The sequence below is a fragment of the Amphiura filiformis genome, chromosome 2 (assembly GCF_039555335.1).
Source record: "Amphiura filiformis chromosome 2, Afil_fr2py, whole genome shotgun sequence".
Taxonomy (NCBI): domain Eukaryota; kingdom Metazoa; phylum Echinodermata; class Ophiuroidea; order Amphilepidida; family Amphiuridae; genus Amphiura; species Amphiura filiformis.
In genome coordinates, this window is record NC_092629.1 from 40,745,499 (window position 1) to 40,889,677 (window position 144,179).

At 37.0% G+C, this 144,179-nt stretch overlaps 3 protein-coding genes and 1 long non-coding RNA gene across 4 annotated transcripts in view; 3 read left to right on the plus strand and 1 right to left on the minus strand.

The window, feature by feature from the left end:
* The first annotated feature begins 26,892 nt into the window (after nt 1-26,892).
* LOC140136020 (uncharacterized) lies at nt 26,893-31,330 on the plus strand. Its single transcript, XR_011856597.1, has 5 exons — nt 26,893-26,938; nt 29,464-29,561; nt 29,882-30,068; nt 30,429-30,505; nt 31,159-31,330. It is a non-coding gene; the product is annotated as an uncharacterized lncRNA (long non-coding RNA).
* An 11,261-nt stretch (nt 31,331-42,591) lies between these two features.
* Nucleotides 42,592-73,501, plus strand: LOC140140736 (uncharacterized). Its single transcript, XM_072162486.1, has 17 exons — nt 42,592-42,834; nt 43,396-43,466; nt 43,964-44,083; nt 46,226-46,345; nt 46,803-46,834; nt 47,663-47,781; nt 48,820-48,917; nt 50,828-50,831; nt 51,761-51,884; nt 56,407-56,705; nt 57,524-57,661; nt 60,675-60,791; nt 61,903-61,984; nt 63,080-63,207; nt 65,835-65,996; nt 67,427-67,552; nt 73,232-73,501. The coding sequence occupies exons 1-17, from the start codon at nt 42,592-42,594 to the stop codon at nt 73,499-73,501; spliced, it is 2,253 nt and encodes a 750-aa protein (XP_072018587.1).
* A 44,959-nt stretch (nt 73,502-118,460) lies between these two features.
* LOC140140749 (uncharacterized) lies at nt 118,461-118,901 on the minus strand. The gene has a single exon (XM_072162494.1). The coding sequence runs from the start codon at nt 118,899-118,901 to the stop codon at nt 118,461-118,463; it is 441 nt and encodes a 146-aa protein (XP_072018595.1).
* Nucleotides 118,902-123,951: 5,050 nt separating this feature from the next.
* The window catches only part of LOC140140760 (lysosomal proton-coupled steroid conjugate and bile acid symporter SLC46A3-like), a 32,049-nt gene continuing 11,821 nt past the window's right edge, over nt 123,952-144,179 (plus strand). Inside the window, exons 1-4 of the mRNA XM_072162505.1 lie at nt 123,952-124,048; nt 135,557-136,095; nt 136,687-137,208; nt 138,180-138,311. Of these exons, the coding sequence (XP_072018606.1) occupies nt 135,564-136,095; nt 136,687-137,208; nt 138,180-138,311 (1,186 nt within the window). The 5' untranslated portion in view covers nt 123,952-124,048; nt 135,557-135,563. The remainder of the gene's footprint in view (nt 124,049-135,556; nt 136,096-136,686; nt 137,209-138,179; nt 138,312-144,179) is intronic.

The following is a 144,179-nucleotide window of genomic DNA, read 5'->3' on the forward strand; positions in this document are numbered from 1 at the left end:
CGACTTGTAGATGTCACGTGCGCATTTATATATGCGCATTTATATATACAACCGAAGTCCACTGGTATTTGGGAGCTGACGGTGCATTGGTAAATAGGGGCTATTGGCAGTTGCGAACGGTCAAAATCAAGGGTCGTTTTTGCCTCTCTGGTTGAAAATCGTGTGACAAAAAATAACAGAAATGAGAGGAATGAACAATTTAGGGTCTTTGACTTAAGAGCTCATGAGCTGAAGTATTAATGCTCTGCGTGTTAGCCATGCGCTTCAACAGAAAAAGTTGAAGTTTTGAAATATTTTCTCAAAATATCAAGAGCTATCTTAAGAATCACTGAACCAATACTAGGCTTGTTTGTACTCATTTTAATATATTTTTCATGCTGATTCTAAATATGGTCATGAAGATTTACAATTCTGAAATTTTTGAATTAAAAAAAAAAGAAACATGTCGTCTGCAGTCGACATCCGCGTGAAGAGAGGTAAAAATCAAGGTCTTTCAGCACTCTGTTTTGGTAAATATTAGGGGTCTTTTGGAGCAGCGCAATCCAAAAACATGGTTCTTTTCCGTATGGTCATTTGTGGTAGGTGACACACGGGCCGGGGTACAGCTACAATACTACGTAACTCCAACATACACTTAAAATGGATTATCACGTTAAAACCAACATAAATTATACTTTATTACTCCACTGTCAAATTAAATAGAAGAGTACGATGATACTGTTGTTCTCTTTTTTCTTATCAATGTCATTAATGCTTACCACTCATCGTGTCCATTGTGAAAGTACTTGGCAACCCAATCCAGGTAGGGTTTCATATTTTACTTGAAATTGTAGAGTTGTCATTGTAATGTTCGATTGTCGGTATTAAAAGTAGTGTAAAAACAGGTCTTTTAAAAGATGTTGAATCCTGACATTTGCAATTGTTTTAAAACATCTAGAACTCAAACGTCGACACCACTGAATTTTTGACGAAATTGGATGACTTGGAGTTAACGATGAACGATATTAACATCAGCAACTCGTTTATACAATATGGGGATTTTGGTAAGGATTAAACAAGTGTTTAAATAGTAAATTACTATGAACACGTGCAGATCGCAACTTAAGCTCAACATTCTTTAGCATTAGTCAACATAAAGAACATCGGATTCTTGCATGGTCTGATTTAGAAAAATAGTTTAGGTCTGCTATATATTTGGGAGAAAGAACCACTTATCGCGCACCAGAACATTTTAAACATCAAATTACAGTTATATTCTTTCTATGTTGATCATGTTGATATGGTAGGAATTGTAGTTTGGTTGAGCATCATTAACCTCTTTACTAAAATGTGATAATGTGAGCTAGTGTGTACCGTTTCTATGTTTTATATTCCTATACAATATGCGTAAGCGTTTTAGTCACTTTAAAAAGTATTTATGAATATTTTCAATTATCAAGGTAGATAAATATAGTTGGACTAAATTATAATTATATTCAATTGGACTTACTGTTTTAGATGGCTACGGTATCAAGTCCTAGCATGACGCATCATTAGGCCTACTGATCTTGAATTGGATTCGCGGAAGGATCCATCACCATCTACACAAGCTTCCGCCACCTCAACGAGCACTCGCAAGTTCAGCATCACTATCCCTTATATCTCAGATGTTTCTGAGAAGAGAATTTTTGGACAACACCAGTTTTCAGTCTGATTAAAACCTTGTAACACTTTGAGACACATCTCGAGATCTGGGGTTTGTTGGCAAGCACATAGACCTGAAAGTAGCTTCTATTGGACAAGCTATAATACAAGCAGTACGACCAGGGTCATGATAGTGCATATTCAACTAGGTCTGGAATCCGGCTTCACCGTCACGGTTTTTGATTGATAGTCTTCATGCACATGGAGCTACTGCTGCTCAGGCGAAGAAATATGAGAGGATTGCAGCTGTGTCACAGGGGACCGATATATTAGATTTCAAATCTGGACAGATGATGGATCGGGCACCTTTCATGGCACGAGTATAATAGCTGCAAAACTCACAGGTTACAGGATTTATAGGGCAGTGCCAAGGACAACAGTAACTTCTGATGATATTGCAAATGCTGGAAGTATTGGAAAGCATCTCTTCCATTTAAGTCACTTACCTATCAGCCTATTCAGAATCTGGGGATATTGGACCCAACACCTAATCTTGATGTGCTTTGGAAGGCGTCATTACTCCTTCAATCCCCACATCCTTCCTGGTCTGGAATGATGCAGATGGTAAATAAAAAAAACACCCTGGAGAATATTATGTGATGTTCTTACCAATGATTGACTTAAATCCTAGTGACCCATCATGAGTTTGTGTGTGCACATGCCAAACGTTATAATGTCACTCCCGTCGTAACCTTTGATCAGCCATTATGGTGGAAAGCTCTTTCAATCATTAGAAGAGAGCCATATGACAGCGGTTTGCACAAACTAGTTCTCACACTTGGTGGCTTTCACACAGAGATGAGCTATTTGGGATCTATTGGACATATAATGAATAGTTCAGGTCTTCGTGAGCTTCTGGAACTGGTGTATGCCGCTAATGCTGTGGGCCACATGTAACGAGGCAATATCACGTGCTATGAGGGGACATTTGCTTGTTGGTGCTGCTTTGAACACAATGCTTATTGAAAATATGTATGATGTCCAGGTGATGACAAATTTGAATGAAGTTAAATCAACATCCATCAGAACTAGATCCAACACATTTGTCAAGTGAAGAGCACCAATCTTCAACTGTCCCAGAGCTACAAGTTCCACATTTTACTAATGAACATAGTCAGTTGTCAGCTGAAGCCGAAGCCCGAAGTATGACTAATGAAAAAAGCCACCCCTAAGCTGAAGTAGCTGCAGACATGACGAATCAGTCAGACACTATCAGGGAAAATGGATCTTCCTGATGCAAAAATACTGTATGATAAACTGATGGCAGGAACAGTTCAGTAGACAGCGTTTGCTCATCAGATGTTATCAGGGCCAAGAAAGAAAGAAATCGAGAACAGCACTGCTATGGATATATCGTAAAATCTCGTCTACAAGCATATAGAGTGCTTTTAATGAAAGCTAAATTAATCCAAACGCCATCCATTAACAAAATTATAATATTATGGAGTTTGAGCAAATTAATTACCGATACAAACCAATACAAACAAGTACTATTGTAAGACCAATCTATTATACTGGCATATTTACGGCTGTCTCGTTTTAATTTAGCTTTCATCAAAATCACACTATATGCTTGTAGACGGGGTTTTACGGTAGTATATGTATGTATGTATGTATGAAACCAGAGAGAACCGGCAACTGGAAACTGCATCTTTAAGCTACTTATGACATGCTGCCATATTTTGCGGCATCTGGATATAATTTGTATGCCAAGAGTGCCAACATTTACCTTTAGATGATGAGAGACTTGCACAAGACCCATCCAGAAGTTCACGCAATGTTCATGAAAGGTTACCATGTAGTTAGGAGGAGTCAGTGCTTTTGGGCAGGATTGTCTACTGACTTGATAGTAGAACAGGTTCTGTTGTGGGGTGTGAAGACCAGCGGAGGTTTGACAAGGGGGACTGGTATGTCCAAAATGCAACGCAATGTTTGGTTGATGTCAATGCCAACTCGTGCTGAAGTTACTGATGCAATGCAGTCATTTACTGGCATCAAATTTGAGACTAGTGAGCAACACAAAGACAGCAGCAATGCAAGACAGGCCAAAGATGCAAGTGATACACTGGAATTACTTACTCAGGAATCATAGTCCATTCAGTCAAGAACCTTTTCTTCGGAGAATCGCAAGTGGTCTTACAGCAGACTCAAATGTTAATGTAGAGCGGTCAAGAGTCATCGGTCAAAAGATACTAGACTATATGGTTGGCAAAGATGTAGAAGACTTCACTTTCAATAAATGTAACCAGTCTGTCACCCTGGGTATGAAAACACAAGGTACATGATGATTTATTCCAAGTTGACCCACATTTGATGTTTCAGAGACTGGTAGCTATTGACAGGGGACGCTCAGATGATGAACAACATAAAATCTTCAAATATGAGCTATGTAGTTTCCCTCCGTCCTGTTTGAGTCTTCAGGCCTACCACTAGAAGCCAAAAAAGCAGACTTAACAGATACGCTTTGGAAAGACAAACAAGAAGAGCCTCTTTCTAGGAGTAACAATGTGCACTATGTGGGGCACTTACGCACCGGCCACGTGGAATTACTTCAGAATGTCAGATGTATGTCGATGTATGTATGTCTCAAAGAGATATGCTAGTTCAACAATTGTTTTTGATGGATACTCTGACCAACCTACCAACGGTACGGAGGCGCTCTAGGAATGACAGTACAGTTTAATGAAGACATTATGTTGAAGTCTCGGAAAGAAGAGTTTCTTTCAAATGCAATTAACAAGCAACGATTTATAAACCATATAATAACCCATGCAAGAGGGGATGCTGATCTTCTGATAGATCTTCTGGATGAACTTAGATACAGACAATTTTGTGGTCAGGTTGCATCCAGGCCCATCCCAGTAGGGGCTAAATCATTGCCACCAACATCTTCAGCAGCAAAATACCACTGTCTTCGTGTGCACTACCAGCTTCTTGAGTGGAAGGAACAGTCAACAGGTTTTTCGCCAGAAGACTGGGGTTGCAATGTACAGAATGGGAAATATGTCCCAAAACTAACTAAACAAAAACCTGCACCACAAGAACTGTTCAACACGTCAATGCAGCTTCAAGAACTCTAGCTGGCACTAAGTGCACTAGAGCATATACTTTAAGCCACGGTATATCATGTGACAATTCCACACGGCCGGCAGTTGAACTTGAAGCAGAAGACGATTCCAATTCTTAGGACTGGTACGGGATGTTTTTGCATAAAGTCAATCCATTCGCTGTGAGGATCAAATTACACGCCCTTCAATGAGGAAAATTATTAGGAATTCCATTTTTCCATGTGGCGGCCATTTTGGCTTTTGTCAGTAAGACCTTATCCTAATGTCCCAAATGATTAATATTGTCATACTTGCATTGACAGCCCTAACACACATTGATACTAGACAGATATTTTTTCTGTAACGAGCTCCAGATCATAAGATGTAGCAAAAATCCCTCAAAATGGCGGCCATTTTGAATTTATGCAAATTAAGGTCTAAACCATACACCCCTTGTTACTCAAACTGTCATATTTGGACTTGTAGCCCTTGAAAACATGGGTGTCGACACCACAATTTTTGTTCTACGAGCCTTAGATCTCGAGATATGGTCAAAATCAATCACAATGGCGGCCATATTGAGTTTATATAAATGAGTATGTCATTTTGGGCACATTAACAAAATGCATTGTGCTAAAAAACCTTTGGTTGCAATTAATTCTAGGTTAAACGTCAATTGTCTTAGACTATTTAACGATTCCTCGGTATACACTCACCTTAAGGGAGGTGTAATGAGCGAACCGTGGTTTGGATTCCAGAGGGAGGGTGTCTGTAAGAGGCACAGCCATCAGAAAATGAATAACTGAGATCGCACGCCAAATAAATTACTGCAGTAATTTTCCAAGTCTTTAAAAAATAGGCGTAGGTGGAATCGATCCCGGCACCTTCCGGTTCTGAATCAACGGATAGTATCACTAAGCCAACTTCCTATCTGCACTAAAACCTGTGATATTAATTCTTGATAATGCTTAACGGAAAAAATCAATACTAATGTACGATGTCATTCAAAATCAAATAGAAGCCCCACAACTAAAGTAGCAATCCATAAATCTGCTCACTCAATCATCAAATAATCAATCGAAAAATAAGTAAATAAATAAATATATAAATAAATAAATATATAAATAAATAAATAAATAAATAAATAAATAAATAAATGTGTCCGTTCTCTCGAGCCCCAAAACGTCATTGAATAAATAAATAAATAAATAAATAAATAAAACAAATAAAACAAATACATAAATAAATAATTAAATAAATAAATAAATAAATAAATAAATAAATACCGTAAATAAATAAATAAATAATACAAAAAGAAATTATAAATTAGTTTTTCTTGGCCCTACGCTGGAAAAATAAAGCAGCATAAGAAAAATAACAGACGCACGGTTTCGAACAAGCGACGCTCAGAACAGCAACTAAGAAACCACAACGCCTTAGACCACTCGGCCATAGAAGCACACAGTCTACTCGATGTCAAAGAAATATATTAACCTTTAACGTTACGCAATATTGGCACATGACACGGGCACATGTAAAGATACTGCATGATAGAAAGGCGCACAAAGGATCTATCCCTGAATTTAATGGTCATTGACATGTAACCAATTCTTTGTATACCAGCTACAGTCAATCTATACAAAGAAGTATATTATTAGGCGTTGACGCAATCATCAATGCGGGAAGTATAAAACCATAGTCGCCACTCGTGCACTTGTTTGAGTCAACGGGTATTCCAAAAACAGCCTTCAACCCTGAATTCAGAGGTCGATTTTGGGTTGTTACATGCAAATACAAACTAATTATATCATGAAAAAATCCACCAAGAGGACTACGATACTTATTCGGAGCCAATCTACATTCTGTTATTTACAAAAAGCCGACGATCAAAGTAAAATTATAAAAGGAGCAAGACCAGATATCAACGTTAAATCACGGTAAGCCTACAATCGCATTGAAAACGCCAAAATGCAGTCACAAAATTTATAATATTACTAAATTACCACAACGAATTGTAACGTAGGTATGCAGAAAGTAGAAATAGCAGAAATAACAAATTATGTGCAAAAAGATTTGTCTTTGGCATGTCGCTTTTTTGAAATATCACCAAAAATATGAAATTTTGGGAAAAACGCCCCAAAATTTAAAAGAAACACGAACCTTCCAAAATAAATATATATTAGCACTCGGCGGCCCAGTCACTACCTGTCGCTGTGATTTGGGGTAACTCGTTGCTTCCCTTCTCCAGATACCTGTACTTCAAGGTCGCTCATACCCCATGCCTTAAAGACTGGCCAATCACAACTTAGGTGGTATGAAAGAGGGGTGAAAGAAGCAATTTATTTATGTCCGTATGGAGAATCCAACTTTGAATCGCGGAGGGGATTTCGCCAAAACTGGTCAAAAAGTTACGAACCAACCATCAGGAAAATTCCTTGACAACTCCAGTGTGATGTCACTACTATAAGTGCTACACCAGCACTTACTTTTTCAGCGTGTGGGCAAAGAGGGGGTCAGCCAACTGTTAAGGGGGAAAACTTTGACGAAAATGGTCAAGCAGTCAAGTTAGCTCAATCGATAAGGCGTTCGACTATGGTGCGAGAAGTTGCGGGTTCGAACCTCGGCGGTAGTTGATACGCTCTCGTGTAAAAATTGAGTTAGCTTGAAATTCCCCTGGACAAGGAACTTACTGCTAATTGTGTCGTTGTAACCCGTGCGAGATTTGGGTAGCTGATGGTAGCTGCGATGGTTAATGGTGGAATGTCTAGGGTGTGCTTTTCTTAGCAGCAAGTCCATGTGTTGTTGTTTAATGGTTCATGGAAAGATGTGGGCCGTAGTGGTCAGCGATAACCTGTAAAGTGTGCTGAGGCTTGGGATCAACGTCTAGATCAACGTATAAATCACTGCGCTTTTTTAAGGTACAAAAAGGCTAAAAATCTTACATATCTGGGCGGCCAGCGTCCCACAGGGGGGAGACTTCTCCCAGGGGGTGGGGGTAGCTACCCCTTTGCTCCCTGGCTACGCAACTGCTGCTACCACCGTGATTTGACAGGTCAATAGCACAGATCCAGATGTAAGATCAGTAGGCCTGATGATGCGTCATGGATATGGCATGATTATATGGCAGAATTATAATTTAGTCCAACTTTACTTTAAAAAGATCAGTCGGGATAGTGGGTTTCCATGTTGATGTTATATTGTTATAGTGCACATAGTTAAATGCAATGTTAGGCCGACTAATGCGTCCAATGCCAGAGAAATCCGTGATATAATTAGATCAAAATCTCTGTCTTGAAATTGACCACAGTTAATAAATATTTACCCTGCATATGTTGGATTTTAACAGTTTGAAAGTCATCGCTAACTTCTTCATGTCATATATTTACTTAATTTTTATTATCCTTTTTTATTCTCGCTATTTACGAAATAGGCAGTTATTTATCAAAACTGGGATCTGGTACAGAAAACAATGATGCTGATACAGTTCTGATTGCTATAGAGAACTATACACTGGAAATCAAATTTCCGTTGGAAGTATTAGAACTCATAGAAGGTACGTACTATCGCGTATACATAAACCGGAATGCGGGTGAAACGACTAAAAAGCATAAATGTGACGTGTCATGTCAAAGCAGACACTTTTGGGCAGGATCGTAAATAGAGAAATAGCCAAAAATCTGCCCGGGGTGATTTTTTCACAATTTGGGTTTGTTGCGAATTTGTGATGTTATTAATGTTAAAAATATTGTCGGATAGTTTCAGACCGGAATATAACTGGCATCTTGTATTTTTGGAGACATTTTTCAAGGTAATTCCTATTCTGAACATTGTCAACAAAATTTTTATAGGCCGATATCTCAATTTCCAATTTTAACTCAATATCTTCGCTAATGTCCGGTTTCCTTGGAGAAAACGGCGTTGTGGAGCAAAACATCTCTATATTTAAGATTATGTAAAAACCTCAAAATTGATAACCTGCCCAAAAGTGTCTGCTCTTGACATGACACGTCACAAATAGACTAGATCTACGCTGCCGCCTATTATAGGTGTTAACAACATAGAGGTATTCGCTTACTGCTGCAGATAGACATAGGATTGAGTTGAAAGGCAAGGCAAAATGGCAATGGAAACTATGATCTTGAAAGTGAAGATTTGTGGGGTTCCAGGGCCACCAAACAAAGCGCTAGAATGCTTGTTCCAAAGCCTGTATTGACACGTTAAAAAATAAATAAAAATAATAAAATAAAAACCACATTCCGCATCGGGTTATTTATATTTCTTACAAGCTTTGAGACCACGTGTTTTACCCAAAAATAATGACTAGCACTCGTGTTTAATTAAAGTAATTTTGATGACTTTTTTTAGCCACAGACATAAAGTAGTTATAAGCAATCATCAACCCACAAAGTGTTCATTCATTACAAACTTGACTTTTGACGTAATTAGACTTACCTTTATTTATCTTAAGAAGTAATTGTTTATTTATCACAAACAACAAAGTTGTTCTAACTTGCTTGGTAGTAAAATGTGTACGTAATGAGGGTTTCCTTCATTTCTCTTAACAAGGATTTGTTCGCGTTGTCATCATTGATCCGGCAGTACTGTCTAAAGACGGACAGTTCAATGTTTCTGTTACGCTTGATAATCAAAATGGACGCAGCGCCAAGTATGAAATTGGAAGCAGATTAGTCGACATTTCCCTGTTTGATTTATCACGTGATAGAATCACGTATAGCGGTGATGAGGCATTCTATATCACACACCAGCTATTATCAACGGTAAGATAGAAGACTGTATATATCCTCTGGCTTGTAAGACACAGTGTGTTGTCCTGATATTTTACTGTATTGCCCATGGCAACTTACGCTATATAAAGTCTGCACAAAAAGAAACTCAGCTGTTATAAACACGACTATAGCTTCAGAACTAATAATTGTTTTCACTATATGTTAACATAGAGGGAAGGATGAATTATTTACACGCATTTTGATACCACATTTGTCAAATGTTGTTCAATATTAACAACACAGTAGTGTTTTTAAAGAAAATACCCGATTTTAAAAGTTGCAGTTTACAGCGATCAATGGTTATTATGCCAGCACGGTAGCACGTAAAGCCCGCCATTATCTTCACGCTCACTTCAAAATCAATACGAATAGCTGCAACTTTTATATTCGGCTATTTTTCTTCCAAAACACTGCTGCATTGTTAATATTGAACAAAATTGGACAAATTAGGTATCACAGTGCGCGTAAATAAACCATGCTTTTCTTTTTATGTTTAAATAATGTGAAAACAATTATTAGTTCCGAAGGTATAGGCGTGTTTATAACAGCTGAGTTTCTTTTTGTGCAGACTTTATATACTTAGATTAGATACCGTGTGCCTAAAATTAAACAAACCTTTCATAGCGAATTTTGCATCCCATTTTTTGAATCATATGTCACCTAAGAACATACCCTCTTTTGAAGAACTTTCCCCCTATTGACCCTTGTATGCCAATATTTACCCCCTATGACCGCTGGTTTTAAGACAAGTTTGTCCTCTTCACGCCTAAAGCCCACAACAAATTTAGTTAAATTAGTTAATATTACGCAATTTGAAATGTTTAAACTAAGCCACTGTTTGCCTCCAAGGATTTTCAATGACTGGAAAAAGTTTACGTTTGAACAACCCAGGCAATATAAAAAGAGCACGATTACGTTAAATGAAATTAATCGAAAATATTATTTGTACTTATATACATAAATTACAGGCACAGGGGATGATAAAAAGCGAGCCAAAACGACCTGAATGTCATTTCTTTTCAACTGCCAAAGAAAGGTAGAAATATTGATTTTGAGATATAGCCAAATAAAGGAAATATTTCCTTTTGTTTCTTCTTGTTTTGGAAACTCTTTAATTGCTCATATCTTTGGAACTGGTTGTTCAATTTCAATGGGGTTTTCTGCAAAATCCAGCTTTGTAAATGTGTTTTTACTATCCTGTAAGAAACTGAGAATATATTATTGCCGAGTTCTGACTGATTTTGCTTGATCGCATCACATTTGTCCTTAGATCCTTTCAGGTGGGCGTATAATCTTGATGCGTTTGTTGATGTTTTTATGTTCCGCTGTCTGTAGGTGTTTATTGGTAGAGATGCGTGAATAGCGGTTGTGGTGGTTGTGGTGGTGTGGTGTTGCATGCATGCGTGCATTAAAGCGGACTTGCTACAGCTTCCGTCAGAGCGCCATGTGTTTACACTTCTAGTTCTAAGTGAGGTTCTGAAGCTACAGCTCCTCTTGGAGGAGGCATATTAGACGTTATCATCTGCAGTATTGAACGGGACTGTAGAAATTTAGGTCATCTGGTGTACAGTTTATATTTAGTCTCTAGGTTATCCTCCTCGGTTCAGGGAATCAAACTAGCACCACGGGCCAGTGTCGAAATGTGTATCCCATGTACCGTATATCCCATGGATGGATTATGGGTTAGGGTTAAGGCCCGGTTAAGGGTTAAGGTTAGCATTAGAGTTACACTATACAACAAGCAATACCTTCTAGTCATTCTTGTTTTTATATAACTTCCTCCATGTGTGGCGTGGCATAGTCTGTAAGCTTCTAGATTGCTCTTGCAGCATGGATGATGTCATTGATAATTAAATAAATACTAATCTATTAAGCGCTTTAGGAAGTATCATATTATTTGACCACTAACGATAACGGCGCCAGATATACCCATAACCACCTCCAACAAATCTAAACCATCCACATCAAATCTGTTGTACCACTAACAGTGTAGCTCCTCGTTTCACACCTGCTTGTGGCAAGCAAGATAAAATGTCTTGCCCAAGAACGCAAAACGTTAGCTTTAACGGGATTCGAACCCACAGGTTTTTTGATCATGAGGCGAACGCCCTGACCGTTAGGCCACCGTTCTATCAATGCTAAGATTGCTAAGTGAAGGGGCAACAGTTCGGGTTTTCTCAATCCAGGGCCGGATTTACCATAGGGCCAGATGGGCCCGGGCCCAGGGCCCCAAAATTGCTCTGTGCAGTGTGCATCTTCCATTTTAGCCAAAAAAAACATGTTTTGGGCCAACAATTGCGCGCGAAGCGCGCACTGGCCTGTTATATGTCAAAATTCAGCTTCAATTTTGGGCTAAAATTGTCTAAAATTGATTTTTTTTGCTCGCTTCGCGCGCAAATGTCCTAGTGAAATCTAAAAACTTGATCACTTGAGTGCACATGCCTTCCTCACGGTGCGTTTGGGGCCTCCAAATTTTGGCCTAGCCCAGGGCCCCAAAAAGGTAAATCCGGCCCTGTCTCAATCGAGTACTGCATTTGTTTGATGGTGTGTCAAGTAGTATGGCGGAATCCCACTTGATGCACACACGTTACACATAATTGAAATAAGAGACCGACTGACACTCTCTGTGACTATAAGATCAAAGGTCATTTTTAATTGCAATTTAAAATAGATTCTTAAATTTCCTGACGGATTAGGATAGTTTATGGACAATTTTAATAAAGCTTCCTAATTTTTTATAGTTATAATTTCTGACCCTCTATAGAATCGACGCGTCGGGCGTCTGATAGGGCTCAATTATAATCAAAATTAATCAGTTTATATGAACAAGGTGATTATGTGAATTTTTATGTTTTCGTAACAGTTGGGATGTACAGGGTTGCAAGATTGCTGATAATAATGATACTCATGTAACCTGCAAATGTGGACATCTGACGACCTTTAGTGTATTAATGAGATTCGAGGTAAGCTTACTGCACAAGATATACAGGGTATCTCAATAAAAAACGGCCGCAAAATCAAAACTTTTTTAAATATTTAAAAACCATGACGTTTCTTCTTTAAAATGGTGCACAAAACATCAAAATCCGTTCACGTGTGACTGATATAATTGGGATTTTAGAAATAGACCCATATTTGGATCGTTCCAATCACTAGGAGACACAAATCCGTGATCGGTTAAAAAATCCGCGAAAAATCTGTACACAGTTTTTCAACCAGTCACAGATTTTTCACGGAAAAGTGAATGGGCAAATACACATTAAACATGAATGTGCTGCATTGTATTTTATAAAAAAAAGACCCTTTTTCCTGGTCAGTGGTCAAGCATGGGTACATTATGAAACTTAACTGACCTTATGAGTCATGACCCTGTTGTTGTACGAGAAATGTATGAACTATATTTTTAGAAGGTACATATTTGTAATCCGAAGAGAAAGGTGTGAAAAACATTCTTTGAGAAATTGATTGATTGGTTGGTTGCTGTTTTAAACTCGTACCAACAAGACTTTATTTCATATTTACTATATTGCCCCATTGGAACAGTCCAAAAATGGGTCTATTTGTACATCCCAATTATCTCAGACGAAACGTCATAGTTCTTGAATCTACAAAAAAGTTTTGATTTTACTGTCGACATTGTAAGTTACGTCCCCTAATCCAAATGGCCTATTTTTTTTATTGAGACACCCTGTAATCCAATTTTGTTAAAGTCAAACATTTACAAACATGCGATTTCACTCGATTTGCGGCTAAATATGAAAGTAGATTACCATATTCTAATGTAAATAACAACTTTGAACTGTATTAATAACATTGAATTTGTGTCGATTTTATATATATTTTCTTTTAGGATCCATCGCCTGTTCCCTACCCAAAGGTGGTGTCAATTTTAAACTACTTATGCTATGCTATGTCGATGCTAGCCTTGAGTTTTGCTCTCTTTACAATGTTTGTGTTTAGGTAAATGTGAGAATATTATCAATCTATATTAAACCAATCAAATCTGCACCAAACTATACAACGAGTGCAGTCTTAAATAATTTAGGTATAAACTTAAAACCGATTCAATCTTTTTATCATATGCTATATAAATATTGATTAAAGTCTTACTTATTTTGTTTCATATTCTTTATTTATTTACAACGTACATTTTAATTTCTTTTTAATCAAAAGAAGCAACTCTGTCCTCCGATCAGAACGACTGGTAATTCACCGTAATCTTATGATAGCTATGTTGGTAGCTATGTTTATGCTGACCATCAGTGATGCAGCTAAACATAATGAAGTAAGTTAATAAAATTATATTATTATTATGTATTATATTATATTTAAAGCCTTTAAAAAAGATGTATAATATGTATAGTAAAAAATGAATTTTTATTCGCTCTCCTTTTTGGGATTGAGCACTTTGCTCAAAAGATAAGATGCATGTAGGGGCGTGTTTTGTGGGTGTGAGGCGTTTGTAAATACCTCCAAACGAGGACCTACATATGGATACACTCATGACAAACGAGGACACCCCTTTGGCTGTGGACGTATATCTGCTGGATATATCCAGGACATCGCAAATAACGTAAAATGCATTTGGGGGTATAGGACGGGCCATGGTTGGATAGTAAATGGTATGGTGTGTGTGGGGGTGTGTGTGTGAGGTACCCAGTGTGTCGATTAAGAAAGGTATGTGAGTCCTCGTATGGAGGTATTTGCAAGTAAGTGTGTGTTGATGGGGGAGGGAGTTACGCCGTGTTAACATTATCAGCTACTTATAAATGAATTTCAATTTTTCAATATCAATTGCAGGGTCTCTGCAAAACCGTGGCTGTTTTCCTTCAGTGTTCCTTCTTGGCCGTATTCTCGTGGATGTTAGTTGAGGGCGTTCATTTATTTCGAATGATTGCTTTAGTGTTTGGAATGGAGCGAAATTTGAAGATTGCTTATTTCGTCGTCGGATGGGGTAAGATGTAAACATCGATACAAGTTTTAGTTACATACTCGTACTTTGGTTACTGTTATATGCGCAGATGCCGATCAATTTTACATAGCGGCTGTGACGTGGTCATGCTCCGCAATGCACCTCTGTACAGCTCTGCTTATTTGCAACTTTCTCAAACGCACCAAGTTTCATAATACTGGTATTGATCTTTGTCAATTTAGAGCTTTTGGTAGCAAATGTGGTATCATATTAGTCGCTTGTCTCAGCACAGACATATAATTGACTCAGGTTGTTGGCGTAATAATTGAGGAGAGGGTGGCTGGGCTATTTACGCAAGAACAGTCGTCGGTGAAATCGTTTTGTTAGTGTCTTTTTTTTGTCGGTACATCCGGATTCCATCTTTAAGGCAGTAGTCACAGCTTAGACATTGACGTTGTCATTTTCAACCATGAACCCCGTTGGTTGAACGGATGAGGACAACGAAGTTGTGTGGGTAAGAACAGAACAACCATCCCTAGAGCAGGGGATTAAGAGTTAAACTGTCACATGTTTCTGGTCATCAAGCAACTTCCTCGCCGGCTGATATAGGACGACCCTGTAGATAGGGAGACACCGGAAGACCCCGGGTCTTCCACCCAGTTGAGCATATAAATGTTTACTCGGAACGTCGATGTATAGAGGCAAGATGTCGAGGATTCCATTTAATGAAAATTGGACAAATTAGACTCGTGGTTTTGGTAATGGTTTATTTGTTGAGTATCTCCCCGGCCTATGATTAACCTGATGATGGTGATTTAGGCTTCAAATACTTAACAAAGAAGATTTTGGGCTACTGAGTTAAGACTCCCACACCCCACATCCAGCCAACCACACACCTGTTATGAAATACTCGCCAACTGATGAGTTTACGAAGGGGGCTACATTTCTGATGATGCCCACCTAATCGGGAATATTTTTAGGTTTACGCATCGTTTTTTTGAAAATTTGCTATTTGAAAATATTTGAAATTGCCATTTACCATTTACCCTACCGTGCCGTATTGGGAGGACCATGGCCCCATTTTCTATATTTCATCAGTTTTTATGTTAAATTTCATTTGTGTGTCGATTTGTCTCAATGTTGTTACAGGCATTCCCATCCTTATTACGATCATCTCTGTTGCTGCTGGACACAATTATTATGGAAACACTGAACAGTAAGTAATTTCTATCAATTTCGTCGTCAATTAGCTCATTAACATCACGGCTATAATATCATCATCATCGTATCATATGGTTTCCATAAAAATATTGGCAAAAGTATGCCTTTTCCATAATAATGTTGCTTTTTTCACATTTTAATGATACGGAAACTGTACATGAATCCGTAAACACAAAAACATAGGATGAAAATAGCGCAATGAAACAATCAAAAGTAAACTGTTATTTCTCATTCTTTTCAATCTTAGATGCTGGTTGTCGAAGGAGCGAGGCTTTCTGTGGGCATTTCTTGGTCCCGTCTTGTTCATTGTAACGGTAATTCAACAACGTTAATGTTAATTAAGGACAAGAAGAATTTAGAAAAAATAACGTCAGTATATTTACACATTTTTAACAGCACCTAAAAACTTCCACATTTAAGACAAAAATCATCTCTTGACATACCCATCTTGAAGACAATTTTCTTTTGAATGTCACAAGACAGACCTTTGTAATCAAACTGCTTTAATTATTTTGTATTATCCATTATTTTAGGCTAACGCAATGGTTCTTGTCATTGTCATCGTCAAGACAGTTAAGGCTGCCACTTCAACCCGAGAACATGAAAATCTTGGTCTGGTTAAGTAAGTGTAATTTAAAGCGTTAACTCTGTTTTAGGGTGGAGGTGATACATGTGTTGCCAGCACCTCTAGTGCTTCAGTCAAAATGAGATACGCTGGTGTTCCCTCGCAAAAGCCAATTCTTCAATCTTTTGAATTATCATCTAGCATGGAACATCAACCTGATTTTTGTTAACCGTCGACATTTTTTTCAGAGTTGGTTTGCGGGGTGTCTTTCTGTTGCTTCCAATGCTTGGAGTTGGTTGGCTTGTCGGTTTAGCTGGGAATTATAGCGTATATGTGGCGTATATGTTTGACATTCTGAGCAGTCTGCAGGTATGAGACAATCAAAATAATTACACTAATAGCTTTGCAGCATAATGTTAAGGGCTGGGGTATGAACGTTTGGACAGTATTTATTGTGGGACATTAGAGCACATCAGGCATATCGAATTGCATTCTGAATACGAAGAATGTCATTCTGATATCAAATAATTTTGGTTTTTTGAAATTCGCAATTTAATACACATTTTATGGCAAATCATTAAAAATTGATATTTTTGATATTTAACAGTACTCGAAGTAAACTTTATAAATCTGATGATTTATACTTAACGTGTATGTAGGTGGATGAAATGCCGACGATCAATTGAAAATTTTGACCTTTCGTATTGAAGATATGGATTTTTTTCCCAAAACACCAAAAAAAAAAAAAAAAGGTCTTTTTGGGAAAAAAATCTATATCTTCAATATGAAAGGTCAAAATTTTCAATTGACCGTCGGCTTTTCCTCCCTGCTACATAAGCTCGTAGGTATAGAAATATTCAGGCTTTTTAAATAGTTGATTTGGACTAACCAACTTGATGAATTATAATGCTCGGATACTCCCACCGATACATCAAAACAACGTTTTGACTGGGTATTTAGGTAAGAGAGGTGGAGTGGATACACTGTGCGGGTGACGTCACAAAGCATGATCTGTTATCCAATGAGTTGACTTGTATTTTGGCGCTAAATAACAATACACCGGGATACCTTATTCACACAAAATTGACCAGTGAATTGGTTACTTATGTTTTATTTATTTTGATATGAATTGACTCGACAAGGGCGGAGACAGTGACGTGTCCATGGAAGGGGGTGGTCAGGAGACTACGGCGTCCACAGTCATCATGATGCTTTGGTACAGCACAGGTCACCATCATCATTGAAGCATTGATATTTCAAATTTGCATTTGTTCCAGTATGGTAATTCAGACATTTCAGAAATTTACACTGGTATGTCACTGACACCTACTAAGGGATGGGGGATAGACACGCCAACTTCACACAAGGTTCTGGTGACGTCATGGGGCTTCACTCCGATTATAAATCGAGAACGTTACCCCATTGAACCGTGTTCATAAGGGTACTAATCCGCATCATTTTTCTTACAGGGTGTCTATCTTGTAGTGGTAATCTGTTTGGTGAATTCTGAGGTAATTATATAATTTTGGTCATTTTTGTTAGGCCTATACACTGATAGTCGCACAAGCACACGTCACGTTTTGAGATGTTTTACTCTAATATTTATCTTTATGGACAACACCAAAACAATCCACCGGTGGCCCTTGCATAACCAGCAGTTTAAATGCATTCAAAATTCAAACGATATAAACTAGGCCCTATCGTCGGTTCTTCTCGGCCACTGCCGTTTGGCCGGCGGCCGTGTTTCGAAGCCACCCCTTGTGGTAAATATATCATTGATTTGCAGCGTTTGTAATATTTCAGAGTATTCAGTTTGTTTGTTTGTTTATTTAAACGGTTGCTCCGTGTGAAGACACTTTATTTGAGCCTCATGGGACCAGGCTCAAATAAAATGCTCAAGCCTGGCTAAAAAGCCTATATAAGCATGTTGGCCTGTATGGAAAGAGAAGTGAGAAACAGATTTGAAGACAAAGAACAAGGAAAAGAAGACCACTCCCAACAAGTTAAGAATTTTACTGTCAGCATTTAGGTCAAGAGAAAGTAAGTGCTTAATCCAATCTCAACTGCCACTGAGGCTAAGTATATTAATTATTTTCCCCGATTAGGTACGCAAAAGTTTTCAACACGAATGGAAGCGTCTACTGATGAACAAAATATCAGATGAGCCTCGGGTAAGTACTTTACTAAAATCGGTCTAAAATTAATAATGAAAAAGGCTTGATGTTATTAGTTAAACCCAGTTTGTTCTTATGTAATACGAAATAACATTCTAGGTCGGAGATCGGCTGACATTTTTTTTCTGTTTTGACCATTAATAGTGTTAATGTCCGGGGGTCATAGAATTGGACGTATGAAAAGTAATCGAAGAAAATATTACATATTAAATGTCAAGTCTGTAGTAACTAATTTGACATAACACTTTATCCATAAATTTCCTGATGAGATTTTAAATATATTTTACATTATACGGACGGGAGTATACAACATAAAATTGTAATTGGATGATTGCGAGCTCAAGCCCCGGCGGTGCCATCATGTTGTGCTCTTGGGCAAGGCGCTTTACCTTATTGCCTCTCTCTACCCCGGGGTGAAATGGGGAGCTATTATGAATATTGTTCATTGAGCGCCGCCCAAAGGTATGAGCATGCATTGGGATTGTATGGCAGCTGACATATTCCAACGACAGCGGAATAAATGTAAAGCGCTTTGGTACATGTACACATGTGAAAGGTGCTGTATAAATACTAACATTTATTATTTATCTATTTATTTATTTATTTATTTATTTATTTATTTATTTATTATATTTTTATTCATTTATATTTATTTATTTATTTATTTATTTATGTATTTATTTATTTAATATATATTTGTTTATTAATATTTATTGATTATTTTTATTCATTTATTTATTTATTTATTTATTTATTTATTTATTTATTTATTTATTTATCTATTTAATTAATTAATTAATTAATTAAATAACTACTTAATGAATGAATGAATGAATGAATGAATGAATTAATTAATGAATGAATTAATTCATTTATTTACTTATTTACTTATTTTATTCAGTTATTATTAATTTTATTATGTTATTAATATTATTAGACAATGGACACTGAGATGTCACAACTAAACACCAACGAAAGGTCCAGAAACTTTATTAAAGGATTAACAAATTCTGGTGAAGATCACGATGATGAAGTCAGAGACAAAACAGATGACACAAATAGCGTTGTGAATGACAACAAAAAGGTCACCATGGTCACAATCCACGACGTCGGTGATGAAACTAATAACGATGCTGACAACATTGACACGGCTGGTGGCGCCAGTAAAATTTTGAATGACAATATCGCTGAGGGTAATATTGCAGCTGAAAAAGTCACAATGGTCACTATCCACAACGTTGATGATGACACTCTCGATGTCGACGATAACACTCTTGATGGCGCCAATAGCGAGACTGATGGCGCCAGTAAAATTTCGAATGACAATATCGCGGCTGATAACATTGCTACTGACAACGCCTGTGACAGTGTTGCCGATAACCAAGGTAGCACTCTTCATGTCGACGATAACACTCTTGATGACGCCAATAGCAAGGCTGGTGGCGCCAGTAAATTTTCGAATGACAATATCGCGGCTGATAACATTGCAACTGATAACGTCTGTGAGGGTGTCGCCGATAACCATGATAACGCTCTTGATGCCGACGATGACACTCTTGATATCGCTAAATAGCGCGGCTTGTGGCGCCAATCATGGTATTGGGGCCAAGCGAGTTGTTACACGGTGTACGGAATGTGCTGGTATATGATGCACAGAAAACCCACACATGCGCAGCTCAATATTCGTAACGCATAATATAAAGCTGTCTATTTGGATGGTAGGGTAATTAAACACTTCATTTATCCGAATTTAAAAATACTATGGGGTGTTGGTGGTCTAATCTCTGGTCACGATTTAGTTCTGGTGATGTTTAAATTTGAAGAGGGATACTCTCTATCATCCTTATGCAAAACCCACCACAATTAAAACTTAGTTTAATTTTAAATTTCTGTGCTGAAAGTAAGCTTAAACTCCTTTGCCTTTTTTGTCACCAGCACATTATGATCTGATTTTCGAATAACGATACTGGTTTTATGACGACTTTTACGTTACTGAATGAGTGCCTCTGTTAATTTATGTCTGATTACTGAGCTGTGGCAAACTGTGATATTTTAACGGAGTTAATTGTAATTATGTACATGATGTAAAAAAGTAGCAAGTTTGAGCTGAAACAATGAACAAAATGATTTAAAAAGTTCAGCAGCAATACTGTATAGTCTTTACTGTAAATTTCCCTGCACAATTTAATGATCTGTGGCAAACTGTGATATTTTAACGGAGTTATTGATAATTATGTAAAAAACAAACTAGCGAGTTTGAGTTGAAAAAATGAACAAATTGATTTAAAAAGTACAGCAGTAATGTTGTATATTTGTCACTGTAAATTTCCCTGCACAAAATGATGTTTAAAATAGAGTATTGTATACATTTCTTTCACTGACTATTGTATACATATGTATCTTCGGGATGGACACTGTAATATTGTATACAACACGTGACTGAGGAATGGGCGTTGTAATGTTTTATAAATATGTGATTTAGGGATGGACACTGCAATGTTATATAAAAGATGGCTTAGGAATAGGTACTGTTTTATCATAACATATGACTTAGGGATGGACACTGTAATATTGTATACAACATATGACTGAGCGATGGGCACTGAAATGTTTTATAAAACATATGAATTAGGGATGGGCACAGTCATGCTGAATAAATCATGACTTTTGCACTGTAATATTGTATACAACATATGACTTAGGGACGGCTTTAAAACCTATCGACAGTTTCTATTGTTTGGAAAAATGTGGTTCAACTGATAGATCTGTAAAGGCAGCAGCGGTCTACAAGTGATTTTGAAACCACAACTTAACTTATTGTCCTCCTCATATCTTCTTCGCCGTCTTCTTTTTCTTGTTTTATTTTTTTCTTCTTTGTGTTTTATTTTCTTCTTCCTTCTTATATTTCTCTTTTTAGGCCAGTCAAATATATAATCACCTACCACTAACTGCAACAGAATTCATTTCACATGCGTCCATCCACAGATCCTGTGGTCCATTTCTCACAAGCTCACACAAAAACATATCAAAAGTCCCCGAAAAATCAAAGCAGTGGAAAATTGCCTAATTTGCATAAATCCAAAAAGGGGTTGAAATTTTAGAGTTTGTCAAGTCTTGTTAAAAACCATAAAAATCAAGAAATGTATCCGATGTACAGTTCTTGAATTATAGGGGAAAAGTTACTGTCATACCACAGGAGACAAAAATGAAACATTCTCTGATTTTAATAAAAATGGTCTCATATTGCACCGCTTGCAAAAACATTTAAAAAAGAATAGTTTGCCATATCTCAGGTGGTTTATTACCTTGGTGAAATGGGCAAAATTCATTTTTGCCTCAGGAACAATTTGAGACTGATTTGATAAAAATGACAGCATTTTCAATTGTGGACACATTTGGAGTGTGGACCCCAAAATTAGACCATTGACCTTTTTGCTTGTACCTCAAGAACTGTATGTCGATGTCGGAGACAGGTCAAACTATACTTGATCTGAATCCTTTTGATGAGAGCAATACATTGATATGGTTTTTAATGCGCCCTCCTTTCCGAAATATCATGATCTGAGTTTTATTGATGATAACCTTCATTTCCCAGTTCAAACAAAATTCATGGAGAGAGGCTATGTGTTTCTTGAGTCCACCGACTGTATCAGCCCTAATAACAATGCCATCGGCATACTAAAGTGAGTTGATGTCTGTGATATCAGGGTACAATTGAAATCCATGAGCACCGTTATTATCAAGAAAGTTTGACAATTCTGAAATAAAAAGAGCAACTTGTAATAAGCTAAGTAGACAGCCTTGCTTGAGTCCAGTAGTACATGTTAAAAATTCAGAAATAATATTTCCTTCGCGAATACAGGCTTTGACGGTTTTGTTTAAGCCTGTCAAAATGTTCTTCATTTTACCTCTGATTCCAACAGAGATTAAGGTCAATGGTGGTGTTTCAATATTGGGCCGCTGTATTTTATTCTGTATGTATATAAATGCAGTGAGCAGATTTTTAGATAACTACCCAGTTACTACCATTCTGAATAAAGCCATTCTATGGTGGTAACTTGGTAGTAACTGGATAGTTGTCTGAGAATCTGCGGGGCTTTCTGCTAAGTAATATTAGCGTCCATCTCTCATTAAAGTTGGAAACTTGGAGGAAGTTATGAATGAAAAGCTTGGTCATGGAGTAGAATGGTTTAAAGTTAACACACTCTAGAAATTCTAGTTGTGAAAGTTGTGAGACTGGCGGAAGGCGGTTCTAGACCACGTGGTCGTGGGGCCTCAAGGATATAGTGAACTTGGGGAAATCACAATGAATATTTCCTTGAGAAACAGCGCAATGATATTTGTAGACCGCAGTTTTGATCAAAGATTTTATAAAAACAATACTGGCCGGTTATTGTTTGAAGAACACACTTGTCGCAAAAGTTCATTGCCCAATGCAAAATGTGTACCATTTTTAAAAATTAGTTAATTACTTTTTATGCCTCTGACATGATAATAGCCATAGATAACATTGACAAGAAGGGAAGTCCTTCATTATAGCGATTCTGTTCAATCTTTATTGCACCGTGTCACCCTCCTTGACACAAAAAAGGTATTGTTTCTGGCAACACTTTATGTCTGTATTTAGACCTAAATTTCCCCTTCAGTTTGCGCATGGTTAACGTTTTACTTCCTTGTATGCATTTGAAACAAAATCATGGCAATGAGCAGACGTAATGGTTTCCATCGGGAGACGTTGGTCCTTCTATATTGCACCATTTTTATAGGAACAACCGGTAAGTAAATCACGAGGTGGTACAGGGTGTGTCAAAATGATTTATACGCATTAGTTCGATTATAAAAGGAAACTTTATACGTAGCTTGAACATTTAAGCTGGTTCGTGACTGCGGTGTTCCAGGCAGGGCTTAAGGTGGTACCACACCCTCTGATACTACACTGGAATTTTAGTGACTCAAGAAAAGCGATACGTTATTTATGATAAGAAAAGAGGTACCGCTAGGATGTATCTCATTTCTTAACATATATAATGAAATTTCAGTGAAGTAATTAGATTCCTTGCCCATATACTATATACATAAATTTTGTAACCAGTTTAGTTATTTTTTGAGAAAAATGCATAATTAGTCACAAAATTTATTAAGGGTGTAGTATCACCTTTACCCACTTCTTATTTAATACGCTTTTTTTTATCTGTTCTCCTTCCAATACTGCCCAGTCGTTATTGGTGTTGTTATATTGTTGTTGTTTTTTTACTAAGATATTCCTTGATAATTGACGCATTTTCACACCGTTCTCTTTTTCCATTTTTATAGTGTATTCTCAAGATTGGAAAGAATACACAACCGACGTCGATACACCGACTCCCATCGGTAACTTAAAATTTGCTAAATAAAACAGTGTTAAACTATTAAAACAATTTTAACTGACTAAGAATGAGAATAAACGATAGGATGTCTTGTTTATACTAACCTGTACAGTGTGATAGACGACAAAGGCCCAATATTTTATCGTAGTGGATGCCGGCGCAGCCGGCATTCACTATTCAAAATATTGGACCTACCTGTCGCCTATGGCAAGTATATTGCAGAATAGAACAGAAAAACCTGGTTTTTCGATCTAGGTTTATTGGCCGAGATACCTGGTTTTTCGCCGATAAACTTGGTTTTTCAATCGACAAACCAGGTTTTTCGATTGTCATAGTTTTTTGAAAAAAAAACCCAAGAAAAAAACAACCAACAAACAAAAAACAAACAGCTTTCTCGGTCGAAAACCAGGCTTATCAAAATGACAATCGAATTCGAAAATCCTTGTTTTTCGATTGAAAAACCAGGTTGATCAAAAATACTATGACAATCGATTATTGAAAAAACAAGTTAGTATCGGCAAAAAACTAGGTTTCTCGATCAATAAACTAAGTATATCACGGCAAAACATGGTGTTATGTTGATGAAAAAATGTATTTCCTACCACAAATAGTATTTTAGTAATAGAATTTATGCATGAGTGATATAAAACAATTATTAACTGTCTTAAATTCGTGTAATGGTCGTAATATAATCACTCGGTGAAAGATGTATTGATCCATTCCACTCGCCGTTCCGGCTCGTGGAATGGAACAATCCATCTTTCACCTCGTGATTATATTTCGACCATCACATTCATAGACAGTTAATATTTGTATACTATCACACGGTAGATGATAGTAAAAATGAAAATTTCTATCGTTTATTTTTTAAATCGCCATAAACAATTTTATTATCCGGAGTAAATTTTTAGTTTTCTGTTCCTTGTTCATGTTAGTGTATTAGGTCAAATAATTAGGAAAAGGCAGGCGATTTTTAAAATTCTTTTTACTTCCTTCACTATTTCACTCTATTTCATAGGTGGCATCAGATCCAAGTCGGCAATTTCGAGAATTGAGTTTTTACCATTATTATCTTGCTTAGTGCGTAAGCCTACTGGCCGGGTTTACTGGTGTTGAAATCCAGAAGTCACTGGTATATTTGAACACAGAACTTTTAATATGTCCATTTGCTTATGTTTTTATTGTTGTCGCTACTTGCATTTGCTTATAATTTTAATGTCATTATTGCCGAGTTTGGGCTAATAGGAACAAATTATAAACATCTTTAAGGTATATATACTAGTATATACGGTGGGAACAGCTAACTAAAAACAGTGCGGAACTTGTTGTTTACTCTAGACCGCAGGAGTTCTTTTTACGTAAATGAGCTCAAGTAAAGCTTTGTTCTTTTCAAATTTAATATTATGAGATGTTTGCTCAATTTTTATTGCACTTTTCTTTGTCAATTGAACAACGGTACAACTTGCATGCATTGGGCTATCCCTGTTGAAATGCATACACCCCCTATGGATGACATGACTTTAATCTTACACACAGGGTGTGTAGATTTTAAACGGAGTACCCATTCAGGAAACCTCATTTGAAATTCACACTCCCTTTGTTGAAGATTAAGGTAATGTTTTCCATAGGTGGGTGTATGGATTTCAACTGGAATAGCCCTTGTGCAATGAGAAATGGTAAGGTAAACGTGACTGGTATTGACTCGTGATCGAGTTAATATTAGTCACAAACAAAACGGTTATGTGTAAGACAAGTTGCCAGAAACGTTAAATGTCGAGTTACATAAAGGGTATATTATTAAAGGGTTCAAAACGTTTAAATGACATTCAATAATATGTTTGAAAACATTGTAACATAGTGTTATTTAGGTCTAATGTTGACAAGCTATTTTACAAAACATAAATATTTTAGGGTAACATTTTGACAACATTTTCAAATTAGTGTTATTGTTATTTTTTTTAAACATTTGTATGATATATATATAACACTAAATATTGAAAAAGTTTATGACAAAATGTTTACTTATGTGAACTTTCGGACTTGCAAACGCTAAGCCCTTTTTTAAAAGCTAATCTGATTGATCTGGATGAGTGTCACAGGACGAGTTGTTGTCTACAAAGTCTTGTGACCAGATGTTACGGTAGAATAGTGTCAGGTCGTGTCGTCCTTTGTCCTTGTTTAAGTTGTTGGGGGTACCATGGATATTGATAGCCTCCCTGACTCCTCTTCCACCAGTTGAAGTCCTGATCTAGTACCTCACCTTGTTGCAGTCCATATTCAAGTCCACTTGACGTTTAATATAATAACATGTTCACAAAAATCAAAACTAAAACTAAAAACATTGCAACCACTTGGAAGAATATGATGATTTCTATTAATAGAATACTACATCAATGCTCCCCGGTAGAAGTCATTTGGATGATTCAGCAGTGGCGAAAGTTTCAAAATGGTCCTTGATAGTGATTTCAAGACAAGTCAAAGTTCAAGTGGCGTCAGTATTTGCAAATGCCCAAATTTCTTGCCTTTACCATCATGCAAACCTGATTGTAAAATTACTGTTACATACCTTATACTCTTTTTGAGTTGTGGTCTGTTCTTTCAATCTTAGTGTAAAACTATTTGAAAATCAATAACTTTATCGATAAATGGGATCAGCTAATCACGAGCCAAAGTTGTCCATGTAAAATCAATTCTAGAAATACAAATTATAATCCTACCAAGTTTCATCAAATATAAAAAATTAGACACGCGCATGCTCAAGAATATGCCAAGGCTTGCCAAGAACATGTCACGAACATGTCCTGTTTTCGCTAACAACGGGCATGAATTTTCGTGAATTTAGGAATGTTTAATTTGCCGTTCATTCTCACACATGACCATTCATGCCTATGCGTTTGCATGTTTTTTTGTGTCATGCGTTTGGTCAGAGCCTTGACATGTTCAGGGGCATGAACTCATGGACTTCTATGCGCATGAATTTAGTTATTCACGGGCAAATCAGGGCATGGATCTTGGTCAATGTCAAATTATCTCTACTTCCATTACTCCAGTAAAAATACGACTTTACCCAAAACATGCCTTCCTATGTACGCCTCAAATGATTGAATGTACCACTAATCCCGACGATTTACATTTCAGATTATAGCTATGCTGTGACGTCACCAAGCCCTGATTGTTCTTTTGGTAAGTTATAAACATCTTCCAAAACAAAATTACCCCCCTTAAATAATGGCCATTTTTCTTAAACCGTTGACTGTATGCCAAATTTGGAATATGCAGTTGAAGCAGAATTTACTTCTGCGCATTATCGTCAGCCGTTTCACATACTGACGTATTTGCAAAATACGCATATTGAGAAAATTGAATTTGAAAATTTAGCGATTTTCATTTGGTGCATAATCTTGATTGAAAGATTATTGACAATTAAAACTTTGGTAAAAGTAATGCAAATATACCATATGTTCAATGTAATTCACTTATCAATGTCAGAGCATAACTTATTCTGCAAAATATCAATATTAAATAAAATACGTCGTGCAAATACGTCAATATGTGAAATAGTTGCACAATTACGTCACTATGTGAAAAGTACAAAACAGCAATTTGTCCGTACAACGGCAAAGTCGCGCAAATAAATCGCGCAAATATATCACTGTGTGAAACGGCAAATTCTTCAAATTGCAGATACGACAAACTGGGCTTGCGTAGTATAGGTTATCGGCAAACACGTCGTGATACAGACAGGGTTTGCAAATACAACACAATTCTATCAATTAATATCTTACTAATTAAGCCACTTTGAGGAATGGTTTTTTTGTAAATATATAGAGTAGAACATAACAAACTAATATACCAATTTTCTCAAAAATGTCGTACGTCCGTATGTGATACGGCCGACGTTTTGACAAACCATTTGTTCCAATATCCTACTATTGATGTCGCAGCGTACATTTAAATGAAAGTAACTCAAGATATGACAGATACAGCAAAATCCTTTTGCCTTGTATTCAGTACACTGATTGGGAGGAGTTCACAATTAACAGATGTAAGCCTTCTTGGTCCACTTCTTGTGACCTTCTTGGTCACAGAAGACATTGAACTTGTATTGTTTTAATATAGGGTTAATATGTTTGTAGAAAATCGGAGCCAGGATGCAAAAGTTACTAAAAGTTAAAGTCGTCAGTTGCGACACTTTTTAAAAAGCGCTGCTTGAAAAACAATAAAATACATAAGAAATATATTTCTTTTGTATATTATTGTTTTCAAGTGGTGATATTTAATAATTTATCATTAAAAAATCGTATCATCACAACTAATGTCATTTTTTAGTCGAGTTTTTGGCAATTAATTAATTAATTAATTAATTAATATACTTAATTTGCATAAAACAATTAAAATAGTGTTTCTAGATTTAAATGTGCTTTTCTCTGTTATGAATGTTGGACCGCATGTGCAACTGGGGACAGTTCTAAAATTAATTAGGAATGGACTTAACTGGTCTTGCACACTTATTAACTCTGAGGGAGTGCAACAAACCTAAAACATTGTGTTATTAATATAGGTAACCATGTTAATTAGGCTTATGAATATTAATTAGCTTCGTCCGAGATTTGAATATTTTTAATTTTTCAACAATACTGTCCCTACTATGGTCATATTGTGATATTTTAGGTTTATTGTACAGATCTCATCAAGAGCTTTAATTTGAGCCCACAACCAGCTCCATGGGTCGGTCGTTCCTAGTTGAAGTTATGACTGTCCCCGTTTGAAATGTAATCCGCCACCTAAAATCAGTTACCATGGCAACCTTACTCATTTTTTTTTCAAAATGTGCATTTTCCCATGCCAGCTTTCTCATAATCAAGTTTCAACTGTTTTGGACAAGTAGAAAGTGTAAAAACCAGAATTACCTAACTACCTCCTTAAAAGGGCATTTCGTGATCCACAGCCTCATCCCCCACTTTTCTCAAAAAAGTTGAGATTTTATATCACTGGAAACCTCTGGCTACATAATGTTTATGTACAAAATATTTCTTGCAGATTAATTCGTTTAGCAAAGATATCGTGAATTTGAATTTCGTTCTGGTGCACCAGAACGAAATTACAACGTATTGTCTATGGAACAGTGTAATACACATAATCATGCATAACTCGCAGACGCAATATCGGAATCAACTGAAATTTTGGGAATATGCTTTTTTCGTGGATATGTACTGAAAAATGTCATAAAAAGAGGATGCTAGGATCACGAAATACTCCTTTAAGTAAATAATGACAACTGATGCTAATAATGATTTTTTTTTATTGATTATTGCATGTTTTGACGGGGTTTTGACATCCTTCAAATTTAAGAAACAAGAAGATTAATCCAATGAGCGCAGAAACATTTTCTTCCATGGACACTGAATACAAGGCAATGGAACTTTGCTACAACTTTCAAATCTTGAGAGTTATTTGCAACATTAATATTGGGACCATTGCAACACATGCGGTGTCATAATTATAATGCCCAGAAATAAATTTTGCTTCGACTGCATATTCCAATTTTGGCATACAATCAACCACATTTGGTTGATGTTTACTACGTTACAACGATTCATTTTTTATAAATGCCACATAACCTGACTCAAGGCCAAAAGTAACAATTTTAAACTGAATATACGGAGCTTGTTTTATCTCAGAAGTACACTAATTCTTCTCGAATCCAGATGGTACGTCGTCAGTTACACTTGTTGATGTTACCAGTACCAATGCCACAATTACATGGAGTCATCCAAATAGTGTCAACAATGTTAACAACTATCAGGTATTCTTTGATCGTATAAAGAGTTGTTCCGTAAAGTAATCATGATAACGCATTAATAAACATCCCAACACTAACCCTAACTAGCCTTTCTGAAAGGCACGTTGGTTATTTTCCCACATAAATATTGTATCATTAAAAATACCCAGTGGTAACTGCTTGGTCCAATCTCTTAAAACACATAGTGCGCAGACTTATGTTGTCCCTCATATGAAAGGATTGCATGTTCGTGTCCTGTAGTTAATACGTTGTGTCATGTATTTGAATTTACTTCAGGAAACTTGAAACTAACACAAACTATGTATCATAATTATTTAAAACAGATTTCGTACTACAAAAGAGAAAGCCAAACTGAGGAGATTAAAACAAGAAGGATAAACTCTGATACAACATCTTACCAACTAGACGGTTTGCAACCTGTGTCCGAGTACGTAATCGAGGTTTATTATGCCGTTTTGTCATCCAATGATATTCTCCAACTTGGTGTGATTTGCATTACTACCTTAAATGGTAAGATACTCTCATACTAACCTTCTTACTATTTCTATCGTTGAGTCGACAGTGCTTAAAGTAACATCATTACATCAACATTTGGTGTTGCATCAAGGCTGCTGGGAGATAAGTCGTTGGTAGCTCCGGGGATAGCGGGATACTCAAATTTGGTATGGATAGGAAGGTGCTTAGAAGAATAACTTGGTTAATCGCTAGAGCAGTTTCTTGAGAACTTTAGATCCATCCTAAAGCCGAAATATTTTGTCAAGTTTAAAGCAAGTTTACACAGCTTGTTCTTGTTCTTTAATCTTATTGATGCGATATCGGTGTATTACAAAGACGGTTTTACAGATTCTTATTTTCTTTTGTTTGATTTAGATGTGTACGTTGCCGATGTGAATGAGCGAAGCATTGAGATTGGATGGTATGAGAATGGAAACTACGGACAATATTTGGTAAGACCTTTGGTTGTTTTTAGGTAGGGCGTGACCTCATTGTTAGAATATTCTGATACATAAGGACCGGTTCAATTACCGACCCGGGACCGGTGACAACTGGTGGACCATTCGCTTGAATAAATAAGAAATGAGTCTGAGTTTATTACAATACCTGTTCAGGGTTTATTTATAAATGGGTAACATAACAATGAGATGGGAGAAGGGCGTTATGCCCTCGGTTCCGTGTATAAAGAATCAAACCTATCCAAGTATTATCGCAGTCAGTTTGGAATAAAGTAGGCTGAAAATCCATGACTGTCCTAATCCGACCCAGTTACATGCAAATATGTGTCATTTGAATTATTTGACACTGATTAATGCCTATCATCAATCATGATGTCATAAAATTACATCCCCATAGAAATAATGTGGCGAAGAATATGTCGCGGATCAATCCCTGGTGAAGCGACTTTGTTGAAAATCAACTTGGACGTTTTTACAAGTACGAAATACTCCGTCCTAAGTTGGGGGGGGGGGGTAATGTTACACCTGTCCATCAGTCTGTGTATGTATATCCCACCAGTTTCGAACATGGTATAGAGTATGTCATGCCTTCCTGCGTAGCCATGTGTCAAATAACTTCACAAAGACATTTTATCGGGTTTTCATAGGTGTTTTACTACCCAGATGGTTATCCAGATCAAGAAAAGGTTGTCCTTGTACACAGCCCAAGCACCGGAGTTACTCTTGAGGGGCTCGAACCCGGCACAGATTATGTGATTGAAGTAAGAGGTCAAACTGGACAGCTGATTGAACATTTAGGTGCTACCGTTGCCATAACCAAAAAAGGTATGATCGGATAATTATGTCGAGGTACATAGTGTCCATTTATATTGTGATGTGCCCTGAGTAATTTAATTTGATGATTTATCTTTGTTTACAAAGTTACATGAGTGATGACATTTTGGGAATTCCCTCTCAAATTGAGCAAAACAAGCTGAATGATATCTAATTTGGAATATTTGGAAACCCCCTGAAAATTGTAAAGTGATTTCCCCTCAGGATGATGTAATGGGATTCCCCCTCAGGAAATGATGTCATGTGAAAGGTTAATGTTATAATTAAGACTTTGGAATTCCCAGATTGAGCATAATGTGAAGGCAGTAAATGGCCCAGAATAGAATGGGGTTTTTCCCAAGCTTGGTATATAATAAGAAAATGTAAACAATGATTCACAGTTGATAGTGTTGATCTGGGCTATGCTTACAGTCCAATTCCTTGAAAGAAAGGAAATTACAAACCAGAAATATTTTATGTAGTCAAAATACTACTATTTACCAGTGTTGTCGGAGAAGATCTAGAATACGTCAAAGAACGTTATTCTTCCAAGAAAGGAAATATATTCTTCTGTCGACTTGCTGAAGTCTGGTATTTTGATTCAACGCAACTGTCAAAATAAGTGGGGACAACTGCATCGCAGTCCTGCTTCCTGAAGATATTGTGTGAAAGGTGGAAATAGCACCAAATTTGGAGAAAGCAGCGCAAGGAGTTAAATTTGGAGAACTGCGCAAGGAGTTTAGCATAGGAGAACTGCACAAGGAGTTTAGCATAGGAGAACGGCGCAAGGAGTTTTGCATAGGAGGACGGCGCAAGGAGTTTAGTATAGGATAATTGTGCAAGGAGTTGTAAACGTGTTTGGAGAACACCAATTTCGTGTAAGGATTTTATACGCAAGGAGTTATCAATGCAAGTGTACAAAGGACTTCGCTGATTGTCGCAGGACAAGTGAATAGGGATATATTACATCAGTCGTCCAGAACATTACAAGAACTTTATGATCACCAAGAAGAAGAATGCTGGCTAAGTACAAAATAGATAAAGAGTGATTATATTTGATTAATGTATATGTGCATTTGTAGTCATTATATTGTACCAAACGAAACTTGCTTTCAATTAAAGCCTTAGATTTTGTTAGCTTAAACGAACAGTGTATTTGTGTTGTGCATTCGTGTGAGTTCGGGTAAAAGGTGATTTTGGCCTTGAGTCAAGTACGACTCGTAACAATATGCCCTTTATATTCCACAACATGGGAAGAGGAAACAGGGACGGCCGCGCACACTGTACTAAACAGTATATCCAGCACCTCCTTGGAGATAATGAAGGGGATGCTGCAGCCAAACAAAATTGTTTCGCTTGTCCAATATCGCAATAGTTGGAGAAAGCTTGTAGTCGCCTGCTCCGCAGCCGACTGATGATGATGTCCCAATTAAAAATTCCTGAAAATTTAACTAAAATCACACAATTTATAGGGAACATGTGGCGTAATCTGTTGCCTATATATCAGTACAAATTATGTTCCATTCGGTCCAGTGGTTACGAAGAAACAGATGCTTATACAACGTATGTCACAATGAAGTTCATTCCAAGTTTGGCCATGAAGTCCTTTGCGTATTTTTACCGGGACTTAACTATATAATAAGGCGTATAGATTGTTTATGTTTGTTTATCGGCGCTCTTATGTTCTCATGACAACCACTACTCATGGCCTACATGTGAAATTTTTTTATAATATTTGTAAGCAAATTTCCATGGATGTTCCTATGACGATTGTCTTGTTAATTTTTTTCAGAATCATCGAGTCCCATTGGAGTTAGTGTAGGTGTCGTTGTTGGTCTCATCTCCATTATCGCCACGATTGTTTTCTTTTTGTGGTGAGTTAAAACACACCGGCAGTTAAAGCCATAATGTGTGATTTGCTCCGCATCGACATCAATTTATCTTGAATTTCTACATTTTGCATGATTGTAATGCAAAATGGTGTACTAAGACACAACGTGAAAGACTAAGCCTAAGTGATTGAATTACAGCAGAATTTTTTCTTTTATATTAAAACCGGTTTTATTCGCCAATTTCCACATAAAGCCCCAAACGTTTAGTGACTAAGTAGTGTTCTTTCATTTTAACGCATTAGGCCCAGTACCTCCTTGATAGTTGTTACTTGGAATCATTGTATAATCATTTTGTCAAGGAATAACAAAATTTGACCGAAATTGTACATTATACTATGGGCGAATCTGAACTTTTTTTACAAAACTGATTTAAAACGAGTTGTTTCTATGGCCAAATTTAGCGTAGAACACAAATCCGTCAAAATGTTTGACCTCCGATGACGTTTGACCCCCCTACTATTCAAACATTCAAAATGGCTGCCAAAATAACATATTTTTGCTTGTTTGTGGCATTTTTTAGTAGATACATAGCTTCAACGTGTCTTTTATATGTTTTGGGGGTTGAGGAACACAAATTTGACACGTTTGAGATGATTATCTGTACCTTGTACAAGTTCAGTCGCCAAAAATTCGAAATGGCCGCCAAATTGACGTCATTTTGCTTGTAATAGTATATTTTAGTAGGTACATGACTTCAAATAAGTCTTTTTCATATGTTTTTGGATTTGGGAGCACAACTTTGACACTTATAAGAAGAATTGGAGTGCCCTGTACGAGTTATCAGTTGCCAGAAATTCAAAATGGCTGCCAAAATGACGTCATTTTGCTCATTTTGCACATTTTGACAGATACATGGCTACAAATATGTATTTATCAGATGTTTTGATGTTGGGGGAACATAAATTAGACACTTTTAACATAATTAGCAGTACCATACACGAATTATGAGTTGCCAGCATTAAAATATCATCCAATTTTGTTGAAGAAAACTGCTAAATCTACTTCTCTAAGGAGTAGAAAATAAACAGGATTAGTTCACGTGTGCTTATATGGCATGTCATTGCATTTGTAATTTTTACTGTGAGCAACCTGCATTTTGTATTTTACACTAGGATATTTTTCAACAAAGTATCAACATCTGCTGACATGTTTGATTCTGGATACACCGCATTTTGAATGGATTGTCTCAGTTCTTCGCACGAAATTTTCACCACTTTCTACAATACAAACGTCAAATTTAGCAAATTCTGCTTCATATTCTAGATTTTTCACTTTTGTCGACATGGCTGTCTCTGTCATCTATTCCCAGGAGATCCATCAATGGGAAAATGAAAGCACCAATTAGCTGAGAATAGTTTTCAATGCATGAACCGATCGTTCTGTATGTATATACGTGGACACCGTCTGCCAAAACTAACTTATTTGAGTTGATATCAACGACAACATCAAAAAGTCTATGATGGACACTGTCGACGACACATGGGTTCCTTCGCAATCTCAGCAATCCTAGCAAATCTATTTGATATGAACCATTTGAAGCCAGTATGGTCGATACCTTATGTCTCCAATCTCCATCCATGAAGTTTATTCATTGTAGAGGGATATGGAGTGAGCTGCATGACTTGGAGATAGTAGCTTTGAAATCGCAATAAGGGCCCATGTATGGACACTATAGATCCAGGTGAGGTAAACACTTTCTCTACGGCAGTTATGTTTAGCAGCTTCTGAACTCCAATTTTCTGTTCAATCTGCGCATTGTAGCAAGTGGTGGGTCCACGTCGATCAGTTCAAACCCGTCAGACATTCACAACACTTATTAGCAATATTGATCAACGCAATGCTGATAAAAATGGAAATGGGCAAGAAGTTCTGATACTGTTTCAGATGCTAAGGAGATATATAGTCCAATTACCCGCAGACGCTTAAAATATCAAAGCGACTAACCCTCGTGAAGAAAACAGAACTGAAAATAAAGAAACTTCTAGATGCATGTACTGTGACACATGATTCTATCTCTAGGGTTACAGTAGCCCAAGATATGTATCAATTGTGACCAGTGAAAGTCGACAGTAGATTCAAATTTTGTGTGAAGAACTGTGACAATCCATGCAAAATGCAAAGAAACCAGAATCAAACTTGTCAGCAGATATTTATGCTTTAGGAAAAATATCCTAGTGTAAAATACAAAATGTAGGTTGCTCTCAGTTACAATTACAATGCAATGACATGCCATGTAAACACATGTAAACTAACCTTGCTTATATTTCTACTGCTTAAGAAGTAGATTTCAGCCGTTTTCTTCAACAAAATTGGATGATATTCAGTGCTGGCAACTCATTATTCGTATACAATACTGCTAATTATGTTTTAAGTGTCTAATTTGTGTTCCCTTACATCCAAACATAGATAAAGACATATTTGTAGCCCTGTATCTTTCAATATATGCTATTACAAGCAAAATAACGTCATTTTGGCGGCCATTTTGAATTTCTGGCAATTGATAACTCGTATATGGTACTCAAAATCTTCTTATAAGTGTTAAAGTTGTGCTCCCAAATCCAAAAACATAAAAAAGACTTATTTGAAGCCATGTATCTATTAAAATATGCTATTACAAGCAAAATGACGACACTTTGGGGGCCATTTTGAATTTTTGGCGACTGAACTTGTACAGGGTACAGATAATTATCTCAAAAGTGTCAAACTTGTGTTCCTCAACCGCAATAATATAAAACAAGACACATTGAAGCTATGTATCTATTAAAATATGCCATAAACAAGCAAAAAGATGTCATTTGGGCAGCCATTTTGAATTTTTGAATAGTAGGGGGGTCAAACGTCATCGGAGGTCAAAATTTTTGGCGGATTTGTGTTCTACGGCAAATTTGGCCATAGAAACAACTCGTTTCAAAACAATTATGGTGATTCGCCCAATCCTATAAGCTTTAAGCTTGGTCAATTTTAATGCACTCTACGCCGTGAATCGATTCTAAATATTATTTTATAACGGTTTTCAATAGCGAAACTGTTAAAGAAAATGATCCAAGGGACATATTTTGGTCCCCCGGAACATTTCATGGAGTAGCTTTTGCTAAACGATATGCCATTACACTAGTATTTAATTGGTATCTGAAAATATTCTTTCAACTGTATGCATAGAAACATTATGTTATACTTTGATCAGCTCGTAATCGGCGGGCCTTATAACATCGCGGATTAATAACAAAATATTTTATTTTGAAAATTGTCTTGTGACATCTCGCCAGAAGCATCACAAATTAATCCAAGCCTTATACCTTGTCTCCTTTCTTTACACACAAAATACAGACCAGACTGGTCAACTAATAGCACTCTTAACGTGGGTCAACTTTTCGGCGTAGTGGTAAAAGCTTAACATTTCCCGCCTATTATGATTTAATCAAAGTATAATATTTATTTATACAAATAGGTATTGGTGTCGTAACTGTAGAACGACAGACGTTACCAGTAGCAACGAGGTGTACGAAATACCAACTATCGAGACAGTCAACAAGGAAACTCGACCATTGCCAAATCCCACTGAAAAGTCCCCAACAGGTGCAGCCAACTTTGGGTACTCCGCAAAGGATGCGGCGAAGCCATATCAAGAATTGATTGCTGATTCTAAAGGCACAGGCCAAAGCTATCGAGGACTTTTAGTTCCTTCACTTGACGCCAGACCAGACAGCGAAACTTATGAAGACATTCCTAGGGCTACTACTGATGATGATAAAAAGTGCGAGAAAATCCAATTGTCTGACCCCAGTAGTGATAAAAGCACTCAAGAAGCATACGAAAATGTGAAAGTTTGAACGAAACATTTACAAAAATTCATGTGCTTTTTCATGCTAAAAAGTATTTCATTAATTGTTTAGCCCCAGGATTCAGCAGCGTTTCAAACCATGTAGAATTCACCATCCCCCCTCCACAGTGTCAACTCACTGGGGGTGGGGGGTGGGTAGGATGGGGGCAACCTTAATTAAGAAAACCCGTTAATCAATATAGTCTGCTGAGTAATTCGAAAATAGTTGTTAATAATTGTAAATAATGCACATCTCACATAAGCCAACCAACACAAAAACCTTTCTAGTTTTCTTCGTACCGTTTTAAGGTCTCACAAAGGTTCACGGCTGTTTTATGTATATAGAATTGGCTTCATTATTAACTAAAATTAAGCAAACTATAGATGGCGCTATTTATCCTAAATCGTATTTCTTCATTTGCAAGGGTTGGGTGATTAATACTGCCATTAAAACAGCTTGGATGGGTGAAACAAGCAACAAGGACATTTTATAAACATATTTCATCAAACAATAAAAGGAATTATTTGTATTAAAAGCTTGAAAGAATAATTTCCAGTAACTAAATAGCGCCACCAATTTTGTCATTAATAGATACATTTTATATCCGAAAAATACTATTAAAGTGAATAATGTTGTTAAAGATGGGAAATTAAAGTTGAGAATGACTCAAAAGCATCTGTATACATTAGCATGATATCACTTTTAGCTGTTTAAGCCTAAAATGTGGTTGTACGCGATGTTTTGTTTGAAAAACTAATAAATGATCCCATCAAACATCCGTGGGTTTCCTGCACACGTTTAAATGTCGACTCTACAAAACAACTTCAGGTTATAAAACGTGTACATACAATGTTTACAATATTTTAAAGGAGAAAAAAAAAACGTTGTTCATCATGTTATTTAAAACTATTAACGTTCGACAGAAAACGTTTTTCAATAAAATATATAACCTATAGCATACTATTCAAATGGAGTCACTCATTTATAACCTCATTTGAAATTCACACTCAATTTCAAGTGGAATAACCCGAGTAATCTACATTCACGTTTTAAATGTCAGAGTTGGTCTTCATATTTTTTGTAATATTTAATGCAAGTAAAAACTCGAATCCCCATGCCGCCAAGAGCCATTACGGGCCCGGGGGTAAAATGAACGCACAGACCCCTTTAAAATTCCTGAACACATGTTGAAGCGGAACATTTTGCTCACAGATAAAGTTTCTCTGAACAACTTCCGCACAAAGTGCAGAAAATTTGCTAATTTCAATGCTAATTTAGCTAAAATAGCTAAAATAATTAAGTATGAACTGAATCGGACAAATGCGCAATTCGAAAGTAGCGACTTAATTGGGACTTATTGGAACAATTTCCACGCGAAGTGCAGAAAGATTGCCAATTTTTAAGCTACATTATCAAATAATGAACGTTTTAGGGCTCTATGCGCGCGAAAATTTGCTGCACTCCCCTTATGTTTTCTAATTGTGGCAAAAGCAGACATAATTCAAGTGAAATATTTATTAGAAAGTGAGAGTCAAAGACTAGCTTGTATTGTTAATGCACGACTCTTATCTTTCTTTTTACGGGCCCGCTACTTTTGTTTGCTTTTTATAGGCCACGCAAAAGACCGAAGAAAATAGACCTTATAATGGACACGTACATATAGAGACCGTAGTGGGCCAGTAAAAAGCAAAGAAAAATACCTTAGACCCGTAAAAAGACCTCGGAGTGCCCATAAAAAGCAAAGAAGAGATCGTCGTCGTGGTCCGATAGGTCATGACTTCTGTCTTGAGCCAGACGGTGGGCTGCGACTAGAAAAAGGCCTGTTAATTGTTTAATTCCATCAGTCCATCTAAGCTTCTGTCTACTTCTTCTACGAATGCCTTCTACGCGACCTTGCATAATTATCTTCTCAATGTTGTCACCATCTCTTCTAGAAATGTGACTTAAATACGCTAGTTTAAAACGATCTATTTTTTGGCACATGGAAGCATGCTCTCCAATTTGGCTTCTTACAAATTCATTGGTCTTATGTTCTTTCCACGATATACTCAGCATCTTCCGCCAGCGCCACATTTCAAAAGCCAAGATCTTTTCCTTATCTGTCATTCCCACCGCCCACGTTTCACAACCACTCAAGGTAATCGGAAAACCAGAGTATCCATAATATGAATCTTGGTAACTTTAGAAATACCTCTGTCTTTCCATATATCTGTCAAAGCAATTGCGGATGATCTTGCCATGGCTAGGCGTCTTCTGATTTCCTGTGAACTGTCCCCTGCATTGTCTATAAGTGGTCCCAGAAAGTTGAAGGTGTCAACTTGTTCCACAACTTCTCCATTCACCTTCACTTGCTGATTTGCATCTCCTCCATAGATCATTGTCTTTGTTTTCTTGACATTGAGATGCAGCCCAAATTCCTCACTGCTTGCTTTTACTCTGTCTATGAGGTCCTGAAGCTCATCTGATGACTTTGCAATAAGGGTGATGTCGTCAGCGTATCTGAAATTGTCTGTCTTTCGTCCTCCGACTGACACCTGACCTGTAACACCAACAAATGCTCTCCTCATGATGTACTCTGCATATATGTTGAAAAGGTACGGTGACAGAATGCATCCTTGAGGAACGCCTTGGCCAATAGTGAACCACTCACTGTCTCCACTCTGTTCTAACAGTGGCTTCTTAGTTGAGATATAATGAGCGAATCAGATCAGTCACATACTCGGAAAACCCAATTTCTTGCATTATTCTCCATAGCTGCCTATGCCGCACACAATCAAATGCATTTGAGTAGTCAATGAAGGAAAGGTATAATGGTTGCTGAACCCTTTCCAGGGCTCATAATTATTGCACAGCCAAGTGTCACCAGCATATGCAGTGTGCTGCCCTCATTGTAATTCTAATTCTGATTATTGAGGCATATGATACAGCTAGGTAAGTGGTCCAGTAGCTTCATTCGTTTTATACGATTTGAAGGCATGTTCTACCAGTTGTGGCCATAACTTTGAAATGGCAGAAGAATCACGGGGAGACGTGGATTGTCTTACTCGATGCAGTAATGTTATTGTGAACTTGATGGAAAGTGGCTATTACAAGTAAGAAATTGTATATTATAATGACCACGTGTATCACAATGCTGATGAGTGTAACAAATGTTTGTACAATATACTATTTTAAATACAATTCAACTACTGTCCAATTAACGTAGAGACCCGGTTTTTAGAATTTACCCCGACAGTCTCTAGTTCAAAGCATTTATCAGTAGCCTTCAAGGTCAAGGAATCGATTTCATTTTCCACTGCGTGACCTCAATTTATTGTCAAAATAAAGTCAGAATTAGATAATAAAAGTCAACATGAAGAAAAACATGTTCAAAATGTTTCCAAAAAAGTCCAATAGAACATTTTCTTTAATGACTTTTTTTCTAACCCATATATTATTTTTTGAAAACAAATAATAACAGTCTCTAAGTTAAATTGAACAGACAGTAGTCCTACTATAGCTTTGGGCTTCGGTGTGCCAGTATTCTCGGTCATTCCCGGTGCTGCCATACACCGTGACCGTGGTCATAGTGGTGATAAGTTCTATTCTATCAGCAGGCTATAGTCATTGTAAATAACAATATTCATATTGGATTTGCTTTAGTGGTTTAGAATTGACCTTATATTATTATTCTTGTTGTGGTTGAAAAGTAATGGATTTCACTGGCTACCTCTAGTACTAGAGCACTAGTACTATAATTAGAGAATAATACAACAGTCTGATTTACTTTTTTAAAAACTGAAAAAATATTCATCTGTTGACTTGCTGGTTTTAATGATTTATTGTTTTTTTCATGATGAAATTATAATGTTTTTTTCAAGGGTGATATGTATTGCGAGGGGACTAGTCATGCTCGCGTGCAAAAAAAAAAACCCAAAAACTGAAAAAAAACCCACACACAAATAAAACGTACACAAAAACGCCCCACACAAACACGACACACACAAAGCGCGCAAATGGGTACTTTTACGGGCAAGCAAGCGATGTAGAGTTGTATATCAGATATGTATGCATATTTTCACGCAAAGGTACATTAATACTAGTCAAATTATATTATGTGTTTTTGTATCTTCAATATCATTATAGTTACAATGTCATATTGTATGATTTAGTTATATTATAATAACAATTATTATTTTTATGATGATTATAATTATCATAATAATTATTATTAGTAATAGTACTTACGAAACAGTACTGTTAGACAACATGTAGCCCCAGCAAGCACAAAACGTGTCACATAAAACGTTTTATTGTCGGGTTATACATGACTTGTATAAATGTTTTACATGTAATAACATTCAAACAACATATTTAAACACATGATGCAAAACATCCTTATAATAATGTTATGTAAGAATTGACAAAATATTTATTCGCAAATGTTTGCCTCACAAAATTGTACAATATTTTGACAACATTTTCAAAATGTGTTTGTATTGGATTTTTTTTCATATCTAAGGTTTAAAAAAATTATGACATTTACATAACCCGTCATTTAATTTAAATATATTAAAACGCTTTGAATAAAACCAAAACATGTTTATAACACGTAATAATGTTTCAAGAACATTTTTGTTATATCTCGTCAAGCTCCTCTATGATTGAGCACTAACAGTACCACTTACTTGGTTATCATTGTTATTATTATTATTATTAGTGTTATTATTATTATTATTATTATTATTATTATTATTATTATTATTATTATTATTATTATTATTATTATTATTACGTCCTTTAAAAGTATGTGAGTGAAATAAGTTAATCTGATACGTAACATAGATAACATACCTAGGTGTTTGTTTGGTTGTTTGTTTTCTTGACAGATTTGGTAGATTAGGTCGTGTTCACACTATGCCTGTTTTGCCCTGGGTCCCGGGTACAACCCGGGTTAGACCCGGGTTGGTTATAAGTGTGAACAGGAAAAAACCTCAAAAAAATCGACCCGGGTCAATTTTTTTCAACCTAGGAAAGAGTAGGTTAAAACCCGGGTCAAAGCCGGGTATGACAATTGTAGTGTGAACAGAAATTCACTGTTTGACCCGCATACTAGAAGTAAACGCAACCATTATCACCCCATTTCTATTGTGTCTGTCTGCACTGGGAAAAGAATGATTCAGTTCTTTGGCAATAAAATCAATAAACATCTATTCCTGAGATAAGAAAGTTATTTTCATGCAAACAAATTACTAGCATTATCGAATCAAGAAGTAACAATTATTTTGTGAGTTTTAACCCAAAACAGAAGCATAAATTACATAAGGTGGAATTAAAAAATAAAAAATTAGCATAGTTAGGCCGGGAGCCTGTTATATATACCGGTAATAGTCAATGACAGAATATGTAGGCCTATACTATACGCCTGCATCATCAGTAGGCTTAGGTAAAATAATCAACCCGGGTCAATTTTCTTTATGAGAGTGGCTATAGTGTGAACAGAGATTTTTTGAACCCGGGACCCGGGTACAACCCGGATTAACTCGGGTCCCGGGTAAATAATTCATATGTGAACATGCCCTTAGTTGGAGGCTACCCACGGGTAATTATCTTAATTGTATTATCCATCGCATTATGTTGTGCAACTGGGATGTTTAAATTCCAACAAGAAAGTCGTACAGAAAAATTATGGACACCAGTTGGATCACCTGCTTTAAAACATCAAGAATTTGTCGAAGAAAAATTCCCGTCCGAAATTAGATTTGCTATATACACTGTGGAAGCTGATAATGTGTTGACAACAGAAGTGTTACAAAAGGTAATAACCAGGAGGCAATGTCCGGTTTTTAATGAAATCCCGCCATGCTCCGTAACATTTGGTTTTCTCAACTAAATTTGAAAGGGCACTTAAACAGTAAAGTGACATGTATGTGCGGTATACTTTAACATGTTTTTTTTTTGGGGGGGGGGGTGGGGGCGTGTGAAAAACAGGGGTCTTTTGTGGGAAAATGCTTAAAAATATGGAATTCTTATGCGGGCGATGCTCAATAACTAAGGTCTTAAAATCATCAAAAATGGGGTGGGGGGGCAGATGCTAACAATTTGGTCTTTGCGGGTAGATATTAGAACAGTAGGACTTTTCAATATAAAAGGTATTGTAAGCACAAATTAACCGGGTTAACCGGGGTGGGATCTTCGGGATGTCGATACCTCGGACATTTTTTTTATTCGCAAGCCACCGAAATTCGTCATAAGTTTGTGTTGTTAAAAGAACAACCGCAAATTGAGTTCCCTCTTAAGACATAATGCTCTATGTGTAACGTGGTCATTTTAAGCCATTCATATTTTTAAAAAAAAGTTGTATCTTTTGTAATTTCAGATGCTGGCACTTCATGAAGGCGTTGTAAACATCACTGTGGATGAGAATGACTGGAATTCAGTTTGTTACCGGTAAGAAAACATCCCGGAGGGGAGGGGGGGGGACTTGATCCAAAATTTAGTACATTTATGTTTGTCTCACGCACATTGGGACAAAAAAACAAACAAACAAACAAACAAAAAATAAACAACAGCAACAACAACTACAAAACCGATCCAGATTTGTGGAGTATTTTTTAAAAACATTTTAGCTGTATGAAACTAAAAACATTTGTTTTTTGGAAGAAGTTATTTGTTTCTGACTGTTTTTAAAGGTCAGTTAGCCTCTTCCTGAAAAAAAAAAAAATTAAAAATAAAAAACCAAACGAACAACAACAAACAAATACTTCAAACAACAATAAAAAAAAAAAGACAAAACAAAACAAATTAAAACCAATAACAACAACAACATTGGACAGACCGACCTATTGGGCATGGGTATTGGAAACAAAATGTACATTATTCGAAATGATTATGATTTTGTGGTTGTTTATTTTCGTTTCATATTGTTTTTCCTTTCACCTATTCAGACTTGGCCCTAACTGTTTATCATCTAGCATCCTTGAGTTGTGGTCGTTCAACAGTACTATTATTAGTAATTTAACTGCAGAGGATATATTGGACAAAGTCAATGAAGCCAACTTAATCAGGTAAAACTGTGTATAATACTTGATGTACCGGGAAAAATTTCGCTAATATCCAAGTATCCATCAAGTTGTACCAAAGGTGTACAAACATTTTACTCCAACCTATTGTCAGTGTTGTCAAATCAAAGGAACATGCTTTAACCCGTCGTACTACTATATACTACGTAACCACACATATCTATGCCGGTGAACAAAGTGCTTTCTATTTTTACTGTCGAAATTTGAAAGCTGGTCTGCGGTCCATGTGGTAATAAAAACTCATTGATGTTGTCTTCGCTGTATGAAGTTTGTCTACAATGGCACATATTACCAGCAAACCCATGGAGCGGCTACGGGCTCGCCGGTTCGCCGGTTGCAAATAGTGTTTGTTTGTTTTGTTACATTCGCATACAAAACTCAAGGAGAGGAGATCACTAGCTTTTCTGGATACATGATCCAAGCTGACCATGCTGACAGTGGATTAGAAATCAAAATGTACCACAAGCCAACGTACACGGGCCAACATATCTGATTTTTTCAACCACTCATTGAAAACATAAATTTCGTACTACTATATACTACGTAACCACACATATCTATGCCGGTGAACAAAGTGCTTTCTATTTTTACTGTCGAAATTTGAAAGCTGGTATGCGGTCCATGTGGTAATAAAAACTCATTGATGTTGTCTTCGCTGTATGAAGTTTGTCTACAATGGCACATATTACCAGCAAACCCATGGAGCGGCTACGGGCTCGCCGGTTCGCCGGTTGCAAATAGTGTTTGTTTGTTTTGTTACATTCGCATACAAAACTCAAGGAGAGGAGATCACTAGCTTTTCTGGATACATGATCCAAGCTGACCATGCTGACAGTGGATTAGAAATCAAAATGTACCACAAGCCAACGTACACGGGCCAACATATCTGATTTTTTCAACCACTCATTGAAACATAAATTTGATGTAATACAAGTTTGTTGTCATAAGTTTGAAGTAATCTGTAAGTAGGGCTACCCTTAAGGTGGTACTACACCCTGTGGTAAATTTTTGACTATTTTTGCATTTTTCTCAAAAAATAATAACACACTTGTAATAAAAGGTATGTATATTATTGGGGCAAGGAATCCAATTACTACACTGAAATTTCAGTGACTCAAGACAATCGGTTCAGTATATATATATGATAGGAAACGAGGTACATCCTAGCGGTACCTTATTTTTTTATCATAAATAACAAACCGCTTATTTTGGGTCACTGAAATTCTAGTGCAGAAATTGGATTCCTTGCCCTATAATATACATAACTTTTGTTACCACTGTGTTATTAGTTTTTGAGAAAAATGCAAAAATAGACACAAATTTATCGAGGGGTGTAGTACCCCTTAAATGGGCATTCAAAAAATTAACAGAGTGGTAAATCAAACTCTAAGAGGAACTGTTGCATCCAAAGGATAGATAAACTTACCACCATAGCAAAGGAATTTCGGAAACGCTTTACGGTTACTTTCATATAATGTACTCGGAAATTGCGCCAGTCTGTCGTGGTACAAAAGGACAATACTGAGGGAAACGTCACTTGTTCGGTGTATATGATTCCATGCCAGGGAACCTGCATGTCTAGAATTATACATAGGAGAAACTGAACGTTCTCTCAAAACCTGATTTCTTGAAAGTAGACCTCCAAGCACTACTTTGTTCATGGTCTCCCAACACATCCACATTGTGTTGTCGAGTCATCGCGTTGACCTGGAAAAAGACCAGAAAGGTCTGTCCAGGGACAGAAGCCCGATGATTCACGAGAGGAGTTAATGAAGCATCCACATCAAGGCCAACCAACCATCTTTGAAAATGGACTGTGGGCGTTACAAGTTACTGAAAGTATATGACACGATCATTACGTACCAGTTCAAAAAAGTGGATGATCGGGTCCGCTCGATGAAAGCTGTAGTAGCAACAACTGAAAATTATAAGTAAATGTGTTTTTTCGTTAAAAAAAACAACTAAAAAACCAGTTGTACGGACAGACAGACCCAGAGCCTGCGTTTTGGAGAATTTGGTAAAAACATTTTGCTGTATGAAATTAATAACAATTCAGTTGTTTTTGGACGGGCGGACATGATTTTTTTCGCATTGTTGTAAGTTGATTTTTTTGTTTCACCTTTACAGGCCTGATCTTGACTGTTTAGTATCCAACCTCCTTGAGTTGTGGTCATTCAACAGTGCTATTATTGATAACTTGATTACAGATGATATATTGGAAAAAGTGAATGAAACCGACTTAATCAGGTAAATCCGTCTTTAACTCTTGGTGTACCGGGTAAAAGTCCCAAGGGTGGCAAACTTGCAAAATCAAGCCGCTAATAACTGAATCTTCACCAAGTTTTACCAAAGGAACCTTTTGACCGACTACTAGAGGAACCTGTTTGTCAAGAATTTCACAGAGGAACAACTGGACGATCTCTCAAGATTTTGGATAGGGAGCTCGATAGTTTCAGAGATAAGTTAAGGAATCATCCACATCAAGGCCAACCGATCGTCTCTGAATATGGACTGGGATATTACAAGTTACTAAACGTATTACGTCACACTTCAAAAGTGAATGATCGTGTCATTCCTTTGATGAAGGCATATAATATCTTTATGCATGATTGTGTGACATTAAAATTAGGTTTGTCTCATATTTATAATTTTGTTTAGTAGTTTCAAATGTTTTTGTTTATTTATCTTCCTTTCGCCTTTTCAGAATTGGTTCTGACTGTTTAGGGTCCTATGTCCGTGAGTTGGTGTCATTCAACAGTGCTATTGATACCTTGACTACAAACGATATATTGGACAGAGTCAATAAAGCCAACCTAATCAGGTAAAACCGTTTAAAACCATTTGGTGTAGGAGTTTAAAAGGGTGCAAACCTGATTTTAACTGGACAAAAATTGGTCAAAATTAGTGTGCAGCCTAAAAACGGAACAATAGGTCGGTGTCTGGGTTCAAGTAAATCGTCACGATTCATTTATGCTTGATTGATTATGTAAATGTTTTCTTGAATTTCTTGTAAGGCGCTCTGTGCTTTGTAGAAAACAGTTGAGAATTGGTTTCTAGAGATGGCTGGTGGTCCCAGGAGCAAACTGCAATCTTAAATAACTGGTGGACATATGGTTAGCTCGCAGAGGGCTTGGGCACCCCGGCGGTTGGTACGCCACTGCTTTATTCAGTGTTAAAGATTTCAGCAACAATGGCGACGAAAAAAGACCCTGTTTTCCGGCGGGTGGAACTTTTAAGTAGGGAATTTCACCAAAACTGACATATATGAAAAAAAAATCTGACTGTTTCTTGCAACATATTTTTCTAAACACTTTTAGCCAAAACGGCTGATTTTACATGACTTTAGTAAAACTAGACAAATAAAAAAAAATTAAAAAAAAATTCCAAAACGCAAATTCTGGGGCGGATGGCCCGTAGAATATAGTGTTTGTTTCTTTTTTGGTCGCTAAATGCAACAAATTTATGGTTTTAATGACTGGCTGATGGATAACCTTTACTGTTATATTTTCTGTGTGTTTGATTTGTTTGTTTGACGCCCTGTATTCTTTTCTCCAATAAACCTAGAATCAAGATTAGGAGAAATAAGAAAGGACGGTTCTAATCGGATTACGGGAGCTAAAGCAACACAAATGATATTTATTATCCAGGACCAGAAAGTATTTGATACAGCATCAGGAAAATATGTAAGTTGATTTGTTTGATAGTGGTACGACTTAAAGGCCCATTCAGTGATTGGCTGATCCGGACGATCGTGAAAATTATCCAAATTTTGATTTTGGTACCTTTGTTATTGTCATAGGTGTGTTAACATAGCCTGCTAGTGCATGGTTCAACCGAAAGCCGTGTATTTAAGACAAAATGAGGCATTAACATGAATCTGTAATTTACATACTGACAGCATATAAATAGGCTGCATGTACATGTATTTAATTGGGTCTTCAACTTCATCAATATATGCAACATTGTTCTGGTATATGTCCTAATTGGCATTCGTCAGAGCTGAAATGCACTTGCAATGTATCAATTATTTGAACATTGGAGGAGCTTAAAATATGACTCTTACGAGTGGTAATTATTCCCGAAAGTTTGAATGTCCCCCACTGGGGTCAATTGTTATAAACTTATGGTACCAAAACCACTGCGCGGATTCCTGGTTATCCAACCAGGGCCCATTCAAAGTATGTTCCACTTTTAACGGGTTTTTTCAAAAGCTCCTCCCACATTAAAAACTGGCACATTACAAGTACATTTTAGCTCTGATCAACACTTATTGGTATTTAGATTCAGTACATATCATCTCAAACGTCAATAACTTTGATAATATCAGAACAATGCTCAGAAATTCAGAAATTTTACCATCACAAAGCTCCAAATCAGTCGCCTTAAATCCGCCAGTTTTGGCTAATTCACTACATTATGACCACCATAATGTAAACTCATGGAAGGCACATTTTCTATGAAAACTTATCTGACACCATCTCCCGACACACCCCAATAAATATTTGACTATTTCTGCTATTTTGAGCGGTCAGCTGCAAAAGGACTATTGCAATCCGTGTGAATGCAATAGTCATTTTTCCATTGAACTGACGACTAATATTGCACTGACTAACTAACGATCAGGAAAACTTGCTCCAGATTAAAATTGAGTTTAGCTTTTGATTATGGGAATATACTAATGGTTCAGAAATACTATGTGCTTTGATGGTTTCATTTTTCAGGTTGACGAGATAAGTAAATCATGGGAGAAGAAGTTTATTGATGTACCAGATGCACACAATACTACTGGATTTACTCTCTATAAATTTACTAAAACGAGGTAAGTGCTAAAATGGATCCCTCAATATTTTGTTATACCCTAATTACTGCTTTGACTACAGGGTGTCCCTGAAAGAAACGTATCGTCGGAAACTTAATTGTTTGGGTATTTTAACGCCACAACTAAAAATAACCAAATACTTGGTGTGGTTAAGGAATTTTACATGTAATATTACATTTGCATTGTTTACATTAACACATAAAAAAAATATACATAAAATCACCATCAAAATTACTCAAAGGAATGAATTGCACTTGTTGAGGCAAAATCTCACACTCACCTACATCTCCTCACACATCTTCCATACACCCACACCCGAACTATCAGCCGTCCACATACACACACCCACCCCTACACCCCCCACACCCCCACACACCACAGGTGCACTAAAGAATTTAATTTAATAAAAGAGTAATTAGTACATAACATAATAAAATATTGCACATAAATTGAAAGTTTTGTAAGTTTTTGCAAAATCTCTATTATTACAGCACAGCGTAACGTACAGGGCAATACATTAAAAAAAGTGTAAACGAAATGCTATGATATTTAATCCTGTTACGTCACTGCTTCTAGGGATGATTCCACTAAACTAATGTATCCTGCTCTGTGATTTATAGTACCGTATTTCCGACTCTATGACTATAATATAAACTCATGGAAAGCAACATTTATATCAAGCAATAACCATCTCATTATGCAGTCATGTCTAAAGCAGAATTCACCACGACCTTTGCAGGACTTTTAACTCCATTAAACCAAGATAAACCTCATTGAAAACGGCCCAACTATGTTAAATATGTGATGTGTCTCATATCCATGGTTAAATCCACAAACACATGTTTCTGATTTACCTGTGTTATATTGCAATGGGTTGTGGTGAAATAGGTATCATGATTTCAGTTGGATGCACCATTACAAAGCAAACGCACAGTAACAATACTGTGCGTGGCCTTTGTTTCCTAAATGAGAACAATAGTCTGCATATTGTTAACCATGCTTGTTGATGGTACAACTCATGTCAAACTTGTCAGAGTAATTGTGATTGTATCACGCAAGTAAATGAGCAAACATGTGGTTTTAGACTTAACACGGTTTGGAAATAAGTTTTTCATTTTTAGCTCCCTATCGGGCAGTCAGAACTCCATATTTGGGAGGGCTCGACAACAATCTTCCCAAAATCGCATTTTAATAATATTTAGATGACCATAGAGGGAAAGAACTGAAGTTTATTTACAGCTTCTATGGCGAAAATTGATCAAACCGATCACCCGACGGTGGCCCTTCGAAGTTGGAGCTATCACAAGTCCGCTGTTGAGCACAATTTGCCATTGAAATTACACGTCTGACTGCCATGAAAGTTTGAAATTCTCTCTTCGGAAAAATAGCTTTCCCGTGACATTTTTTACTTCAAATTCAGAGGATGATTTAAGGAAGCCCCATCATGCACTGTAAAAGTGTTATCACTAGAGTTTCAACTGCCACTTTACTTTTTAAATCCCATTGAATTCTGTGCAAAAGATGTTGTTTTAGAATTGTGTGTGTGTCATTATTACTTGGTCGATTTCAGATCTAAAGTGATGTATGCATAAAGGATAATTCACACCTTCTGTAGATAACATAAAATGTGAAATCGACCAGCTTTTTGAAGGTGTTTTTATTGTAAATATATCTGTCCAAATTCAAATTTAACCATGCACGTGTATGCAGTGGGCGGGCAGTGGTGTCATGTTCACTCACACAGCTATGCTAACCGCAAGACTTGCTGGGTAGTGCTTAAATCATCCTCTGCTTCAAATTGTAGTATGTTAAGAATGAATATTATAATTCACATGTGAGCCTCTATGGCTAATATTTGGTGAAGGGTTTTTCCACCAGCTCACTAACTAGTTTATTGCCTATACCTACAGTACAGTGAGTGAGCTAGAGGTCAATCATCAATTGGAGCGCTGTGTGTGCACTGAATAGGAAAAACGGACAGTAACTGCATAATGTCCAGACACCTCCCAGTCAGATCAGTCGTGGAATTTTGCGAAAAATATTCCTTACTTAATATTAAGTCTGTACATTATTTTGAATGTTTATGAGTTCAATGGTAAGAATATTCTTATGAGGTGAAATATGGAATGTTCCATTCCACGAGGCTTTGCCGAGTTTAATGGAACAGTTCATATTTCAGCGAATGGAAATCTTCTTTACATTAAACGAATTCAATATTTGTTCTATATAACTCATATATAAGTTTTCTTTCGTCCAATTAATTTTATAAATCACCACAAAAACAAAATAAATCAAATACATCTAAATGTATATTTATTTTAGAAGCAACATCCGCACCTATATTGGCGAGACGAGGTGAAAACCTCGGGCTATACGCTCGCGCGTCTGTCAGCGTTGCTATGAAAAAATGAATATTGCACGGGCAGAAATAATCAATAGTAATTGGCCAATCAAATGACAAGAAACTGTGTATGAGTTATATAATATTCATTGTTTCGTATGAGCACTCATTTTGGGGGTATATAGGCCTATATTATATTTAAAAATAGCACGCATATAACCTAATTGTATCCACAATTTTCTATTGAAACTGCTGGCTGCTGGGTATTGCCTTCTTATCGTCTATATTACTATTTCTATGAGCAAGTTTACTTTGATTGAACACAAGGTAAGAGTAGGACACATCCTCATTATACACTTCCTCTACCCCTTACAAATACACCCCACACAACCACCCCCATCACACACACACACACCCCACCCCCACACATCACACACCCATTTCTTTTAATTTTTGAAAACAAAATTGAAAACTTTGCCCTTGATTCTTTTTTCTAATCTAGGTATATTTGTCTTTGGCTGGCATCCTAGCTGTGGGTCTATCCATCCTATCAGCTATGGGATTAGCATCTGCATTTGGTCTGGTCTATGGCCCTGTTCATTCAATTCTGCCATTCTTGCTTTTGGGTAAGTTCCTGGTCTCTGGTATAACAATAGCTCTATTTTTATAGGTCAATTTTGGTATGAAAGTATGTATTTTTTTCTAATTAAAATATACCGTAAAAACTCGATAGTTAGCATATATGCTTACTGTCGAGCGCTTTTAAAACATGCAAAAATGAAGAGCCCCATCCACAAAAGTGTAAAGGGTTTAAGCAAATTATCGATACACATAGTTAAATACAAACAAGTAAATCTGCAAATGTGTGTCTCATCCCCATCAGCTCAGTTGGTAAAGAGCCAGACTTTGGTTCAATTGCATGTTTTCAAAAGCGCTCGATAGCATATGGAAAGGTTTCTATACAAAAACGATTCTCTTATAACCCATCTACGCACAGTTTCCACCTCGATACACCTGAGCACACATTTTTGTCAAAGAGCTCTTTAAGTAAGCAGTGAATTGTCTTCATAAAGTATTTGATTACACTACACGGTTGAGTGTATAGCATCGTAAGAGCCCTGGAGCTTCTAGCGGGACATTGGTCCTCTGTGATTGGTTTTTGTCGAAACCTTAAGTGTTCTCTTCATCCAATCAGATTTTTTTTTTATCAAACGAAAGCTAACACTTCCCCGAAGACACTTTTCATCATTAGGTCAACAGATAAACGCACAATGTTATAGCAAGGCGAATGTGGTAAATCTGTTGAAAACTACCTATCCAAGCACATTTTTTGACCAAAATGTAGGTTTTAAAAGTCAAAACCTCAAGTGTTCCTTACAATATTGTTTTTCTAATTTTATGTCATTAAATGAAAAAGCACACTTATATTTATATTGTTCATATACTAGTGTCATTAGAATGAGTAATGGCCAATTCTCTTTGAATTGCAAATATTGTGCAAAAAGTTACTATTTTCGCCTCTTTTGTCATAAAGTAGCTGGTAAATTCAATGAACTATGACTTTGCTAAAGAGCGCTTACAAATTGATATGTAAGCACATAACTATCGATTATTTTACGGCATGACATCACAAAAATAAGGATATTTGGGATGTCATCAACATCAGATTCCAAAACCAGAATAGAATTAAATGAAATCAAATACTTTTGAGTGAGTACCCCTTTTCTTTATCTGCATAACTCTGCTGACATTACACAGATGCATCAGCAGGATTGCAGACCATAAGATTGTTTCTTTTTGTTTGACAAATCAATTTTGTTTTTACTCACGACTTGAGGTTTCGCCGTCCATAATGATGGCTTCATTGCGAGTGATCTGGTCCCCACTAATTTTCAATAATAAACATCATATACCATTATATTTGGTACCAACGTATAGCTATGGGTCTCCTCTGTCCATAATATGTACAAACATTCCCCACATAATGTCACTATGACGTCATAATGTGAGGGCGCCTATGCAAATTTTGGAAATTCTGACTATGTACAAAAGTATAGGAAAGAATCGATTTCCGGCTAAAAATTCTACAAAAATGCAATTTTCGCCCAATTGTCTCCTAAATATAAAAAGAAATGACTATTTCATCCTAACCAATCAGTAAAAAAGTCAGTAGCTTTTGGGAATATTTTCAAAAGAGCGAAATTAAAATTTTACTCTAGAAACCAATTTTGGGCCTCACCAATCCTACTCTATGGTAATCTTTGATAGCCGGTCCTACCCCCGGGTAAGGTGCTGGGGTTAAAATTGTATCACTAAAATGAGCGCAAATAATGGATCTACGATTAGCTTAGGTCGTTTGGGTGCAAATGCGCGTGTTATTTTGACGGAAAATATCTTCGGGTTAAACAATACTTACATGGACTACATGCCCACATAGTGACCATTGAATTAAAACCTATGTGATGTACTTTAAGTATATTAAAGACGGCGAGGGTTCATACGAGTAATGCCGATGGAGAAGAATACTAGCTGTTCAGACGGTATAATTCTATCAAGCTTATAATACAACGGGCGGTCAATAAGTTCGTAGAACAAGGTACTTAAAATTCTTTCTATCTCAATGTTAAACATGGTCTCTGCATAGCTTAATACACCCGTCGCAAATTTTCATGAAACCTTTTATATCAACAAATGAGCCACTGTTCAGTGAAGACTCATCAGCATTGATCACCAGCAAACCTGATATTATGAAGTTAGGGCTTAAAAAATTAAAATAGGTTTCACTAACTGGAGGTCATATGCCTGGACCACAATTTGGTTGCTTCAGTTAACTGACCCCTCTGTCGCGAATGGCAGCTTGACAAACTGAGAATAGGTTTAGGACACAATCCCAGAACAGTCTCATTCCTGTCACCAACCTGATGGTTTGCCTCAATTTTGCTCTCAAAATTGTATTATATATGCCTATGATTGTACTTTCATTTGGCAAATGAACTCTAACTAAATTTCAGAAAACGGCGATGAAGACCTTCCACTATGGTGACAGAGTGATGATCTTCTTAGGGGTGGGAAATACAGGTGCGTCCACTGAATGGACTCATAATTCCAGTGATTAATGCATGTTTTATCACCTTTAACCTAATATAGCTGCAATTTGTCTCGGTCCTCATTCTAAATCTATAGAAGACGTGGACCTGATTATGTCAAATTGTATTAATTTTTTGCATAAAGATTATGGGACCTCACTTAAAAGGTACCCTGGAATACCCTAATGTTAACGAATTAATGTTGTAAACGCTTTCATCAGAGATGCCATAATTCGTTCTTGTTTAGTTCTTTATTCATTATCAATGACACTGTACCAGCACATACATCATTATTGGTGACGTCGACAAGTCTTTTGGACCTTGGATGATCTCCAAGGACGCTCATTCCATCCTTGAACTCCAAGGACCATTTCGCTAATATTGAATATCAAGGACTTCATCACCATTTTGAAGAACTGTACATTGTTAAATTTCATTTGAGTTTTCACCACCGGTTGGGGAAATTTCCATGATGACCCTGTGTTCACTTCTGGTAGTACCTGTGAATTCATGGAGGTAGGCTTCCTCTGCAGAGTGTCCTGCCCATATAATGTGATGCAAAAACTTAATATTTCTGCAGTAATGTTTTGAAGGAACAAGCTTTAAAATGAGGCCAAATTCACTACCGTAAGAAACATACCTTGTTCTACGAACTTTTTGACCGCCCCTCGTATTTCAACAATCACCGATTTACTACAGAAAATATTGTATGTTCAACATATAATTTAAAATTCTAAACCTGTTAACTTACATATTTTTATGTAAGTATTACGACAACTGAACAACATCATGTATGAAGCAAAATGGCCGCTAATTATGCTAATGGCCGCCTATTGTCTAGACCTAGGACATATCATTCCGAATTGTCACGTGATTTCAGTCGCTTATCCCACATTTAGAATCCCTGGTCTACTTGTATAACAAGAAAAGGAATATATACATTGATGTTATCTTTCAAGGTATTGGTGTGGATGACATGTTTGTATTGGTAACTGCTTGGTATAATTTATCAGAAGATGAAAACAATTGGATGTTAGGGAACAAGTGGCCCGGTCTCTCAAGCATTCAGTAAGTAACAAAACTAGGAAATGCAATGCAAATTATGTCTATACAAGTCCAGAAAGATGACCGTGTCTGGCCAATATTCAAATGCTCGCTATTATGTTAATGAATATAAAAGAAATGATGTATTTGTTTATTATATTCCTAATTAAAATATTCTTGTTCATTAGATTAGTTAAAAGTGGATTATATTTCCAACAATTCACCGTAGAGGAATTGATGTTACAGGGCTAATTACCATAGCGACATGTAAACATTGTAGTGACATCGAACACGTCAAAACCACCTGTGTCGATTCAGATTCAGAATAACGCTACTGGTCGCCACCATAAACAGCCGAGATAACGGATAAGTGACATTCCAGCCTAATCCCATATATAAGGGTATAAGGATATCGTATAAATACCGTACACCATTAAATGATTACACACATACACATACACCCCAGTTGACGAGGGTAGCCTACTTATATTTGAGGGAAAAACATTTAAAAACTTTTACACCTGCGAAGGTAATCATGGTAATTATTAAGCCTTACTACTTCTACGGTGAATAGATTTACCATCAGTACCTATCTGCAAATAGTCCCTCTATGTGCTCGTAACTTTTTAGCACACGATTACTCGCTGCTGTTAGTCCGATTTAGCATGTTTTTGATTTATCTGAAGTGTAAAATTAGGCTGTACAAAATATAGTTTGTGATGTTTCCTCAGGATAGAAAATAAAGAGTACATGTGCTTAGTAATTTTGTTTTGAATTATATAAAACAAATATGTACTGTCTTTATTCGCGGTTCTGAAATTATGTTCCCTCGGTTAGACCGACAGTACTATTGAAACTATTACCTTGCTATCTAGACTAACAGTACTACTGGAACTATTACCTTACTATCTACTGAAGATATATAGCAACCTCGTGAATCATTGGTGCAAGTATTATTTTTGTAGCCATTTACGTTTTTAAATTGGTTACTTTCCTCAATAGGGTGTTTCAATCACAGTAACATCAGTGACAGATTTCTGCGCATTTCTGATCGGCTCCACCACCGTTCTCCCAGCTCTACGTTCGTTCTGTATATACTGCGGAATTGGTATCATGTTCCTATTCTTCTACGGTATAACATTTTTCCTGGCGTGGCTAGTCATCGACCGTAAGCGATATGAGAGACGGTACGATGCGTGCTGCTGTTGCTTTCGACACATCGAGGAGTACGAGCCTTCTAAATGTGGACAGAGGGCGCTCTTGCAAGAATTTTTCTACACTTATTATTCACAGGCATTATTGAATATTCATGTCAAGGTAAATACAGTGCTTCTGATATAATCATCTGAGCTCCCAATAAAGATATCGTAACAATGTTGAGTAGGAGCCATGTCTTGAGCCATGTCAGCAAAAATCATGACCATTCTTGAAGCTTGTTATCATATCTGTTATTGGCTCAATACCTGATTTAGCCCTCTTTGTAACCAATCAAAATAGACCAATAATTCGGTTGGTAGTGACCATGGGCTAAGGGAAGGTGTAATGATGTGTATATACCCTGCAATAGTTGACCTTCCTTATGTTAGCAGACACAGGAAAAAGTGTTCGAAAGGTTCAAAATTACTTATGCAAAACGCCTTGTTCTAACATATTTAGTTCAATTTTTTTGAAAAGAAAATAACACACAATTCTATAACCCAGTATATTTGACTTATTTAAACCACAATGGATTAAATTGTTCAAACTATTACGGAATAAGTAGTGTTTTAACAATAAATGTATAAGCTGTTAACCCATACTGTTGTTAAACTAGTTGCGGTTTAAAGTTTATAATGCGTTTCTGAGCTAAAGGTGTAAACAACTATGCTTACATCCAATACAAAGTTCAAAACAATTGTTTAAAAGTTGCGCGGGTAACTCGCAAAATTTAGATTTTAATGCAATCTGGGTCAACTTGCTAATTTAATCATATTTAGGCACAAACCTTTTGATAACCCATATTGTTTGTGAAATAAAATCATGACCACCTACGTGTTGTTTGTTTAATCATCATGACAAAGTAGTGATAAATAACATTTTTGATCAACAATTTGATAGTTATGAACTTGCCTCTATTTCATTTAATTTTCCTACAGGTCATTGTGCTGGTGATCACATTTTGTTTATTTGGTGTATGCCTTTGGGGGACCGTCACATGGGAGCAGAATTTTGATTTGAAGTGGTTCCTACCCGCTGATGGCGATACTAGAGCTTACTTCACAGCAACTGAGAAGGTAAACTATAATGCTGTATACGTCCTCGCTCTTGTCAGTCAGTCGAAAGAAATGGACCCAGTCAAGGGAAATGTACCCAGTCGGGGAATATTTACAATGCTCACAATTTTGTCAGTCAGTCGCGGCAAAAATACCTCTTGTATGTGGAAATGCGCCCAGTCGGGCGTAATGTATCCTCTCTGAAGAAATGAACCCAGTCGGAAGAAATTGAGTTCAATCGATATCGGCGTTCGACTATGGTGCGAAAAGTTGTGCGTTCGAACCTTGACGGTGGAAGAAGCGGGAACTGATCCTGGTTGCGAAGGTCATTTGTGGAATGTCTATGGTGTTCGCTATTGAAGCTGCATAGTCCCTGAGTTGTTGTTAAATGTTTGGTTGATAAAGGTTCGTTTTCAGATCCAATTAAAAAGATACTACTCACTCAAAAATATTTCAATTCCTATCAGGAATCTTGTTCACTCTGGCACTGGTGTTTCTAGATGTATTTAGCACCGGCAACACTTCTGTCTGGTTTTGATGACATCACCAAACTTTCTTGTTGCCGAGTATTTATGACCTGGTCATAAAATAATTTTGTCCAGTCGGTAGGCCCCTCGTCTTTATTCATAGTGTCTTTTCCCTACTCCTGATCCAGATTGCTTCCTTTAGCCAGCGTGTAGTTTTGTCGGATTCTTGATCAATAACCTGAGCCTCCTCCCACCCAATTACGTGGTTTTGGTTTGCAGCATGTTCGGCAATGGCAGATTTGTGAATTTGAAGCGGATGCTTTTCTTTGTGACCAGGTAAAGCTCTTGGCGCTTACTTTTTTGCTTTCTGACTTGTGTTCTTTCAGTCTAGTCTCAAACAAGCGACCTGTTTCCCCGATATAAAATTTTGGGGCAATTCTGACAAGGTATCTCGTAGATCACTTCTGCTGATTGTAATGCCGGGTCGGCGGGTCGCGCATGTTTTTCGGGTGAACTAACATGTTGCGTATCGTGCAGTGGTGTTTCATACTGGTGGAAAAGCCATGTTTTTTAAAAACCTCTAGAAACCCTCTCGGAGAGTCCCTCCACGTATGGGACGACCACACGACCTTTGCTTCTCTCCTTGCTGTCTTTAGGGGCTTTTTCTTGGGTTTCGGATGCTCTTTGTCAGCTTTTACTTTATAAATGGACCACTCAGGGTAAGCGCATCTAGCGAGGGCTTGTTTTATGTGCGACTCCTCATTTTCTGGTCCTCCGTCTTAGTTACAATAGTGTCCTTTCTATCAAGCAAAGTTCTTACGACGCCTAGCTTCTGATGTAGTGGGTGGTGTGAATTGAATTGTAAGTATTGATCTGTATTATGAGTTGGTTTGCGATAAATACAAAGTTTCGTGGTACCGTCAGGCCTCGTGATGATTAGCGTGTCTAAGAAAGGCAGATTTCTATTGGACTCTTCCTCATGTAAACGTGATGCTGCCCGCCGGCTCAACTTGGTTGAGATGTTGCCTCAAGTTCTCTGCCTCGCCACGTTTGATGGCCTCTAGCATATTGTCGACGTATATCTTCCAAAGAGACGGTTTGCAGTTGAACGGGGCTGTTGTAATCGCTTTTTCCTCGGGCCACTCCATGAAAAGGTCAACTGCTATCGGTTTGAGTGGACTACGTGAGGTCATTAACATTAAGCAGTGTCCTTTGGCCGAGGTTTTGGGTCTTGTTGTATTAATATCCAATTCTGAGTGAGTATAGTATCATTTTAAGGGATCTAAAATGAGCGTTTATTGCGTTTCGACAGTATTTTTTGTGGGACATGAGAGCACCTCAGACCTATCAAATTGCATTCTGAATACGAAGCATGTCTTTCTGATATCAAATAATTTACATTTTTTGAAAATCACAATATAATACAAATTTTATGACAAATTATAAAATTTGATATTTTTCAAATTTTGATATATAACAGTCCTCGAAGTAAATTATATAAATCTAATGATATATTCTTAAAGTATATGTAGCAGGGAGGAAAAGCAAACAGTAAATTGAAAATGTTAAACATTCATATTAAAAATAAAGATTTTTTCCCCAAAAGACCTAATTTTTTTTGGTGTTTTGGGGAAAAAAATCCATATCTTCAATACGAAAGGTCAAAATTTTCAATTGATCGTCGGCTTTTCATCCCACCTACATACACTTTAAGTATAAATCATCAGATTTATAAAGTTTACTTCAAGTACTGTTAAATATCAAAAATATCAATTTTAATGATTTGCCATAAAATGTGTATTAAATTGCGAATTTCAAAAATCAAAATTATTTGATATCAGAATGACATTCTTCGTATTCAGAATGCAATTCGATATGTCTGATGTGCTCTAATGTCCCAAAATAAATACTGTCCAAGCGTTCATACCCCAGCCCTTAATTGGATCTGAAAAAGAACCTTTATCAATCAAATGAACTATGAACGATCCTGATGAATTTGTTTCATTGTTGTTAAATGGTTTATTGTGTGATTGCGGGGCCTTAGTCGTCAGTGACAATATGTAAATTGTGCTGAGGCTTGTGGATCACCGTCTATGCGTTGTGTCAGTGCGTAGCGCACTATAAATCCCGGCTTCTTTCATAATATATGAACTTGATACAGTTGCTTTGTTCATCTTGTTAAAATATAATAAACGTAATTATTCAGAAATACAATCCATGATTAATTTTGTTATTTAGTAGCCCGAATTGGTTTCTTTCATTCATTCCATGCACTCTTTTGATACCGGCATGTTTTCAATTCTGAGTCATGTACCTAAGTTAATTAAGTTATGTCACTACTTATGTGCTAGCTGATTAGTTATACAATATCCATTCAATGCTTGTGACAATATTGTTGTGTGTTAGTTTGTTTTGTGCGTGGAGTATGTAGGGGTGGGGGTGGGGGTGTGGGTGTTTCTTTTGGCCATTGTCAAGGAGCTTGTATTTTATATGCAATTATTCATATACTCTTTCATTTTTAATGGGTATTTATTTCCATCTTTCACTGTCATATTGTTCTTTTGCAGTATTTCCCCACTAATGGTGTTGGAACAGCAATTTACTTAGATGAAGTAGACTATTACAATGAAAGAGATAAAATGGATGCCTTATACCAGAATTTCATGAATAGTGTATGGATACAGGTAAATAAGATAAATAAACATCTCAAAAAAAGTAACCAACCCCCCATAAATAATGACCATTATTAAAAAACGGGTGATTGTATTACAAATCTTTAAAATACGTTGGATGCAGAATTTATTTCTGCACATTTTGACACCTCATTCGCAGCAATTGAATAAATATTGACGTCATCGCGTACATTTAAATCAATGTAACCCAAGATTTGAAAGTTGCAGTAAATTGTATTGATTTTGTATTCAGTGTACTGGGAGGAAATCTGTGTAATGATATCTGGGTGTTTTTGTATTGTAAAAATTGGTATGTAAGTGCAACTTTCAAATATGGACCTCACTACATTAAATAGATCGGTGTTTTATTGTTTTCTGGGCTATCGCATCATATGAGGTGTCAAAATGCACAGAAATAAATTCTGCTTCCAACGCATTTTACAGATTTGTAATACAATAGCCCCTTTTTGAATAATGGCCATTATTTAAAGGGGGTTAGTTACTTTTTTTGAGATGTTTAAGATAACTCTATTGACTATAACAAGAATGGGTTATTAAGCATGGTGAATGCATTCAGTGGAACACACAATAATACATTATATACTGTAAAGCATTCGATTTAATCGGAAGGCCCTTTAGTACGAAGGGTCATAAGTTCGAGAAGTGTTTTTAAAAAAGGTTAGAAATTAGGGCATTTATGTTAGGGTGGGGTTAGGGATAAGGTCGGGGTAGGGGTTAGCATTAGGCTGTAGGGTTAAGCCCAGGGTTTTGATTATAGGGTCGGATATAGGTTTATGGTTAGGATTTGGGCTTAAGTTACACATCTTATTGTCTTACATACATAGGCTGCTGCGAGATGAATAAAAGGAATGTCAAAACATGTAAATTGTCTATATTTTGACCAACTAACAGACCTATCAAAACTGTGAATCTAATTTTTTAAATTCTGAAGTTAAATTTTTATGACAAACTAGTCAAAAAGAAGAAAGATTGATACACTAAAATTGCAAAAATTCTGCAACAAACGTAAGAAAAAGATATGTATGCCATGTTCGAACGTTTTATTAACTTTGGTTTAATGTCCTAACTAATGTTGTATTATATATTTTTGTTCTTGTTGTAGTCTTCTTCAGTGTCCAGTTGGTATGAATCCTATGAATCCTGGCTTAGTATTGCTAAAGCTGATGATCCTGATTTAAATGCAGGTATGTTAGGTGGAGGAAGGGTAGAGATACACCCAAAGAGCATTTATACGTTGTTTGGCCGGGTGATGAGGTGACTCTTATTTGTTAATTTTTTGGCACATTCATTATAAACACCTTTTAATGGTAACTAACAAATATCGAAATATCGAAAGCAAGAAAATAACAGGTTAATATACAATGCCTTGCTGAGTTTATTGAGCTTATGCAGGAGGTATTGGTTAACACAAAGCTTTCAGTAAAAACGACAAATTATTGAATATTATTCGGAAAATTGTCTTTCTGACGTAGCATAAAAAAGTTAAGCAGGCGGGCGACGGGAAACTCCATATCAACTCTTATTATTAGCTTTATCTCGATTTTGACACATTTAAAAAACAAATATGTTGATAATGGTGACAAAATAATGTGAGTGCATGATACCTGACGCATGTGATGCAAATCAAACCTAATCATCAACATTTGATAGTCAAATTCAGATTTAGATGGGCTTGCCCTAAATTTGACAATATCCGAAGTTTTTGTCCATGACGATATAATCCCCTTGCACGGTTCCAACAGATTTCCACACCTGAGATTATAATGCCGATCCCACAAATTATAATCTGATCCTACATATTCTGTAATATGTTCGCACCTATGTTTTATACAATGTTTGCAAAGATTATAATCTGCTTGGTGTAACATAGTCTTAGAAAATTTGGGGGTACATATTATAACCTGTGGCCCATAAATTATAATAATCTGTGGGAAGATATTAAAATTTGTGCGAACAGATTATAGGCTACAGTCATTTCAACCCCAATATCTCAGCGCATGTCACTTTTCAGAGTAAAAATAAAAAGATCAGAGTGATTAGTAGATCCCGGGGGGGGGGGAGGGGCACTCACATGTTAAGGTGGTACGGGTATGTGCGGCGGTCAAGGGTCCCTTTTTCAGACTCTCCGGCAGTTACTTAAGCCCCACATTTGGATCTGCTCCAGTTCTTTGAGCCTCAAAAAATTGCACACTCCATGTGTGGAAGATTAAGGCCATGTCTTCCCCGTGGGTATATGAATTTCAATTGGAATAGCCCATTTTATGACATCTCTACTACAGATATGTGGCCAAAGAATGAAACAGTATTGTATGATTGGCTGGATGAGTTCCTAGCAAGCCCGTATGGTTTCAGGTTCTCAAATAACATCCTATTTAATGAAGACGAGTCTTCCAATGATAAGATTATTGTAAGTATAATACAGAAAACAAAAGAATTATGGTACCAGTTTATGTTCACCCTTGTATATCGTAAGCAAAGAAATATATGTCAACATTTAAAATCATCAGCCAATGCATGTATCCTTCAGCTCCGATTTACGGCCTCATTTGTTGTAAGAAAAGAGATAATTGTTTAAGCGAATTATAATAAATTATTTCCTGTTATTATCAATGAATTTTGGGGCCGGTGGCCTATAATATAATACTGTAAATAAAATCCTCTTTTGAGGAACGAAATTTCAAATTGAAATTGTTGAAATCGGTTGAGCAAAGACACAACTCTTATGAATACGATATTTCAAAACGTTTTAATAACATTCAAATGTTGGGTTATATAAAGGTCATAAAACGTTTTTAAAACGTAAAATATTTAGGACAAACATTTTTTTAAATAACATTCTGTTTAGAATGTTTTGCATCAGGTTTTCACAAGTTTTTTTACCCTTTATATTTACCCGACATTTAAACGTTCTCTGTAAAACATTTTGTGTTTGCTGGGTAGGAGACAAGAATCTGTGATCGGTTAAAAAAAATCTGTGAAATATCTGTGATCCAACCGTGATTTTTCACGGTTTTGCAACCAGTCACCGATTTCTCACGGAAAAAATGGCTTCTAGTGATAATTAAAGAAACGGTGATCGAAAACCCAAGGAAGAAACGAAATGCGCAGAAAAAAAATATGGGCTAAATTCTGGCCGTTGTGTCTCTGTCAGCCGTCGGCCCATAGGGTGCTGCTCCTGTGTTGATGGTTCTGTTCTAAACTCAACGGACCTCATCTAATGACAAATTGTGATGAATAGTAGTGGAACATGGTCTATGAAATATATTGCATTTTAAATATTCCTATACAATTTTATTCACCGACAAACTGGATAACAAATTCGATGGCAAATCAGGTTCCAATTGAAAAATATGTCTGAACATTATACAATGCTTAAAAAGGCATTCCGTGATCCACAAGGTATGCCCCACTTACCGCCAACAAGTTATGTATACCATCAGAAACATGTGCTAAAATGCATAATTATGCATACAAATTCTTGCAGATTCGGTCGTTGCCAAATATATCACCTAAATGGGGACTGCTCTATAATCCGACGCTTCTATAATCCGAAGGTTCTTTAGTCCGAAGGTTCGCTAGTCCGAACATGTGTTCATAGCATTCGCTAGTCCGAATTTTAAAAGAGGTTCTTTAGTCCGAAAAAAATTAAAAAGAGGTTATTTATTCCGACGCTTCTTTATTTCGAAGGTTCTATAGTCCGAATTTTAAAAAAGGTTCCCTAATCCGAATATTAAAAGAGGTCCTTTAATCCGAATTTTAAAAACGGTTCTCTAGTCCGAATATGAAAATAGGCTCTATAGTCCGAATTTTAAAAAGGGTTCTATAGTCCGAATATGGAAATAGGCTCTATAGTCCGAATTTTAAAAAAGCTTGTATAGTCCGAAATTGCAAAACGGTTCTATAGTCCGAAACAGATACCTTATTCTTTAGTCCGAATTGGTAGACAGGTTCTATAGTTCGAATTTTATTTTCATCATTTGTTTCAGTGTCAAATCATCAATTGTTAAATACATATCCGATGAAGTTCAACATGGTTGCTTTTTCTGGATATTTTCCGTAGCATACATTGACGTTTATCTTTATTCTGATGGTATTTTCATCATTTTTATCTGTTATTCATTCCGTTATAATATTATATACTAGTAAGAGACTCAACTCTCTACGGTGTATTTGAGCTCTAGTTTTAATAGCGCCATCCTGCGATGCATGTAAATGCTGCGGCTTTTGTCTAAAACAAATTTGTTTACAGAATAGATTTTATCTTTCGATTTGAAGGGGGTGTAAAATATCCTGGCTGGCTTTTATTGAGGATGCGAGCGGGTAACATGCATGCAATTGGCAGTGATGGCGGCTGGCTCTGGGATTGCTTGTCCCTTTTTTGTGTTCGTTTTCATTCTGTCTTTCGTTGTTTTTTCTTTCTTTCGTATACCTTTTTCCGAATCGTTCTTCTTTTGTTCGTCGATTTTAAAATTCGAATTAAAGAACCTCTTTTAATATTCGGATTAGGGAGCCTTTTTTAAAATTCGGATTATAGAACCTTCGAAATAAAGAACCGTCGGATTAAAGAACCTTCGGACTATAGAGCTTCCACCCTCCAAATTGCGTGTGTACTTCGCTTGCAAACGCAATACCGGAAGCAAATTTGTTATCAATAGATATTGATCGAACCATGCTGAAAGAAGACAATGTTTGCACCCAAAACATCCAGATAAATAAAGCAGATACACAAGAGGAAGGGTACTATAAGGGAGATGTCAGTGCTTTGTATAAACGGTGTCATTTCCACCCCATGTGCATGGTTTTTCTCGGGAATGAAAACGTCCATAACATTCGTTTTGATATATTATTGGTCTTAGCACAAGAACCGCAGGACATATTATGGAAATATGATTGTATTGTTAAGAAGAGCACATCAACAGCTTAATAGCTATTGATGAAAAGCAAGGACTTTTGTCATCGCACTTAACAAGCACGACCTTTAACTCCAAAACTGAATAAAACTATATGTATTTCTTTGTTCAATACCAAATACAGGTGTCCCTAATCACAGCCTCTCATGTTCTGTTTGATAACTCAGTGGAAGAAGTCTCAGGTATGGATAATGTGAGAGGTATTGCTAGAGAGGCAAACTTTGCAGCTGGAGAGGATGCTGCATTTGGTTACTCTGAAGTCTATCTGGCCTTTGAAGCCAACAAGGTATAATTAAGATGTAAAATTAATAAGTTAATTAATAAACGCGCATCACTTGTTGAGAGAGAATTTCACTTAATGATACACGAGCCACGCAGGGGGAGTGCATTGGTCGCATCAAGATTCATCGCAAGTGCATTATGTGCTCAATCTCTCGAGCAATAAGGTATCATCATTTATCATAAATCCTATTTCATATACGACAAAATTGTCTGAAATTTGTAGACAACAAATTAGTGGCCAGCACCATCTTGAACAATTTAGTTTTGAACCAGAGGACCTAAAATCGTGTACAAAGACACTTTTTGGATAAGTCGACCACAAGGATTTCAAACTTGACATTACTTTGACATTACGTCCTTATCCCTAGATACGGGATGTAAACCCAAGATAAGGCAGTTTAAACCCCATAAAAGGGACATGAACCCCAGATAAGGCGGAAATGACACACTTATGCTTCTGCTCTCATTCAAAAATCACATTTATGCTCTACCAAATGGGGGCCATCTTGGATTTATGGGCAAAAATTATGCTATAACGTCAAATTAATGTCAGATTCGGATTTCTTGGGGTCGACTTACCGGAAAAGTGTCTTTGTACACGATTTTAGGTCCTCTGGTTCAAAACTAAATTTTTCAAGATGGTGCCGGCCACCATCTTGGATTTCTGGGTGAAAATGATGCCGTAATGTCAAACAAATGTCAGAATCGCAATCCTTGTAGTCGACATATCCGAAAAAGTGTCTTTGTGCATGATTATAGGTGCTCTGGTTCAAAACTTAAATGTGGTGATGGCGGCGGCCATTTTGGATTTTGGCCTCTAGCGAAAAATGCCGGGATTTTCGCGAGGGACATGGAGGCTATTTTTTTTCTAAATGGTCCATAGAAGTCGAATCAATCGTCAAACCTTACTAGCCAGAGAGTGGTCACCAAATTGAAGTTTTTGACCTAACTATTGTGCTGTTTTTGACAACAAGATAAATATTTAATAAAAATGTCAAATAAGTACGCGAAACTAAGCGATAGTGCAATAATACAAGAATCACATATGATTGGCTATATGATTCAAAGAGTGTATGAATATTTAGAGACCATTCAAAAACACTTGTTAGGGGGCCTGATGCAAAAAAAATTCATCGCGAATTCAGCCCCCCCCCCTTTTTTTTTTGACATGAAAATTATAGGTCAGCCCCATAGAAAAGCATATTAACTCAATTTTCCTAGGAAAGTTTTGGACCCCTCCCCTTTTTGCATCATCCCCCTAACAAGTACTTGTGAACGGGCCCTTATCAACCAGTAATGACGTACGAGACTAGAATCCTACACTGCACATGCATTTATGTTATGCCAGTATTGACGACTGACAAATAGGTTTATGAAATCAATTTTATAATCAAATTTTATTTGTAATCTGCTGATTTGCATTTTCTATGACAGGTTATTCAGCATGAATTGTTTCGTAATTTAGGACTGGCTTCAGCATGTGTGTTTATTGTGGTTCTGGTTTTACTAGCTAACATCTTGCAGACAGTATTGGTCTTTTGCTGTGTCATATTCACATTGGTAGGTAATTAGCAGAAAGTAAAAGGAATAGCCATAGAGAAAGTAGTCATACAGATATAAGGCGAGTGCGGTTGGTGCTTGGCCTATCGGTATTAGCACTCAATATACTACGACACACAAGAAGAATTGTATGGGTTCGCAAATGAGGCCAAAATGCCAATCATTTTAAAATAGAGAACTATTAAAAAGATTCATTTCATCAGTTTTATGTGAAAGAAAACATTTTATTTAATGTTTCAAAGTATCAAACTATTTCAAATACAGCCGCATATAAATATAGAATTAGAAACAAATATACAGCCCGTATAATTATGTAGAAAGAAAAATAGTGATAGAAAGAGAAGGTAGATAGTACAGGGCGCTATGGGTTTGGGATTTTATATTCCTACATTAGCGGAACCAATTTTTTTTTGGCATCCTTAAACCTGAAATAATAATAATTTAATTGGTTGCATTTTTTCTAAGCCCCCTGTGGTTCCCATGAGGGGTCGAAGATCACAGTGGGGGCAAAACTTAAGCAAAGTCCCATCATGTTGTAGTGTATCTCAAATTGTTCCTCTCATCACATGGAAGAAAACAGTCAATTGTCAAATAAGATTGAATAGGTCAAAAGTCAAAAATGTCATACACAGAGATCAAAATAAAAGAATTGTCCGATTTCATCGAAACTGGTCCCAAATTACTCCCCTTACCATAAGAGAGAAATCTTCAACATATACTTAATTCACAATTTAAATGCATTTTTGTATTGTCATGTCCCCATTCCGAGTTCATACAACCAAAGTCCAACAGAAATGTGTACAAGCATAATATTTCATCCATAATTTCATCCGATTCTGAGGTTAGAAATTTCTCAATTTTTTTTTCCTATTTTCCTAAATTTCGACTGTATCGGGCATTTTGAAAATTTGGCATCTGCGCATGAGATCATTTTTACAATAGACTTTTTTTTATATTTCTAGCAATAAGAGGATTATTTGAGATATTAACTTTTGCCCCCATTATGACCATCGACCCCTAGTGGGAAATATAGAGGGCATATAAAAATGAAACCAATTCTAGCTTTATCTTTGGGGTGTAAGGATGCCAAAAATATTGGTTCCACTAATGTAGGAAAACTAGATGCTACCTCAAAAATCACTCAATAGCTCCCTGTACTAAGAATAGACAAAGTGAGGGGAGAGGTAAAAAGAGAACTCTAAAGGGGTAGATTGACTCAAGGAGATAATGCACTATTCAAGCACTTCTTCAACCCATATCATATGGGTTAATGATGGGCTCGTACTTTTCGGACCCCTGTGGATCTCTGTAGGCATTGCATGCCCATTAAACATCAAATTAACTCCACCCGCAGTCCCGCACCAATCCTACGGGTTGCAGGGTCGGGAAATGCCACAAATGTTACAAAATGCTGCAAACCCCTACCCCTGCCGCACACCAACCAATTAAATCCCTGTCATAGCTTGCAATCCCCGTCTGTCCCCCACATTTCACAGACTTATATAGCGCCAAACCAAAGGCATCAAGTCGCTTTACAGAACAAGAATAGAAACTTAAAACGTATGCTACAGAATCTACAAAACTTTTACTACCTTAAAAGTACATTAAAAAGCATGTAAAAGAACATGATAAAAAGTCAAATACACACATACAATACATATTGAATTGGTTATCAGACAACAATGCATTAACACAAGCAAATAACACACGTAATTGCACAAAAGGAAAGCAGAAATTTAGTAGTCGTTGGTATGACTGAACAGGTATGTCTTGACTAGGAAGATTTGAATTGATAAACAATCTGAGGAGATCGAAGAAAAAAGAAGGAGCAGCTGAAAGGGGGCTATTCCACAGAACTGGCGCTACGCGTGAGAAGCCTCTGACGTACATTTTTGTTTTCCACGCGGATTCCTGGAGAAGCTGATCGCAAAGTCTTTGGGGTGATATAAATGGACAAGTAATAAGATATAAGCTGGATACTGTTCATTCAATGCTTTGTACGTTAGAAGCAACAGTTTGAAAATTATCCTCTGACGGATCGGCATCCAGTGCAACTGGAACATGACAGGTGTAATGTGGTCCCGTTAGTGAGTCTTATTCGAAGCTTGTTTAGATCTTTGTTCGAAAGACCATACATTATGCTGTTACAATTATTGTCTAATCTAAAAGTTATAAAAGCGTGAACAAGCTTTTTGGTATTTGCAGCATCGAGGTAACGGCGTAACTTTCCGATTCAATGAATGGCATAAGGGGCGTTCTTGCAGATGTTGTTGACATGACTACTCATGGTGAGACATCTGTCCAGAATGACACCGAGGTTGCGAACTTCCTCAGATGACAGATGTAGTGATAGAAGAAGTTCCAATTGTAATGTCAACGTTGAATACTCTCTTGGAAAACCGAGAGGTGACATGCAACAGCTCGGTTTTAGTGCCATTTAACATAACTTGTTGCCAATTGAGGACTTATGTCCTCAATGTATTTCTCGAGCTTAGCCAATGCACTTGAGCGATTATATGGTTTTATTTTTATGATGTCCTGGATAGGTGAAGAGTAGATGACAAATAGTCCAGGTCCTATGATGGACGAAGGCGGTTGGGAAGTACTTGCATAGTGATTAAAACCATTGTCTTGTTTCATTTATTTTCAGGTTGACCTATCAGGAGCGCTAATTTATGGGGCATCACAATAGACACAGTGGTCGCAATTCAACTCATTGTTGCCATCGGTTTAGCTGTAGATTACTCAGTCCATATAGGCCACACATTTATGATATTCTCAGGGACAAGAAATGGTGAGTAAGAAAGAAGGTATAGTGTACCAAATAAACTAGACAACACAACTTATGATAATAAACGCAACCCCGGCCTGGATATGCCGGCACAAGGCTCGAACACCCGACCTTCTGTGTAATTATAGGATGCCTTATATACGATGGTGAAGATATAAATATTGCAATGGATAATCTGTGAATATAGAAAGGTTCCAGACGTATATAAATAGGTAATGAGGCTACTGCATCATTCACCAGAACTTGTAAACACCATGGGGAAAGATTGTTCACTGCAAGAGGTACCTGAGCATAATCTATAGGAAAGAAGGGACAGCTAGCAAGTGCAGAGTATTACAGTTGAACTAGCCAATATCACAACATGTCAACATTGTGAAGAAAACATGTTCGCTACAAGAGATAACTGAATATATTGTATAATATTTTAGTATTTAGTAGTCCGATGCACTAGCATATAAATAATGATAAAGAAGGACGTTACTTCTTTCGTATACACTATATCTTAATTTGTTTTAATGGCAAGTTTCGGCGGAACATGACCGGCAATTGAAATCAACAATATGCCAGCAGAGTATGGGAGAAATAATCTTCCGTGGTACACACAATTGAAAACACGCATATCTTCATAACTTCCTTTCCAGATCGAACAATAGCTACCCTAGGCTGCATGGGTGCTGCTGTATTTAATGGCGGATTCAGTACATTTCTTGCATTTATATTATTAGTAGCATCTAAGCATTATATATCCACAACATTTTTTAAAGTAAGTATTTCTATCATTTATTTTGTACAAATATGACACAAGGTCCTTGAAACACTTATACATGGTACAAGATGATGTATTGGTTTTCCTTTATCCTCGTCTGGTGTTTCAAAGCTATTTTAAAAATGCCTTTTCCATCAAAAGAGTGGTCTTATTCAAGTAAATACACAGAAAGAAATTTGGATTTTGATCAAATTTCCACTTTGATCATTAAAACGTTACATACATTTCTCAAGATAAAACATATTTGATACAGGCGGTTCAGAATATACATTTTATACTATAAATTCTAAGAGCCTGAAAATGCTTCTGAAATATGCTACACATCCCCATATCCACCTCTCATCTAAGAACACCCCTTGCCCTTTTGTTGGACTATTTTAATTCTAGCCGTACATTATGGGAACAAGATATAAGAACATCCCACCCTTGGACACCTGGCAAGATCCAGTAAAAAACATGTGACTTTTGTAGCTTTCAAACGTAATTAAAAGCCAGTAAATTATTATGCCTCTTTTCTCTGCAGATTTTCTTGTTAGTGGTTTTATTTGGTCTCTTCCACGGCCTAGTTTTCTTACCTGTTATATTAAGTCTTGTTGGGCCAGATCCATATCTATCTGCCAAGCCTGCTGCAGAGTCTACTAAAAAGTGCCACCAAGGACAGTCACACCAGAGCAGGATAAAGGTTTACATTTGAATACGGGAGAGCCAAACAGGGTGCCGAGTATAGGACCGCATTTCAATCCAGCCTTTGTAGAGGAGGTTGAAGTTGAAATGTGGGACAAATCCCAAGCAAATGGATATGATGGTCACAAGGTAATGTTCTATTCAAGTACTTCCCCCTCCACTTGGAAATGTGGGGAAATGATGACCCTGGTCATTTTAGGACTAATTACATTTAAGAACATTCCCTGAACCTCCGAAACCTTAGGGACCACTGTAGGTATAACATGCCCTCACTATCCTGCCGTTTCTGTGTTTCCTGGGTGGTAGTTTTGGAACTGAGTTCACAACCCCTGGGCTGCACCAACTGCTTTCAAGCAGTATAGAATACCCACCCAGCAAACACAAAACGTTTTCGACATCATTCGCAAAAGGTTATAGAAGGTTGTCAGAAAACGTTTAAATGTCGGGTTATATAAAGGGTATATTAAGAGTATAAAACGTTTTCATAACCTTAAAAACATTTTTGATAATCTTCAGCTCAGCAAACAAAAATGTTTTACAGAAAACGTTTAAATGTCGGGTTATATAAATGGTATAAAAACGTTTTAATAACATTCCAAAAACATTCTTGAAAACTTGATAAAAACATTCTAAACAGAATGTTATTTTGGGGAGTTGAAAAAATATTTTGCGAAAAATGTTTGCCCAAAATATTTTCAATAACGTTTTAAAAACGTTTTCATGACCTTTATATAACCCGACATTTAAATGTTATTAAAAGGTTTTGAAAAAACATTTAAAGAACATTTCTGTGTTTGATGGGTTCAAATATTTCAACATAATGTTATTTAAGTATTGACACAATATTTGGCAAAAATGTTTGCAAAAATAGTTTACAATAACATTTTTTGAAAACATTTCAAAATATTGTTGTAGTGTGTTTTTCATACAAAACGTTTTAAAACGTTATCATGACCTTTATATAACCCGACATTTTAATGTTATTAAAACGTTTTACCTAAACCAAAAGCCAAAATATAACTTATTTAAAACGTTTTTAAAACGTTTTTGTGTTTGCTGGGCAGACGGATAGGAGGTTTAGATTAAAATCCTTGTGTTATCGGCTATGTTCCCCATCTGCTAATCATTCCACACACAAAACAAATTACCACTATTAATGCACAGTTCTTATGAAACATGGCGTTCCCTTTTTTAAAGACAGTTCTTTTCAGGGATTTTTAACAATGGGATGGGCGACTGAAATCATCGTCATTAGCAAAGACTATCTTATGTAACATATTGGTCCATCCGGGTCATGTTTACACACTATGCAGGTGATGACAACATACGTCACCCAATGACGGATATGATGGAAATTTGGTTGAAGGTAGGTTTAACGTACTGCACATTGCCTAAGTTATAAGAGAAACTTAACCAATAATTACCTTCAATTTTACAGAGAGTTAATCCAGGAGCAAACTCGGGACCTGAACAGCATAACCACCATCACTACAACTACGAAAGCCAACCACCGCACTCACCGCAGCATTTTCCAATCCACAGAACTATTTTTATGGATGAAAAGTATAAATATAAGTCATCAGTCATGGGTAATCGCATTAATGCATCATATCGATCACAGTCACCACCAAATATCAGGAATCATGTTCCTCATGTGAAAAAGGGGAGCACTGCTCGGAGTGCAACATATCAGAATGGTCACCTGTGAACTATATGTACTACACTGCTAAAGCCACAGCTAAACGATTAACCAAGAATGCTAAAGAACTTAATTAGATTTATTTCTGAATGTACCAAGTTACCAAACAAAAGATATAAAGCATCAAGCATGTAGTCAAAAACTGAATTGAAAAACAAGATAAACAAGAAACGGGACAGTGGAATTCAAAGGCTACTGATTTCCATTAACCTTTGAAGTGTAATGTCTAATTAGTAAACATATCAAAAAAGGTAACTAACCCCCCTTGAATAATGGTCATTATTCAAAAACGGGCGATTGTATTTCAAGCAGTTGGAAGCAGAATTTACTTCTGTGCATTTTGACACCGCAGCGTACATTTAAATCAATGTAACCCAAGATTTGAAAGTTGCAGTAAATTATTTTGACATGATTAATATGTATTAAGTATAATGCAAGGAAATCTGCTCGGCTCTCATTGGAATGTTCGTTTTGTTTCATGCATTTGGGGGTCAAATGTCGGGAAAATCAATATCAATTGTCATTATTCTTATCGTTGGTCAATATTCACTAGTTTTTCTTATCGTGTCCAAGCGCAGGGTCAAATGCGCCCGAGCCAATAGCTGACGCAGTGACGAGCAGAATCGTTGAATTCAGCTAGGTCCTCATGTGTGCAATGTTGCCTCATCTGTGGACAGACCAACAGGTGTTTCATAGTCTGTGGAACCGTTCCACACTTAAAGGTAGTGTATTGTCTTTCTGGTAGGTAACCCCATTTCTGCAAATCCTGATCTTAGTTTGTTGAGACACCGCCAATCAGGCCATGTGGAATCAGCTCCTGGTGGTAGCTGCTCACTGGGTTGCAGTCCCATAGCTGGTGAATTAGGAGATATCTCTTTCCACAGGGTGAGTCTTAGTTGAAACATGAGTATCATTTCAACGGTTAAGTTAGATCAGGTTATGTTGGTCATCTTCGTAACACCTCACCTTTTGAACATGTCAAGGTTACAAGAGACTTCATCTTGATGGACGATAATGCAACTCCACATAAGGCTAGGATAACCAATCAGTTTCTGGAACAAGAAGGCATCACTCGTATGTTATGGCCTGCCAAATCTCCAGACCTGAACCCGTTGGAGCATTTGTGGGGATATTTATAGTACTGGGTAGACAAGAAGTTCAAGCCAACAACAACAACTTTGATTGAACTGGAACAAATTCTGAGACGGGAATGGGCAGCAATAGACCAGGGACGCATCGGCCATCTTGTAAACAGTATGAGGCTGAAGTGCTTGGCAGTTATTCAGACAGAAGGAAGCCACACCCGATATTAACTGATATGAAAGTGAACATTACAACAACAGTTACAAGAGACATCTGTAAAAACCATTAAATCACATGAGTTTAAAACTGAAAATGACAATGTGTGTAATGATATCTGAGTGTTTTTGTATTGGTCTAAGTGCAACTTTCAAATCTGGACCTCACTACATTAAATTGACCGGTGTTTTTTGTTTTCTGGGCTATCGTATCAAATGGGGTGTCAAAATGCCCAGAAATAAATTCTGCTTCCAACACATTTTACAGATCTGTAATACAATAGCCCGTTTTTAAATAATGGTCATCATTTAAGGGGGGTTAGTTACTTTTTTGAGATGTTTATAATACAGACAGACACAGTGGGAACCAAGACACTATTAACAACGACGAGGACGACGACGACGATGATGATGATGATGATGATGATAATTAAAATAAACACAGCCAAAAAAGAAAGTCTCCAGTAGTTCCCATCCCCATTTAATCAGATTTGGATGAGTTTATGGCAAAATAATTTATATAATAATTTTCTGTACACTTTCCTGCGAAGATTGATACCAAATTTGATATCAAAAATTTAATCATAATGAGCAAAGGAGCCGTTGTTTGGAAATTCGTGCAATTTTGAAAATGACAAATTACGAATTGACCACGCAAAAATCAATGCATGGTATCAGCTTATTATGTGGCCTGAAGCATGCCCGTACAGGAATCATTGCACCCTTGCCTGCGCACAATTGAAAGAGCGGGGTATTCGATTTGCATTTTGACATGCATGGGCAAACCTTTAACCTGCCGGCCTATTCAGGCGACGTAATTCTTGGCACTCACGCTAGCTCTGCTACGTGATACAATTCCCTATGTCATTTTTAAAATTGCACGAATTTCCAAACAAATGTTTCTATGCTCACGATGATTTAACTTTTGATATCAAATTTGGTATCAATCTTCGAAGGAGAATGTATAGAAAATTATTATATAAATTATTTTGCCATAAACTCATCAGAATCTGACTAAATGGGGATGGAACTACTGGAGACTTTCTTTTTTGGCTGTGTTTAGAAACGACAAAGTGGAACAAGCATGCCTATAGCATATAATTATATTTTTAACATGGAAAAATTTAACCTTTTTTCTTGAAAATTATGCATACATTGTATCTCTTTATTGTAATAGTCGGTTTGACATGATTTGGCCTTGAATAAAATATGTTACAAGTTGTTCGAATTATAAAGACATAGTTGGTTGACCTCATAATGTTTGTGCACTCATACATTGACCTCTGAACGTATAATCATCATTACCACTACAACCACGTGAATAGAAGTCATATTATTAACTATACAACTCATAAGAAAAACAAAATAATCAAAACAAATTATTGATTTATTACTGCGTGCACAGTTTTCATCAACAACATCAACTGCGATTATGCAAAAAAGAAAAAAAAACTATATAAAGTCTATTATGAAAAAAATACCTTGTTCAAGATAAAAAATTTAATACCACACCGTCAATTTGTAAATTGGCCTCCTGTAAATCGTCTGCCAACGAAATCTAAACCTAATAAAGAAATAATTTCTTCATGCACTCACTATCGTAACACAATGAAAATACAATTCGTGAGAACCAGCTTCTGCGTTAAATTATTCGTTGTGTCATAGTTTCTACCTAGACTATTCCTATCAGATGCATCCGTTTTGTTGTTTATCCCTAACGCCCCAGTTGCTTTTTGGCAAGGGGGAAGGAAAGAAAAACAAAACAAACAAAAAACAAACAAACAAACAAACAAACAAAAGAGAAAAAGTGAACACTTTTTTTTCTTGGGTGAGGTTTTGAACCCCGACCCCTCGGGTGCCACGCCCGTGCATGAGCCTACCTTGCCACGGGGTGTAGCTTGCCTGGCCAAGCTTTCCGTCGCAATATGACTGTTTGCATGATAACGCAATCACATCACGTGGGACACCTGCTTGTGCCAACACTTTCGGATTTGAGGTTGTTTAATGTTTGGTACGGTTAGGGCTAACCAGCATTTGAAGCATTGCAGTCAATTTGATGCGGTTTGGTTAATCGTGATATGATATTCATAGCCCGGGCCCGGAGCCCGGGTTCATTGCCTGTGATTAAGTAGAGGAGTGAAGTATAAAGGCTACCAGACCCCTAACTTCTAAGACACTTGTGTCGTTAAAGTACCACAACCCACGGGATCCTCCTTTCACGTTGCACATTAACATGCTTTTTTGAGGCTCTGGCCAGTAAGGGATATAGAATTATATGGAAGAGGTGTAATTTTCAAAATGACTTTGGTGCAGCAGATAAAATGTTTCTACAGAGTCTTCCGCTGCAGTCATATCGACAAATCAAAGTTATTAGAGAGATTGCGAAGAGGCGTTCACTGCAAACGCCATACGGGATACGGATTACGGCATTATGCGGTAGAACGTGATAATGCCGTTCACATCCAAACTAGCCTCCTACACAGCCAGTTTGTGTCGGTCCTAACGCTCGTCGTTCCTAGTATGTTTGTGATAGCCGCATAGAGTCTGAACCAAGACTACATCAGGAGGGTGAAAGTGCATAGGAACAATGCCGGAAACTACGTCACGCTATTGTTCGACCTAGGCTACATATTTTTAACGCATGCGTGTTCGTCAATACAGCTTTAGACTCCTCCACCTTCGCAACACGGTACGTGGAGTGACTGGAATCACACTGACGGCGGAGGAGAATACTAGCTGGTCAAACAGTTTAATTCTATCAAGCATATAATACCTAAACAATCATCGTCATTTGATCTATTTACTCACAGAATATATTGTATACTCAAAATATAATTTTAAAATAGTAAACCTGTTAACTTATATATTTGTGTACTAAAATATAAGGACACGTGATGTCGAAGACAAAATGGCCGCTAATCCGCCTATTGTGAGACCTAGGATACATATTTCGAAAGAGGGCAGCAAACTAGGATGCCTATCCCTTTGTCTATTATTCCTGACTACATGTAAAAGCTCATGGTGGCGCTATGCTGAGACAAATATATCTAAAGATATAGGGAGCACACATTGATTCACATTGGGTGCATCGAACCAGAGAAGATTATCTTCTCTCATCAAACCCACTTTCCTCGGTAGGCCCTATTGATATGCAAATGCGACTGGCTGTATCTATAATTGCTCTGAGCATTCAGTCCAGATTAGCGATATTTGAGTTTTGAGAGCTATTGGAAAATGAGTATATAGGCCTATATTCACTCGTGTGTGATATTTGCCTAAATAACCTAAACAGAGTTTGGTGTTGGATGCCTAGGTAGTCGTTATGGTGTATATATTCGAATAAAAAGAAACAAACTCCATTATCATATAAATAGTACCCTGTTTACTTTTTAAAGCAAAATGAAAATAGATAATCTAATGTGCCTAGTTCGATTATTACCCAGCAAACACAAATATATTACGGAACACGTTCAATGTCGGGTTAAAGGGTATGTGGGGGTCAAGGGTATAAAAAGGTTTTGACATTCAAAAAACAGTTTGTTCAAAACTTGTTGGAAACCATTCTAACACAATAGACTTTTAAGTACACAAAATGTTTGCCGAACGATATTTTACTATAACATTTTGAATTTTGGTTTAAAATGTTGTTGTATTATTTTTCAGTATAACACGTTTTAAAAAGAGTTTTCATGATTTTATATAAACCGATATTGATATGTTATCAAACTGTTTAAACTAAAACCAAAAACATAATGCATTATCATGTTTTAAAAACATTTTGGTGTTTGCTGAATAGTATCCATAAGCAAAACACTTTGACAGCTGTTTAATGCTACGAAATAGCAATGGCGAAAAATGACGTTGCACGAACTGCTGTCACCCGTCCCAAACAGACAATATTATGTCGTAAGACGTCACGATCTTGCCTAAAACGCCTCTTCGCAAGTTGATTTTTGGACGGCATTTTCCACACACAAATGAATAGGCAATCTTCCCGTTCGAATTCGCGCCAAAAAAAATCTAAATTTATTCACTTCTTCTTGTCTATGGGCAATTCCAAGCGTTGCGGAATGATGCAAACTGCCTTCGTACGAATTTCTTTTTGATGCAGCAGCCAAATATGTATTAACAGCATAAGGTGAATAGCATAATGTTAAAGTATTTTTGATAAGTGAATGATTAAGGTAGGAGAAACTTTTCCAAACCACCCTAATTTCCTAATTTGCATATGCAAAGTTCGCGTTGCGGAATGATGTGCACGGGAGCAGTCTTTTTTGCACTAAAACATTTTTAACAAACTCTGTGAGTTTAGTAATCTGAGATATTAAATTTGCCACTTAATGTAAAGCTTAGGATGTAAACTGACAATTGTCAGTATCGATTAAAAAAAAATGGGCATCGTCTCTTTATGCCAAATTTGCCGACACTAGGTCACGTTGCGGAATGATGCAAGGAGCGTTGCGGAATGATGCTGTGTGTAAAATCCCATAGAAAATGAAAAGCAGTCCATGTTTGAAAATAAAAATAAATATATCAATAAATTTGAGTAAATTGTGTTTTATATACTTAGCTACTTATGTTAGCTGACAAATATCAATATTTATCCAAAAATATTTATCACCGATTTTTTTTAATCCGATAACTTGTGTTGCATGGTCACATTTTGAAACTAAAATTATGTCAACATTCTGCTAGTCTAAAATTCTTGGAAGTGAAATTTAGCACTGGATGTTAGCCATAGAATGTAACATAACAACTATCACCATCTATCAAGAAATAATCATCACTGTTTTTATTTTATCGTAAATTTAAAGAAAAAATCCTTGCAATCCATGAGTCCTTATGGCGTTGCGGAATGATGCAGGGGGTTTTGTGGAGAAATGTCACTGACAATGGTTCAGGCAATGCTGAAACATCAATTACTGTAAAGATAGTTCTGTGCAATGCATTTCAGAAAGTTTTAACCCAAAATTGTGAATATTTTTTTCAAACGGGCACATTATGAATTATGCATCATTCCGCAACGTTGCGGAATTATGCAACTTTAATTGGTCGTTACCGCCGCAAATTAGACTTTTTGAAAATTATTTTTTTTTTTTTGGATAGGGATGAATAAATTTGCTTTGCATTCTAGTTTCAATGAAAATCAACCTTATTTTAAAATTGCAGTGGTAATAAATGATACTTTTGCGTTGCGGAATGATGCTTTTAATCGTAAAATTGGTACTCAAACAATGCTGACGAAGCTACACGTTATAAAATTTGAAAATTTCTGGTGTTTATATTTTGAGCTAGGTATAAACTTTATATTCACATGCATAATTTGTTTCCAAAATTTTACAGTACAGAGCAGTTGCTGTGTTTTTAGTTTTGCTGCTTTTACCAGTCAAGAATATGCAAATTTATGCGAATTAGGATGTTTTTCTAACAATGGACACCATTTCCTCCTAAAAATGTACGTTTTCAGAAAATATCGCTTTTAGCTACAATATGAGACCAAAATCACATAATTGACTTGATTTTTAAATTTTGACAATTTGGGCGAGGTTGCTTGGAATTGACCCTATACTAGGTCAAATTGTAACCCCAAAATGGATTATATTACATATCGGACTCTACTTGTTCTATTTGGATACTTTGATTTGCTTCATAACATGACAAACATAAAAAATGTCTGCATTTTATAATGCGTTTTTTTTGTCATTTTGTAACGTCATTTTTTGCTACCAACCGCAACGTAATCGCCTTACGGTAATTCCACGATTGACCAATTCACAATAGATTTCACCCTCTAGAGGGCATACTAACTGATTTTCGACTTATGTAGCTTGCCGTTGGCGTTCCCGTATCACGTTTCACGTAAATTTCGCAATCTCTCTAGTGCCAAGAAAAGACAATCATTTTAGCGGGTAGAATAGAAGGTCAGTGGCGGAGCGACGGGAGGGCAGATGGGGGCACTTCAGCAATTCAGCATCAATTATGCGCGCCCTCCAACATGTCCAAGCGATGAAAGTTTTTCGCTGGTTCGAAAGTTCAATTTAAGGCCGAAATCCAACTTTATAACATTATAACCATAATTAGTTAGTGGTATTTTGAAAACTTTCTCGCGCTCCGCTCGCTATTGTTTCAGAAATGGGGGGGGGCACCATTATGTGTCCTTAGCCCCGGGCGCCACAACCCCTAGCTACGCCACTGTAGAAGGTCGCAGGCCAGAGGACAACCGAAACCGCAAAGTCTATCGCAACGCAAAAACGCTAAATGGGCAACTGGGTAAACTTTATCATTTTTTTCTATTAAAAGGAATAACATTTTTGAGTAGATCACCCTACACTATACGCAGATTGCACTAATCACCTGTTTATGTCAGCAAACATAGATTGAATACAATACCGCTCTTTTCAAAGATACTAATCTTACAGTTGCGAGTGATCAACCTTTCGTTGGCATAATGGTTCAATGTATAGGTACCGCGTTAATGTTATAGTGCAGAGCGATATATTCAAAATTGTATTTCTCTATTGCTATAGTAGTAAATCCGATTAATTACGTCATTTCTACGGCAAACTGCTAAGAATGTTTGAAATATCTTTGAATATAAAAGGGAAACCATGTCATTGATGTCATTTAATCTCCATCTATAAGGTAAGATGTGGCAACATATCCCAAAGCATAAGTTTCGTCATCTTTTACCTTGCGATCAGCTTTTCTTGGTTAACATACATGTGATTGCTATCAAATTTTGTATGTTGTTGGACACATTATATAAAAAGTCGATAGAGAAAGTTAGAATTTCTTTCTTCCAAGGTCAATACCGACCATTTTGTCAAATATATTTAAGCGAAAAAAAACCTGACGCAATGGAGGTTATTGACTACAGTTTCTGATTAAAAATTAAAATTTTTGTTATTTTAACTGTTTAGAGTGTGAACTTAACTACCTACATGTCAAATCATAAGGTTATCGTGCTATGGAAAAATGTAACTGAAAAGTTGGGCCCAAGAAATACCCTTAACATCTAATATCGCCATTTGTGATATGGTGACCTTGAAACTAGTTTGAAATTATATAATGGAGGCAAGATAAAAAATAAAGACAATTGGAAAATACTGTTGTGATATGATGCTAACATCAACGTCAGGTTAACAGTCATAGCTTTCAAATACCGTTTGTTTCATCTATTTTGGTTCAAACGTATACGATATGCAATATTTCGTTGACATTTTACAACAGAGTGTGCATTATTTGTTTATCTTTTAACATATCTTGAGTGACAAAGAGAACAGTATTTAACATGATGAAATCATTGACATGAACATGTATTTGTTTTTATAGCAGAGTGTGAAATATTTATTTATCTTTAAATCTTTTTCAAGTGGAAAAAGAGAATGATTATACCTGTAGACTAGTCAAGTTAATAAAAATAAGGGGTTAACCCACCACTAATTGCAACGGAATCCATTAAATTACCATTCAATTTAGAAAAGCATATTTAATAACACATCGAATGTCCCTAAAAATCCAAGTAGTTGAACAGTACCTAAATTGCATAAATTCAAAATGGCCGCATATGCAGGGGTGAAATTTCAAAGTTACACCAAATCTTGTTAATATATTTTGACCACTTCACCGAGATCTACAATCATTTACTAAACAATCTTTTATAATCTCTGGATGTTGAGCGAACCTGTATATGGGTAATAATAGTGTCCTGGGGTACCGCTTAAAGTTTTGACAATTAATTTCCATTGGTAGGGACACTTCATTACATATGTCATGTATTATGCTGTATTCGTAAGTAACATTTCAGTATTTGTAGGTAAGAATTAGACTTTTGGTGGATATCGCAATCAAAACTTCATTTTATAAAGCACTTTGAATGTATTATTTTCTTTATGTGCGTTTATTGATACTTTAGACCCTATCATGTATTAATAATGTCGGTTCACAACGGTTGAAAGAGGATTGAAGTAAGAAACAAAGGCACTAAATTGACTTTAATTTGCTTAATTGCACACAAATCGCTTAAAACCGTTATTGCAGACTTGTGAAGTCCATCTTGGAGTCAGTTACGTCTTGTGACCTTTCGTTTGATATGAGGGCAACTACAATTAGCTTTATACCAGGGTCCATCAATGTGTTGTCTAGATCATGAGACAATGAGAACAGTCGTTTTTTCCATGGTATTCGTAGGTAACCTTAGCGAAAACGTCAAAAGTTACCTTCGAATAAATCAATTTGGACACAAATTACTAAGAAACCAGAAGGTCGGTAAACATTTAAAATGAAGCACACATGACAGTTGACAAATCCAAGTATTTATCCCCTTCTAATCTTCTTTGAATCTGATTTTTCTTTCAAATGAGCAGACCGTCGTCTATTTCAGTACATATTTTTCACCAATTAAGCCGTATTCAGTTTTGCATGGTGGGCACGTATGTGAATTCGCAACTTTCATTGACATATGATTTGATAGCAAACATACAGGCCTTCGTTATGTACCAATATGGGCATTGGCATGAATGGCGGTGTTTCACAATACTGTCATGATGTCAAAGTGTATTCGTAGGTAACATTCGGTTACCGAAATTTACCTACGAATACTTGCTTTTATTGTTGACATCTCAGAAATATTTAAACGCAGGTTATTGAAACTTGGTAGAAATAAAGAGTGTATTACCCTGCACCTATTTCTTAACTATTGTTTACTATTCTCTCACTTTGTGGAAATGGCACAGCTTTTAACATGTATTCGGAGGTAATGCATATTTTTTACCAAACCTACCTTTGTGCCATTTAGAATTTCTGGCAGCTAAACACAATAATAAAGATGTCCGAATGCAATGCATTTCAGTATTGGACATATCAAAGCTTGTATCAATTGCGCATTTATTAGTGATTTCCATTTTTTAAAGATATATCTAGTGCTATGAAAAATTGTATTCGTAGGTAATGTAAAAAATACCACTCAAAAAATTATCACAAAAAATTCATAATTATGTACAAATATGTGAAAAATTGAACAGGCAATCTTTGAATACACACCTTTCAGGAAATCAATCTAGATTCAATCCAATGACTTCTTTTCATAACTGATTTAGATGTTTTGTTTTTGATGCTTTGTTACATATGTAACACCACCTGAGATATTGAAAACTATTTTTTTAAATTAAATGCTCATGCGAGCGGAATAATATGAGACCATTTTTAATAGAATCAGAGAGTTTTTCATTTTTTTTTTTTTTCTCCCTGTGGAGTCCAAATTTTAACATTTGACCTTTTCCGTATAACTCAAGAAATGACATCGGAGATAGGTCAGACTATATTTTTTTTCTGAAAGAGCAATACTTTGGTATGGTTTTTAACACATTTGGCCAAATTTTGAAATTTGACCCCTGAATAAGCGGCCATTTTGGATTTATGCACATGTTTGTGTGAGCCTTTGGGAGATGGACACATTCAAGATTGATTTTGTTGCAATTAGTGGTGGGTATTTTTTTTTAATTTGACTAGCCTACTGTATCATGATAAAACAGTAAAAACAGGGAAAACAATTTTGTGTTGTTGTGTAATCGATGCATTCTTTTGACTTCAAGAAAGAACTCTTGATAAACTTGATGCTGTCATAACTTATGCTCAGCCCTCTTCCCTAGTAAAAGTGGCACAACTGTTGTTAACTAAGCATATCTCGAGATTAAAACAAGCAAATTTAACAGAACAAAATGCATTAAAAAATACGACTCCGCCATTCAAGTTGATGTAAACATCTTATCACAACAATATTTTATAATTGCCAAAGAGGACGCTTTTCACTAGCAAAATTTCATTTGTTATACAGGCTGTACAATGACATTTGACCCCAATTTAGTTAATCTTTGGGACGCCTTAATTCCATTTGATCCCAAGTTTGACCTTAAGAGTAATATTCTGTGCACACGTTTGCACAAAATAAGCCCAGATTTCACTAATACATGTATACAAAAGATGCGGTTCTTTTAAGGTTTTTAACTTTATCGAAATAATAATCAGGCGTTTATGATAGTGGCATAAGTGATAACGTAGATATATTATCTCACAGTACAATATTTGACCTTAACTACAAATAATGATATAATAAATCTTTTATATATATAATATAGTACATTTCATTTGCATTGGACGGTCGTGGTAGTAATATAGCACAAAAACACGGTAAGGGTTTTGACACTTTATATCCTTAATTAGCAGATATTTGAATACCTGAATACAAAACACACCAAGAGTCCAAATTTTAGCCAAATTGAGTTAAGGGTGGTCTGGAATTATGGAAAATTTCGGGCTTCATAACTGCTAAATTATTAGTCTAAAGAATATAAAAGTATACATTTTTAGACTGGAAATGACTTGCTGAATTCATCTGTGAGGTCAATTTGGGCCAAAATGCTCATTTTTGAGAAAATCCCAAAAAACAGATTTTTTGGCCCAAATTTTTTCGTGCAACGTAACAAAAAAAAATTGTTTGGCCAAAAAATTTGTGTTTATTAATTTTTAAAAACTAGATCAAAATATCTAGGGACCGTTTTTTTATTTTTTTGAATTTTGACCAACTTTGAGAAATTTGCACCAAAATGGTCAAAAATGCAAAATTTTCAAAAAATCATAAAAAAGCCTGATTTTCGCCCAAATTTCAAATATTTTTTGGTGAAGTTGGTCAAAATTCAAAAAAATGAAAAAACGGTCCCTAGATATTTGTATCTAGTTTTTAAAAATTAGTAAAAAAAAAATTTTGGCCAAACAATTTTTTTGTTAGGTTGCACACAAAAAAATTTGGGCCAAAAACCCGTTTTTGGGATTTTCTCAAAATGAGCATTTTGGCCCTAATTGGACCTCACAGATGAATTCATCAAGTCATTTCCATTCTAAAAATGTATACTTTTATATTCTTTAGACTAATAATTTAGCAGTTATGAGGCCCGAAAGTTTTCATAATTCCAGGGTTCAGACCAACCTTAAGCATGTAAAATTGTGGGCTATTCATATGCCTATCATAATAATAAAAAGAACCCCACTCTCTACGTGCGTCTGTTGAGCATGTGAAATCCAAAACCACCCAAGTCCAGGACTAGTTTTTGCACACATATTATAGTGCCCTCGCAAACGAGCAAGATAGCTGACGTGCTAAATTTAAGTAATAGCAACAATGATGACGGAATAAGTGGTAAGAAACGCAGAAATGAAGACGGAAAGCAGAAGGTAAAGAATACACTAACTATGTGATTCAAAAAACAATCCAAGTCAGGCATACAAAATCACTCCCCCGAAGTCCCCGAAATGCTGATCGTCATACCTAATACAGTTTAACCTTCTCGTTTGCATGTAAAACTTGCCCTATTTACCAGGTGAATCTAACTAAAGGAATTAAAATGATTTTTATTTAGTTTTCTCAAAATCTTTCTCCATGGACTTGGGTGGGTTTTGTATGCATGTATTAATTTTTCTCCTTCTTCACCTTTGCTTAAACCGGACATTTTATAATGTAAAAGACAATGTCTAATCAAAATCGATGAGGGTACCTCATTTAGTCAAACAATGCCTGTTACATACCCCAAAAAGTATCAACATGTAGCCACCTCATATTTCCGACTACTTCATACTGATCAACATATTTTGTGGTATTTTTAATTATCAACATGATCGATAGCACTGAATTGACTTCATTGATTTTCATTTCAGAGCAAACATGGCGTCAACTAAAAATGGTGGTAAAGTTAAAGCCACGTCGTCTCGAAAAAGTTTGAAATTCCGCGAGATGCACCACCCAGATGCACCACCCAGCATTCAGAAGGCATCTACTCGATACCTCACGGTGGAACCTATACTAATGTTGATATCGGTAGGCTCTGGAGTGATGATATCGGTAATGCCGCAGTTTTTACGGTACACCGTAGCCATGAATATGAATGTGACCCTACCTGAATCAGGCGGAGGAATGAACGGCTCGTGTGTGGCGCGAAATCAAAGCAACCCGTATTACCTGCGTCTTCAGGCAGTGCAAGCGGACGTCGCATTTTGGCAGATGGTGTTTTCCCTGTGTGGAAATATTCCATCCCTGATCGTCTCTCCTTTTTGGGGGGCTTGGAGCGACTTAGTGGGCCGTAAACTTGTTATGGGCTTAATTGTTTCTGGTAATATCGTCTCAACCGTGACCTTCCCCTTACGAAAATGCAATCACCAAAAAAAGCTTGCGCAACCTTGCAGCAAGCATGTACATGCTTGCTGCAAGCTTGCGCAAGTAACAGCGAAGCATGCACAACCTTGCGCAAGCACTATGCAAACTGCAAACACTGCAAGCATTGAGCTTGCGGATGCATGCAAGAGCTTGCGAAAGGTTGCGCAAGCACTATGGAAACTGCATGCACTGCAAGCATTTAGCTTGCGGATGCATGCAAGTGCTTGCGAAAGGTTGCGCAAGCACTTGCAAACTGCACACACTGCAAGCAAACCAGCTGCATGCATCCTGCAAGCATCAATGTCTTGCAAATTGTAATCACAAAACAAGCTTGCAATGCAAGCACCTGTCTGCTTGCATGCAGCAAGCACCTGCCGCGATATGCAAGCACATAGCTGTCAGACCAACTGTTTAATTGCAGAACTTTGCACTGAACAAAATTTGGAAGCACAATCCGGGCGGCACAATCTAATAAATTGTAATGCCTCGGGCACGTCGCAATTCAGAGAATCAAATTAATGCTCCACCTAAAAAAATCAATGCAACAAATGAATAAAATAAAATGCAAAAATTTTGTTCTTTAGATTATTTTTTTTACTGCAAATTTTGTTTCTTCAGATTTGTTTCCACCTGCCAAAATTGCTCCCCCTGTCCATTTTGTTTGCCCTAACCAATATTGAATTATCCCCTCATGAGTACAGGGGCATAATTAGCCCCTACGAATCTTTTTCTCTGAATATCACTCCAAATTCTTTCCAACTGATGTCCATTTTTCTAGCTACTAATAATAAATTTTTTTAGGAAGTACCGTACAAGAATACAAACTGGGCATCTGAGGCAACTAAGGGGCTGTACGGTACAATAATTATGAGCGGGGGGAGGGTAAAATTTCCGAAAGGCCCGCCAAAAATCGCTCCCCCCCCCCACCTCTTGGCCTGCCAAAAATCGATTGCCCCCCCCCTCAGTCCCCGCCAAAAATCTTTGCCCCCTTTGAACATGCTAATTTTTGGGATCCCAATTTCCAAACCTTAAATGGTCTAGATATATGTTAAGAGCACAGCAAGCTGGAAATTTTGCATATCAAAGCGTTTCCATACTGTTTTCCCAAGCCTTTAGCGTTCCTAGTAATTAAAAAGGCGCCCCATAAATGTCGTCAAAATTGCTTGCCCCCCCAGCTTGCCAAAAATTGCTTGCCCCCCCCCCCCTTTTTTGGCTTGCCAAAATTTCTAACCATCCCTTTTTAAAGGGAATTTTTGTTCATGTTTTTAAACATGAACAAAATCACAAAATCTGCATGGTGCTCCTAGAAAAAAAAGGGATCTGCAACCGGAAATACCATGGCAGCTTACACATTCAAACAGTCATGGCAGTTGGAGCTGCAGTTTTTGTCAAAATTTTGGGCCAAATTTTGCGTTACAGAAAAGGAATTTTATTGGGTTCACTAACAATTGAGGCCGAGTATCGCCATCAAGTCAAATATGATAGTGACACAACGTAGTAAAGCTTAAACAACAGATTCTGAGATTGTGATGATGCACGGACAACCGTTAACCGGCAAAATGATCCATGCAAATGCATAATTAATTAAGGGGGTACTACACCCTTGCCCAATTTGGTGCCTATTTTTGGATTTTTTTCAAAAGTTATAGCGCATTGGGGACAAGTTAGATATGTATATTGTAGGGGCAAGGACTACAACTACTGCACTGGAAATTTTATTTCAGCACAGACAACAGTTGTGGAGTTACAGTCAAAAATGAGGGAAAACCAATATTTGATCAATAAATCAATAACTACTTGATTTGAGGTGCTGAATTTTCAGTACAGTAGTTGTAGTCCTTGCCCCTATATTATACATATCTTACTTGTCACAACTGTGTTACAATTTTGGAGAAAAATGCAAAAAGAGGCACAAAATTGGCCAGGGGTGTAGTACCCCCTTAAGTCAACTTGGATATATGCATGACGATATCGGCTGATGATGAGTGGCAGCTCGAGGTGTGTGTGTACCTGGGGTGTGTAAACTGTAAGTATAGTCGACATTTTGATTTAATTTTTAAAATCAAATTGATAAGCTTTAGCTTACCTATTCATGAATCATGTGACATGTACTAGTATTCAAGTATTGTATTAATACTGAAATAAAATTTGTGGCATGATATGTATACAGTACGGTACATGATGACGCGTGACGATGATGTACCATACTCACAAGATGCACACTGCACAGTTCATGAGAGTATGCACAGTGTAGGTAACCCAGGCAAACCTTAGTTAACACATTTGCTGGTCAGCCAAATTCGCCGACAATGTCAATGCATTTTTACATATAGAAATTTAAAACTTGTGCCCGAAGAAAGAAACCTACAAAAATGTACATAAATATGTTTTCTATACTTCACTTGACAATGCTTGACCCAATATATGATTTTTTATGGTGATAAGTCACCCGCACATGGAATTTTAGAGGGATTTTGATAGCAGTTCCATTAAAACAAGAAATGTCTTTAAAAAAGACAATGCCTCCAAGATACCAGTGGACACCTTTTGTTATTAGTTAAGGAGATACTTATAATGCTAGCTTTAATCTTTTTTAAGGTACCGCTATTGGATATAGATTTTTGTCTGATTAAAATATGTGAGTCCATTTTCTCCTAATACAAGACTGAAACTTTTATTTTAATCGGATATTCGGTTACCAAAATATGGCCTGTCAAAATGGATCGAAACCAAGTCGTTGGCAACAACTTTCTTTTATTTTTGTTATGCAATGTTGTCAGGTAGGCCTAGGCCTTATTTTCTAATTATATATGCAAGAATTATGCAAAGTAAAATTTTCAGATAGGCTACAAAATAAGATATAAAACCCATGAATGCATTTAGCAAATTTGAACACCACTGCAACAGTCCGACACACCGCTAGTCCGAATCTAAAAACACTTTAACAGTCCGACACACCCTAGTCCGAAATACACTGCGCTAGTCCGAGTCTGGAAAACACTTCGTCAGTCCGAAACTGCAGAAAACCAAAGCGGTAGTCCGAATCTGAAAATCACAGCGCTGGTCCGAATCTGAAATTACGGCGCTAGTCGAATATCGGACTAGCGCAGTGTTTCCTAAATTCAGATTCGGAATAGCGCCATGTTTTGCAAATTCGGACTAGCGCAGTGGTTTTCAGTTTCGGACTGGCAGAGTGGTTTTTTAGATTTGGACTACCGCTGTGTCGGAGGAGTGTTTTCCAGATACTGCCAACTTCCAAGGGCTAGTAAAGGACTAGCCCCGGGCCTAGCCCTAGACTAGTCATGCTAGCATCATGCACTCAGTCATGTACTACACATAACTGTGCGACATACAATGTAGATTTGACACGGGTTCTGTTTTGAGGTCAAACTAATGAACTTACCATTTAAATGTTGATATCAAGATGAACAGAAATAAATAATCCATTCTACTTTCTAGTCATAAACCGGCACGGATCTCACTGTTTAGTGTCATGTATGGTCATAAGTTTGCAATATTGAAATTGTTATTGAAATCAGTTTGCTAGCCCCGGGCCTAGCCCTAGACTAGTCATATGCTAGCATCATGCACTCAGTCATGCACAACACATAATTGTGCGACATACAATGTAGATTTGACATTGAGGTCAAACTCATGAACTTACCATTTAAATGTTGATATCAAGATGAACAGAAATAAATAATCCATTCTACTTTCTAGTCATAAACCGGCACGGAACTCACTGTTTAGTGTAATGTATGGTCACTGTCACTGATGGTCATGAGTTTGCAATATTGAAATTGTTATTGAAATCAGTTTCTTCCAAGTTCAAGATAAAAGTAACATGATTGTATTGAAATGTAAGTTATAAACATTCTTCCTGCTGTCCAGCGGGTATGAACTATTATTATGATGTAGACACGATGATTGCGGCCTAGTCGAGCCTAGCATGCTAGCCTGCATGTCAGTCGGTCTACTGACTCGCCGCAAAAATACCTCCAATTTTGCACAAAACAATCCATGATGTCAAATTATCACATCCAAAGTGTCGCCATGAACGTCAGCTTCAACTTCTCCAGCCAAAGTTTTTCCATTGATAATCAGGTTTCATGTAATCATGAAATTAAACCTTGTTTAATGTGTATTCCCATTGCCACACACAGCATAACGGTTGTCCGACTTTATTTCTACGATATTGCTGATGTGATGAGGCTACAATCCATAATTAAATACCGAATTAAAAAAATACTAGTTTGCGTCTGACGTCAGGACAAAGGCGCGCTGTGATTGGTTGCTGACCTGCGCAGTATGGCATTTTTGGTCTGGTTGACAGGACGGCATACGCAAGCTAGTCTTTTAATTCGGTCTTCAATTATACAATATATGAGTTTAAAAAAATTCTAATGCATAATTCATGAGCTTGATAGACCCGCACCATTGGCGCCACGTGCTAGGTGTTTCTAGAATCCCTATAGAATAAGATTAATTTTAATGCTAATTTATTGTACATGCTGAGGAAGCGTGATTACCTTTTTGAACATTCGGAAATGGCGATAGGCGAATTTATGTATGGCGCAAAGAGGTGGGGGATATTTATTGGGCTCTCGATATTGGGCGGAAATTAGAGTACTTGTCAGAATATAAATGTGTACAATCGGCCTACATGCCGCGCAAATGTGCGGCATTTTAGGTGTAAATTTCAAAGCATACTACCTCCTGCGGAGGCAGAAAAAGCTGCTATCGCCATGAGACTAAGATCTAGAAACACCCCCGAAATGCCGTTTTGGGGAATTTTGCTAGCTGAATCTTTTTGATGAAAGTCAGTCTTTGACAAGATGTAACTTTGCTACGGAAAGTGCTATGAAAAAAGGGTTTTCAGTTTTGGCTTTGTTTACTCAAGGGCTTTAATTTGATATATAAAATGATGCAGTTTGATGGCAAATTTGAATTCACCTAGCATACCTACACAGTGTTACTTGAGCATGTTGAGAACTACTAGTTTGACTGCAATTTAAGAGACTAGCAGTAGCATATGAAACAGTCGCATGATCGGTTTTTTTTCCAGTAGGTATCGGTACGGACTCGATGAGAACTCTAGCTTCGAATTTGTACACGATACTCATTCGATGCTTTCGAGTTTATAATATGTTGCTATCGTTTTTTTGGTCGAACAGCGTTGACATTTTTAGCAACGGATGATATTTATTCTGTTAATTTTTAAACTTGGATCCAAAGTACTGTCGACCGTCATAATTAAAATTGGCCTATTTTGAAAAGTCTAAATTTTTGATGCGATCGCCCGTTGTGATCAGCTGTGTTTACTGAAGTGTACTTCCATTGATTTTAAATACACAGACAGTGTCATGCTTTAGCGAATCTGTCTCTCTAGTCTCTAGCAACGAATGCAGGGTTGTAGCCGCGCCGGTCGGGGCCAACTGGCACTAAAAAAAAAAAAATTAAAAAAAAATTTAAATTTAAACTTTTTTTAATTTAATTTAATTTTTAAATTTTGGGGTATACCCCGTTTCCTATTCCCCGATCCCTCATGTTCGCTAAAAAGATTGTGCCCCGAGCCAGCACTCTAATTTGATAGTAAAATTAGCCGGCACTCAACTTGGTCTAGCTACAACCCTGAAACGAATGTTAAGCTATCGGTGAGCAAGGTACGGTAGATCACCGATTTTGGGTCACCGGTCTAATTTTTCTGTCATGCACTGATTTGGGTACCAATGGTCATATTTGGAAATCTATACACCCTATGATAGTAAAAGTATACATTTTTGGAAAGCTATTGGTCCAAGGAATCTAAAAATGGTATCATTTTAGATGAAGCTTACTTTGGTTACTGGTACTGATTTTCATTCATGTGTACCCCTTAATTCTTAATGCAGTTTTGAAAAGTTGAGACCATTAGCTTTCTAATGATATAGAGCTGAACGATAGAAAAACAATGTGTATTTAAGAAAATGTCTGGTGGATTTTTATACCATTTCAACCCGTTGGTGTAAATGTGTTGAAAAATATTTTTTACGGTATCACGCCTGTAGACATTAAACTAATTTTAAGGGTTTTTTGGAATCCTTGGGCCAAGAGCTTTCCAAAAATGTATACTTTTGCTATCGTAGGGTGTTACTTTTCAAAATACAGCGATGGTAATCTCAATATTGCGCTTGAAAATTTTCATGTGACTTACATGTAGTCATGTACCTGTCACTACCATTCGCAAGATCCTGTGAACTACCAAATCGCAACAGTTTAAAAAAGTTTCACAACCAAAAAACCAAATGCTCTGTGCATGGTCTGCAATTAATATCGGGTTTTTTTAATGACTGCATCTCCGCCACCCAAAACTTACGCTCAGACGTACAGCTTGTCAAATACCATTTTTAATTTCATGCATTTTTTTTTCACAGGCAACCGTGATGCTTGAAAAGTACAAGACTCAATGGATATTCGCTACTTGCACGGTTCCGCCATTATGCACTATATGTGCGGGAGAGCCTCGAACTGGCAGCATACATGAAAGGAAGAATTATGTAACCTTACACAGAACGTTATGACTAGTTCAATTCCCATTCATGTATGCTGCCAGTTCGAGGCTCTCCCGCACATAGTGCATAATGGCGGAACTGTGCAAGTAGCGAATATCATACACACTGTCTACAGTCTGGAGGAATTCACTCATAAAATACCAAAGGTACGGTTTCGATATAAATTTAAAGGTGAACCTCATTGAAAATAAAGTTATATATCAATGGAAAGCTTATGATGTCAGGAAGCAGAAAAGAATATTTTTTATTTGCCTAACGTACCAGGCTAGATAAAATCTCCATGCAAAGATTGGATATTGGCACCCCCCCTAAATTACAAAACGAAATCGTTCAAATTGGGCGCTTTCGTTGATGACGTCAGCTCGGGGACACACAGTTTCTTCCGGATTTTATTGTAAACACAATGTCCATGCATTACTGTGGCATGCATCGGGCCAATGTACGAATTAAGTCATTGTCAACTTACTTTACATGAAAAATATCTTCAATAAAATAAGAATAACATGAAGGAAACATCATGATCAAATCAAGAATGAAGTTCCTGAATAAAGTGTGTGGATAAAAATGGAAAAAGTGCTGGCCGGGGTGATTTGGGATAGGCCAAGCCATCCACGATATGCATAGGGAATATTACAGTAAAGCACGAAGAGCGAAGATTCGCCGAAGAACCGGAATGAAAACAGATTGCAAAAAATAACTGCTAGTGCTACCAGTTCAGATCGTCACACCAAGTTGAGATAAACTTGTCACAATGAGAAATGAAGGAATAGAATAAGGTACATGTACAGGATTTTTTAATTATTTCTTAGCTTTACAACCGGTCATGTATGATAGGCGAACTCGTAGATACATACGGGATGAACTCAGTGGCTGACTCTCAGTCGCCGAGTGTTCCACCACGACTGTACTGTACTTGCAGACAAAATGACCGATTTGATATTCACATTCTGATATTTCCAACTTATTGTTACTTCATCAGCAAAATTTATTCCTGTAAATGTTCCAAATATCAAGGAACGATTGATCAAATCAGCTAATACACAGAGAAGTGCTCCCGGAAGACGAAGGCTAGCGCTGTTTGGGCATATCCGCCTCGCAGACATCAGCTCCTGCAATTTCTTCAGTATTTCGCTACTACCATCATCCATACAACAATTACATGGATGTTTTTCTTTTTCAGTAGGGCTACACCGATTGTGCTATCATCAAGAACTGTGACAGAAATGACAATATTATAATTCAGATTTCAGAATTCCATCAAATAACGGTAAATTGTATTTATAAAGTATTTGTTTCTTTCAATTGTCAATTCATGGAAAGGATATTTTCCGCAATGAATGATATCCGACCGGGGAATGATCACGGCGCTAGATATGAAAACCTTTTTATGAGCTGGATTTAATGAAATCTTTTTTGATTACTGCAAGACAATATTTTTAGAAATCAGATATTTTAAAATGAATCAAGAACAGGGAATGTCACTTGATAAGCAAGTATTTAATTTGATGTTTATATTATTATGCCATGACCGGTCACCGGTCGCAGCAAGCATTTGCGCATGGAATTGATCACAGCGCGAAATTCGAACTCAATAACCCAATTATACCCAGCCAGTTTCGACTGATTTTGTCCAAAATTTACGGCAAATTTATGTGTTGACAATAATTCTATTATTTGCAACTTGAATATTCCTCTAATTTCAAGCTTAATTGCGAAAATGCATACAAAGGCAGACTTGATCACACCTGCTGTAACACACACCGCACCGCAAGTGCTATACCGGAGGACGAACTTGGCGACTCGCTGTGTTTGCGCATATCCACCTTGGTCGGGTAAATGCTATTTCTTCAGCAGCAATTTACGCATCGTGTTCGGTATAAATCCATAAAACATGAATGTTTCACTTTTTCAGTACCGTACACTGATTGTACTATCATTAAAGAATCGTGACACAAGTGACAATATTTTAATTTTATTCAGATTTCAGAATTCCATCTACTAAGCCTCAATTGTACTTATTTTATAATAAAGATGTTTCTTTCAATCGTATGATTGCGTGGAAAGAATGTATTTACCGCAATGCGCTAAATATGAAAACCTTTATGGGCTGGATTTGATGAAATCGGCGGTTTTTATTAATTTTTGATTACTGCAAGACGATATTTTTAAATATCAGATATTTTCAAATGAATCAAGAATAGAAATGTCACAAACAAGTATGTAATTTGTTTTTCGATCATGTTTATTCAGTCCATGACATGAGCGGTAGCAGCAAGTTTGCGCATGGAATTGATCCCAGCGCGAAATTCAAACTCAATTACCCAATTATACCCAGCGAGTTATGACTGATTTTGTCAACAATTTACGGAAAATTTATGTGCTGACAATAATTCTATTATTTCTAATATATATAGAAGGAACCAGCAACTTGAAGATTCCTCTATTTTCAAGCTTTATTGTGAAAATCAGACTTGCCGGGCAGCTTGCAAAGTACAGGAAGCAAGTCTTGTTTACATGTTTCCGAGTAGGATCACGTGACTGCAAACCCTGAGCTTACGTCACGAGCATTCTCAAGGTCATAGACGATTGATTTGGGTGCTTTTTGGGCGCCTTAAAAAAGACCAAAAATTCATTAATTTTTTTAATTTTTCAGCTTTATTGGCCATCAAACAAATCGGAAAAAATATTTTTAGTATCCTGATATCATAAGCTTTCCATTGATATATAACTATATTTTCAATGAGGTTCACCTTTAACAAAAATGGTTACAACAGTTCCATAGGATAGTACATGATGCACTTCCGTTCCGGTGTGGTAATCCCAATTCCCTACATTTTTGTTCGTACCATCAAACAAAACTTTAATATCTCGAGCAATAAATTGTAGTACGGTACAGTGGAAACTCATTAACACAAAGTTGTGCGGAATTCATATTTTACTTCTTGTTATCAGGTGTTCGTGTTATCCAGTTCTAATAACATGTGAAATGTATGCTTGGGAATTTAAAACATACTTCTTGTTATCAGGAACTTCGTGTTAAGAGGGTTTGTGTTAACGAGTTGCCACTGTATTATTTTACTTGGTTATGAGAAATGAGCTTTCTTCTGATACTGGCACCAACATGTCACTTTTGATGAAGAAAAATTGGGCTATGCTTAATTCCCGTACTCATTAAAATGTAAATTTGTATCCTTCACTGCCCATGGTGGAAAAAGCCCTGGTGGGGGAAAAAGTGATGTGGAAATATCTGACCGCCATACATTTTTTGTAGACCCTGACTAAAATTTTAGAAGTGTAAGATTTTCCTTATTAAAGTTTCCTGACCTTTGTCATAAGTTGTCAAAATTCCATTTTGAATGTTCACCAAAACAATTTGTGTTGGTTTAATTGATGAGGCTATATTAAACTAAATAAAGTGAAAAACTTTAATGATCCTAATTTCTCACCGACACAAAATATTTTTTTTCTGAACGGTGTTGTTTCAGATGTGTAAGCGGGAATATTCATTTTGCTAATTGAAGTGTAACTAACAGTAACTTATCTACAATTTGCTTTCAGTTGCTGCTGAAATGTGACCCTACTGCAGCAGGAATAGACTTCCAACAATGGCAACGCACCAAGAAGAAAATGCTCTACATAAATCAGCCATGCAAAATGACGAGTTAAGATGTTACACAAAAAAGTCATGTGAAAAAAGAACTTTGCACTAATTTTGCTTGTCAAAGATGGATTTATCGGAGTCATGCGCATGAAACTTAACCATTTTTTGATTCATTTTGAGGCACTGTAAAATGGATCGATCAAAACTTTTGATTGTGGTATAAAATTTGTCAAATTTCTGACCTGTATGTAATTCATAACAAGCAACTCTTTAATATTATGGTAAAAATATATAAAGAATAGTTATGTCCGACGGAGCTCTAAGGGCAATGCATTTTTTAGGCCTCATGAATATGCACAGCTAATAATCTAAAAATATACAGTGGAACCTCATTAACACAAAATTGTCAGGGCCTCAGATTGAAAGGGTTGTGTGTAATCAGGTCTTTTGTTAATTGTTTAAATTATGCTTGGGACTTTTGTGTTTCAGAATCTTGTGTAAACAGTTTTGTGGTAACCAGTTTCCACTGTATCTACAGTGTATTATGTAACATCATTTAAGCCACATTAACCAGCCTTTTATTGTTTGATTTTAAATTGACAATTTAAAAAAAAAGGAACATTGAGTGTATTTGCTGGATGACTATACCATTTTTCGTCCTAATGTGACAGTGACGTTAACGCGTTGAGAAAGCTGTTTCGCTTGTGTATCTATGTAGCGTCTTTAAGCGTGTACACCAGCGCTTTGAGCGAATGATAGCGATTTGAAGCTGATACGCACTGATTTCGCTGCCACATGGGGTGAAAAATGGTAAACCTATTGCCAATGATGCTTATTTATTATGTAAATTACATCTGGATAGACTTAAAATATCTATACTGCGAAATGAAATCAGCAATCAGCATGATCATGTTTTGAATCTGTCAAACCACCGATCGAAACCAAGCAGTTTTTAGCAAGAAGACAGTTTTTTAGCATGGTTTTTGATGGTTTAATCTATTTTAGTTCTTTATTTACCAACCAAACCTGCTGAACCTGTTGCAATATACGAGGGGATATCCAAAAGTTTTTGACATCACCCAGAAGTGAAAGAGCTAGGCCTATACTGATGAAATTTTGTCATTGTAATCACTGGTCCTTATGTACATTATGGTCCAAAAATGGTCTCATAAGTATGTTTACTTTCTTCACAGGTGGCGCTAGATGGGAAGTAGGCGCATAACCTTTTCATGATAAGGTCCTCCACTTTCTTGAGTTTTTTCACTGTGGCCGCATCATCCGTAAGTGATGGACGTCCACTTCTTGGCTCATCTGTGAGGGACATATGGCCAGTTTGGAAATTCCTTTTTCAAAAAGCAATAGTGCCATATGATGGGCAATCATCACCGTAGATTGCTTTCATTTCATCATAGATTTTCTGAGCATTGTAGGTCTAACCCTTCAAATGCAGGAACTTAATCACGCTGCGTGCCTCAATTTTCACCATCTTGCAGGTTATGCGCCTACTGCCCATCTAGCGCCACCTGTAAAGAAAGTAAACATACTTATGAGACCATTTTGGACCATTATGTACATAAGGACCAGTGATTACACTGACACAATTTCATCGGTATAATAGCTCTTTCACTTCTGGGCGATGTCAAAAATTTTTTGGATGTACCCCTCGTATATGATCAGTATTTTTTGGAAAATGTGTTGCTCCTACGTATCGTAGCTATGAATTATGTAAAATGATATGAAATGTTTCCAACAATTATTGATATTATTAATCCAGTATGTCTTTCATTCTTGATTGGTTAACAGCTTAGCTTCAAGGTGTAAATGGAGAACCAAAAACATGTAGCAGTGAACTAAAACAACTACATGTAGAATGCAAAATCAATGTTTAAGGTACAGCCGGGTGAAATAACTACACATGTAGAAAGTCATATTATTTTGCAAGATTGTACTATAGTTACTTGAAAGAAGAATTTAATTGCCAAGCACAACAACCAGATGTGAAGTGTATCATTTTTGTCTGAAAATATATCCAACTATAACATGTTACTGAACATTGTAAACAAGTCTAGAAAAATTATTTTGTATTATCTGTATTATTTCCTTCAAAGAGCCAAGTTTTAGAACTGTGTCATGAAATTTGTTCATAGGCTCTCAGCTTGCTGCCATCTCAATAGACAAAAATATGAAATGTAATCAGAATTACATCACAATGCATCCACTTGTTCATGGATGTAAACATCAGTTAAACCGCTCTAAAGTATGTGTACTCTAGTAAAATATGAAGCGAAAAGATGGCAAAAACTGATGTATCTATGAATAAACTGCTGCAGATTGAAGAAACATGAATGTTGTGTAAAAATACGAATTAGTAGGTTTACAGTTACAGGCGAAATACGTATATTTGTAATTAAATTGGACCCGATGTCTATATCGCACCATGCGCACACTTAGCATGCGCATTGCAAGCTTGCACATGCGTATTGCAAGCTTGTGCATGCTTGTGATAGATGGGCTTGTTTGCGCAAGCATTGGCCAAGACACTGCGGGTGCTTGCAGTAAAAGCTTGCGCATGCCCATATTGTTCCAAATAAAAGCTTGCGCAAGCTCTTGTATGCCTGCGCAAGCAACTGCAAGCATGCAGAGGCAAGCACGCGGTGATCGAGGTCATGCAGGGCGCAAGCACGCTCAATGCAAGCATGCAACAAGCAAACTGCTTGCAGTGCATGCATGCGAATTGCAAGCATGCTTGCGAATTGCAAGCATGCTTGCGAATTGCAAGCATGCAACGGACCTATTTGCCTGCTTGCGCATGCCCGTATTGTTCCAAAATAAGCTTGCGCAAGCTTGCAGAATTGTTTGCACAACCTTGTATAATGCAAGCATGCGCAACCACTTTGCAAGCTTGCAAAAATGCTTGCCATTTTCATAAGGGTCATAACCGTGTTTTATCTGGAACTGCCGTTATGGATTATAGCTATTTCTAGTTTTCTCACAGGTAAATGAAAAAGTAATGTCAAACAACTAAAGCACAGTTTTAAAGTTTTAAAGTTACACCATAGCCATTACTATATACCTAAATTAGGCGGAAGAATGAATGGCTCGTGTGGTTGGCGCGAAATCAAAGCACTTCAGGCAGTCCAAGCAGACGTCGCACTTTTGCAGATGGTGATCGGATTGTATAGATCTATTCCACCCTGATCGTCGCTCCTTTTGTGGGGTGGAAGATTTAGTGGGCCGCATACTTCCTCTTATCTATGTATCTATGTCTTTCATATATAAACACTGTAAATTAAATGTTAGATTTTATTCTACAAAGAATATAAGGTGCTTTTTTTTTACAAAGAGTTAAAAACAAAATAGCCTACTGCTTTGTTATTTACTTGTAGATATATAATACATTTAGAATTTGGGGCAGAAAAAAAACAGGACGAAACTATTTTGTTGCATGCAGCTACTTTGTTTTGATTTGATCAGAGAGATGCTAGCTCCAATCTGCTGTCTAATGTTTCCCTTTGCAGGTCTTACTGGAGGTGCTGGGTTGATGACAGCACAATGCGTTGCCTATGTATCTGACGTTACGACGGAGAAAACACGACTTCTTCGTGTCTCGATTGTTCAGGCAGCACCCTTGCTAGGACTCGGATTTACTCAGATAGGTGTTGGCTACATGATTCAGAACTTCGGGTTTGGACCTCCACTTTGGATGACGTGTATTGCGCATTGTGTATCGTTACTTTACATTATCAGTCCGCTGTTGATCGAAACGGTTGATAGAAAGCACAAACGGGATAGACACGACATAGATAAAGATGCTTCCTCGGTTATGGCCGGAGTGAAAAATCTTTTCCGTTTATTTAAAAACAATGCTTATCTTCGGAGATGGAGAATCGGGTTCCTCTACACGATAGAGTTTATGAATGATATGTTCAATACTTCATCTGTGGGCATAGCAATCATTTACGGGCTAGGGCCGCCGTTTTGTTTTTCGTCTGTGCTTGTTGCTTGGTATTGGACTTTAGTTCTCTTTAGCTCTGCTCTATGTAAGTCATAACCGTGGTATTATAAATTTATTATACATGTAATACTGAAATAAATACATTATTGTATACATAAAGACACAAATACAAAACAAACATAAAATAGACGGAATAAAATAATAATTAGAGCGAAATAATACATACAAAGTATTGTCATGTCTATGTGTTTGAATATCATATGTGAACTTGGGGCACCATCATCATTCTAATCAAACTTGTTATCTTCGTTGTCATATTTATTTTTCAGCTATTTCATTGTTTACAAAGGGTTTCTCCTTGTTTCTTACTGATTTCTGGAACCTACAAATCAGCATGGTCTTTGCCATTCTTAACGGATATATTCATGCTTATGTCAACACATCACTCGGGTTATTCATCGGTAAGTTTTCAAAATATTTTAAAAGTGTTTTAATTACTTGGTTGTAAAAACCCGTTCAAGTATGTTGATATTCCCAGAATCAAGTTTATTTGAATGACCACTGTCCGTGTCAAATAAGCCCAATCGCCATTGTAGGACAATTTTTGCAGTTTTGGGACACTTTGTCCTTTGACCTTTCAGAAAATTCAGAAATATTGGCTTTTTGTACGTACAAAATATAATCTAAAATGTTTTACAATATTTAAAACAAATATGAAAAATATTAGTATTTTATAAATTAATTATTTGGTATTTTTAATGATCAAAATTATGACAATAATAAGAAAATTAATAATAATTACGTAAATTTTCCCGATATGTCAGAGGTCAAAGTGTCCCAAAACTGCTCTCAAAAACCGGAAGTTAGAATGGCGATTGGGCTTATTCACATCTGATCGACCGGTATTTCGGATGATGTCTTTTATTCGTTAGATCAGAATAAAATTCTTACTGTAGTGGCCAATAATTTCAGGAAAATATTTAATGATGTGTGCGACAGGAGCCTTCTACAAGTGACTTGGAAAATTGCAAGGAGCTATGGAAGGCCGTCGTGGGAGATGACGTCCGAAAATATCTAGGAATAATGACGTATAACTGGTTTCTGACCAAGGAATGCATGGCGCAACGCACTTGACATCACATCGAGCTAGATGACACACTTAGCTGTTGTGAAATATCATTATATGACTGAGCCGAGTCTAAAATTGGAGGATTTGCCATTTTGATGTGTTAGGGAAATAACTTTAGCCCAGATTCAGAAGCACCTAAATATTGTTGCAATAACACGGCATCCGTTAGACCTGTTTTGAAACTAGTCAGTACTTATGACTGTGTTTACCCAATACTACATGACAATATCTGATCTAATTATGGATGACAAGCCGATCTAGTAACCGCAATTAGGAGCCGAAGAACTTCGGATCTATAATTACAAAAATATTGCCATTGAAAATTGGCTTATTCCGCACACTTGTTTTATTTTTCTCATTGTAGCGGCGTTTGTTGGATGTTTACGTGCTATGAGCCAGGCCCTGATCCCTACAATGATAGCCAAAATAGTGAATGAAGATGAACATGGTAAGAATTTGAATCGATATCAATTACTTGCATACCCCACACAGCGTCATCTTCCCTTTATTTTCGTGTCAAAAATTGCCGTGACAGTAGGGCGAATCCACTGGTTCTTTAACAGCCACGCATGGCGATTTTGTTCGAGATAGGCCGAGCGACCCAGGCTAAGCACACGACAAAACGATGCAGAAGGACTATTGCAGTCCGAGTCCGTGCAATAGTCATTTACCCATTGCACGGACTCGGAGCCATAGCAACGCTGGCAGACGCGCGAGGTTCTACCTCGACTCGCGGGTGCGAGTGTTACTTCTAAAATATGCATTTAGATATCTTTTAATGTATTTTGTTTTCCTGGTGATTTATAAAATTAAGTCGAAGCAAGGGAACTTATCCATGAGTTATTTAAAACAAATATTGAATGTTTTTATTCGGTGAAATATGAACTGTTCCATTTAACGCGATAATGTGAAAACGATAGATGGCGCGCAGTTATGGAAGTAGATGCCAGAAAAAATATCATCATCTGCTTTGCACTGATATTCGACGACACACAAATTGAAACATGGATCGATTGGCGCGAGATCCATATTAATTGGTGCGTATGCAACAATGTATGTTGTTTTTTACATTTTATTGGGGTTTTTTTTTCAGGTGTGGTTTTTGCATTTGAGGCAAGTGTTACTAATCTAGGTCAGATGTTATCGCCCGTGCTACTGAATAATATTTACCGAAGTACAGTGCAAACACAACCCAACTTTGTCTTCATAATGCTAGGCACACTTAGCTTTCTTCCAATGACAGGCACGGCGTAAGTTGAGATTTTATATCCCCATTAAGATATCGTGTTTGAAGGCAGCCACGCCATTCGTATGAAGAGTCATTAGTCCAGTAACGGTTAAAGTTGGAGTTAGTATGCTTTTATGCATTATATCGGCTTAGTTTTGGATTTAGGGATATTATTATTTGTAGGGTACGGATTGGGGTTCATACCTACCCTTAATGGTCTTTCGGAATAATGACTATTTGTACTAATGAACTCAATAGCTCGTTCTAAAATGTTGTATGAAAAATAATTTTTGTTAAATATTTTGTCAAAACTTAAATAAAATTATGTAAGAATATTTGCAGTAACTTATCAAAAACTTTGTTAAATGTTATGAAAACGTTTTAAACCCTTTATATACCCTTTATATAACCCGACATTTTACGTTTTATGCAAACCTTTTCTAACTTTTTGCGAATGATATCGAAAATGATTTGTGTTTGCTGGGTTCCAATTTAAAAGATTCACCACATCCGCCTTGCTATAATCATTTCATTGTGTCATCTGTTGACTAAATGAAAAAAAAAAAACACGTGTTTTTAACGGGAAGTTTAAGCTTTCGTTCGATATAAAAACGTCGGGGTTTTGACAAAACCAATCACAGATGCCGTATTTTGCAAAAGTCACCAGCTAGAAGCTAAGCTGTTATGCACTCAACCGTGTAGTGTAAACACAGATTGTGTAGAGACAATGCATTGACTCACTGTGCTTGGACACATTTGTGTACTCATGTGTAGTGAAGTGGAACTGTGCATAAATGCATTTATAAAAGTATCGTATTGCATCCAAACAAAAGGCCGGGAGATTTTCTGCACGCCGTTTGGTATTTTAACCCCCACTGATAATTATTGCAGAGCCCCAAAACACACACACACACACCCCTCCCACACGCCGCCACATACCCCCACATGCCCTACATGTGCGCATAAAATGGTTCACTATGATTAGTGTTAGGGTTAGAGTTAGGGTTAGGCTTAAATTTAGGGTTAAGAATTAGTGCTCCTTAGGACAAACGAACATTATAGGACTAGCGATCCTTCAAATTAACTGATGAAAACCGCTGGAGTGTATGCTGTCCTATAGAAAATTCCCTTTCTCTCTCAAATCTATAATGTTTATTCATAATAACATCAATTTTATTCTTTAATGTTTAGGTAAAATTCGTGTTTTGCTTTATTATATCATAGTATTCTTCAAGTGATTACCAAATATGCCAAACGGATGGAACAACAGGATAGAGAAGCTGCTGAAAAGAAAGGAATAGAGAAGAATGGGATAGATAACAAAGGAATGGTTGCCATGGTAGACATGGGCACATCAATGGAATATTAAGAAACATGAGGAACAAATACTTTGATTTTAACATTTATTCAAAATGCCGAAGAATATAAGTTATAACTACCGGGAAGGCTTTCTGTCCATTTTAAGCTTAAATAACAAGGGAAAGTAAAAGAAATTCCCACTGGCTATTTTAGTCTTCAATGTAAAAATTGTTTTGTTGACCTACAAACACACCAAATTTGGCTGATTCCATTAGGGTGTAAGTTGGAACATTCGTAAACATTACAAATATGCCATAAATCCATTCCATTATTAACGCATTTTAATAAATATTATAGCAATTGCAATGCACTTTGACGTGTAACATTAAAGACATTAAACAATTCTGGTAGTCTACGGAGTTGGTGGCGACTAAAAAAGAAACGTGATTAGCTTTAGACTAATATTTCAACTACTAAGCCACAGAAAGCTGCAAATTTAATTTGTTGCCATTTATTACTGTTGTCCTTACGGAACAAAAGAATTATGAAGAAACGCATTTTAATGAGGTTCATAATGTTTGTACAGAAGACTCAGGGACGTATTCGATACATTTATTATAAGTTAAACTGATTTGTTATTAATACTAAAGGTCGGTTAAGAAATTCAGAATTTAAGAATAATTATTGTCTATAATGATGGTTATAATTCTGTTAACTTAAACAACCAGTGTATTTTGTTGTGCATTCTGAAGTGAATTTTGGGTAAAAGGTGGTTTGACCTTGGGTCATTACGATTCGTAACAATATTTAGGAGAGTGCACAGCTGCCTCAAACAACGTTTTTTATTTTCACCTCACTTTTTGAATTATTCCTGATATTTACTATCGGCCACTAAGGTGAACACATGTAAATCCACTGCTGGATGCAGCCCTCCTCATTATCACTCCAGATCAATCTATCAACTTCTTCTCTCGCCCATGTTGTGCCAATGATGTTATATCATGGGTGAATGTTCTTAGTTTAGTCATTTTAAACAGAGATTTGGAATTAAATCTAATACTGGAACTTACTTTTTACAACTGACCCGTTGGGCTGGTCATCTGATGAAGTCTGGTGGTTCCAGACGCAACGTCGCAATAGTTACAAAAAGTAAGTTCCAGTATTAGATTTAATTCCAAAACTCTGATGTTATATCATCTCTCCACCTCCTCTTCTGTTTACTTCTTCTTTTTCCCATTCTTGGTTGCCTTTCTCTTTCGTTGACGATTGTCAAGAATTGACCCCTAACGTTGGTTTTAACTCTTGAAAAAAAAACATAACATGGTATACAACCCGCCGTTTGATTTAAGAGTTAAAACCAACGTTGGGGGTAAAATTGTCAACGAAAGTTTTCCCAAAGGCCACGCTTTTTAGTAAGAACACAAGAAAAGTGCATGCCTTTTAAACATGAAGTCAGCAATAGACACCCATAACAATAACATAATGAAGGCACAATTGCCAAAACAGGGAACAAAACCATGCAATTGTAGAAAAAAACAGAGTGTCCGCTGAACGGATAATGCAGAGCGTCAAACATCATCTACCAAGCCATCGTAAAATCTGACAAAGGAGAAGAATCACATCACATGTAGGCCTAATCAACAACGAATTTAAACTAAGACTCGCTAACCACAAGCAATCTTTCAAAAAAGAAAAGCACAAACACCAGACAGAACTTTCCAAATACATCTGGAAGCTAAAGGATAATGATAATTTCACAATCGAGTGGAAAATATTGAAGTATGCCAATACATACTCAAATGTGAGCAAACGATGCAACATATGCATCATGGAGAAATACTTTATCTAGGTATGCCAGGTGAATTCAAATTTGCCATCAAACTGCATCATTTTATATCTCAAATTAAAGCCCTTGAGTAAAGAAAGCCAACACTGAAAACATTTTTGTCATAGCACTTTCCGTAACAAAGTTACATCTAGTCATATATTGACTTTCATCAAAAAGACTCAGCTAGCAAAATTCCCAAACAAAAGGATTGCGGGAGTGTTTCTAGATCTTAGTCTCATGACGATAGCAGCTTTTTTTTAATGGAACTGCTATCAAAATCCCTCTGAAATTCCATGTGCGAGTCTCTCATCACCAAAAAAAATCATATATATTTGTGTCAAGTGAAGTATAGACAACATCCCAGCAAACACAAAAAAACGTTTTAAAAACGTTTTAAATAAGTTATATTTTGGCTTTTGGTTTAGATAAAAACGTTTTAATAACATTAAAATGTCGGGTTATATAAAGGTCATGATAACGTTTTAAAACGTTTTGTATGAAAACACACTAAAACAATATTTTGAAATGTTTTCAAAAAATGTTATTGTAAACTATTTTTGCAAACATTTTTGCCAAATATTGTGTCAATACTTAAATAACATTATGTTGAAATATTTGAACCCAGCGAACACAGAAAATGTTCTTAAAATGTTTTTTTCAAAACCTTTTAATAACATTTAAATGTCGGGTTATATAAAGGTCATGAAAACGTTTTTAAAACGTTATTGAAAATATTTTGTGCAAACATTTTTCGCAAAATATTTTTTCAACCCAAAAATAACATTCTGTTTAGAAAGTTTTGTATCAAGTTTTCAAGAATGTTTTTGGAATGTTATTAAAACGTTTTTATACCCTTTATATAACCCAACATTTAAACGTTTTCTGTAAAACATTTTTGTTTGCTGGGCAGTAGATTATCAGAAAATGTTTTTTAAGGTTATGAAAACGTTTTATACTCTTAATATACCCTTTATATAACCCGACATTTAAACGTTTTCTGACAACCTTTTGTAACCTTTTGCGAATGATGTCGCAAACGTTTTGTGTTTGCTGGGATATTTATGTAGGTTTCCTTGAGCAAGCGGTTCTTTTAAATTTCAATGTAAATTTGTATTGCCGGTTTAGGCCATTTTGGCTGACTAGCAAATGTGTTAACTGACGTTTTCCTCTCATACCTACTTTATCATATGCCACCCCAAAATGGCATCTTTAAACACAAGAAAACTGAACTAACTACGACACGCCGACATGCGGCAAACTTCAAACTGAAAAATCTCGCGTAGACACAGCTTATAAGCGCGCGAGAGTTGCGAGTGCTAATTTCCCAATTACGCACAAGAAAGATACACTTCATCTTGTTTTGTTTTATACATTTGACTATCCCTGATGAGAGTTTGTAGGATATGAATAAAAGGAATAACTAGCCTTAAGGGATATGCCTATAGGAATAAAGACCAAACAAACATATTCTTGTTTATGCCGTAATATTGTAGTCTTTCAACCCTTTCACAACTTCAGCTGTGCAACTTACAAAAATTCCCGCTGAAAAGTGGTTCTTTTAATTTTAGAAAATAAATGAAAAATCGCTCTGGACTTTTAGTACTGATTATACTGTAGACGATCACAGACTATTTTGTACTGATCATACTATAGACTATTGTGACGTCATTGCCAGACAGTTTGTCTGTATTATGGCTATTGTTCCTTGTCTGGAAATATGTTCGGGCTTTATGTTATGTTCAGGGGCCGTGTTTTTAAAACTCCCGCCTCATCACAATAAGGCATAGGACAGTGTACTGATCGCATTGAGTTCAGTCAAGCATATATTCCAGACCAATCCCTTTCGCCTCATTAAATATGTGTCACATTAGGTCAGGGACGCTATTTATAATGGTTCGAATCCTTTTATTTGAGGTCAATAGATAAAAGAGAGGCATTGAATTGAATCAACACAGGTGTTGCTCTAGATATGATCATCAAATCTCCCATAGCAGATTTCACACAGGAGGCGGCTCATGCTCATTCATAGCGCTCAAAATTCCATATTGTAATAATATTGGTGATGATGTTACAGTCTTAGCAGCGGATAGGTGTGCGCCGTGTTCGGCTGCAACCGGCCTAGTTGATTCATAGCGCTATATAAATCTAACATGAATTTAATTTTGTATATATATTTTCAGGGCCGGATTTACCTTTTTTGGGGCCCTGGGCCAGGCCAAAATTCGGAGGCCCCCAAACTCACCGTGGGGAAGGCATGTGCACTCAAGTGACCAAGTTTTGGTTTACAAATAAGGGGCCTACAATAAGATGGGTTTTACTAAGACATTTGCGCAAGAAGCGCGAGAAACATTTCGATTTCAGACAATTTTAGCCCAAAATGAAGGTGAATTTTGTTATAATTATAAAAGGCCAGTGGGCGCGAAGCGCGTAAAATTTGCAATGTTAGCATATTTTGGTGCAAAATATGGTGTATTCGGGCTAAAAAGAAACATGCACATGCCAAATTGGGGCCCCCAGATTTCGGGGGCCCTTGGCCCATGTCCATCTGACCCAATGGTAAATCCGGCCCTGCATATTTTATAAATATTTTTTGTTAACATTATCTAATGTGGTGCTTAGGACGAATTACTACATGTGGAACCGATGCGAAAGGCCGGGTCTGCAAAATAATGATCAGTGCATGATGGCTGTAGAGATTTCCCGGAGAGATTTAGCTTCATCATGTCCGGTCCATGTTCAGTGTAATCAAATGAAATACTAGGCCTATATAGCTGGATATCATAAAATCGTGGAAAATGGTATCGCCTATCGCAAACCACCAAATCTGTCGTAGGTTTGAATTGCCAATATAAAAAACCGTGAATTTAGTGTCACACATCTACGACTTGGTTTGAAATAAGGCGAGCCTGACGCCATCGGACGCCATCGGACGCCATTAACAGTTTTGGGAATATAGCACACCGTTCGGTGTGCAAACTTGTGCTAAAATGTAATTAAATAACTAAAATCGGATTACTGGAATAATACCAAACAGCAACGGACATTGAGTAAGGACTACGTGAGAAGTTTGGGGTAAGTAAAACATTTCCTTGTTATAAAAAACAGCCAAAAAGCTGTCCAAAATTGCACAAGGCGATATATCTCGAAACTAAATTTTGAGAGGGCCTACGCTGATTCTTTTAATTCTAGTTTAAAATCTATCCGTCACCTGCAGTCTGATATGGTATCTATGGTTTCATCCAATTCTTGGGAACTAATGTGGAAGGTATTTTGGTTAAAAAAACAAGCGATTTTGCATTTCTATCGTGTAAAATGCATTGAAAATTGTCGGCTAAAAAGAGTGCATAAATAAAAATCGCGAACAGTAATATCAACAATAACTATCTACATTCCAAGCTGAAACGCTTTTCAAAAACATACAACCTTTTTTCGGGGAATCGCTGAAACCGAAATATGCAATTCTAGGCCATTTGTAAAAAAGTGCGTGAGCGTTTGTGACTATGAACTTGGGTCACCGAAACAAATGTTTATATTGGTGTCAGGCCTTTCAAATTGATACAATATTTAGCCCCCCAATAATGGCTTTCATTTTAACCGTTATTTGTTAAACTGCGATTTTTACTTTTTTAGAAATCAAAGAACGTATCAAAAAACTTTTTGTAGATCGCTTAAAAATGGCCCCATCCCTTAATCTCTGAAAACGAAAGAGAGGTATGATGTCAACAGGGCGTAAATGTTTCATATTAGTATGAATCATCTTTCAGATTTAGAGAGTGATAGAGAGTGATTCAGCTCTGAGAGTGATTCGATCACTCGCCTAGCATCATGCTAGCGAGTAATTGACCACTCGCCATTAAAATCTAGACGACAAGACATGAATAATTATATTCAAAACTGCCAACAAAGAAAGAATTGTATAAGGTCACTTAAGCATAACAAATATTTTATTCCATACAAGGATTGCTCCGTAGCATCATAAACAATCGATAGATATTGACTATTTAGTAGAAGTCAGAATAGGACACAGCAAATATACCTGTATAAAATTTTCTAAATAACTTTGTGCTGAATGGTTAGTAATTTTCATAACTTGGAATTCACAATTTTACGCAGTATCCTGTAACTTCTATTAGAAAAGTCCATTTCTAAAATCTAAAATTCATGAGAAAGCTAAATATATCTAAATGCTAGATATTTAAAACAAGAAATGCTCTTCATACTGAACAAAAATGCATCTTTCCCGGTAAAGATCATTCTAAACCACCCTAGATATAAAGACGCATTTCAAAATCGGGACCCTTTTCCGCCATATTGTCTCTGGATCCACATGACCAACCATTGAAATCTTGATTCGCCATGAATCGCCTTGTTATAATCATTTAAGTTAAAGATGGAGCCATGACATGGTGAACACACTCCACATCATGTCTAACTTATCATTGCTAAATCTCTTCTTTTTGGACTAGGTGAACTATGTTTCCCTAATTATATGCTGTTTTTAATGATCTGTGTGCAATATGGAATGTCTGATTCTTCATGTTTTTATAACTTCATATCCGGGTAAGCTTCTTGACTGTTGATCTAAAGCTGCAGAATTCTGCAACATTGCAGGACTTAAGCTTAGGCTTACTCAATTGGACTTTGAAGGTTTACACTTTCTACAAATGGCTGTGATGACGTATGTTTTGCATTTGGCTGTTTCGATAGTTCTACAAAACATTAATATTTGGACATGTGTAAGCTTACACGTCAACTCATCTCCTCCTTTGTTATTGATAGGTCTGTCACACTACGACGGACTGGATCAACGTACATCACCGAATACAAAAATATTTTATTCGGTGGAAAAACCACCAGTCCGGCAGAAGATTCGGTGGGATTTTGGGTCCGATTCCCGTTCGTCGCTCTATGCGTTGTGGCCGCTAATAATCCTGCAGGCGTCTTATATCCGATCGTTCAACGTCCGACAAATGACCGGATTTGGAGGTCCGATTCCCGTTCGTTTCTCTATGCGTTGTGGCCGCTAATAATCCTGCAGGCGTCTTATTTTCGATCGTTCAACGTCCGACAAATGACCGGATTTGGGGGTCAATGTCCGACAAATGTCCGGATTTGGGGGTCCGATTCCCGTTCGTCTCTCTATGCGTTGTGGCCGCTAATAATCCTGCAGGCGTTTTATATTCAATCGTTCAACGTCCGACAAATGACCGGCGAATCCGTCGCATGTGGCACCAACAGGGACGTCCACCCTATCAGAAAAGTGGGGGAGGAGAGGGTGTTTGAGAGGGTTTTGACCCCTTAAAGGCAGTGACGTAGGAAGCACTTTTTCAGAGGGTGAATAAAGTGGGGAAAGACAACTTTTAAGGGGGTAAATTTTGACGAAAATGGTCAAATATTGGCTAATAGGTACACAAGGGCTACAAATCTGATATATCAGGGCAACCAGCGTCCGGGGGCAATAGAGGTGAGAAACCTTTGGACAATGAAGGCCCAATTGAAGCCATTTGTCATTTTTGGATCAATTTTAGCACTATTATTGGGTACTATTTTAGTTTGAAACAGCCGCAAATTGGTGAAACGAAAGCCTAATTGAAGCCATTAAAAAGTTTTCACCATTATTGTATAATATAAACAATTGTTTTAAAAATTACACGTGGATGTCCATAGCAGAAGCAAAAAGGAAGACTTGTCCATTTTTGAAAATGAAGGTCCAATTGAAGCCATTTGCACGGGGATTGTAGGGCCTATTTACATTATTAGGTCTAGGCCTATTGTGTATAAATTTAGTTTTAAAAATGGAAAATTTGGAAAATTGTTTTTAGTGCATCATTTTTACACTATTATTGCCTTAAACAAAAAACAAAGAAGGCCCGATTTGAATTTGCAAAATTTAAAATGTTACACTGATCCACTGACACTTAGATATAAGACTTCAGACTCGTAATTTCAGGTAAAGCATGCATGGATTGATATGTTAAAGTCAGGAATAGACCTATAAGTCCGTCTTAAATACTGACTTTGGTGACAAAATATCACGGGCCCTGCATATGGACTGGCCGGCAGTAATGTTCACAGGCTTTTGGGCCAAGGAACCACATTTAAGCACTGTCTATAATAATCACAGGCCTATACTTAGGCTTACTAGTACTACTATCCTGGGCCTACTCAATAACGTATACAATTTAACATTTTCCATGTTTTCTTCTTCTTTTCTTTCTTGTCAATCACTAAAACTGGTAGGAATTTTATATTAATTCATCTAACTTTCAGAAAGTGCCTCTCCCTCATTACTACTTACTTTTTTTGGTTATTTAAATTACGTGCAATTTAACTTTTTTTCTTCTTTTCTCTCTTCAATTTTTCTCACTTTCTTTTCTTTTTTTCTCTCCTTTCCCCCTTTTTTCTACTTGTCAGTCACTAAAGTACTATAGGGAAAGTATGATATTGCGTCACACACCCTTCAGAAAGCCCCCCCATGATCGATGCACATGTTCGCCATAGGCCTACATCCGGCACAAGCGCCTGCGAAACCTTGCAAACACCCGCGGTATATAAACGAAAGAATAACGAACAAACCCAGGGTATTATACAGAACAGTACGAACACACATCGGACAACTTCCGAACATTCGAGCATTATCCGTTTCAAGTTTTGTGCATGCACAAAACTTGAAACGTATTGTCGACGGACTAAACAAACATCACCTAACACGAAACGCATTTGGCGGATAATAACAGGACATATATGAAGACCATAAAACGAACATTGACGAACACTAACGGATTTGCTAAAATACCATCCGTTTCTTATACGGAAGACCGATCCGGTGTAGTGTGACACTAAGACGGTCTGGGTCAACGTACATCACCGAATGCAAAAATATGCTATCCGGTGGTGAAGGCCTCACAGGAACGTATTTGCAACGAACACGGGCCGAGTGCAACGAACAAAGAACGAACATGAACGAAAGGAGAGCGAACAAACTCCGGCAATATGCAGCACCATACGAACACACATCGGATAAATACCGAACATGTGTATTCGGTACACTCTGTTTCAAGTTTTGTGCATGCACAAACTTGCCGACGGACTTAACGAACATCACCTAACACGAAACGCATTTGGCGGATGATAGCAGGACATAAAAAGAACATAAAACGATCATTGACGAACAACAACGGATTTACTAAAATGCCATCCGTTTCTTGTACGGAAGACCTATTCGGTGTAGTGTGACAAACCTATGACTGGTCAAATTGTTTACAATGTCAAATCTCATCGCCGTGCTTACTTTTCTGCATGACTCAACTTTTTGATTTTGTAACTCGTAAATTCTCTTGTAACCTGTAAATTCTCGTACAATCAGTTTGATGGCACTCTAATTGATCATTAATTTTGTACACAAATAATACTGACTCTGTGCTTAATATTAGGCCTCATCATGCCATAGGTGCAACCGACCATTCAGGTATTGCTTTCAGTCTTAACTTTGCTAAAATTAAACAAAATTTTCCTCCGGGTACATTTCTTCAATACTCCAAGGCAGATCTTACCGGTCTTTGTAATGAACTCCATGTAACCGATTGGTATGAGCTTCTCCATGGCAAAAACATCAATGAAGACTGGAGTGTTTTTAAAGATAAATACATGGAGTGCATCCATACATTTGTTCCAAGCAAAAGATCCAGGAGACGGGAGAAAAAGCCTTGGATTAATGACGAAATAATCAAACTGGCAAAGAAAAAGAAGCGCCTGTACAGGAAGTGCAAACAGTCTCCTGATGATTTACGGAAATGGCAGAATTACAAAAAGTGTCGTAATATGTTAAAGGTGGTTATAAACCGTGAATACCATTCTTATGTCTCAGATATTGCAAATGACAATTCTAATCATGGTAAAAAATTCTGGTCCTTTGTTCGGGCATCCAAAGCTAAACCTCTTTTAAGATTGATAATATTTGTTTTACAGATCCCAACACCATTGCTAATTCTTTCAATGAATTTTTTGTTTCAAATTTTACTACCTCTGATGAGCCAGATACAATAGACTCAATGTGTGAGGGCCATCAGGGAATTCCATTTTTGTCTCAGGTGTTGACCAATTCATCTGAGGTTTTTAAAATCATTAGGTCCTTGAAGAATGGTAAAGCCCCTGGGCCTGATGGCATCACATCAACCATGCTCAAGCTTACTGCTGGTCAGGTTTCTTTTCCAATTGCAATTATTTTTAATATTTCTCTTACTCAAGGTACAATCCCAGATGATTGTAAAAGAGCTACCGTTTTACCTATTCATAAATCTGGGGATATCACTAATTTGGAAAATTATAGACCAATTTCCTTGTGTTCAGTGGTAGGCAAAATGTTAGAGAGAGTGGTTACACCCCGGGGGGGGGGCACTCGAATCTTTTTTTGGTAGGGGTGTGCCACCGCCAGTTTCGAACTTGAGGTCTAAGGAACTGATCGGCCAGCCAAAAAGGAGGGTCTAGGGAACTGATTGGCCGGTCAAAAGGGGGTCTTGGGAACTGATTGACTGGCCAAAAGGGGGGTCTTGGGAACTGATCGGCCGCCAAAATCTGAAAAATCTCGGAAACTAAACCCACAGGCCAAACCAGGGTTCAATTTTGTTGCGTTTTTGCCACAGATTTTTGAAGGAATCGATTTCACTTTGAATTGTGCATTAAATTATTAATCAGGAAAATCATTAATGCAAAAAGGTCTGGTTTGGCCCATTACGATGGAAACCTCAACAAAGCAAAACAGCATTCAAATCAAAATTACTAGACCCTGTAGACCTACAATCTATGCTACTGATAATTATAGCAGCATTACAAAAGCCCACCATAAAAACAAACCCGCAAGAATTATTTTTTTCAGTGCCGAATAGAAAAACATTTAGACTACATTGAACTGTCATGCTTATACCATGAGATGATTGAGTGAAGTGTGCAGAATTTGACAGCCATTCCACTCCTGATTTTACTAGACCAGTAGATCGTAAATTTCCTTTTAATTCATTGTTTATGGAGAGCTGCAAGGATGTGTACATAATTATTAAGGTACTTTTCCTCATATTTGGCAATTTTATTCCAAAAAGAGATCTCAAAATCATTTATTTCTAGCTAAATGTTCACCAGCTGGACTCTCGCGATCGGCATTGCTGCAATGTTTATTTATTATCAGTCAACCAGTGTTGCCACTACTAAAGGAGCCCAAAATCCCACCCAAAGTTCACCTTATTCCTTACAATGTGTTTCAATGGGGAAGAAATTAATGGAAAATTCCCTTTGAAGTTTTTGGGCTCGCAAAAGTAGCTTTTGGGTCTGCTTTTGGGCTTGAAATAGTAGGACAGAAAACACGTCTCTCAAGATGCCGATGAGAGCGGAAATCGATGATCTGAGGGTCTATGGAACGGCTAGAAAAATGTTGGGGCTTCAGAGCGGGCAAACAATGAATTCAGAGGGTCTAAGGAACGGCCAGTGGCTCTGAAAAAGGGGGTCGTCGCCGCGGCACATACCCGTATAGCTGGGAAATGTGAGTGCCCCCCCCGGGGGTTACACGTAATGTTGTCAATTATACGAGAACGAATGGTCTTGTTTCTCCCCAGCATGGTTTTATAGCTGGTCGTTCCTGTACCACTCTCCTCAGTAAAGTTTGCCATCACTGGCTACATATTCTTGATCAAAGATCTCCACCAGATGTTGATGTCATCTTCCTCGACTGGAGCAAGGCTTTTGATAAAGCGTTATGGTATTTGCGGTCCTCTCTGGCACTGGATTTCCTGATTTCTTTTAGGTCGCTCACAGTGTGTTAAATTCCGAGGGGCCTCGTCAAATTGGGTTTCTGTTTCTGTTGTTTTAGACTTGCCAAATTTTGTTAGCTCATCGCTTCCCCAATATGCTGATGACACGCTCCTGTACAGACCCAACCAGGTGGAAGATGACATCAACACTGTCCAAAATGATCTTGACAGTATAGTTAACTGGTGCAAGGTTATGAGATTGTCAAGAAGAGTTGTGGTGTTAGTAGATCCATTCCACAGTACACCTTACTTAACAAACCCCTGGGTATAGTTCATGGTTATAAATATATCAGGCATTATGATTTCTTCAAATCTGAAATGGGGGGGGGGGGGGCATGTTAAATCAGTCACTTCATAGTATGGTCGTTGGACATTTTGACCCGGAAAAAATTGGTACAAAGCTGATTTTTGCACTGAAGAAGCAGAAGGTATCATAGAATATCATATCCAAAATCCTCTAAAATCCACTTTGGGGAATTCTTTTTATCCAAGATGGCCGCCAAAATGGCTGCCACAACATATAATTAGCTGTATCCCAGCTTCTGAAGCAGATATGATGATGATGATTTAGTGTCTTTGAATAGGTTCAAGAGGTCAGGGAATTCAAATTTGCACAAGTCTAACACACTGATGTCTTCATTCACACTGTAATCCAAGATGGCCGCCAAAATGGCCGCCACCACATATGAATAGATATATCTCCGCTTCTGAAGCAGATATGATGATGATTCTAGTGTCTTTGAATAGGTTTAAGAGGTCAGAGAATTCAAATTTGTACAAATCTAACACACTTATGTCTTCATTTTCACTGGAATCCAAGATGGCCGCCAAAATGGAACCGCATATGATTAGATATATCTCCGTTTCTGAAGTTCGCTGCGGATGATGATGATGTTAGTGTCCTGGAATATATTTCAGAGGTTAAAGAATTCAAATTTGTACTAATCTAAAACACTGATATCCTCATTCACACAGTAATCCAAGATGGCCGCCAACATGGCCACCACCACATGATATAGGCCTAATGTATATTTTGGCTTCTGAAGCAGATATGACAATGATATTAGAGTATTTTTAAATACAGGTTTTAGGTGACGCAGAATTCAATTTCGTATTTATCTAAAACCCTTTTGGGAATAAAATAGATGGTCATTGATGCATTTTCAGCCTAAGTGACTGCTCTTCAGGATAGGTGAATTCATCAAGTGTCATATGGGGAAGAATTATAATCCATATGGGTATATCATTACCATACATGTAGTCAGTTCTTTGGCATTTACTTATTGGACTTGGACTTATTGCTTTCCTCCCTCGGATCCTGGGAACCTTGGAGCTAGCAGCCGTTTCACCATGGAAGTCCATATGCCTCTGTTTGTGACCATACTCCTTGCATTGTAGATTGATGTAATCCCAAGTTCTTGGCAGCTGCTTTTTATGTTGTCAAGCCAGCGCTTTGGGGGTCTACCTCTAGGCCTGTGTCCAGGTATTCTACCTTCAAGGGCATGTTTAGGGTATCTGTCCTTTGGCATCCGTACAATGTGTCCAAAGTAGAACAGTTGTTTGGCTTTGATTTTGTGTAGTATTGTGACCTGGCTGCTTGTTGCCTCTCTTATTGATGTGTTCCGTAGACTTCTGGAGACTCCCATTATCCACCTTAAACAAGACATCTCGAACACCAACAATCTCTTCTCGTCTCTTTTCTTGAGCGTCCAAGCTTCTGCCCCATATGTTGCTATTGACAAGATTAGCACCTGGTAGAGTTCCATTTTTGTGTTGATACTAATTTCTTTTGACTTCCATATTGTGGTTAACTTCCGCATGCTTCCCATTGCCAGTCCAATCCTCCGTTAGATGTCTTCCGTACTGGTTGAATTCTCTGTGATAACTCCTCCCAGGTAGGTGAAGGTTTGGACTTGCTTCAGTTGGTCACTTTCTATGAAGATGGTTATTGGGTGGCTGACTTTGTTGATGATCTGAACTTCAGTTTTCCCCTTGTTTATAGTGAGGCCAAATTTCTTGCTTTGAGTGTGTACTAGAGTTACAAGTGATTGAAGATCTTCCTCTGAATCTGCCATTAAAACAATGTCATCGGCAAATCGCAGGTTTTTGAGGGTTTTGCCTTGGATTTTGATGCTAGACTGATGACTAATTCCAGTAGTATGTTGAATAACTGTGGCGATAGGATGCAACCTTGCCTTACTCCTGTGGCAATCCTGAACCACTCTGTGATATCTTTGTCCACCCTCACTGCACTTTTCGAGGTGCCATACAAAGCCTGTAAGAGTCGAACTATCTTGTCCGGGTAACCTAGGTGCTTCATTGCTGCCCATAGTCCATCTTGCCACACGGTGTCAAAGGCCTTCTGGTAATCTATGTAGCAGAGATACAGCGCCTTGTCTATTTCAGTGTATTTTTCTGTTATTTGTCTTAGTGTAAAAAGCTGGTCAACAGTGCTACGGCCTGGTCTAAACCCTGCTTGTGATTCGGAGAGTATCTCCTCGGTTTGCTTTTTCATCCGGCTGTGAATTATGCTGCAGAAGACTTTCCCTGCGAGACTTAGTAGGCTTATGCCTCTATAGTTGGCACAGTCTAACTTGTCCTTCTTTTTGAAAATGGGGTCAATGATTGCTTTGCCCCAGTCCTCTGGTACACATTCGATTCCCATATCCTTCGGCATAATTTATGAATCATGTCTATTCCTGTATCACCAGCAGCGTTTAATTCCTCTGCTGTGATACCATCATGTCCAGCTGCTTTCCCTTCCTTAAGGTGTTTCAAGGCTAGTTCCACTTCCTCTCTGAGTATTCCTGGTTCAGGATCACTGGATTGAGTACTGGATAATGTCTGTAGTATGGTTGAGTCAGTTGGACCTGGCATGTTATATAAGTCCGAATAATTTTCTCTCCATCTATCCTTGATTTTTCCTCATCAGTGAGAATATTTCCTGCTTTATCTTTTACACTTTTCATCCGGAGAGTTTGTTTCCCTGTTAGGGTTTTGATTGTTTGGTAGACCTGTCTAGTTTTAGAGGCTTGGTGGCAATGATCTACCTCCTTGCACAGATTGATTGTTGATCCAGATGTCCTTACACTGTTTTGACTGTCTTTTGATCTCTCTGTTCAGGAAGTTGTATCTACTGTTTTTGAGTTGTCTGTAAGCTTTTGTTGCTTAATCTCTCTTCTTTCGTCACATAATTTGAGTACTTCTGCTGAAATCCAAGGCTTTTGTGGCTTTGGTTTCTTGAGGCCAAGTACGTTTTTAGATGTTTCCTTGAAGCTTTGTTTTATTGAGTCCCATAGGTCTTCCACCTCAAGGTCTGTGTCTGGTACATCTAGAAGTGGTTCAAATTTGCCCCCTATTTGGATCTCAAATGAACTTCTGGTTGTAGAATCCTGTATGTACGCATAGATGTCCTCCTCCTTTCGAAACATTTTTTTCTTTATAAAAAAAAGTGAAGGGTAACCTAAGCTACGTTGATTCATATTCTCGATCGACGGCGCAAACAGCGTGGGATTCAGGTTGGGGAAGGATGTGTGGCCACAGCCGGATAGCGTGAGGGAATAATTGAGATATTTTGGGATGAATAGACACCCCTTTCTGCAAGTACATGTATAATCTCCTCAGCGTTTGGGCAATTTCCACCTCTGCAATCTTCACCAGCTGTGACACATTTAAGTCCATTTTTGCAGCAGGAACATCCTTTATTTCCACAAGAATTCCTGGAGGATTTTACATTTGAGTCGTACAAACTTAAGCAAGCTTTGTGGTGGTGACTCCACTTCTGCAACATTTGGACATGGAAAGACAAGTTTGTTGAAGAAGAACAAAACAACCGAAAAATTGCAGCCGCTATCATCCTGAGGCGGCAGTAGAACAAATTGGTACAGCTTGTTGTCTTATATGGTGGCAGAGAAAAAGATCCTTTAAAAGGTTTACGGTTCGCTAAATTCATGGCAATGGTATCACCAAATAAAGCATCACTTGATCCAGAGAAGTTTCCACCTACTGAAAGAGCAGCATATTTCCAGTCTGCGATTTCTTTTGCCGGTCATACTACGGAGAAAGCTCTCAAACAATGACTTGGATCCAAAGCAATGGGGTTGGAAACGCTCTGACACTGTACTAGCACTGGAAGATGCAGCACCATTAAGTTTGTACGATGTAAATGTAAACTACCCTCCAGGAATCCTTGTGGAAATAATGGATGTTCCTGTCGCAAAATTGAAGTGTCACAGCTTTTGGAGATTGCAGAGGAGAAAATTTCCGAAATGCTAAGGCGATTATACTTGCAGATGAGTCCAAAAGACAGCTACTTTGCTTCAGACGCTGATATATAATAAATAAATGTAGATATTTATATAGTGCTTTATGCTGTAAACAACCTCAAAGAGCTTGACATATATTCCACTGTCATTAGAATATGTCGAAACCAGGTTGCAGCCTACAAATGGCGCAGGGTTCATCAGCATGATCAGTACAACGACTGTGACTACCCCTAACAGCTTCCATTGCACCTGGGTGGGGTGAGGGATATCTTGGAATACAGTGTGCGTGAAGACTTGGTGCTTTAGAAAAACACAAAATTGAATTCTGTGTCACCTGACACCTATTCAAAGACTCTAAAATCATTGTCATATCTGCTTCAGAAGCCAAAATATACGGGATTATACCATGTGGTGGTGGCCATTTTGACGGCCATCTTGGATTTCTGTGTGCATGAAGACATCAGTGTTTTAGAATAGTACAAATTTGAATTCTTTGACCTATGAAATATATTCAAGGACACTAAAATCATCATCATATCTGCTTCAGAAGCGGAGATATATCTAATCATATGTGACGGCGGCCATTTTGGTGGCCATCTTGGATTACAGTGTGAATGAAGACATCAGTGTGTTAGACTTGTGCAAATTTGAATTCCCTGACCTCTTAAACCTATTCAAAGACACTAAAATCACCATCATATCTGCTTCAGAAGCTGAGATACAGCTAATTATATGTTGTGGCAGCCATTTTGGCGGCCATCTTGGATAAAAGAATTCCCCAAAGTGGATTTTGGTGGACTTTGGATATGATATTCTATGAAACCTTCTGCTTCTTCGGTGCAAAAATCAGCTTTGTACCAATTTTTTCCGGGTTGCACCTGTTTTTCATCTTCAACGACCATACTATCAAGAACCTTGTGACTTTTGCGATTTATTAGGCGACTGGTCCGCTGTAATGATCCAGACATTTTGGTCAAATTATATACCACCCTCCTCTGCCGTCCAATTCTTGAATATGGCATCCCAGCCTGGCTTCCACATCAAAGTGGACACTTTTAAAATCCTTGGAAAACATACAGGGACGTCTGGCACGTGCCTGTATTCCAGCACCCAGGGGAGAGCTTGAGTATGGTGTACGCCTTGAAAAACTAGGTCTGATGTCTGTATGCAATAGATGCAATTATCTTGCTATTTCTTTTATTGCCAAGTGTTTTTACTGCAAGCACGATATTGATCCGTTGGAGTATATATTTCCATCAATACTCGTAAAATTCACTCTCTTAAGTTCTCCCATTCTTATGCTAGAACCGATAGTTTTAAATACACTGTCTTCAATCGTTTCCCAGTTTATTTTGATCAACTTCCTCCATCTCTCAAAGACCAATTCTTGTTTTGTATATCTAATTTCCTGGACAATCTCAAAAAACATTTCAGAACAAATAGCTGTAATTAAAAGTAGTTTTTAGTTGGGCTTATTTTTTCACCGAAAGGTCGTGCTAATATTATCATGCCTCATCTTATGTTGGAGAATATAGTAGATTCATCCTTTGCCCCGTTCCCCTGTGTTGCTTGTATGTGTTCCTGTGGGAACCAATTATGTTTAGCCACTATCTGGCTATCCAGGGGTTCTCTTGTCCTTTGTTTTTGTTGGTTAATTTCTTGCTTTAGGACCTTCCATGGTTTACATTTTATATCTTTGCATGTGTAATTTTGATATTGTGCAATATTTATATGTATATGTGTTTTTACTGGCAAATAAAATGAAATGGGCTATTACAGAAATAAAAGGTACATACCCTATAGAAGACAAATTTGACACACCTGACCTCGTAAATCAAAAAAAAAAAATTTTGGGAATCCCAAGTTTTCTATAGGGTAGGTGCCGTTAATTTCTGGAATAGCCCATTATTCCCCCCAAATATTTCATAATGCAGAACCATTTCCGACCACGCTAGTAGATGCCATAGTTAAGTAGTGTTTGAGTTGATGTGGGTGGGGGAGGAGATATAATTATAGATAGTCGATAACCGATAATCAATGATCAATCAGTTATCAACGTTCAGTTAAATTCTAAACCCTAACACGCAAATGATGAAACAGACTCTCAATAACAGATACAAACAAAAATAGTTTTAACATTGTCATCTATGGAAGAAAAATCACAAAACTGCCTTTTTCTCAAAAAAAAAAAAAAATTGGGACTCGAAGATAAATTTTCTTCAAACTCGTTTTTTAAAATCTTTATATATGCTTAATAACTTAAAAAAAAAAAAAAAAACGAAAAAAAAATCTAAGTTGATACTTCACGTAAATGATTTCGTATACGCTAATCCGAACCCAAACCTAACCATTATCCTTCTAATAACCCTAACGCTAACCCTAATCCTAATTTCGTGTAATTTAAGGCCTACATGATGAAGAAATAACCAAACTTTATTAGAATATTGGAAACTAACTCAATAATAGCCTCATACCCCAACTCTGCCTGCTGCTTTAGCTTCACTCTTGAATCTCTGTTATTGAACTGTGACAGAAGATTGATATGCAAGCTCTCAGAGCGTCCGAAGTTTTGTGTCACGTGACCCTGCTCTGTAATTTATTCCCCCCCCCCCAAAAAAAAATATTTCATTATGCAGAACCATTTCCGACCACGCTAGTAGATGCCATAGTTAAGTAGTGTTTGAGTTGATGTGGGTGGGGGAGGAGATATAATTATAGATAGTCGATAACCGATAATCAATGATCAATCAGTTATCAACGTTCAGTTAAATTCTAAACCCTAACACGCAAATGATGAAACAGACTCTCAATAACAGATAAAAACAAAAATAGTTTTAACATTGTCATCTATGGAAGAAAAATCACAAAACTGCCTTTTTCTCAAGAAAAAAAATTGGGACTCGAAGATAAATTTTCTTCAAACTCGTTTTTTAAAATCTTTATATATGCTTAATAACTTAAAAAAAAAAACGAAAAAAAAATCTGAAGTTGATACTCCACGTAAATGATTTCGTATACGCTAATCCGAACCCAAACCTAACCATTATCCTTCTAAGAACCCAAACCTAACCATTATCCTTCTAATAACCCTAATGAAATGAAATATTTATTTTGTATCCAAAAACCATTCTCCCAGGTTCTTTGCCGGTTTATGTAATTGTCTTCTTTTCCATCCTAACGTCGGCGCTCCCTTTTTTGCACCTTTCTTGTATGGTATGTGCCACTCCTCTTTTTCCACGGTCTATTGACCCCAGGTATTTTCCATACATTTATTTTTTCTCTATGGATTTTGTTCTGTTCTCCTCATTTAGTTGTTCGCCATAGTCTAGGTTGGTTCACCTTAAATTTCTTCACTCGTTTTTTCTATCTGGATTCCTGAGTTTTATAGAACACTATTGTGAGTATAATCATGTTTCTTCTGGTCTATTTAGAGTGATTAGTATCTTTATTATTTATATTTATATACATTATACATGTATTATTAATTTATATGTATATATATTAATTTTGTATTTTGTATATCGTATTTTTTTCTGTATTTATTGAGGCGTTTGTTAGTGTTATGGCTCGTTGTTTTATTTCTGATTCTGATTCTGATAAAGGGCTAAGCCCGAAAGGTCGATTTGATGTTTGAATATTACTTCTCGCGCTTTTAGATATTCTCATTCTAAACTGTCAGCGGTTTTTGAGATTTCTTGCATATTTAATGATCACCATTAAGACCCCTACCCTCAGAAACACGAGGAGGTGGATGGGTGGTCACTTCTGTACGGTTACATTAATGACTTTCCCCACCCCGGGGATACATTAAGGGTATCTAATACCCACTAATGTGACGTATAGACCCACACGCATGTCACATACACAAACCCATCCCAATATATGTGACTTGACCATGACCGTGGTGACGTTTGAAAAATTGCTTCAAAATCAACATTTTAGCCTCCCTTTTCCCCTTCCCCTCACGATGTAGGTGATATTTGTGATGAGTGAATGTTGTCTGCAGCTTACGGAACAAGTGATGTAATGAAAGATCAAGCACAATTATCAGTTATATTATCATCATATCAAATGTTTTCAAAAATGCTGATTATATTCAACTGATCCTGATTCTTTTGAGGAGTGTATAAAGGCTGTATCTTGAGAAAGCGATTGGTCTGATGCTAGATTTGTGTGATTTTTGAGCGTTAAATGTTTCAAAATTCAAAAATGAAATGCGAGTAACTATGATGGCATCAACATAACAGTAATATTCATGATGAATAACTATTGCTCCCTAAAGAAAGAAATGGTTAACCAATGGTTAGAATTGATTGCAAAAGGTTCGTTTAGTCTCATTTGAAAGCTTTTTTCTTCAAAACATAACTGCAAAGATATTGGCTTTTTGCATCACTGTATATGGGCAGGACACTCTTCAGAGGAAGTCTACCTCCATGAATTCACAGGTACTACCAGAGGGGAATACAGGGTCATCATGGACATTTTCCGACGGTAGTGAAAACTCAAATGCAATTTAACAATGTACAGTTGCTGTAAATGTTAATGAGGTCCTTGGTATTCAACAGCAACGAAATAGTTCTTAGAGCTCAATAATGGAATGAGCGTCCTTGAAGATCATCCAAGGTCCAAAAGACTTGCTGACGTCAACATTATTGATATACGTATTGGTGCAGTGACAATGATAATGAATAAAGGACCAAACAAGAATGATGACATGGCTACGAAATATGAATCCTCTGATGAAAGTGTTTTCAACATAAATAAATTAACATTTGGGTATTCCAGGGTGTCTTCTACATGAGGTCCCAGCATCTTCATGCACAATATTGATACCATTTGACATAATCAGGTCCACACCTTCTATGCTCTTAGAATGAAGACCGAGACAAGTTTCATTTATATATGTCTTAAGGTGATATGACATACATTAATCACTTGAATTATGAGTCCATTCAGTGGAAGCACCTGGATCTCCCACCCCTAAATAAATCATCACTCGGTCACTATAGTGGAAGGTTTTCATCACTGTTTTTTGAGATTCAGAGAGAGTCTTGGTGACAGATCATTTGTCAAATGAAGGTACATTCATAGGGATATATCATACAATTTTGATAGCAAAATTGAGGTAAGCCATCAGAAAGGTTGGTGGTATGAATAGGACTGTTCTCGCATTGTATCCTGTACCCTTTTCTCAGTTTGTCAAGCTGCCATTCCCGACAGTTATTATATCAGCCATAGTGTGGTCCAGGCATAGCCTCCAATTAGTGAAACCTATATTAGAATTTTAAGTCCTACCTTCATACTATCAGGTTTGCTGATGATCAATGCTGGTGAGCCTTCACTGAAGAGTGGCTCATGGAGCAATCGGAAGACTTCCATTTTGTTGGCATAGAAGGTTTCAAGAAAAATTGCGACGGGTGCATTAAGGTATGCAGTGACCATGTTCAAGAGTGAGATAGTAAGAAATTAGCAAGCCCTCTTTCAAGTAACTTGTTCTATATACGAACTTATTGACGGTCACTGTATCTAGAATTTTTTATGTTACTTGTTAATTTTTGCCGGAAACGAGTTTTTTCTAGGGTTACTGACCAGCTCCTTAGCTCGATATGGGACATTCTTTACAGCAGGTTTACTGCCATATGTTGATGACAGGGCTTCGAACTCTTATCAAGGCGATCTAATAAGTACAGGGCCGTGCCCTATCCTCAAATTATGTTAGAAGGGGTCCTGGAAAGCATGTTTTGTGCGGTTACATTATTAATGACTTTCCCCACCCCGGGACACATTATATCCACTAATGTGACGTATAGACCCAAACATATTATATCACGTACACAAACCCATTTAAAAATGTGACTTGATCTTGACTGTGGTGACGTTTGAAAAATGGCTACAAAATCTCAAGATGTGGGTGATAGCGGATATTTGTAATGACTGAATTTTGTCTACAGTGAGGTGATAAAAGATGAAGCACAATACAATTATCATCATATTCTATGTTTTTCAAAAATGCTGATATATTCATGTGATCCTTTAATTCTTTGGAGGCGTGTAGTCTGAACTAACCAACACATTGGTTAAAATGTAAACAGTGAAATGAACTTCACATTCATTAGTGTTTAACCAACTGTTTGTTGTATTATGCCCAACATGATTTGCCCAACTGGTTGGTTACCGTAATGTTAACCAGTAGTGATTTGAATCAACATGTGGTTATTATTGTTAACCAACCCAACAATATTACCAACTAACTGTTGGGCTGGTCAACTGTGAATAGCCTACATAGTTGGTTAAAATTTTAACCAAGTTGGTTAAAAAATTTAACCAATGTTCTGAGAGTGTATCCATTTTTTTACAAAATCCGTGGACAGTAAGCTTTCCAAAATGAAGTGAATTTAAAAAATGGTCTGGTGCCTGATTGTATTAAAAAATTCAAATCCTAGTAACAAAGGTTTCCCGTTTGGCTCAGAAGTAAATGATTACTACAATACAAATCATTGGACCTTTACCTTTAAGATGTATTTCTTCACACGATATTTATTTTCGGGAAAAAAACATAATTTGAATGTGCATACCAGAATCAAATGTGATTTTGTCAAAACATTGCGTAACCTTCTCTTAAAATAAAAAGCAATGATTAATCTGCAAACAAGCGTGCAAAATACTGTTACTTTTACTTTGTTACGAATGAGTACACGAAATATACACTAAAATGCAACGAAAAAGAGCAACTTGACCGCCTTGAAAGGTCTTAACAAAATAATATTAGTATGATTTTTATAGAAGCATAGCATTGAGCTCTTTGTTGATTTCGTACAACCATAATTGCTATCCATAACATCCTTTGTATAATAGATAAAACATCATTGTTCATCTCCATCTGATTCATTAGCTCAGTTGGTAGAGCATCGGTTCGGTGATCCGAAGGTCCCAGGTTCAAATCCTGGATGGTCAGTGAAATTTTCTCACCGGCTGTCATTATGTATGTATGAGGCTTGTGTTAAAAATATTTGAATATAATTTGGTATGCAAACAGTAGAGAGAATTTAATGGGAACTTCTTTGATGTATTTATTATCGTTGATATATAATATGAATAATAGGGGTCCAAGAATTTAGCCTTGTGGTACACCTCAACTTATATTTGAAAACCTACAATTTAATAACATAATTCATTTACAATGTTTCCAAAATATGTTGACGCACTCTTAATGTAAGGAAAACTTGTTGTTGGTCTTAGTAAGTTTCATATTAAATGTCAATCCTCATGTTCAAGGTACACGTACCCGCCTGGTTCGTTTTATATATAACATGATAATCAGAAATTTAGAAAGGTAAATGTAAATTCATTTAATTGACTTGTCATTATTTTTAATTACATACAGCCCAATGGAAGTACATCCAAGGTTCATTTAAGTCATTAAGTCTGTGGTATTATGTTTGAATAATGTAAATCAGACTGCAAAATCTGCAAAAGTGCATAAAATGCACACAGGTGCCTACAATCGAACGAAATTAATTCATGAAAAATGTAATAGATAATAATAAAAATGATTGAATTTACTTAGAAGCATAGGTTTTCATTTAAAATGACAATCCATTTAAATGAATTATTAAAGTACAGAGCTGATTTTCTGACATTAAACGGTATTATGTTGCAACAAGAAATGTCTTTAAAAAGACAACACCATGGATGAAATTCATGTTTCATAATTTTTGTGTGTAGCACATGCACAACTAACCGGGTTGGAAATGTTGTTACCACGAATACCACCAATAACATACTAAACTGAGCTCAAAAAGAAGCTTACAATTTTCACAACTTGAATCATAAGGTCATATCTTAAAATACTGTCAATCAAAATGAACCAAAATTACACACAGGATTACCTTAATACTCTACTCAAAACACATGTCAGTAACCAAGCAGTTGTCCAACTGACACAACAGCAAAATGCACTGTCATGGGACAGCTTCCTGGACTTCCTTCACTTTCACAGCCCAATATTTGGCACCCAGGACAAAAATTCTGTGAGAATGCACACAAGATCCTTGCACAGATGATAAAACGGTGCTGCTTTCTGCTTTTCATACACTTTTTTCATCAAACAGGGCTGGGCTGTGAATGTGGTCCAGGAAGCTGTCCCATGTCAGTGCATTTTGCTGTTGTGGCAGTTGGATTACTGCTTGGTTACTGACATATGTTAAGAGTAGAGTATTGAAGTAAATCTGTGTGTAATTTTGGTTCAATTTGATGGACAGGATTTCAAGATATGACCTTGTGAAAAATTATAAGTTTCTTTTTGAGTTTATAAGCTTAATTGAAAAATGTGTGTTAAATAGGTCTACATTTAATTTATACTTAATTTATACTTGTACAAACAAAGGGATCAATGGAAATCACATCCACCGAGTTTCACATCAATCCGACAATCTATATTCAGACGACTTTGTGATTATGTTTTATGACATGACTTTGAACATTCTGACAATCCAACAATATATACTTATTCCACCTTAGGCTCAGATGACCTTTAACAATTATAATCAAAAAGACTGATTACTCAATCCCAGGGGTTCCCTGGCTCAATTCAAACTTTATTTTCTGAATGTGTTGATTATAATTGTTACTACTAACTGCCCAGTTGCTCTACCAAAATGTATAAAACCAAAGCAACATCTACCCCAATTACTGGTATTTAACACCCCCCCCCCCTAGTGTCACTCCCAACATCAATTAGTGATGGTAACTAACCCTAGTTAACAGTGAAGATTATACCCAGCTTGGTTCCTGTCTGGTCAGATAATTGCTCATTATAATTGTTGAATTAGTGGTCACTTGTTGACAGCTTATCAGTAGCCTGGATCAGCAGGGGTGCATTTATATCATTTTTCATAGAGCAATTGTTCAAAATATTTAATGTCAAATGGTTCCTAAAAACCTTATTTGTGAATGGATTTTTATCGTTGACAAAACAAAATGTATGTTTAATATATCAATTATTCCATTAACAGCAATTTCCTAAGTTTCCGTCCATAAATAATCACAGAGTATCATCTGTTTACAAAATAAGTGTTTATTTTCAGATTTCCAATTAACCATTATCAGTATAGCTGCATGGTAGGGTGCCAAATCCAGACCTTGCTAATACAGCCTTGACATTTAATATGGAATATTTTTTTTTATTTTTTCAAGACTGGTCTGGAAGGAGTCTGCATGAACCGCACGGGCTAAATATCAATTGGGGTGTGGCGGGAGATGTTGTAAAATTATTGTTTGATAGAAAACGTGTTTTCCATATGTTTAAATTATGGTGCTCATAATGTAGCGAATTTGCCTAAAATGGCGGATTTAGATGAAGAATCGTCACTTTGTGAGGGGACACAATTTCGGACTTAATGCAACATTGTTCTGTTATTATCAAATTTATAGGGGTTTGAGGTGATATTTCCTAAACTTCGTCAGCAATTGGCATTCATCATAGCTGAAAAACACTTACAATGTACCAATTTTTTGATCATGGGAGGAGCTTAAAATATGGCTCTTAAAAGTGGTACGTACTCAGAAAGTTTGAATGGCCGCCCTGGGGTCAAATGTTATAAACTAAAGTACAAAAGCAACTGCGCGGATTCCTGATTGTCCAATAAACTCACGATGTTTCTTTGTGTACAGTAAGTTTATAAATTTTAGCCCCAGGGGGCCATTCAAAATTTCTGAGTGCGTACCATTTTAAGAGCAATATTTTTCAACGCTCCTCCCACTTTCAAAACTTGTAGATTATAAGTGCATTTCAGTTCTGACGAACACTTATTGGTATTTAGGTTCAGTAAATATCACCTCAAACCTCAATAAATTTGATAATATCAGAATAAAGTTGCAAACATTCAGAAATTGTACCTCCACAAAAATCAAATTTAGTCTCTTTAAATCCGCCATTTTAGGCTAAGTCACTACATTATGAGCGCCATAATGTAAACTAATGGAAAGGACATTTTCTGTCCAAAAATTGTTTTACACCATCTCGTCGATACACCGCAATTCATATTTGCCCGTGCGGTTTATGCAGACCCCTTCCAGACCAGTCTTGGAATTTTGAGAAACAATATTCCATATTAAATGTCAAGTCTGTAGTTATAGTCCGAAACAGGTATTTTGTCCTGTAGTCCCTGGCAACCCAGTCTGCTTGTAGCTCACTCATACACGACAAAAACCGGCTACATAACATGTATAATAAAATCCGATTTTGAGTATAATAATAAAGAAAGTCATGCATATGCAAAATGAAGCAATTACCTATTGCTAACTTGGTAAAATGCATACTCGTAGCCCAATCTTGTACATCATAGCACCCAGTTTTGGTTTGTGGTTTCGAAATGTTGCAATTAAACATTAGTTCTTTCAAATATGAAACGCGAAAACCCAAATCTAGAACAAACAATCATATTTATAGCAAACTTGATAGAGATTGGACCCAAGATAAAGTACACCCAAATTAAGTGTCAATTCAGAATTATCCCACCATGGTGGAAAAATGCTAATCATGAAAATGTAAAACTCGTGCAAGACTCTGTATTAAATGTTCGGCAAAGTTGCATACAAATTTCATTGCAATAAAGTAAACCCACTGTTTATGAACTAAATGTCTATATAGTTCTTAACTTTAAATACTAAACATTTTAGGGTGTTAATTTTCTACCAGCAATATACGTTTAGTATCCAAATGATTTGCTGTGTTCATCATTTAGTTTTTAGGAGCGTCTATGTGTTTAGTTTAGGGTTGAAAGTATTTCAGTATTTACCCCACATACCTTGATCGTGTAAACACCAATAAAATGTTAAACCGGCTAATTTCACATGCATATGCAAATAATTTGTTTTTCATAATATTTTGATGTATATAGAATTGGCTTCATTATAAACTAAATGCAAACTATAGATGGCGCTACTTATCCGAAATCATATTTCTTTATTTGCAAGGGTTAGGTAATTAATACCCCCATTAAAACAGCTGGAATAGGTGAAACAAGCAACAAGAAAATTTTATAAACATATTTTATCAAACAATAAAAGGAATTATTTATATAAAAAAGCTTGAAAGGGTCATTTCCAGTAACTAAAAAGCGCCACCAATTTTGTCATTAATAAATACATTTTATATCCTAAAAAGCTGTAAAAAATACTATAAAAGTGAATTATTTTGTAATAGAGGGAAAATTCAAGTTGAGACCGACTCAAAAGCATCTGCATACATTAGCACGATGTCACTTTTAGCTGTTTAAGCCTAAAATTTGGTTATACATGATGTTTTGTTTGAAAAACTAATAAATGATCCCATCAAACAACCGTGTAATCATGCCTATCATGATAAAACAGTGCTTTTGTTTACTGATCTGGACTCGCGCATTTGTACCATAAAGTCAAGTCAAGTCAAGTCAAGTAAACTGATTTTGTCACCAAAAGGTGATGAATTCACTATACTTAAAGAAATATTTTCACCCACAAAAAAGAAAAAAAGAAATCTACGCCACTGGCTATAGGTAAGGTGGCAAGTGAGTACCCTCCTTGCTCAGTCGACAGAAATGTTGTGATAAAATTTACGATTTAATTATATGTGACTGGACACGGCGAATCAGCCGTAAAGTCGGCTCCGGTCAATTTTGTTTTATTTCGTGTTTAGAATATATATATCATAAGCTTTAAAATGGTATCATTTGACTTCAAACGATATCCAGAAGCGGGGTTATAATTAAATTTTGTTGAACTCTGTTCCTTCGACAAAATTGTATTTTTTATCGGTTCTACATGTGTCTCTTTTCCACATTTCTGGTAATACATATCTAACAGTTATAATTGGCAGTCATTTCAAATCATCCCCAAGTCAACGAGGTTCAGAAATGTCCTCTCATTGTTCATTGTTGATTATACATACCTAGACAAAATTCAATGCTTTGTTATCTACCACTTGAATAGGATTTAGCCAAAGCAAACAAAGACAAGAACTATTCTATAGAAATAGGTAGAAGCTTATTATCCTCTTCAGCAATAGTATTATTGATTGATTTAAACAGCGTTTGATGAGATACTTGTCGCAACGAATTGAGACACCGAGTTTACGGCTCATTCGTAGTGTCCACTCACATATGTATCTTGAAGTCCGTTTGGTCTATTTTAGACCCAAAAGTAAGCCCAGTTTGAAACATTTAGTATTACAATGCCAAATTGCCGCACGCGCTTTCATTTCGGCAAACCCATTCTCCGAATAGATCTGCGATCGAGGCGCCCAACTGGAAATTCCCCTTTTTGCCCCTCAAACTTCGAACACGGTCACGAATCTCAAAAATGGGAGTCATAAATTCTATCCTTTGTATTATGCAAATCATAAATTATGATACAGTCATGTATACAGTAGAATTCACCACGACCTTTGCGGGACTTAAAAGCTATTAAACCAAGATAACACTCATTGAAAACAGCTCAACTGATTAAATCAAATCTTTTCTGGTTGTGCACATGCATGTGTCTGTTTTATATGTGCGGTATCGCAATGAGCTGGTATTATAGTTTCAGTTGGGTAACCGATTATAACGGAAACGCAAGGAAACAATGGTATGTGGACCTTTGTCCACGAAATGAGACAATGGTCTGCTTTTTGTTAACCAGCATTCTTGAAAATGAGCAACATAATGATTGTTGACTCAACACGGTTTGGAAATAATTTCTTCATATTATCTGTCGTTTACATATCCTTCATAAAACACCAAAGTACGAATATTTCCAAACATCTAAATTAGCTAAAAATTTAGGACATGTTACAAAACTATATTTTCTAGAATTTTAGAAGAATACTTTTAATATTGGCCGGTTATTTTTCACACAGCGACGTTAACTAGGCAATGTACAATTACCTATAACATACACTAAAACACCAAAGTACGAATATTTCCAAACATCTAAATTAGCTAAAAATTTAGGACATGTTACAAAACTATATTTTCTAGAATTTAGAAGAATACTTTTAATATTGGCCGATTATTTTCTACACAGCGACGTTAACAAGGCAAATCCCCATACTTCTAACGTACGCTATTTGTAGAGGTCACGCGTCAATGGTAAGAGCACTGTGTATTGTGTATAGGAAAACGGACAGTAACTGCAGTATGTACGAGTGCTAGAGCAGCTCCTCTGATGCCTGGATTAAGCATAAAACTCTTGAGCTGGACTAAATTAACCAAACGTTGTAAAAGGCTTCATTTTGCACGATTTTAGGACACAATTTTCCTCAATTGTGTTCACTTTAGCATTTTCACGCGCTTCTCGCGCATTAATTGTCCCAATTCAAAAATTGTGCACCTAGCTCATTTACTCCGGTATACACCCCCCTTGCATTTTACCACTGATGAGCAATCATGTTGCGGAGTGGCCAGCAAAAGGTAAATCCGACCATATACCAACAAAATTTATTTCTCGACAACCCCCCCTGAAAATGGTATAGCGCCGGCCCTGGCTGACGTGCGTTAACGTACCACAACCCACAGGATCCTCCTTTCACGATGCACATTAAGGTACTTTTAGAGGCTCTGGTCGTTGGGGGTTTAGAACGGTATGGAAGAGGATTTGTGGCAGCAACTAAAACGTTTCTGCAGAATTTTCCGCTACAGTCATGTCGATAAATCAAATTTAATTAAGTCGCGTAGGGACGGGAGGGCAGGTGGGGTCACGTGTCCTGGCCGCCACCTTCAACTTCATTGTAACCAAAATTAATAAGTGGTATTTGTGCACATTTTCAAGAATTTGTAGGGCAAGGCTACCAGTATGTATCCTTAGCCCCGGGACCACAACCCCTAGCTACGCCACTTTAGAAGGTCGCAGGCTAGAGGACATACGAGAACACAAAGTTTATCGCAACATAAAACGCAAAATGGGCAACTGGTCCAGACCCAAAATTGTGAAAAAGGTAAACTTTGTCTAAAAAAAGCTAGTATAGAACTTTGGCTTCTATTCGCTTTTTGTTTGAATCACGTGACGCGAATTTAATGTTGTCCTAATACACGTAATGTAATTTTTATCATTGTTTTCAAGGTGCGATATTTAAGGATATTGGGATAAAAAAAGTAATTTATTGTGTTAATTGCATATAAATAGTGATAAAAGTAATACAAATGTTATTGTTGACCCCACCACATAGTCCTCTAAAAAGTCTAAGGGGGAAAAAATCAAATCATAAGTGGGTTGGATTCAGTCCCTTCATTCAGAGACGCTCATAATTTATAAGAATAAAGAAGTATGTCATAGATGGGGGTGAAAAATTCATAAGTGATAGTGGGATTAGAACCAGCCCCTTCATTCAGAGACGCCATATTTCAATTGTTCTTCAAACGCCGGTCGAGATTAAATTCTTTCCCTTGTGCCAGTATCAATATGTATCAATCATCAACATTTCTTTATTGCTGCGGAACAGTATAACACTACTCATACGAATGTCCAGTAATAGAGACAGGAGGAAATCGGAGCGCCAGGTAAAACCAAGAGCCAGGATGAACTGAGAAACAAATAGAACTCGAGCCTTGGCCAAGGCTCAACCCTTTCCCCTTCCCTATTAGCTACTGATATTGGATCAATTGTCATCTCGCACATTGTCCCATACGCAACGTTGGGCTTAAGCCAATTGTTTAAGTTTTATAACCTTGCAAGAAACGTGAGTGTAAATTTATACACCACAATACAACTTCATTTTCCACTGTCTTCTTCCATCAAATCAATGGTGGTATCTCATTTTAGTATCAACATGTGACCACCTCATTATTCCCGAACACTTGATGCTGATCAAACTATTTCGTGTTAATGTTATTTTAAAATATCAACATGATCGATAACACTGCATTGAATTCATTGATTTTCATTTCAGAGCAAACATGGCGTCAAGTAAGAATGGTGGAAAAGTTAAAACCAAATCGGCTCGAAAAAGCTTGAAGTTCCGGGAGATGCACCACCCGGATGCACCACCCAGCATTCAGAAGGCATCTACTCGATACGTCACGGTAGAGCCTATACTGATATTGATAGCGGTAGGCGGTGGAGTGATATTGTCAGTAATGCCACAGTTATTACGTTATACCATAGCCATGAATATGAATGTGACGCTACCTGAATCAGGCAGAGGAATGAACGGCTCGTGTGTGGAGCAAAATCAAAGCAACCCGTATTACCTGCGTCTTCAGGCAGTGCAAGCGGACGTCGCATTTTGGCAGATGGTGATTTCCTTGTGTGGAAATATTCCATCCCTGATCGTCTCTCCTTTTTGGGGGGCTTGGAGCGACTTAGTGGGCCGTAAAATTTGTATGGGCTTAATTGTTGTTGGTAATATCGCCGAAACCGTGATCCTCATAATCGTGGTTTATTTGGAACTGCCATTATGGATTTTAGCTATTTCTAGTTTTCTCACAGGTAAATGATAGTCAAATAACTAAAGCACAGTTTTTAAGTCACGCCGTTGCCTGAATCAGGCGGAGGAATGCGTCTTCGGGCAGTTCGAGCTGACGTGGGCCGCATACTTCATTTAACGTTATAAGCAGACTCAATCAAGTATCTATGTCTTTTAAATAAAAACACACACTATTAGATTTGATTGTACAAAAGTACAAGCTGATTTTTGTACCAAGAGTTATAAACAAAATAGCCTTGTTTGTTACTTTTAAATATATATTACATTTTTAATTTGGGGCAGATTGAGTAAAGAAACAGGTAGTATTGATTTAGTATTTTGTATACAGATACTATAGATTGAGTTGCCCTCAATGCTTATCAACAAAGGCAAGGGACTGGTACATCGTTATATGTGAGTGAACCCAGGACAACCACTCCACTGTTCAATAATCTTATTGTGACGTGGCGGGATTTTTAAAAGCACCAGCCCTAAACAAAATATGATGCGCGCGCATACTGCCAGGCAAAAACTATAAAATTTGAGTTCAGAAGTCAACCTATCTATATTTTTACTTAATACACTGCTCTGCTTTCGAATGTTTCCTTGTACAGGTTTTCTTGGAGGCTTTTGGTTGATATTGGCCCAATGCGTAGCCTATGTCGCTGACGTTACGGCGGAGAAAACCCGGCTTCTTCGTATCTCTATTGTTCAGGGAGCACCCGTGCTTGGATACGGATTGACTCAGCTTGGTGTGGGTTATATGATTCAGCACTACGGCTTTGGACCTCCACTGTGGATGGCGTGCATTGCGTATTGCGTAACATTACTTTATATTGTCAGCCCGCTGCTCATCGAAACTGTTGATAGAAAGCACAAACGGGACAGACACGACATAGATAAAGAAGCTTCCTCGGTTATGGCAGGAGTAAAAAATCTTATCATGTTATTCAAAAGCAATGTCTATCTTCGGAGATGGAGAATCGGGTTCCTCTACACGATAGAGTTTATGAATGAGTTGTTCAATACGTCATCTGTACGCATAGCCATCATTTATGGTTTAGGACCGCCATTTTGTTTTTCGTCTGTGCTTGTTGCTGGGTATACAACTTTAGTTATCTTTAGTTATCTTCTATGTAAGTCGCAACCGTTATATTATAAATTCATTATGTTAAAGGAAGATTCAATCTCAAAATCAATATACTGTACAGCTTGTGTGCAAGTGAAAAGCGCTCTCTTTGGCAATTACAAAATACCGTTGTGACATGATGCTTACATCAACGTCAAGGACAATGTCTAAGCTCTTAAGTGCCGTTTGTTTTGTTAAATTTGCTTGTTTTAATCTCGAGATATGTTTAGTTAACCTCGAAATGGTAAAATCACAATTGTGCCACTATTATCAGGAAGATGGCTGTACATGCAAATCAATGACAGCTGATGTTGGTGCGTCTTATGCACCCCCTCCCCCGAGGCTCGTGCATTAGACACATCAATATCAGCGCGCATTATATTGTTTTATTTCTAATACGTGTTCATTAACGTAAATGTAAGTGTGCAATATCTGTTTGTCTTTTAACATGTCTTCAGTGACAAACAGAACAGTATATGAAAAAAAAAATCATTGACATGCACATGTATTTTTACAGCAGAATGTAAAATATGTATTTATCTTTTAATCTGTTTAAAGTGAAAAAAAAGAGAATCATTATACCTGTATCATGATAAAACAGTAAAAACAGCAAACAAATTGCTGTATTGTTGGCAATTGATGCATTCGTTTGATTTCACGATTTATCTCTCGATAAACTTGATGTTATTATTGATTTGCGTGTACAGCCCTCATCCCTCGTAAAAGTGGCATAATTGTGATCTTACCCTTTCGTTGTTAACTAAACATATCTCGAGATTATAACAGGCAAATTGAATAGAACAAACGGCATTTGAGAGCTAAGACTACGCCCTTGACGTTGATGCAAGCATCATTTCATAACGGTATTTTCTAATGGCCAAGGAGGTCGCTTTTCACTTGCACAATTTTTTAAAGAATATAATATGAATTTGGAGCACAATCATCATTTGCTATTTTCGTTGTCATATTTATTTTTAGCTGTTTCATTGTTTACAAAGGGTTTCTCTTTGTTTCTTACTGACTTCTGGAACCTGCAAATCAGCATGGTCTTTGCCATTCTTAACGGATATATTCATGCTTATGTCAACACATCACTCGGGTTATTCATCGGTAAGTTTTCAACACATTTTAAACATGTTAAAAGTGTTTTAATTACTTTAGATGCTTAGTAAGGGGAAAGTGAAAATCCGTAGAATTTTGATGATTAGAAGATGTCACCTATCTAGGTATGTTCTACATATGTCTAGGAACAGGAAAATCTTTGTTGCCAATTTTGGAGATGCTGCAGAGGGCAGCCATTTTGGATTTCAAAATGGCCGCCATTATTATTATATTTTGCCCTATATCTCAGATTGTGAGCAACATGCAAGGTTAAAAATGGTGGCAATAACCATGTTTGTGATGCCAAGGATTCCATAAAAGCCATTAACTTAGTTTTAAGTGGTTTAGTTTGGCGGCGGCCATCTTTAATTTTCAAAATGGCCGACATGTTAAACATACTTTCACATATATATATTGGCTTTAGAGCAACATAGAATGCTGAAAATGGTGACAATTACCCATGTTTATGATATTGGAGGCTTCAAAATCACCATCCATAAGCTATAACATTGGTCCTTTTGCATTCAGTGTGAATTGACAGTCCTGGTGAGAGCAATTTCAAATACCAGTTGTTCAATGTCCTACACATCTATAAAAAGCATACGGTCGTAATTTAACTGGTGGCATCTATATTATATGGATTAACATCAAAGTTTTCTTTTAGGCTTTTAAAACATCACCAACACGTGAGGGCGCTGATCTCGACCTGCAACATAAAATATCGCTCCAGAAAATTTCACCTTTTTTACTGCATTTGCATCATTTTGTACGTATAAGGAACTTAATGAACTGTTTGTAAGTACTCCGTGATACGAATAAGGAACTTAAGATTCATATTGCTGTTATAGTTTCACCGTATATATAGTTTTTTGTACTAAGTACCATCGTGTTTCATCGTTATTGACTCGTATTGGTTTTCGTTGCCACCTAGTACATCGAATTCTGCACCTTGATCAACATGATATGATTGTAAACTGTATTCATTTTGCTTAGGTAACTTCTATTAATTGCTGCAATTATTAGTTAGGTGAAAAGGTTCAATTTGGTGACCACTCTCTGGCTAGTAAGGTTTGACGATTGATTCCATGGACCATTTAGAAAAAAATAGCCACCATGTCCCTCGCGAAAATCCCGGCATTTTTCGCTAGAGGCCAAAATCCAAAATGGCCGCCGCCACCATTTTGAAAATTTAAGTTTTGAACCAGAGCACCTATAATCATGCACAAAGACACTTTTTCGGATATGTCGAGTACAAAGATTCCGATTCTGACATTAGTTTGACATTACGGCATCATTTTTACCCAGAAATCCAAGATGGTGGCTGGCACCATCTTGAAAAATTTAGTTTTGAACAAGAGGACCTAAAATCGTGTACAAAGACACTTTTTTGGATAAGTCGACCACAAGGATTTTAAATTTGACATTACTTTGACATTACGAACTTATATTTACCCAGAAATCCAAGATGGTGGCCGCCGGCGCCATCTTGAAAAAAAAAAGTTTTGAACCAGATTACCTAAAATCGTATACAAAGATACTTTTTCCGGTAAGTCGACCCCAAGAAATCCGAATCTGACATTAATTTGACTTAATAACTTAATTTTTGCCCAGAAATCCAAGATGGCCCCTATTTGGTAGAGCGTAAATGTGATTTTTGAATGAGAGCAGAAGCATAAGTGTGTCATTTCCGCCTTATCTGGGGTTCATGTCCCTTATATGGGGTTTAAACTGCCTTAGGCCAATTACAATTGATTCTTAGTTTCCTGTTTCCCGCCCGCGTCCAAAGTAGAGAATTGCAAAATATTTAATTATTTTATTTATATTTTGGATTTTCTCTTTAAAATAACTTTTAATGACTACCATTTGCTACTTTCTGACTTTGATCATATCATCTGTAATGATGAATAAACACAGAACCTAATTGTACCATTACTTATGTATAAAATCACACATAGAAGTAAAATAATTAAATGCATGCTCCTTGTCAAAATGGCTTGATGTAGGTTGCGACCACTTATTTTAAAATAAAGAAAATAAAAGATAATTAATAATTAATAATTAAAAGTCGCCTCATCCCTGGTTTTCAACCATGAAACAGGAAACTAAGAATTAATTGTGAAGGGCCTTATCTTGGGTTTACATCCCTTATCTATGGATAAGGCGCCTTACCTGTGGTTTAGACGGCCTTATCCTGGGTTTACCGTTCCTTACCTGTGGCTAAGATGCCTTAACCTTAGCATATCGCAGTATAAACCCAGATAAGGCATCTAAACCCCAGATAATGCGCCGTAACCCCAGATAAGGTACGTAGACCCCAGATAAAGCAGTCCAAACCCCAAATAAGGCGCTTTAACCCTAAATGAGGAACATAAACCTAAAATAAGGCATCTAAACCCCACATAAGGTGCCTTAACTCTAGATAAGGGTCGTTAACCCCAGATAAGGGTCGTAAACCTCCGATAAGACATCTAAACCCAATATAAGGCGCCTTAACCCCAGATAAGAGACGTAAACTCAGATATGGCAGTCTAAACCCCCGATAAGGCGCCGTAACCCCAGATAATGCGCCGTAGCCCCAGATAAGGGACGTACACCTCAGATAAACCAGTCCCAACCCCAAATAAGGCGCCTTAACCCTAAATAAGGAACATAAACCTAAGATAAGAGAAGCAAACCCTAGACGGCGCCTTATCTGGGGTTTACACTGCCATATCTGAGTTTACGTCTCTTATCTGGGGTTAAGGCGCCTTATCTTGGATTTAGATGCCTTATCTGAGGTTTACGACCCTTATCTGGTGTTAACAACCCTTATCTAGAGTTAAGGCACCTTATGTAGGGTTTAGATGCCTTTTCTGGGGTTTATGTTCCTTATTAAGGGTTAAGGCACCTTATTTGGGGTTTAGACTGCTTTATCTGGGGTCTACGTCGCTTATCTGGGGTTACGGCGCATTATCTGGGGTTTATATGCCTTATCTGGGTTTAGACTGCGATATGCTAAGGTTAAGGCATCTTAGCCACAGGTAAGAACGTAAACCCAGGATAAGGCCGTCTAAACCACAGATAAGGCGCCTTATCCCTAGATAAGGGATGTAAACCCAAGATAAGGCAGTTTAATCCCCAATAAGATACCGCTGATAACTGAGATAGTCAACACGTCTTTGACATCTGGAATGTTTCCTGTATCGCTAAAGCACGCTCGTATCATACCCCTGTTGACGAAATCAAATCTGGACATCAACAACCTCTCTAACTACCGCCCGATTTCAAACCTTGCATTTATGGGAAAGGTAATCGAGCGATGCGCTGTGCAACAATTACAAACATATCTTAGCGACAATCATCTTCACGCTTCAGCACAATCTGCATATAGACCATTTCACAGTGTGGAGACAGCTATTGTCAAAGTGCAAAATGACATCTTAGCTGCACTTGACAAACGCGAGGAAGCTCTGCTAGTATTACTCGACTTCGCTGCTTTTGATCTCATTGACCACAATCAGCTGCTCGGCAGGCTTGCTACCCGCTACAGCGTAAAAGAAAAGGCACTGCTGTGGTTTGCATCATACCTCAGCGACAGAAGCCAGTCCGTCGTCATACAGAATGTGTCATCTGATCCTGTTGTCTTAGAATGCGGCGTTCCACAGGGATCTGTAGCAGGCCCACTGGCTTTCACCATCTTCAGTGCACCACTACAGGATATCATCGAGTCTCATGGCATCAAGGTACTATAATCTACGCTGATAATACACAGTTATATCTGACGTTCCCGCCTAAAGATCGCGTTCAAGCCATCAAGAAAATCGAGGCCTGTACCGCTGATATTCGAGCGTGGTGCCGATTGAATAAGCTTGTCTTGAATGATAGCAAGACGGAGCTCATTCATTGTTCTTTCAAGTTTAACAAATCACCTTGGAAGCCGTCCATCAAGATCGGCGATGCTACGATTCATCAGTCGACCAGCGCAAGAAATCTCGGCGTTATCATGGATCCCAATCTTTGTATGAGTGATCATGTAAATAACGTGTGCAAAGGAGCTTTAGTCGGTATAAGAAAGATCGGACAAATACGCAGCTACCTGACAGAGCATGCCACCGTTAAGTTAGTACATGCCTTCGTGACATCAAGGCTAGATTCCTGTAATTCCCTTTTGTTTGGATTACCAGATCGTGACATACACAAAGTACAGATGGTACAGAACACAGCAGCTCGTCTTGTTCTTCGTGTTTTGTGACGTGATCATATTACACCTTCGCTAAAACAGCTACATTGGTTGCCAATTAAACAGAGAGCTATTTATAAGATCCTGCTTCTTCCATATAAAGCCCTGAATGGTATGGCACCTGAATATATTTCATATCTTGTTGAGTTGTATGTACCAACCAGAGCGTTGAGATCGTTCTCAGAGTTTCGCTTGAGTATACCGTCTTATGCTACGAAATTCTACGGTAAAAGATCACTTGCCTATGCAGCTGCTGCTTTGTGGAATACTCTTCCAATTCACATTCGGCGAGCATCTTCTACCAGTATGTTTAACGCATCTGAAAACGCATCTTTTCATCCAACATTTCAATCAATCAGTTTAGAATTGTGTTTGCTGTTTTTCATCTGCTACGCCATCTTACATCATTATATTTATGAAATATGTTTTATTATGCTATTGCAATTCTGTGAAATTGCATATAGGGTGATGTTCTGGAACCTCTCCGCTAAGTCCTATATTATCATCGCTCATGTGTGTTTCTTTAAGATACCGCTGTGCCGGTCACATTCTGCATGATTGCATTTTGTATTCTTCGCTGTGTAATATATTGTTTCATCTTATTTGACTGTAGGGTGAAGTTCTGGAACCTCTCCCCTCGGTGCTCTTGAGCAATATTGTGTTTTGTTGTTATCCATGAAGATGCCTCAATTTTCTTCAAGATATCGCTGTGCCGGTCACATTGCTGCATGATTGCAATTTATATTTTTCGCTGTGCCATATATTGTTTCATCATTTAATAGTGTGTTTTGTGATATTATGCAATTTCATTAATTTGACTGCAGGGTGATGTTCTGGAACCTCTCCCCTCAGTCTTTTCATGGCTGTTTTTCTTATACATGTTTCATCGAGATGAACATTTTTGCAGTGCAATATATTATGTTAATGTGTGAGTGTTATGCTTTATGCTATAAATATGTGACTGCAGGGTGATGTTCTGGAACCTCTCCCCTCAGTATCTGAGCTCCTTTATCATGTTATACATCTTACATTGCGTATTCGCTGTGCCGGTCACTCTACTAGTTTTGTTTGTTATTTCGCAGGTTGCCATACCATCTTCGCGGTGAAAATATTTGCTCATATTTTTTGTTGTATGAAATATATTGACTGCAGGGTGAAGTTCTGGAACCTCTCCCCTCAGTCCAGGGCTCTCATTATTATTGTTGTTATCTGATCTTCTATCATTTGAAATTGTCACAACAATATCATTGACTTTATCAAAAGGAAGAAAATAGTGTGTAATTTCCGCTTAGAATAATTTTGTGTAATCCTGTGCTGCATTGGTGTGTCGTTTATGTTTTTGCTCACTTTGTGATCCATTAAAGATCACACGCGACACACTGTGCGGCATGGACCTAAATAATTGTTTTTGTATTTTCATTGCTGTATATTTCACATGTCCTTATTTTGTTCGCCACTGATGTGGACTTTCACACATCTTTATAACTGTGCAATATACATTAACTTTTTACCTCAGTCATTTTTATAAAGCTGGTTTGTATTTTAATTATGTATATTAGATGTTGCTGCCAAGTGTTTATGCTCTTATGTTTGTTTTTGTAAAGCGCTATGAAAACCAGTTTTTACTATGTAAATTTTGCATGCAAGTAATTAATTTT

Coding starts and splice junctions, on each gene's coding strand:
- LOC140140749 (XM_072162494.1), bottom strand. CDS start 118,901: ATGAAAAAGCAAACCGAGGAGATACTCTCCGAATCACAAGCAGGGTTT.
- LOC140140736 (XM_072162486.1), top strand. CDS start 42,592: ATGCCCTTAGTTGGAGGCTACCCACGGGTAATTATCTTAATTGTATTA. Junction 43,467..43,963: donor TGGAATTCAGTTTGTTACCG/GTAAGAAAACAT, acceptor TCACCTATTCAG/ACTTGGCCCTAACTGTTTAT. Junction 67,553..73,231: donor GCTGTGTCATATTCACATTG/GTAGGTAATTAG, acceptor TCAATTTTACAG/AGAGTTAATCCAGGAGCAAA.